The sequence below is a fragment of the Homarus americanus genome, unplaced genomic scaffold (genome assembly GCF_018991925.1).
Source record: "Homarus americanus isolate GMGI-L3 unplaced genomic scaffold, GMGI_Hamer_2.0 scaffold53233, whole genome shotgun sequence".
NCBI classification, from domain to species: domain Eukaryota; kingdom Metazoa; phylum Arthropoda; class Malacostraca; order Decapoda; family Nephropidae; genus Homarus; species Homarus americanus.
The window spans coordinates 2,903,257-3,047,435 of record NW_024751660.1 but is presented as its reverse complement, the minus strand read 5'-3'; the positions used below and the strand labels follow the sequence as shown (position 1 = coordinate 3,047,435).

The following is a 144,179-nucleotide window of genomic DNA, read 5'->3' as shown; positions in this document are numbered from 1 at the left end:
CAACCAGCTCTCTCTACATCACGCTTGTAACCATGCTGCCTTCCCAGCACCAAGCTGCATTGTACATCCAATACAACATGTATACAGAGAGCACATTGTGAGTTTCCTTTCTTCATCCCATCCTGAGTGAGAACCAAACATCCCATACCCCACAGTATTAAAGAGAACAAGAGAGAATCACTTTAAATGATAATTAATAGTAACAATAACAAGATAATGATAATAATTATATTATTATTAACTAGGTTTCGAATAATTATCTTGTAGTTGAATCAGAGGAGTTATATTAAAGAAATTAACCTTAGCCACAAAAAAAAAGTTCACACAATAAAACTTTGTAAAATTTTGTGGCAATATTAGTTACAGATTATAATTATTAATAAAAAAAACCTGTTAAGACTTAATGGATTTCAGGATTGTTAGGAAACCTAATATATTTGTTTGGTTTGGTTAGATTAGGTTAGGATATATTAGGTAGGTAAGGTTAGGTTAAATTAGGTTTGGTTATAATTACTTTTTAAAATTGAAAGTGTGAGAGACAATGCTACAACACATCAATAATATTTAAGCAGAAATTATTTGCACTTTAATATCTGTTATCGAACCTTACCTTATCTAACACCCTGCCATATTAAGCAGCAAGAACTTATATCTATTACCTAACAAAAGAAACCAACCTAACCTTACCTATTGGTTTCTTTAATAGATAGCAAAACTGTTATCTGTACTCAAGTTTTGTCAGTGAAAAATTCTTATAATATTTGTTAAGTGTCAAAATTTTGGGTTCAAATAATGGTTTAACTCTTCGCACCGGCTTCTCGTCATCAAGGGAATCAGTTTGTCAGCGCGGAAATCGGGTGTAAATTCTGAAATCATTATTTGTACTACCAGGTGCAAATACCCACTACAAACAATTTATGCTTCCTTAAATCCAATAGCAGTTTAAAATAATGAGACATTGTTTGAGATGGAGAATTAGCCACTTAAGATGACAAGTGTATATTTATGGTTATATTTGTTGAATTTATTTGATTATTTGTCACTTAACTGCATTAATACCACCTAACCTAACTCCATGGCCATATTAAACTTTTACTTTTATCCTCTTCACCACTGATCAGTTCGTTAGCCGCTTGGGCGATCGGTCACGTCTCTGTTACGCACTGTTGGCAAGTACTGGGCATGCACTGGCTCCTGAATGTATTTGAACCTGCTTCAGTGTTAGGCAAGAATGGTCTTGAAAGAGCTCACACTCGGTGCCATCACGACTCTCTCTGGCAGATAGTTCCAAGAGTTCAGAACTCTCATTCTGAAAAAAATTTGCCCTCAGTTTTTTGGACCTGCGGCTTCTTCATCCTTAAGCTGTGACCCCTTGTGGGGCGAGCGTCCGCCAGCTCCAGGTAAGGACACTTGACCGAGTAGTGCCCCTTGAGATGCTTATACACCTCAATTAGATCGCCCCGCGAGATGCTCATACACCTCAATTAGGTCGCCCCTTGCCCATCTGTAGTATAAGCTAGGCAAGTTTAGTCGCTCCAATCTCTCAGGGTAGCTGAGGTGCCGAAGTGCAGGCACCGGCCTGGTGGCCCTCCTTTGAACATTTTCAATCAACAAGTCCCTAGTATATCTCGGGGACCAGACGGGGAAGCACTTCACTATTGAAGATCGTTACGAGGGACAACCGTCTAGATATCTGAACTACCTTCTTATAAGGCCTAATAATTGACTTGTCTGAATTACCTTCTTGCAATGGTCCGAGAACTTCAGCTCATTGTCATCATACACACCTAGGTCCTTCTCACATTGTCTCAAATAGTGGCGTCTTCATCGCTTTGGGACATATGATACGCTTCCTTACCGTTGGTACGCCCCAGGTGTAGCCTCTTACAGTTCATGACATTGAATCTCAGCAGCCATTTCTTTGGCCATTCTTGAAGTTCACAGAGCAAATTGGTACCAATGAAAAATCTGCCAGTGTGTGTTGTGATGGCACCGAGTGTGAGCTCATTCAAGGCCAGACTTGATCAACACTGGAGCAGGTTCTGATATATTCCGGAGCCAGTACATGCCCAGTACTTGCCATTAGTGCATATCAGACGTGACCGATTGCCCAAGCGGTTAACGAGCTGATCAGTGGCGAAGAGATAAAAGTAAAAATTAAGATTTTTTTTTAAATTGCAGTTTCACTTTTTATTGGTTTCTGACCAGAAATACCTGTATAGGTTTTTCCCCGTGGTATTTGGTGTGATTCATTCGAATTTGACCTCCATCTGTCTTGGAAAGGAGTCGTTTTAAGTTATGATCCCCACCCCTCCAACAATCTTGGAAGGTGATTTGCAATACTACTGAACTACTTTCGTGATAGTACAGTACTAGGTAATTATTCCACAAATACTGGCATACTTTATGATTTAGGCTCATAAGCAGATGTTTACAAAATAACAGCCCAGTATAGTTTAATTAGTGAAATAAATTAACAGGTCGACGACCTGTGCCTGGTTGGGTTATTCCACGTAATAAAAAAAAGAAAGAAAAAAATGTGTATGGTCTGGTACTCGGCATGAACCCCGGCTGCTGATGAACATCACTGACTGGAGCCGTGGTGTCCTCGCCCATGACCACAAGGAGGAATCCTTTACACAGCACTTTCAGACATGAGTACATCCTCAGAGTTGTACAGATACATTGAGGAGCCCAGTACTTGCCAACAGTGTGTAAAAGAGACATGACCTATGAGGGCTTGAGCTGCCACCATTTATGAGGGCCTGTGTGCCAGTAACAATTCCTTTTACTCATATATCACCATTGGTAGCGTGACGATAGGAGGCTCGTGGGTAGGTGTAATGATAGTATCAAGCAATAGGGAAGAAATAACGGTAGATACTGTAGGTAAATAATATACACAATTATACAGATACAAAGTTTATTTAAACATGAATATGAAATTAGAAGAAAAAAATTGGTTTGTACTAACAGACGAAATCTATTACTAGGCCCTCAGGCTCAACATACTCACACCATTACTGGGTGGACATATTCAATACCCTTCCAACCCTACTGGGTGGACATACTCAATAGCACAACTAGGATAGTCACTTAGCACCATACATATTAGAGCAACTGCCACTACAACACTCAGTCGTCAGGAGTGATACTCAAGCAACAGCCATGGGGTCCAGCCACCATGGAGTACTATCCGACGAACTCTGCAGATCCCAGTGGGTTAATTCCACCACACAAATATAGCCCTACTGAGTTAGACACTCATCCACCAATGATGGGGGCTGGTAGTGGGGTGTGGCTTGGTGGTCCAGGGTCACCTCGTGGACCGAGCGTTAGGGCCAGACGAGCCAGCTATGGGGGCTATAGGTGGTCTGAAGTGTCTGACGGCCGGGTCTCACGAAGGTAACTGATCCTACTGGACCTCGGACATGTCCCCAGACATAGTGGATACAACATCCACCCTACAGACACGGCCTAGGCTGCGTTAGGGACCTGTATGGATGAAGGGACGGGCACTTACTAACGGTTAAAATGCCCGCGTGCCCTCACTCAAACCAGACCAGGGAGTCCAGCTACTCCTATTCCAATGAATTAATTTACGGTACCCTCTGACGTTGAAATTGAGACTATGAACTCCTTTTCATTCTCTACTATTATCTTCACTAACAATGCTCTGACTCAGCTATCGAAAGCAAAATTAAATTGATTACAAAGGAATGGATGGCAACAGGTCCCAGCATACAGCGTCTGCTCCCATAGACAAAGGCGGGGGAAACAGAGAAAACGGGGGACGTTTCCACTGGGGGACTCGGAAGGTTTTGTGGACGTTTGAGCGTAATATGAATCCTTAAGGTTTTCAGGTTAGCTCTTATCATGACCATTACAAAGCTTCCTCCTTCCCCAAGATTCATCATTATGCGGTAACGTTCAGAAAACACGTAAGTAGTGACATACATATTAAATCATTAATATAAAGTATAAATCCTCATACAAACATTGCACAAATTATATCAATAAAAATAGAAAAATAATTCCCTACCGGTGGTCAGGATTAGGTACAAGAAATGGAAATCTGTTAACATACAATTAGAATGTGACACACCTTCATAAAAAATATATTGGGATACATATTACAAAATAGCACCAAAAATAATAGCACATGGGGTTAGGTACATCATGTCATAATAATACTGAATGGCGGTAAATACATCATATCATATAATAATAAATGGGGTTACATACATAATATCATATAATAATAAATGGGGTCAAGTACATCATCATAGAATAATAATGATTTGAGTTAGATACCTCATATCCAATAATAATAATAATAAATGGTGTTACCTGTTACAAAATACACCCTCACATCGGTAGATAAAATGCACACTCAAAATTTCCTTACAGAACTCAAATTTCAATGTTCATAGATTATGAAAGTTTCTTTTACGCGATTGGTCAAATGCTGACAGGACACACTGAGATTTAACACAGATTTCTCAAGCTAGGACATAGACGAACGGACCCCATCAAGTCAAAGGAATGATTTGTTGCCCTTAATCTTAAGAGTTATGTCGCACTCGCGAGAGGCAGCACCCTTCAAGGGACTCCGAACGAGCGGGTATTCCCAAGAATTCAATGCTAACGAAACGGTCCTCATGAGAACACCACCAAACCAAAAACTGTCTGTACTTATGGCATTTGCCATGTAGAAGTAATAGCACCATATTTATATGCCCGAATACTCCCTGAAAGTCACGAACTCTACACCTATATACCAACAACACCCAGCCTACGTAGGACTTACCAACCAGAACTTGAGAATTCACCACTGGTATCTTTACTCATACTAGTAACAGATACCCTTCAGATGATTGCATAACTGCCAATACATCTTCCAATCTCTGTCTTTACTGCAAATTGACCCTTCCTCTGCAAAATACTTTTAATAAAAAAAAATCATCAATTCTTTACCTATCCCTTTTCCACAGTTACTTATAACTGATTGTGCACTTCATTATCAACCAATGGGGGTCACTTAAAAGCTCACTGCTTTTAAAGATCCAGTCTCACCACTGGTTTTCTCATCCTTACGGGAAATCGGGGAGCAGGAGCAACTACTGTTCTCTCCTCATCCCGTATAGCATCTCTCTCATCAGGCTCTGATTCAGAGGAAGAATCATTAGGGGGAACCTGGATGTCATTTACATGGACAAACATATCTCTGTTGATACATCTTTTCACCTTGATGGATAAGATCGGTGCATGGTGGCCTCGTACAATAGTCTTCCTATCAATATGGAGACTCTTCAACTGTGGTGGACAAGGTACATCGGGCTTTAATGACAATCTATTGACGCATTTGATTCCTTGCATGTGATCTCTCATTACTACTTTCCCATATTCATGTGACTGGCCTGCCCAAATGAAAAGTTTCCTTTTACGTTCCCAGGTTACTCTAAATCTACCAAGGAGATCTGCTCCGAATAGCAATTCTGCATTAAAGTATTTATCATCCACCACAATAGCATGGTGTCTGACTTGCAACTGGGGTGTTACTTGTACTGTTATGACTACTTTACCTTTAATTTTTAACTCATCTCCCGTAACACCCTGGTATCTATCTTTACAAGGTTTGATGGGTTGCAAATTCAAAGTTTTTACTAGGCTCTCCTGAATTAAGGTGGCTTCACTACCTGTATCTATTAAAGCAAGACAGACACGTTCATTTACAGTAAACCAAATGCAAGGAGACACATTGGAAGGAACCCGCTTATGTCAATATTTTGGATAGTGCCGACGGTTGGCGCGTCCAGGGCAGCGTTGACTGTTTCTCCGACATCCTACTTCCAAGCAATCCCAACATGAACGTGGGGGTGGATTTAAGGGGCAAGTAGAAGTATCATGATTCGGTGTTCGGCAATATGGACAGTAAGGTCCCTGTCGCTTTCCAACTAACCTTTTACGAGGACTTTCAAATAAGGCTACCGCGTGTTGATCTCGCTTACTACTGGTACCCCAAGCTCCTCCTGTTACGTTACCTTCGGCCCGACTGGCTCTTTCACTTATGGGAAGTTCTTGGGTCGCATGCTTGTGAACTGGGCGGATACCAGGATACCCAGTTCTGTTACTTCGCAGATAGATATGTCGGAGTTTCTCCAATTGTTCGGCCATCGTGTCTACTGGACAACAAGGGGAATAATAGGATATCAACTCCTCTTTCAACTGTTCTGGCAGTTTCTGGTACAATTTATCTTTCAAAGTTTGTTCTTCACCTTCCCTGGGCCCATACCGGCGGAAAATGGTTGTGAGAACTGATTTAACTTGGCCCAAAAAGCGCCGGGGATCATCTTCCAAATGGTACTCTAACCTCGCAAATTCCTGCCAGGCAACTTCCAGAGGGATTGGTTTCACAAACAACTTCCGCAAGGTGGCTTTAAGTTTATCCCAATTTTCCTCATCGGTGCCGAGTTCTACTTGGACCATGTCTTCAATCTGCTGGTCCATGCGGTCGGTAGCTACATACCATCTATCCCGTGAGCTAACTGCGCAATATTCTACTCTCTTACAGAATTTAGTTAAGATGTTGTCTGTGTTAAGACCAACGAGGTCGTCCAAGGACAGCCTCGGAACGTATTGGTGGTAATGGGGACCAGGAGGTCGGCTGGGTATATCGTTAGTAGGGGGCAAAAGTGGAACCACGGCAGGAGGAGGTACAAGTGGAACCACGGCAGGAGGGGGCACAAATGGAACCACGGCAGGAGGGGGCAAAAGTGGAACCACGGCAGGACGAGTAGGTACAGCCGGTTCTTCCCTCCGTTCATCAAGCAAAGCTTGTTGTCTCCTTATCGTATCCATAGACTCAGCGAGTTTAGCCCGAAGAGCTTGGACTTCTGTTGCTAAATCAACAGCGGCTTTGGCCGTCATGGTCCCCTTATTTGCGTTAGCATCTGCCATTGTGTTACAACAAATCAATACTATAACCCACTTTAAATACAATACATGCCCAGTGCTCACTCAAGACCCAAGGACTGGTACTGATTTTCTGCCATACGACTAACACTCCATGCATCAACTATTCAAACTACTGTTCAGATTATTAATCTCCCCAAAGATAATATTATGGCATCAAAAATTCACTTAGACACTTTGCCATTCACAGACTCAGTATGGTGCAACACTGCGTGAACACTTCACGAATTTCCGTACTCACAATTCTGGGTCCATACACTTGTATAACATTTTCCATATACCGTATCACCATAAGGTCCTCACATATATAATACTGTATTCTGAAAGTATACTGGCATTAGAGTTCACATAACATACGTTACACAAAATAATGACCCGTTAGCACCTGGTTATAAGGTCCTCACATATATAATACTGTATTCTGAAAGTATACTGGCATTAGAGTTCACATAACATACGTTACACAAAATAATGACCCGTTAGCACCTGGTTAAAATAACTTTAAAATTATAGCGTATACATAGGAATATTAATAGTAGGAACTGTAAAATGCCTCGAGATATTAAGTAAATGGAATATATATCCTACCTAACACATAACTAAAGAATATTACAAATGCAGAATTAGCATCCACTTAACCTTTGCATATAGTGCACTGCTTCTGTTAGCACTCAGAATTAAAACACTGGGCACTCCCACGATGGAACATTTCACAACTAGTGCCACGGCCCAAACATGTATTCACTGTCTGTAAGTAATACTGAGTTAACAACAGAAAAAAAATTTGGGCAGATTATTACATATCAAAATTCTTCCACTATTAATGAACCTTATTCACACTCTACAAGTTATTGTTGCAGGTTTCCTTTTACTTTAAACAAGACTTTTCTAACCTAACTCCAAGGTATTTCTTTGAACTTATTTCACTTTCTCTGCAAACCACCACAAAAAGCTGTACCTCGGAAAAATATGGAACAAAATCATTAGCAATCTGAAATACTCATTAGTTACAGTGGAATGGTTATTAAATACCCGTACAGAGAAATGGTTATAACTCAGTTAAACTACAGTATCACAGTCATTCCTCCCAACTCGATACTATGTTCATTACATCACCATAGCTGCCACCATTTATGAGGGCTTGAGCTGCCACCATTTATGAGGGCCTGTGTGCCAGTAACAATTCCTTTTACTCATATATCACCATTGGTAGCGTGACGATAGGAGGCTCGTGGGTAGGTGTAATGATAGTATCAAGCAATAGGGAAGAAATAACGGTAGATACTGTAGGTAAATAATATACACAATTATACAGATACAAAGTTTATTTAAACATGAATATGAAATTAGAAGAAAAAATTGGTTTGTACTAACAGACGAAATCTATTACTAGGCCCTCAGGCTCAACATACTCACACCATTACTGGGTGGACATATTCAATACCCTTCCAACCCTACTGGGTGGACATACTCAATAGCACAACTAGGATAGTCACTTAGCACCATACATATTAGAGCAACTGCCACTACAACACTCAGTCGTCAGGAGTGATACTCAAGCAACAGCCATGGGGTCCAGCCACCATGGAGTACTATCCGACGAACTCTGCAGATCCCAGTGGGTTAATTCCACCACACAAATATAGCCCTACTGAGTTAGACACTCATCCACCAATGATGGGGGCTGGTAGTGGGGTGTGGCTTGGTGGTCCAGGGTCACCTCGTGGACCGAGCGTTAGGGCCAGACGAGCCAGCTATGGGGGCTATAGGTGGTCTGAAGTGTCTGACGGCCGGGTCTCACGAAGGTAACTGATCCTACTGGACCTCGGACATGTCCCCAGACATAGTGGATACAACATCCACCCTACAGACACGGCCTAGGCTGCGTTAGGGACCTGTATGGATGAAGGGACGGGCACTTACTAACGGTTAAAATGCCCGCGTGCCCTCACTCAAACCAGACCAGGGAGTCCAGCTACTCCTATTCCAATGAATTAATTTACGGTACCCTCTGACGTTGAAATTGAGACTATGAACTCCTTTTCATTCTCTACTATTATCTTCACTAACAATGCTCTGACTCAGCTATCGAAAGCAAAATTAAATTGATTACAAAGGAATGGATGGCAACAGGTCCCAGCATACAGCGTCTGCTCCCATAGACAAAGGCGGGGGAAACAGAGAAAACGGGGGACGTTTCCACTGGGGGACTCGGAAGGTTTTGTGGACGTTTGAGCGTAATATGAATCCTTAAGGTTTTCAGGTTAGCTCTTATCATGACCATTACAGACCAACCACCCAAGCGGCTAATGAACTGGTCAGTGGCAAATAAGGAACGAGAAGACAGCTTTTAAGACAGATTGACAGATTTTACAGTCAGTGATCAGAAGAGGAAAGAGTAGACTGAAATTACAGCAATGTTTAACACCATTCCCTCTCTTTCCCTTCAAATTAATCTTTTAAAGAAAAGAGAAATGTTACTCGACTTGGGACGGGAGTATGAATAATACTGTACATATTGTACAATAAAAAAAAATAATAGTTTTGGATAGTGCCCAAAGAGTATTCATGGCAATGGTTAAATCATACAAATAAATTTAGAATTTTCTTTTAATTACCCAGTAAATAATTTTTCAGTTGCTAATTTGCATTTTCTGGCTCAAACATCACGTTCACATAAATTTTAGGAACAGGTACCACATTTTTTTTTTCCAAAGTAGGATATGTATTATTATATTTATGATTCAATCAACCCCTCAAAATGTTTTTTGCCAGACAAATCTATCATTTATTTAAAATAAAACACATACAGTATAGCCACAGTTTGATGACAATAAAAAAATAAGAAAAAAAAGAGTAACATTACTTAACAGTTTTCAAACAACAAAATATTTGTAGACGAACTGACGTCCACTCCACAAGGGGTCACAGCTTAAGGTTGAAGAAACCACAAGTTCAGAAAACTGTGAGGGGGAACCTTTTCAGAGTGAGAATTGTGAACTCTTGGAACAACCCTGCAGCCACCTGCAATGCAGGACCCTTGTAAATGCAGCCACCTGCAATGCAGGACCCTTGTAAATGCGGCCACCTGCAATGCAGGACCCTTGTAAATGCAGCCACCTGCAATGCAAGAACCTTGTAAATGCGGCCACCTGCAATGCATGAACCTTGTAAATGCGGCCACCTGCAATGCAGGAACCTTGTAAATGCGGCCACCTGCAATGCAGGACCCTTGTAAATGCGGCCACCTGCAATGCAGGACCCTTGTAAATGCAGCCACCTGCAATGCAGGAACCTTGTAAATGCGGCCACCTGCAATGCAGGAACCTTGTAAATGCGGCCACCTGCAATGCAGGACCCTTGTAAATGCGGCCACCTGCAATGCAGGAACCTTGTAAATGCGGTCACCTGCAATGCAGGAACCTTGTAAATGCAGCCACCTGCAATGCAGGAACCTTGTAAATATAGCCACCTGCATTTCCAAGGTTCCTTTCAAGGAATTTAATACAGTAAGTTCTACTTAGGCCAGACAGGAAAAGATCTTGTAACTAGACTTAAACAGCATAAATATAGTGTTCGGAGAGGCCAAGAATCCAATGCTCTGTTCATTCATATGAGAGATAATAAGCATTGCATTGACTGGGATAATGCCTCCTCAATATTACCTTATAATTCAATCATCAGTAGGAACATTATAGAATCTAGTCTCATTAAACTTAGCGAATCTGTCACCACGAATTTCAGTAATGGCATGTACAAAATGCTAACACACTTGGATACCTACCTTACTGCATACTTAGATAAACTGTTGCAATTATTGATTTTAAAAATATATATATACAATTCATTATAAAATGGAGATATCTGGAAAGTACAAGAACAAAATCTGTTGACCCATTTGCTATGCTGCCATAAAGAACATAACTTTATATCTTCAAGTTGGCAAGAGTAGGAATAATGGTGGTGTAAATCTCAACGCCACGCATAAATATCTTCTCATTGAGGAATTCATTGTGGTGGTGGAGTAAGATTGGAGTTTTATTCATGGGGGAAAACCCAAGAGCTGGGATGTTGACCTGAAGAAAAATTATGACAATTAGTATTGAAACTTGATTTAAATACCACTCATTGTATCAAATTACTGCACCTTGAACAGTACTTGACAGTGGACAAACCAAATATAAAATTCCTTAACTATGAAGTGGAACACTTCGCTTTCTGAGTCAGCCATGTCAATGTCATTCTTAATGTCCATTCTGTATCTGTATTTTTCAGGCTAAATCAATATCAAGAAGGGGATACAATAAATGACAATATTTTTCGTTTTTCAACCAACTTAAGATTTTTTCAACAGAAAACTGGAATGTACAGAATTGTTTTCCTCAATACTGTATAGGTTTTTACCTTCCTTAGGAACCTGCAGTCTGTGGCAGCAGGAAATATTTGTTTCACAAGTTTTATACCTCTGAAAGAACAGACATTTGTTTTAGTAAGTTCCAATTATATCTATCTTAACACAAGATAAAAAATACAAGAACTAACATCCTGTATGCTACTTCCTTGAGTGTTTGTGTCAGTAACCCTGAGATGATAAGTGTCAGCTTAGCCAGGGGTGCTGATAAAGACAGTAATCTACTGAGCACACTACAACAATACCCTAGTAACCCTGCTTGCCCACAGGACTAAACCCTTCTCTCCTGAGGTGGAAATTCAAAGATATATCAAGAGTCCTAGATCCCTCAGAAAATAATAATTATTTTCAATTTTTTTAACCATTTCCTGCTACAGCCAAAACCAGAGTATCTAAACACTTGGTCTCTTACAGTGTCCAGACAATAGAATGGTTCCCAGATAGAGTAAAGCTGTAAATGGTAGAGTACAGCTTTATAAAGTAGAATGCTTACTGTGACTGATAATCAAAAATAATATTTAATGCCTAACTTGGTAACATTCTAGACTCCCAACCCACAAGACAATGGTTCAGTTGTTTTCACTGAACTGGCCATGATAATTGAATTTTAGTCAATTTGACCAAGGACAGCTGACAAAGCCATGAGATGCTTATTTCCAGTTGAGTCCTTATGCCAGCAGCATCTGGTATTGTTAGGGCCAGGCGGTCACCTATCCAAATACAGTACTAACCAGACCCAACGTTGCTTAACTTCGCTGATTGGACGAGGGGCCATATTCTCAGTCTTTACACCACCCGATCGATCAGGAACAACGCAGGGTGAGGTCTTTCAGAAAGACTACAGTCCCGGAGGATCAGGTTTGCTACCGAGATTGTTGGAACATTTCATCGGGAGGGGGAACTCGCCCGATGACAGTCCCGATGAATGTAAAAACCTTTTCATCCTCCAAATTTTTAAACTTTTACTTTTATCCTCCTTGTTACTGATCGGCTCGTTAGCCACTTGGGCGGTCAGACATGTCTCTGTTATACACTGTTGGCAAGTACTGGGCATGCACTGGTTCCTGAATGCATCCGAACCTGCTCCAGTGCTGATCAAGTCTGGTCTTGAAACAGCTCCCACTCGGTGCTGTCCCAACACTCTCTGGCAGGTTGTTCCAAGAGTTCACAACTCTCACTCCAAAAATATTTGCCCTCACAGTTTTCAAAACTGATAGAAAATAAGTTTGTTGGTGACAAACTTTTGTGTTTATATACATTCAAAGATTATCAGTTATTTACAAGTGTAAAATATTCTCGGCTGATCATGAGCGTGCATCCTTGAGTAAGCAACACAATGCCATGTTATTGTGTCAGCTGACTCACTGTTAGTCAACCATCAGCCATCCCAGTGTGGCCAACACCTGGTGAAATATAACCTTTCAAACAAACCTTACAAACACCAGAGAACAATAATTTCTATAGCCCATAGATATCCTCTATCACTTTTATGTTCGTTTGGTCTTTTTTTTTTTGGGGGGGGGGATATTATTGGAGTACTCGATGCCTCCTGGGCTGTGGTAACAGTGGGCCATGTAACAGATTTGGAAATATTGGTAGTCCTGCCTGGTACATCACAATCCCGACCCATCGTATTGCCCGAAGCACGTTCTTAAATTACCTTACCCCACACAAGTGTATGGTGACCGATGGCTGGACACACCATTGGGCATGACGACTGAGAATACAGCCCAAGAAGCGATGTTTCCAACGTGGTACAACTGCTTGTCAGCCACCTCAATGCCCTCAACTATGTACAACTGCTCCCACTTGGGAATTGTTACCCCCAAAACTGAGGGAAATGGTAAAGGAAGCATTTTCCACATACACATTCAAGGAAAATATAGTGAACATCAGAAAATGTGGTACAGTAATACCAGTACATACTCATCTTTACAAGCTTGAGAGAAAGCATCCCACCATGGATTCTTGCCATCTTCTACACATGTTAAGTTTGGATATTCATCCTGCAAAGATAAATTTCATTTGTTATAGACTTCAGTGAAAGGTTAAAGGGTTTTCGGTACAGGTATTTGAAAACCACAACATAATCTAACTTATACTAATACAGTACAGTATAATCATTAGGATTTTGGGTTCAGTCACAATAAGCCTGTTTTCAGGCCTCACCAACTAAATCTAACTTATCCAAACCCAGCCATTTGGGCTCCATCCTACTGGGCCTCAGTTCTAATCGGTCCCAGTCTTACTGATAAGATTAGAGTGGATTAGGATAAATTAGGATTGCAGCTCATTTGACCTACAATCAGAGTTCTACCATTACCGGTACCACAAAAAATATTGATCCTCTTTAATTTTTCACAAGATATTCATACAAAAACGTATTTCAAGGATGAATAAAACACGTTTACAGACTGGTGAAGTTGATAATAATCCAATAAATGTTTTTCCAAGACAGTTTTGTAGCGATCAGAGTTCATTGTCGTGTTATGGGGGAGGAAATGGGAGGCCAGCACAACCACGTTTTCCACTGAACGCTCCCCACACCATCACACTTGCAGGATTTTTCACGGTTTTAATGGTGTTACGAGGATCATACCGGCTGGCGTTGGTGGGCCTTCTGACTGTCTGTTTCCCTGCAGTCAGGATGCAAAATGTGCTTTCATCAGATCACATCACAGAATTCCATTGTTCTTTGCTCCAGTGCTGGTATTTTCTTGCAAAAGCAAGCCGCTGACACCGCTTTCAAGCTGTGAGAAGTGGTTTTCGTGCAGCTTGACGGGAAGGCGGTTGAAGTTCCTTCTGAAGGTGATGTTGAATTGTTCATTGTGATACATTTAGCAGGTGGATGGGGTGTGCTTTCTTCAGTCGTGATGCACTCATATAGGATCTCTCATTATCTCAAGCCTCAGTAGTGAATCAGTGCATTTGAAGGTCTTCCTGGTGATAATTTCCTTGGTGGAATAACGTTGGCGGGAAGGTTGCGTGTCGATCACTTGAGCCTCTTAATTGTTGCCATTCCTCGTCCTGTTCTCCTTGAAATTTCTTTCACAGCGACTTTTTCCTCTCGCAGGGCAAGGATCAGACCCTTCTCTGCCTCAGACATGTTTTAGGGAGCCATGAATGTACAGGGTGTCCATAAATGATTACCCTGATTAAAACATGAGCATACTGTTTTTATGGTAATCATTTATGGACACCTTGTAGTTTTGAAAGAAAATTTTGGGCTAATTGTGAGTGTCTTAATTTGCACTCATCAGCTTGGCGAGTGAAAATTAACGCGCACCCTAATCGATAGCAAGTGGGGCACTGGCCAAGTTTCTCTCACTTGACACTTCAAGTCGCGCGGGAAACACTGAAGAGTTGCCAAATGTTATATATTCCCGCCTTGACAAATTTGGCGGGCTGCTTTTCGCGTGGTGAAAGCATATACGTATATATATAAACACAGCTAATTATGCAGAGGGGATCAATATTTTTTGCAGTGTTTGTATAATGGGTATTGTGAAGGCTTATAGCCATAGTTTCGTACAATATATCATATAGGGTGCCTAATATATACTACTGCTTCTCCACACATACATAAAAATAACTGATATCTCTCACCATGGCATAAAAATTTATCATCAATCACACTTTTCTCATCAGCACATTACCATAATCTATTAACAGTTATAAAAAAGATTCAAAAGGATTAAACTAGGATTCCTTACCAACACAAAAAGCTTAGCTAAATACCTAGTATACATTACCATTATAAAAAATGGGATGTTTGGTAGTCACACTGGATATCACCCCTCTCATGTATGTCTGGGCCAAGCAAGACTCAAACTCTAAAATATTGGCGAGATACGTGCATTACCATAGTACCTCCACATCAAGCTCTCTCCAAACATTCTATATGTGCAAAGTAATCAAAGCAAAAATCTAGATGAGTTACCTTGCTTTCTGAATGACTGCCAGGAGCAATGTGTTTAAACTCATAGGTAACATCATCTCCTGCTTCTTTGCACCAACTTTTGATCATGTCTTCAAATTTGTTTTCACCTATTGTAGGGGTGACACGAACATCAAAGCCAACACAGAGCTCTGAAGGTACCACATTAAACTGGACACCACCCTGCAAGATACTGTATAATGTAAAGATGAACTTTTAAAGAGAAAATTATACCAACACAAGATTACTGAATATATAACACTACAAGAACAGGTTGTTTTAATATCAGCAACTTTAGAGGGTAGCCACAGTCCCAAGTTTAATGTCAAAACAAACACCAGTTCATAAAAAGGCTTTAACTGTAGATTAATAACGTCAAAAGAAAAGTAAGCAAAAATTTTGATAAAAAATCTCTTCTACTGTACTATGTGCTTGTACAAAAGATAGCAAATAATGTATTGAATTGAATTGAATTGAAACAGTTTATTTAGCCAGAAAAACAGATACAGAGTGGATAATACTGTAATAACAATATTAACATGGCTGAGCCAGTTGAGAACCTGAGCTCTCTTTGAGGCACCTGATATATACTATACATTTATGTCAAGGAAGTATTATGTAACATTTATTATCATCTGGAATAGTACAATAGCATGGTTACCACGGTTATCACTTCAATATTTAATTATTTAATTATTTTTTATTTTATTTCTATTAGTATTATTTTGTTTATTTATATATATATACTGTATATATATATATATATATATATATATATATATATATATATATATATATATATATATATATATATATATATATATATATCTATCTATATATATATATATATATATATATATATATATATATATATATATATATATATGCATATATATATATATATATATATATATATATATACTATACATATATATATATATATATATATATATATATATATATATATATATATATATATATATATATATATATATATATATATATATATATATATATATATATATATATATACAGTACTATAGACGTCCAGGTCGTTTTCACATTTCATCTCTGTTAATGCTCGGGGTTTTGTCATCACATTGGGACATGTGATATGCCTCTTTGCTGTTGGTATGACCTAGGTGCATCCTCATGCATTTTGTGACCCAAACCCTTTCATTCCCAAATCAGAGCAAACTGGATGTCATGACAGGAGTAAAAAAATTATATTCTTACAAGTGTTTTTATGATATGGTTCCTTTTTACTTGTCTGTTCCCTCCCAACTGACTGGAACAGAAAAAATAAGATCTCTATTGCTCATCAATATCTTAAAATAGATAGCAATTCAACCAAAATTTTTACCTTAAGGCTACTTCCTTTAAAGGAGAAAAACTATGTAAAAGTGGAAAATAAGTACACTGGAACAATATCTTTTAAACAAGTACAACAATTACCTGCAGCATTGTGAGGTTGACACTGGTAACATCTCCAAGATTCAGGTCCTTGTCTTCCTTCAGTAATTGTTTTTGTTGGCTACGAAAGTTAAGGAAGGAGTTGATCACCCTTTGAAGTTTTTCTCCTGCAGTGTTGGGTAGGAACTGTGATCCATGACCGGGTTGACCAGGGCACTTAACATATACCCCTGAAAATTAAACTGTCATTAACCTGTTCAATGGGGCTAGTCAAAATTTCAAGTGTACCTTTCCATTGGTGGCATGTCTGCATTGAATGGGTTAATCTGTGAGCTGAACAAGTAAGATGGTGGAGGTGGAGTGGAGAAGCAAAACCTTTTTAGACTAGAATTTCCACTCTTCTACACCATTCAATACAGTACAACAATTAGTTTGGTAAAGTGATACACAGTACATAAACCTCTTGGACCTACAAACCTTCATAGAGTATATAAAAGGGTGTACAGTACTGTGTTATTATTTCATGTGTACCATAATATGGTATTAGTGAAGCATATTTCCCACTATATTGCCAGACACAAACATTGGCCATTTTTACCCTCAGCTTACAAGAACTTATCAATCCTCCATGAACAGCTGACAGTCTACTAATGTATATATATTTCCATAACTGGGGAAGGAACTTGATAGATTATTAATTCTCCAGTGTTCTTAAACTGTTTTTCTCTTCAAGAGTGGAGTGTTAGTATAATACATAAGGAAGTTTATTGTCTGGAGATGTTTGTTGGAGTCGCATCTGACCCAGAACACAGCAGTGAGAGGTAAATGTGATACAACTGTACCACCAACACCCCAAGAGTAAGAGACAATGAAGGTCTTAAAGAACAAACCAACCACCTGAATGGTTAGTAAGCTGATAAGTGGTGGAAATGACAAGTAAAAACAATTATTTTGAAAAAATTAAAGAACACATAAAAGAATTTTAAGACAGAACTATACTTGCTTGGCCACAAACTTGTAAGTATGTGTCATGGGTTAACAATCAACAGCTATAAATTCTTAATTCTCTTCAACACATAAGGAAATGGTATTCTTGCCTCTAACATCAACTTACCGTATATCTACTGGAAAACCACACAAGAAATGGTCAGGTAATACAGTAACTTAAAAGTACAGTAGTTTTGTTTGAGGGTATTATAGATTCCTATTTCCATATTTTTAAAAATCTAAATGTATATACAGTAAAGTACTGTACTGTAATAGTGTACTGTATTCAAAATTGTAATGTTAAGTACAAAAATATTAAAACTACAGTTCCAGTACTTATCTACATATATAAAATACATTCCATTTGTGTATCTTGATGTTCCTAATGCACTTTCAGTTTTGAAGATTGTGTGATGAAATTTGGTAGGGAGGTGTGGGTGGCCTAGGCCCAAGAGGATGGTCATATAGTATCTCCTGTCCCTCCGCAAGGGGCAGGTCAGCCACTGCAGGGCTAACCTGCACCCCACTCATAATTTTGGTTATGGGCCCATGGCCAGGATTTAATTCATTACTGTAATAACCTGAGCAAAACCAGGTAACTCGGCTAGTTACTCACATCTTACCTACAAATATATAAGAATCTAGTAAAATAATTACTGTACGCATTAATCAATTGATTAGTTTCAACCATTGGTGTCAAACACTGCAGTATGTAAATAAATAAAGAGATAGCTATGAAACTTCAAAAGGCTTTGCTGCATGAAAAGTTTTTCATAATATTAATCCAGTATTTTTCTAGCGAGATGTAACAGTTACTATGCTTGGAGAAAAGAATAAATATTGAAAACATTGACTTTTCAGATTTGCTTTATGTCAAAGCTTTTCATACACTCAAAATCTTAACTTTAATTAAGTCTTCAATTGTACATGGGCATATCATGCTCCTGTGGGCAGGTAATAAATATGTTCTTCTTAAGCCCAAATTATCAAAATACCATACTGCACTGTATATTAGTACTATGCAAAAGCCTGACTTGATGGTAGCTAATAATTATCATCGTCAAAGCTAGTTTGTTGGTATATGTATACAGTAGTACAGTAAAAGTAGCAACATTATTATCATCAAGCCACACAAAACTGCAAAGAACACATTCAAGTGAGGTAAAAAAGTTCTTACATAGTACTGTTCTTTCTCCATAAAACACAGTGTACTTCTCAGTTGGGTTAGCATACCCCTCATCCAAGGCAAAGCCAACTTTCAGTTTTTTGAAGATGTCAGTTTCTATAAATTCTGCCATGCCATCTATTCCACCAATCTCCTCATCTGAAAAATTTTGTTTCCAGTTAATACAAACAGTCAAAATACACATGGCCAATATAGTACCTGCTAATAATGCAAAACAGAGAAATGACAGACTGCAGGACCAGGCAAAGGGTCAATCAACCAGTGGCACAGAGATTAAGTAAAATGAAGTAATAGGACCAAACACTTCATCTTCTATATTTAAATTTAACTTCCTGTTGCCAATTTACAACAGTGATATCTAAATTATAATTACCCCTGTACCCATACACTGAACCTCCACTAACTTGATGTTGTTAGAGCTCTGTGTTGATTGAATTACAGTATCACAAAATATTCAATTATCTGAATATATTAAATTTACCACACAATTCTTGATATTTAAAAACTTACTGTGCCTCACAATAAAAAAAAAGTTCGGGTTGTTTTCAGTACAGGTGTTTAGATGTACTGTATACGTACTGTATACTCAGCAAACACACGTTCCTGTATTTTCAAATTAATATGAATACAGTACACGTACTGTAAAGGTACACCAACCACAAAAAGTCGTGCGACTCTCGGCCCTCTATAGCAAGGGGCGAGTGTCGCAGGTATTATTGCGTTTATCCGCCTCTAAAATTACCCAGTCGACATCCGACAGTACTTGGCAACTCTCCCGGGTTGGTGTGTCCTGAATCCACAGCAAAACCACCAGTGCTCAATGAGCTGCCGTCCTGAGTGGATCTGTGTCAGATTTTCCAAGCGCCCCCTTGTGTGGATTACCAGTGTGCTGTACAGTGATCCCTCGGTTAACGAGCGCCTCGGTTAACGAGATTTCGGTTAACGAGTTACCTCCCATAAGATTCTTAACTTCGGTTAACGAGCAATCCCTCGGTTAACGAGTTTCTTACGAGCCGACCTCAACAAGTTTTCGCTTGCACTTGGCGGTCAACCAGCTGTAGTATTAGTCCGCCAATACAGTAATCGGTTCTAGGGCTTAAATTCCTTACTATTTTAGTAAATATCAAGAAGTTTATACTATTCAATAAATTTAAAAGTTTAATATTAAATTTTTTAGTTATTTTAACAATTATTGAACATAATTGAAGGTAAAGTGACTAGTTTTATGCACGCCATCCAGCCTCTTAACACAGCAAACAAGCGTTAGTCTCTCTCTCTGTTTTCAGTGGAGGTAACATCTTGCTTGAGACTCTTCAACTAAACGCTTTTTTCTGTGTTTGCAAGCAAATTATTGGTCATTTTGAAATTTATTTTACATATTGACAATATATAATGCAGTGCAGTGTTGATTTAAAGAAAATAATCTTGAATTACACCAAGAGAACTAAAATTTATGGGTGAAATGGCGCCATGGGGTGACTTCTCTTCCACCCCAATGCCTTTTCTTCTCCCTTCTCCTCCACCCCGATTCTAATTCCCATCATCATCATCCAGGAGCCTTCTACATACACACCTCAAAGTAAGTGTACTTTCCTTCCTTTTTTGTTGAATTTAGGCAATTTTCGGTGAGCTGGAACCAATTACCCAAAAACCCATTGAAACAATGGTTTCGGTTAACGAGCAACCTGCTGGAACGGATTGTGCTCGTTAACCGAGGGAGCACTGTACTGTGTTTATGCGCCATATTTTTCAGTGATTGTGTTCAGGATGCCTGGGACTAATCTTACAAGAGAGGAGAAGGTTAGAATCCTCACTTTAATCGAAGAAAAGGTGCCTGTGAATGAAATTGTTAGACGTACGGGACGAAACAAAGCCACCATCCACCAGCTCAAGGCCGTTGCACGTGACCTGCCTCCTGTCTCTGTTCCACCAGCCAAACCTCGGTCTGGACGTCCACGCAAGACTAGCAAGACTACAGATGCCCTTCTGTGAAGAGAAGTGCTTAAAACTCCACACATTACAGCAGCCGAGTTGCAAAGGTACCACCCTCACGTCCTGGGAAATGTGGCACAGCATACCATTTAGCATCGCCTGCAAAAGGAACTGCACTTGCCATGTCGTCGCCCAGCAAAAAACCACTTCTCACAGACAAAATGAGGAAGACTCGTCTTGCTTTTGCCAGCAAATATTGACACTGGACACCAGAGCAGTGGGCAAAGGTGATGTGGAGTGACGAAAGTACAGTTCAGTGTGTAAAGATGAGTGGGAACAGGGTACGACGACCAGTGACAGCCAGCAGATTCGACCACCGGTACACCAAGAAAACCGTGAAACATCCGGACCATGTGATGGTGTGGGGGTGCTTCAGTGGTGCTGTGGGTAGAGGAGGCTTGTATTTCCTCCCTCGCAATGTTACAATGAATAGTGACCGGTATATCGAGGTGTTAAATGAGCACCTGCTCACATTTTATGACATTCATGGATGTGACTTGTTTATGCAGGATGATGCACCGTGCCACACATCCAAGAAATCAATGAATTAGCTCAGTGATCATGATATACGAGTGCTTGAGTGGCCTGGCAACTCACCAGACTTAAATCCTATTGAAAATGTCTGGTCATATATGAAACAAAAGCTGAATTCCATGGATACATCGTCCGTGCCAAGACTGAAGGAATCCCTCAGGAAGATGTGGTTAAATGAGTTGGATGTTGATTACTGCAAGAAGCTGCCTGATTCTATGCCAAAACGGCTCCAAATGGTGATTGACAACAAGGGGTGGACCACCAAATACTAATGGGGGGGGGGGTAAGTACAGGCCTATCACTGTTTATATACCATAAAGCATGTGTTTGTCACAAAAAATGTAACCGCACAGGGGTAGGTCGCAAGACTTTTTGCGGCTGGTGTACAGTATACAAAATGCTTTGTGTGATGCAAGTACAGTACTGTACAGTATAAAGGTGGTATAGTAATGTACAGTTTATCTAAGCAATTTGGTATTGTTTAAAATTACTGTGTTAACCAATTCCAAGTTTCGTGGGCATACGTTCCATGTTTTGTGTATGTACAGTAATACCAAAATATTTTTTAATTGCCTCCCATCTGCACCAGTGTATTCATTGTAACACTGTACTGTATTTATTTCAATTTTAAACCCTTAGACAATTTAAAATTTACAAAACAATTGGATTTTTTTTATAGATGCCTCTCCCTTTATAATTTATCTTCAATAATAATACCTATATCAGACTATTCTCAAATACTGTACAAGGTATGAAATTTTGAACATTGAATTAACCATGGTTGAGTGAATTATACAATACAATGTTCACAAGCTTACTAAAATACTCTTCCCATGCTCTCACTTATATGTCTAGAATATTATATATATTCCTCTCTTACATTTGTGTAAGGTAGATAGACAAACAGTGAAACCACAAAGAAGGTAGTAGGGAGGAAGTACAAGTATAGGATAAAGCAAGTATGTATTGAAACTGAAAAGTGGTCATGATAAATAGAAATAGCACACCTACACACATACATTGCTCATATCCCGAACTTGCACATATGTACAGTACAGTATACTGTACTTAGCCTTCAGTATGCAAGAAGGCAGCATGGCTGACAGTGTGCTGGCAGTGCACTGAACTGCCTTCATCTCTCCAACCTCTAAAATTAGAAACCATTTACAGTTGGGTGTACTGTAAGTGTCCATGAATCAAACCAGTGACACTCAGTACAGGAGATAGGCATTGTACAACTGCTCTACTCCTGTATACACTGTACAGTATGTCATTCTTGGCTGAATAATGTGAGGTTGTCCTTGGACAAGGAACTCCTTAATTGTCATCTTGTATAATGAAAAGCCACCTGACAAAGGGTATAGGCCAACAACAAAAAAGCTGGGTCTCCGGTGAGATATATTTGGAGTGATAAGTTGTGATTGCAAGTTCTTAAACCCAAAGATAGCAACTTGACTGAGTGATACTATACAGTATTATAATATGCTTAATGTTAACTAAGATCAATTCAACAACAATATTTTTTACGTTCCCATTTACTCTACTAAACAGTGGTACTTTTCAACCATTTCCATTTAATTTTCTGATTTTTTTTTTAAACTACTTTCCTAACACCACACATACTGAATTTCCTATGGAGGGGTCAGGAAGGCTCTGTAGTGTACTGTACATTATTGTACTGTACTTCACAATTTTTACTTGTACCTTTACTGTATTATTAACTGCAACAGTAATTTATCTCTACATCTACAACAGTATATAGATAACATATAGCAAGTTGTATAAATAACAAACTTGTAATACCTTTGTGTAATAAACACAAAATTTAGCTTCACCAGCCATTACATAAGAGGGATAGTCGTACAGTACTCTAAGTGTTTCACGACTCATTTTTAATCTCACTTGCAAGTGCCTTCTCATTCACTGCCAATCATTCTCTCTAACTGCCATAATAGGTGCATTATGTTTTCCCTACATAACAAAGAGGAGTGCAGCAGTTGCGTGGATACAGCACTTGTCTCCTGTTCCAGGGGTCAGTGGTTCACTTCCTGGGTGCTCCCAGTTCACCCAGCTGTAAATGGGTACCTAAGTTTACAAACTGGGGAAGTGAATACAGTCAAGTGCAGTACTGGCCATGCTGCCTTTTTGTGTACCGAAGGCTTAGAATACATTGTGCTGTATCCACAATGTCCCCAACGGCTGTCATGCCAATAACCCACTTTCACTTTTCACAGATATTACCTTCACTTTATTTACCTGGCATAAAAGAAAGATGAATTGTTCTGAGGAACTTATGCCCTTCTTTCTTTAGGTATTTCAGAGCCTCAAGGTACTGTATCCCAACACACTTCATGTCCTGTGTGCCACGTCCATAGATGTCCCCTTTTTCATCTTTGTGAGCACTGAATGGGTCATACTTCCAATGTTCCTAAAAATCAAAAAAATTTCCAACATCAGATATGTCATTTCCCAAAGTACATTAAAAGCATTGGGGTTCATGGCGGATCTCTGGGGCTCTTCGCCACCTCCAGCCTACTACCACACCATCAATGAAATGGTTTGCCCTGCCCAAACCAAGAGTTTATGACTGATTGCATGAAAAAAACTGCACAAAGATGAAAGTTTGTAATACTATAGAGGTCAGTTAGTTACATGTACGTGGGGATGTACACCAAACAAAGTACAGTAGATATCTTTATGGATGGGACCGATGGATTTCAAAATGAACACCGAAGCTCCTATATCGGTGGGGTTGTGAAGTTCAGTACAAATAAAGAGACATTTCCTATTAATTATCATAACTCATCTTTCTAGTTATTACATCCAAAATAAAAAATAGATAAGTTGCATTATAACTGTTTGAAGCCAGCATACTGTACTCTACATTGTGTGCTTTGTTTGTTCTACACACACTGAGAGAAACAGTTTTGTATCCAACTGGGGAGTGGGGGGAGTTGCCAAATAGGAATACATATAACAAATCATAGTTATCATCATAGTAATTTGCATTTAATGTAAGTGTTGTGCAGTATTCCCTTAAAGCTTGCCTCCCTCAGAAACTTACGGATTGCCATGGAAAATAAATAAAATAAATCTGAGATTGTGCCAGGGATCAAGAGGAGTCAACACAACAGGACAGTACAGAGCACCATATTTCCCAGGTCATAAGATGTACCCTATAATTAGCAAGGTACAGTATATTTTGTATATTTTTTTTATTTTTGCAGATTTAATAGCCTACTGTACTGGCAGAGCCAAATCACTGGCTATGTGCTATCATGTTTCTCACTACCATGGCTCACTATCACTTTATGGACCTATTACCATACATTTGTTGGTATACAGTATTATTAATAAAATTTACTTAATTTAATATAAAAGGATATAATTATACATGTAGGTACCTACGGTATACACATTACAAATACTTATTGGACCCGGGCATGTTCACTAGGAACTGTCTAGTACAGGGATTGTTTACATCCTGTGCACCAGATCAGCTGAAGTTTCAGAGGTATTGTCTTTGCATTGTCATTACAGGGGCGTATCCAGGGGGGAGGTTCCTGGAAAGCCCCCTCGATGCGCACACTGCTCGTCTGAAGTGTCTTTGATCTGCAGTCATCTCCCTCCCTTACCTGTCATATTAAATCTTAATACGGTCAAACACAAGCGGCTTGATTATCAGACATACTTGTGTGCAGAATTTTGGGTCATGTCAGGCCATAAGCTCAGCTTATGACCTCACATGACTCTCAGGACCACTGGCGTCTTCATATAAATGACCAAGTTGTGACCCAGGAGTCAGTCACGAGCCCGTTTCAGCTGTGAACAACACAAGCGCACTCTTACATTATTGTGTTATTCCCGTGCGTGTATAATGTGTTTGCTTTGTTTCTTGTCCACTTTGGATATTTGCAATTTTATGTGCCCAACTGACGTACAGTCAAAGCCGTCAAGCCCTACCAGAGACATTGTCAAGGAGACTCTGGGTACATCATCATCATCATCATCCACCAACACTGAATCTAGTGCAACTGCTAGCATCCCAGTGAACGTAAGATACAGTGTGACGATGTAAACGTCACTTCTGAATCTAAATGCCCACGAAGTAAGTACAAATATCTACAGGGTGTTCTCGCTTAACGTCGGGGTTACGTTCCTGATAACGGGACGTTAAGGGGATCAATTTTCCCCATAAGGAATAGATCAAATACGGGAATTACGTTCCTGAGCCTCCCTTTGTCCCATGAAAAAAGTTATATACAGAAAATTATTGCCATTTCTATAGAGAATATTATATAGAACTACAGTACTAAGTTTGTATTGGTACTTACCGATGGGTGGAGGTGGTAGAGCGAGTGTGTGGTGGGTAGTGGAGCAAAGGAGGGTGGGAGAGGAGGGTGGGGAGACACTGAGAGACTGCAGCTGCCTCCTCCTCCTCTGACTGGGGTTCCTCCGTCGTCGGTTGCTCCGTTGATGTTTGCTCCTCCTCGGCTGCCGGCTGTCGTGAAGAAGCTCCTTCTGCCGTCCCACGACAAAAAAATTAATCCAGTGTTGACTGCTTGGTGCTACTCATCTTCTCCTTATAGATCTCAGTGTAACAACCAAGACTGTCCTCAATGCTGTGTTGAACCTTTGAGCTACGTTCTCTGTTTGGGTTATCATCTAGAAACATTTGCATTGCTTGCTGGAACATGTTCAACGATTCTGTCATCCTCTTAGAAGTTAGCGTTCGTTGAGGTTCTTCTTCATCGTCGTCATCTTCAACGGGACTGTGTCCTGTTAATTGTTGCAGATCTTCGTTGGGTAGCTCTTCTGTATGGGACGCCAGGATGTCCTCAATATCCTCTGATTCCAGCTCATCAAAGCCTGCCTGTCTAGCCAAGCAGAGGATATCCCTGTTCACAGCTGGGACCAAGTCCGTGAATCCCATAAAACTGTTAACGCACAAGGGCCACAGTTTACCCCACACCATTCAGGCAATTTTCTGAAACCTCTTCCCATGCCTTGTCAATGTTGTCAAATGCATGAAGAATGTTGAAGCCATATCAATATTCTCGGATCGTTGGTTTATTTTCTCCGTCTGTAGCCTTGAGCAGCTGGGCCATGGTACAGCGTAAATAAAACGCCTTGAATGCGGCGATGACGTCTTGGTCCACAGGCTACATCAGTGCTGTCATGTTGGGAGGCAGGAATACAACTTTTACACTGTCATGCAAGTCTTCGAGATTGGGAGGATGAGCTGGAGCATTGTCAAGAAGCAGAAGAATTTTGAAGTCAAGGTTCTCCTTGGCACAGTATTCCTTCAGTGCAGGAATGGCGTACACGTTTAACCACTGGCTAAATATGGCGGCAGTTATCCATACCTTTTTGTTTGCCTTGTAAGTGACAGGAAGGTGATCCTTAGAGTAACTTTTCAGGGCCCATGGGTTGGCAGCGCAAGAAATCAGCATAGGCTTAACCTTGAAGTCACCGGCAGCGTTCACGCCAAGCAGCAGTGTCAAGCGGTCTTTTGCCGCTTTAAAACCTGGCACTCTCTTCTCCTCCTTTGAAATATAGGTCCTCTCAGGCATCCTCTTCCAAAAGAGACTAGTGTCATCCACATTAAAGACTTGCTTCGGTGAGTAGCCTCCTTGCTGGATAATCCGTTTGAATTCTGGCGGGAATGTCTCGGCAGCAACCGTATCTGAAATGGCAGCTTCACCAGTCATCTTAATATTGTGGAAGTTATAACGATGCTTAAATCATTAAAACCATCCTCGGCTGGCCGTAAAGATCTTTTCCTTTGATCCTTCACCCTCTTCTACCTTTAAGTTGTCAAACAAGGATCTGGCCTTATGCTGGATAACCATAAGGCTCACAGGGGCATCGCGTTGATTCTGGTCTTCCATCCATATTGCCAGCATCTTTTCCACCTTCTCCATCACAGTGCTTCTAGTACGAGTCGTCTTAGTAGCACTCGGAGAAGAACCACTTCCAGCACTAACCTTAATCTTGTCAGAGTTGGTCCAGATAGTAGGCACTGTTGTAGGGGTTAGACCAAGCATAGCAGCTATGTCCACAGCACGTACCCCTTTTTCAAATCGGGTTAATACATCCATTTTCGTAGCAAGGGTAATGGTCTTACATTGCTTCTTCACTACACTAGCATTAGTAGCACTTGATGGGTGCTTGGAAGCCATTTCAAATGGTTAGAGTACAGTTTTAGGGCAAAAACGCTAAAGCACGCACGAATGATGTCAAGTCGTACCAGACACTAGCTTGGCGTCCCGCGAGTGAGGGCAGCACACCGAGGCTAGAGAGCATTGTGTGGTCAGACAAGAGCGGGTGATGCGCCATAGAAAGTACCTAGTCCGTGACAACACAAAACGACGTGGTATCGGATCACAGGGACGTTAAACGAATTTTTGGTCTCTAAAGTTCAGCGACGTAGTACTGAAACAACGTTAAGCGGGATGACGTTAAGCGAGGACTTACTGTATTAATTATGTGTAAGTCAGACTCGGTTAGAAATTTTTTTTCATTAATGATGTACGAAAATACACAATATAGTTCACCGTACCGACTATTTATATTTTTGTGCTTCTCCAAATCATCATTTACTATGTTGAATATTGAGAAACATTTAGAATCCCAAAAATCTAGTCCTGCTTGTATTTCTACATCCTATAAATGTCACGACGTAAATTTTATCACATTTTTAAAATCTAATATTCTTAATATTCAACACAGTAAATGAGGTTTAAAATTTAATAAGTTGTCAGCAATAATTTGGGAATCCCTAATTATTGCTGACAACTTATTATTTATCATCATTTACTGTGTTGAATATTAAGAATATTAGATTTTAAACAATGTATTCCAAATAATGTATATTCATAACATTTATAGGAAATACAGTAGTCGGGGAAACACAAAATATATGAATACCCGGTACGATGAACTACCCGGTATATCGATGGTTCAGTTTACATTATCTTCATATGTTGTCTATGCGTATCCCTAATTATTGCTCACAATTTCCATCTTTAGTCATTAATCGAGTTATTATAAGGAAGGTTGGAGTTGAAATTTAATGAAAATTTGTGTGACATGAAGTGTCAGACATCAGCATTTACACATCTCCTGCAGCCAGGCGTGATCTCACTGACGACGATAAGCTGAACCTTCTTACCAACTACTTCAGACCAGACTACTCCTACAAGTTTCCTCCCAGACTGGAGTTTGGCAAGCAACAACATTTTCAGTATCGCTGGCTGCCGGAGTACCAGTGGTTAGCTTACAGTGAAGCAACCAACGGTAGCTTTTGCATCCCAAGTGTCCTGTATGGCCAGGCCATTGAGGGGGGCCTGATCAGCCGGCCATTTACACTATTTACCAAGTCCAAAGCCAAGCTAGCTGCCCATGACCTACATGTCAGTCACAAGGGGGCAGTCGCCAAGGCTGCAGACTTTATAGAAGTCATGAAGGGTAGGAGGACCAACGTTATCAGTCAAATGAATGATGCCCTCCGCCAACGCATCGCAAACAACCGAGCTAAGCTGGCTTCAGTCATCAAAACGGTGATCTTCTGTGGACGTCAGAATATTCCCCTTCGAGGTCACAGAGACTGTAGCATAGATGTGGCTGGAGATCCCAGCACTAACCATGGCAACTTCCTTGCTTTGCTGGACTTCAGGGTGGAGGCAGGTGATCACACTCTTCAGAAGCACTTCTCAAGTGGAACTAAGAGTGCCACTTACACATCGGCTAATATTCAGAATGAGCCAATAAACATCTGCGGGCAGGTCATCCGTGACAAGATTGTAAAAAGAGTGAAGGAGCCCAATTTCTACATTTGCATTGCTGATGAGGTGACTGACAATTCCAACAAGGAGCAACTGGCGATGGTCTTGAGGCGAACTTGAACTGTTGTACCAGTATATTATTTTCTATTATTTTAATTTGGAAACAAGGTCTTTCTCTTTTATGTTTGTAGAAATCAAAGTAATTTTAAACGTACGTACATGTTTGTAAGTTATATAATTTTACAGTAAAGGGGAACATATTAATTACAAGACGTTTATAGAATGAGCTGCGTCCCCATGGCTTTCCTGAAAGCTACAACCTGTCTTCTTTTAAAAAGCAGGTGTTCCATCATTCACCTATTGGGCAATGGCTGAACATAATTCATTGTTATGTATTTCTCGTTCCTTGGCAAAATCCAAGGAAAATGGAACTTGTTGACATTATTACAGATGATCATGAATAACTGCAATGAAGTGATAGTTTACACAATACAAAATAAAATGTTAATGAACTCAAAATGTGGTAGTGATAGCATATACAGTAGATAAGTTACTCTTGATGTGTAATAAAATAAAACATGATTTATATGTTGAACTTGCCTTGTACATTTTCCTTTTCAAGTGTCTGTTATGACATTGAATGTTTACTCTCACTATAAATTACACCTCGATTATCTTTTAAAATAACCTAATAGCCATCGCATATGGCTCGCTGCTCTCGCCCTGTACATATTTACATTCGGACAATCTGGGAAACCTCCCATACCAGAATCCTGGGTACACCCCTGCATTACCACAACTATCACTGTGTGGACCCAATGTCCATGTAGTGTTATTTTATGTTTAGGTTTATTCATGTCATTTCATATTTATTATACAGTATTGTCTTGTACATACATAATGTTGTTATACATGTGCATATAGCTATTTATATATGTAATTTGCACAATCTTGGGACTGGCATGAAAAACTCGCGGATTTTGCTTTCTCACGGGGTCCATTTTACCTAACCCCAGCGAGATTTAAGGGAATACTGTACTGTATTCCTGAGATCCTGAAACAAATACAGTACATATCGTTTCCCTTATCCGTTGTTTTAGAAACATACATATGAATCATGTTTCGAAACCAACCATTGGGACCACCAGCCATAGGCACCACCAATCACTGGCATTACTATTCATAAACCATTAGCATTGCCTATCATTTCACCAACACCACAAACCATGATCATTAACAACTAACAGCACCACTAACTAATGTGGTGACTTTTGGTGGTGTTGATGGTGATAGCTTATGGTGGTTGTGGTTTGGTTGCTGTTGCTCATGGCAGTGGTTATTGCTATTGTCGTCGTTGTTGGTGGTGGTGGTGGTGGGTTAATGTTACCCAACTTCTCTTTCCTCACACCATCATCGTTGGGCCACCGGCAGAACTCATGATCTGGCATATATCAAGAAGTTTTCTAAAAACATAGCTCTGTAGATCAAGGTTTATTGGCAGTGTTGTTGGTGTTGTTTAATGGTTGTTGGTCATTGGATTTGAGATCTATTCAACACTTTCTCCTCAAAAAAATCAACAACGATACCCTCATCCTTCCACGCTACGAATACCTTTCTCTACGCCTACGAGTCACTTTCATCCACATATTACTCTTCCACTGAACTTTCTTCACCCATCACTTGATTCTTTCGATTAGATTCATGAATGTGCCAGTCCTTGTCTTGAACTCCAGTGAGGAGGGCGACACAATTCCACACAATTTTAAACACTTAGTTTTAACTTAAATTAGGGCGCACTGCACACTTGACCCAAGCCCCACTCTGATACATATACAGTCCATATGTTTTCTATTGGTGTCTCAGTTCAGTCCTGCAGTTGCAACACATTACAGTACCTAAGCATCATCAAATAAATGCATTCTGGTAATTCATATACTTTACAGATACTTCTATAGATAATTCAAATGAGGTAGAGCCCAAGGATATCAAATTAGCAAGGTTCGAGTGTATTATCATTAGGGCCCGGATAGTTATGCACTAAAAAACCATGAAATATGCATGCAAATATGCACTAAAACAGGGGAAATATGCATTTATATGCACTAAAAATGTCACTTATAAAGCCAAGAATGCAGGTTATACGGAAACAAAATAGTTAATATAAACTAATGTTAATGTTTATTAAGCAATATACGTAATGTATTTAACATATATATGTGAAAGTGCTTCAAAAAATATATATGAACATGCATTTACATTTACATTACATCTCCCAACACACCAAAAATAAGATTCACAATACACCGTTGCTCAACATCAGTGGTTTCATCGAGTGACACCCACATTTTCTTTCCACAAGCCTTTCTCCTTATGATTTTCATCGTGTCCTTGAACAATTGTGAAACAGTTCTTACGTAATGTTGATTCGTCAGGCACCTTTTTTCCAGTATACTGTTCCAGGAATGACTTTAGGCACTTGTTATTCAGTTTATGCAATGGAATATCCGCTGAAACAAATGCCTTGCACAAATCTGCGTTGAACTGGGAACGATCAGGCCCTGACTTACTGGAACATGCAAGAAGTAGTTGTTGCTCCTTTTGTGCACTATTGGACTTAACAGCTTCGAGTCGGATGTGCTTGCTTGTTTTAAGGTGTTGTTGGACTTGAAATTTCTTGCTCGCTGTCACTGGTGCTTCACAATATTTACAAAACAGTACACTTCCATCAGTAGTAAATGCATCAAATTCCTTTACATATGATCTCAGCACTTCATTTTGGTTTCTTTGTACTTTCGGCATTTTCACGAGCAGCAGAGGAGAGTAGCTCCACACAGCAGCACTGCTCCTGACTGACTAACTCACTCGTCCAATGAGTCATGACCAGGTGTGGAAATGACAGATTAAAGCGACGTGACCTCACCTCACTTCACCTAACCACACCTCACCTCACCTCCCAGTACCACGTGTGCTCATTCAGTGGCAACAAAGAGATACTGCCAGATGAATATTTTAACAAAATATGCATTTATATGCAGTTATCTAGGTAATATGCACTTATCATAGAAATCACGCAAAATATGCATTTGCATATGAAATATGCAAATGCATAACTATCCGGGCCCTAATTATCATCATTACATCTACTACTATCATTATAAGTAATACAGTGAACAGTAATATACATACAGGAAACACTGGCACAACATCAGTGTGAGAATTGAGGAGGAGGGAAGGTAGATCCGGATCCTGTCCCACCACTGTCATCAACACGATGGGCTTCCCTGGAACACACTCCACAACCTGGCAGTCAGCACCAAGCTCCTTAGCTTGTCCTTCCAGGAATTTGGTGCAAGATGCTGTGAGGAAGAAAAATATAAATAAGAATGAAATATCTGTATGCATATAATATGCACGCACGCACGCACGCGCACACACACACTACTACTTTGCTGTCACTCGGAATCGAGTATGACGATCATACAGCTATGATAAAATTATTCGAGTTATTAAGGATGTCATCTTCGTTGGTGCGCTCTAAGGTGATTAGAGGCCGATATAGGACCAGCAGTTTGTAGGGGAGACGTCCACTACAAGGGTATTATTTTGGGGTAATTATTCGAATCGTGACCGTCCACTGTTTTTCATTGAAAATGATTTAAAAATACCCAGTTTTCACTTATTTTATTAGAAGATACTGTATTTATGTTGGGAAAAAAATTTAAAAATGGCTGAAATCATGTGCTAACCTGACCTAACCTATATCTTTACTTGCCTATATCTAGAAAACTAAGCATTTGTCCAAGAAAATAAATAGAAGTGAAAGTAATCAATGTAAATAACTGTGTCTAAAATACCGGCCATAAATACAGAACCGTTAATAGTTACAAGTCATATATTAGCCTATTTTAGTTTCGGTCATCCAGGGAATTGGTTAGGTTACAGTAGGTTAATGCTAGGTTAGGTTAGTTTGGATATCTAAATACAGGGATGACCGAAACTAAAAACTTTGGTAAATATTTAATAGTTGCCAGCATTTATATAGGGAGAAAGAGACAAAAAAAATAATAATTTATACTATGGCATTTACGTCGGAAATGTATATGTTTTCGAGTATTTTAACATAAATTACCAATATTACTTGTTGACAGTTGGCAGGGCTTTGAGGTAGAGGGTAAATGTGGGGTAAAATACTAACAAAAAACTAAAATTTTGAAACCTGGCCTAACGTTTCCTAACCTTTAAAACTTCAAAACCTATAAAGTTTACCTTATTCCTGTTTTCGGTGTAGTAAGGTCATAGTGTTGTTCCCGGTGCTCAGGTGAGGATGGGGTCAATTTATGCATAAACTCTTAAGTGATTCTTTACATTTTTACAAGTTAGGAAACGTTAGGTAAGGTTTTCAAAGGTTTGTTTTGTGTTATTTTACCCCACATTGACCTTCAACTTCAAAGCCCTGCGCACTTCGCTAGCAGTGTTCACAAATTACCAAAATTATTTTTACATCACAACCCACAAATGTGCAAATGAACACCAGAAGTCATCTTACCATAGTCTGGGTTGGGCTGAACAGTTTTTATCCTGATGTAATTACGGAAGTTGGTCACAGCAGGATGTTCTATCTGCGCCATGGCTCACGTGAAACTGACTGCAGTAAGGTAGGTATACCAGGTAGCCTCACTCAAGGTAGGTAGATACCAGGTAGCCTCACTCAAGGTAGGTAGATACCAGGTAGCCTCACTTCCATAGGCTCGACGCTAATGAAAATAAATTTGAAATTTTTATTTACGTATTTTTGAAGGCTTATGGTGGTATTAAGAGTTGTACAATAAATGTATGGAATGGAGATTTTTTGTTTTATTATAATTGGAGCCACAGATTAAATATATAAACTAAATATAAATATCTTTCTTGTGACGCTTGAGACCGATGGATTCAATCCAACGTAGCTGATTGGCTCGCGATGACATCACTTATTAAGCTCCGCCCACTTCATTACATCAGACTGTAGTGGAATTCTCCCCTACAAACACTGTTTGTCGCTGCCTAGCCGACCCCAGCAATTCCCTAGTGTATGCCTCGTGGTCTAGGTCAACCAGCGCCGCCATACACCACGGAGCGGGGGTCAACTGCTAAGCCACGCCTACCCCCGCTATTTAAGACCTGACCTCGTGGTGATCTGCCTCTCTTTCCACCTACAGCCGCAGCCAGCAACACCTCCTCCGCCTCTGCCTGGCGGCCCTCGTTCCTCCTCCGCCTCTGCCTGGCGGCCCTCGTTCCTCCTCCGCCTGCCTGGCGGTCCTCTCTCCCGCCGGCGAGCATGGCGACCCACAAGCTATCCTCCTTTGAGCACCCTCACCAACCAGCTCTCTCTACATTAACCAAGCTGCATTGTACATCCAATACAATATGTATATAGAGAGCACATTGTGAGTTTCCTTTCTCCATCCCATCCTGAGTGTGAACCAAACATCTTGAACCCCACAAGACCATAGAAGCGGGATATTTACAAGTGAAAGTGGAGTGTTTTTCTTTTATAACAATGATTTATTGCGCTGTAGCCACCTGCTAGTATAATTTGATTAGAGAAAGAATCTATACAGATAATAATACCACAATATTACAAACGCATGAAGTTGTGGGGTATGGGATGTTTGGTTCACACTCAGGATGGAATGGAGAAAGGAAACTCACAATGTGCTCTCTGTATACATGTTGTATTGGATGTACAATGCAGCTTGGTTAATGCAGAGAGAGCTGGTTGGTGAGGGTGCTCAAAGGAGGATAGCTTGTGGGTCGCCATGCTCGCCGGCGGGAGCGAGGGCCGCCAGGCAGCGGCGGAGGAGGAGGTGTAGCTTGCTGCGGCTGTAGCTAGAAGAGAGGTAGGTCACCACGAGGTCAGGTCTTATATAGCGGAGGTAGGCGTGGCTTAATAGTTGACCTCCGTCATGTAAGGCGGCGCTGGTTGACCTAGACCACGAGGCATACACTGGGGAATTCGCGGGGTCGGCTACTCAGCGACAAACAGCGTTTGTAGGGGAGGGATTCACTACAATCTCACTAATATCATCCAAACAACATCTCCTGAAAATTTGATGCAATTCCATAACATCCTTCTCGGGTAAATATTCAGAAAGTGTCACCAGGGACCTGAATATTGAGTCATATATGGTTAGATAGAGAAAAGAAATAATAAAAAATATTTCTTCTGTAACGTTTCCGTCGGAAATTTATAGTTTTCGAGATAATTGAAATTTTTATTTTCTAATATTTAGCCAATCAGTGGGAGTATTTTTTTTACGTCAGAGTCGTGTGTGCAAATCAGCGTAAGTGTTTATGTGACGCAATACTCGAGCACCAATGAGCATAACTTTCAATTCCTGATCAGTTTCAAGATGGATACTGTGTGCGAAGGCTGTACATTGGCTGACTGGCACGTTATTCACCGTGTTTTGGAGAATGATGCAGCAGCCATTGATATTTTTAGGGCTCACTGTGTTCTCGCATCATCTTTAAAGTGTTGAAAATGTAAATCTGAGTGTCAGTATCGTGCAGAACGCTATACATGGTACTGTAATAGAAGACAGACACAAGCAAAGCCTCACGTAAGGTAAGTTATATCTTCACTCTGCCTCATTTCTGACAACAATGAATGATATATTTGTATTTAACATGATGAATTACACTAGGAAACCCTATTTTTAATATTCAGGTCCCTCGTGACACTTTATGAATATTAACCCCTTCTGGTGTTAACCGTCTCCTGCGACATTACTATATTTTGTACTTTTGAAAATGAGCCTTGGTTCATTAGTTTTACTCACATCCTCTATACATGTAGATGCTTTTCAAAATATGGTTTAAACTTGTCACGCTTACTAAATATATCTACTTACCTTGGTATTTTTATAGTAGTTCACACATCCCTACCCCAAATTTTTTATCATATTCGAAAAAGACGTCTAATTTTAAGATAATTGTCTTCGATTACATTACCGTCGGAAACGTATAATAACGCAGATAGCGCATGCCAAATCTTTCTCTATTTAATTCCACTAGTCCTCAGCCATTATCGTCTACCCAACCCCCCACTCAGAGTGTTCCCTTCTTAAATCGTCATGTGCATGCGTTCCAGTACACGTCACACGGCCAATCAAGAGCGTTCTTTTTTTTTGCCACCAATTAAAATGAATTGTGGTTTCTGCTATTAGAATTCACGGTATTTTTTGCCCAATCAAATTCGATTGTGATTTTGGGACTCTTATGCTTTGAAATTCAAATTAATTTCCGACCATGGAAGTCTGTGATGGGTGTCACTTCCATTATATAAATTTAATTGCGCATTTAGGGGAAAAACGAACAAGCAACAGCATTTTTTAGATCCCATGGGTTTCTCCCGACCTCAGTAAAGATTCTAATTCGGAATAAGGTAAGAAATAACAGTGATTCCCTCATATGGCGAGAGTCTGGTTACGTAAAAACACCGTGAGTTAGGTCAGGTCAGGTTGGGATAGGTTAGGTTAGATTAGGTCAAGTTATGATAGGTCAGGTCAGGATAGGATTGGATGGGTTGGGTTAGGTTAGGTGATCAAAACAAGGTTAGGTTTATATGTTTTTCTCGGGTTTTATGGTGTATTTTTGTATTCACTTGGCCATGATTTTTGTCGGAAAACGCCCCACCCCGGTTCCCAACATGATCCCCAATTTTGTTGGGGGTAGAAGGGGGCGATAACTAAAAAACAGGCAACTTCCGACGGAAATCAAGGTTAGAACCAATCAAAACACACACAAATACACTAGAAAAACATAGTTTTGACTTTTCTAACAAAGTTGTGTGAACTACTATAAATTTACCCTTACCTTTTCTTGTCCTTTGAGAAGTATTGAAACCTAGGTTCTTTATTGTTGTTTTTATTTGTGCCGCACACAACACACACCGGTGAAGCCCATTTCTTCTCGCCAAGTTTGTGCCACTGTCATGTCAGTTACCATGCCCAGCCTAGCCCAGAGGTCGAGTCAAAACAAACAGCCGACACAAATTTTCCCGCCATTTAATCAGTGCCATCTAGTGACCAGCAGGCACACGCCCTACTGGGAGGGGGGACCTACATTACGTCGCTCAAGACTCGCTTTCTTCTATATACTTTCCTTGGTAAAAAAGATAAACAAAAGCACAAGTTGCCATAAAAGATAAACAAAAGCACAAGTTGCCAACTTGCCTAACCTATTGGGAGGATAGCGCTAGATTGCACTTAAACAGTGCTACATGTGAGTATGCTACATTTTCTCAAGGTATCTAGTTAAGTTTAGCTAAAACGTTTAGTACAACACATATGGTTATATAATTTTCTTTACCACACAGTAGCTCCCTTTAGTCTAGACGGCGAGGCTTGTCAGAGTAACTTGATGCGAGTCTAGACGGTTAGGCTTGTCAGTTGTAGGGGAGAGTATCCACTACAGTACGACCTAGGTGCTTCTTTTTACACTTCATGACATTAAATCTTAATACTATAGTAATTTCTTCGAGCACACTTTAAATTGGCAGAGATTTTCGGAAGACAGTATTAATGCACCCCCGCGTCACCACACCTGCCCTGGACTAAGGAGCATGCCACATGTGTTGGTAATCTTTTTTTTTTCACTGTTAGCATTTCACATAATGCCGTCAATATTCTTCTTGTTTACGTGTTACGGTTATATATTGTTTTCATAACAATCCATTTAATGCGCACCATGCACAACAAAATATGCTTTCTTAAATAAAATTGATGATAGTAATGGTAGTTATTGCTAAAAAGAACACCTGACAAACCTTTGAAACCTTACCTAACCCACAAACACCGTGAAACTATAAAACGCTTACCTTACTCGTATTTTCGGTGTTTAGTATGTGTTGATGCAGTTGAAGGTGTTCAGATTAGGAGGGGGATTCATGGACTCGAAAGCTATTTGAACCTTTTTATAGGTTAGGTAATGTTTTCTAAGGTTTGTTTGGTGTTCTTTTCAGTAATTTACCCCACATTTTCCCCCCCACTTCAAAGCCCTGCCTACTTTGAACAATCAATATTGATGGTAATTAGGGGTCTTAGTAGATAAAATACTGTACTCGAAATACATACATTTGCCCCGGAAACATAATAGAATAAAGCATTTTTCTTTTTTATGCTCTTTCTACCTATACTGTATAAATAAAGATATTTAAATCTATGTTTGATTTAAAATGAATCTTTACCTATTATTCCAAGAGTTTACAATTCTCATTCCAAAAAAGTTTGCCCTCGTAATATTCTGGACTTGTGGCTTCTTTAACCATGAGTTGTGACCCTGCAGTGGATTTCTCCCCTACAAACGCTGTTTGTCGCTGAGTAGCCGACCCCGCGAATTCCCCAGTGTATGCCTTGTGGTCTGGGTCAACCAGCGCCGCCGTACATCACGGAGGTCAACTACTAAGCCACGCCTACCCCCGCTATTTAAGACCTGACCTCGTGGTGACCTCTCTCTTCTTCTAGCTACAGCCGCAGCAAGCTACACCTCCTCCTCCCCCGCTGCCTGGCGGCCCTCGCTCCCGCCGGTGAGCATGGCGACCCACAAGCTGTCCTCCTCTGAGCATCCTCACCAACCAGCTCTCTCTACATCACGCTTGTAACCACGCTGCCACTTCCCAGCACCAAGCTGCATTGTACATCCAATATAACATGTATACAGAGAGCACATTGTGAGTTTCCTTTCTCCAACCATCCCAAGTGTGAACCCAAACATAACGTACCCCACAACCCTTTGTGGGGCCGGCGTCTACCGGCTCCAGGTATAGACATAACCTACCCGCCCCCAGGTCGACTCAGGGTGTTTAATTATCACGAGAAATAAGCTGGGAGTTCTAATCTTCAAGTAATCCTATTAAACTAATCAAGATAAGTTTACTACAACTTAAATAATCTCTTGGGAAAAAATAAACAATATTATATCTTTAAGTAACGGGAACCTATATTAACTTAATGTAGCGTAATCTATTTCGTAACTAAATTTGAAGTAAAATAAAACTAAATTCAACATTTATCAACTGATCCTTGCAATACTAAACTAACTCCATCTTATGAAAGTTGTTCGGTTACCACAAGCAGTTTGATCAGAATCAACCTAATCTACCTTTTGTTCACCATCTGAAACCTTCACAAGTTTCTGAGGGTCCAGCTGTAGTAGATTGATTCCCTGTTGTTAATGTTTGAGGACGACAAGTATATAGGGTTTTTTCTAATGTTAAGTTCAGATTAAAACAAGATGGTTTTCATCTATGACACTTGGCGCATTTTACCCAAAACTGAGATTTTCGGTAGTCAAAAATCAGAAAACTACAGTATGGGGGTCCCCGACTTACTAATGCCTGCCGATACGAACGGGGTTATACTCGAAATTTACAGTATTTTATTTACCTGATGACTTATAATTTACTTTCATTTACTCTATTTTGTCATTCTATTTCTTCTTTTGTCGTAAATTAAGTGATTTTAGATGAATATAAGGACTTAGGCTATTATATAGAGGGATTTTAAACATTGTTCCGTATGGTATGCACATAGCATGTGTTCCAACTTACGTAGAAATCCGACTTGAGAGCATCCTCAGGCACGGAACCTGTTTGTAACCCGGGGACCCCCTGTACTAGAAATGCTATTTTTGCATTTGTTGCCACCAAATGAATCTAATGATTTTTCTTTGCAAACAATAGTTTAGACAATTCTACATCACTTTTCTTCCATGATGTTTCCCCCACAAACGACTGAGAACCGAGATATTTAATATGCCAGGGTCCGTGAAGCGGAGCTTAATAGTAATGCAAGATTATTTTATGGTGGGATTAGCCCAACCGGGCACAGGTCACCGACCCACATCGGGTTCTGGGAGGTGAAAAAATAAATAAATTGAGCCATAAATAAATACAGAAATTGAAAAATTAAACAAATCAAGAGTGAGAAATGATATACTGTACAGTATACACTGTATGTTGCATTGTCAGAGTAGGAGAAACAATTGAGACCCTACAATTGTGTAAATAAGGCAGAAAGTCAGTCAGTTCAACAACCTGAGACTTGTTCACAATTTTTGTGATGCCAAATGGAGGTCTGTTCATAAACTACGAAAAAATTTAATAAAAGGAGGGCGGTAGGGTATTGTTGGAGTAGGAAGGGATGTTATTGTTCATGTTGAAAGGGAGGGTACTATTGGTGTACAAAGTGAGGTTACTGTTGGTGTAGAGAGGGAGGTTACTGTTGGTGAAGGAAGGGAAGGTATTATTATTCTAGGAAGGGTGACAGGGAGGGAGTGAGGAAGGAAGGTGTTGAGCTCCTTGGAATGCCAACTTGTGAACTAACCTTTATCTAGGCTAACAAATACTAACAAGAGAGTTTTCAAGGTTTATTACAAATGCTGGCAATGTAATATTACAGTTTAAACTAGCACTGGTAGTAACTGAAAATATGAATTCTGCACCATAATGCAACAAAATCTTACATACAATCTAGGTAGCAACAGTGAATAAATATCAAATACTATTTACATGTCTATATTCATTATGATTGCACTTCCAGGCTTTGTTGTGAAGTGTCATTAGAAATTAAACTGATTACAATAAACTTTAAGGAACAAATACATACTGGTTTGTTTTCTGGATATTTAGGTAATTAGGCAATACTGAAAGACTTCCTTGTAACTGAATAATTACATTCCTATAGTACACAGGAATATATTATCTCTAGACGAATTTCATGTACTCTTGGATTACAGCTCCAATTCAAAACTTAGTGAAAAAAACCCAGAAAATCTGACCCAGACCAACCAACACAACTTGAGCTCTCAGTATAATGAGCTTACTCATGTACACTACTAAAACAGCAATTGATGAGTCTGTATGAATGGATCATTGGCTTAACACTAAGACAACCACTATCCACTGTCAGGAAAGTTTCTGCTGCATTCATGGAAAAGCTGACTAGATCCTGAATCTACTTTATCATAAAATAACATGTCAATAAAAAATATAGAAAAAAACACATAAAACTGAACAGCTCCCTGAAAACAAAAAGTATGACAAGTTACTGGCATTTACTATTTGATTTCCTGTAACATGACCAAGTAGCTAAATGCCTGGAAAGATTGAGTTATTTACATGTTGGAACTAATGTCATCACTGCTACTGTATCATCTTATTTCATGCTATATCTTTGACTTAAAAAATACAAGAGCATTAGATTTACTAATGTATTCATGATAATCAAGATTTTTCTAATATTTGGTGTGTAGCAATGGATTAAACTCTTTAATTTCACTTGCATCTATGCACGTAACGTGACACACTATACCCTACGAGCAGTAGCTCATCCAGTGACCATTTATTTCCATACAAGTCATGCAGAAGAAAGAGGTCTCTAAAGATGTGTACAGGTACACTTGAGGTTACTGTGGATATGTATTGCACTGCATTACTCAAGTACGGGCCTAAAGTAATACAAATCTTTATTATTAATCCAAACAACTTGTTATATTACTCGAGTATGTCTGAGGAAACTACTTTGGTGCTTTATTCAATTTCCATCTTCAGTTTCATTACAGTAGAAGCAGCAAGATTATATCCTATATATGAGTGCATGTACAACGGAGAATATATATGAATCACAAGTGATAAGGATCATACAAAATTTCAAATTTATGACAGTTTTTGCTGCATTTGGGTAACTTTTGTTGCCATATATTTCTAATGATAATTCTATACTCACTGCCTACATGCTAAAAGCAGTTGTCTCTAACTATTCACAAACCTTTATAAAAGGTCTACCATAATATAAAATAGATCGTGTGTGAATTGATGACACCTCACATAAGTCAAAATTTCGTTGTTAGACGTAAAGGTACCCAACTAAAGACTTTGACCTACCACAAACACACTTGAGACAATACACTCACCCACACCATACACTCCTAACATTATTACTCATATGATGGAATGGTAATGGTCTAAAATCTTAACTATTCAATACTTTGAAGAAGGGTTTGATACCCAAGTGGACATCTCCTATAAGACAAAAATAAAGAAAAATTGACAAACCATATAGGATTTACTGTGGGATATCTTATTATTGTTAAATTGGTAGAAAAAACTTTTCCAAGAAAATAATATTAAGTTGATTATTCTTATACTGTACTTCGATTCATTTAAGTATTGATAATTATTATAAACTGAAGAATTAGATGTTTAGAATTGAGACTTAAAACTTAGCTTTGGAAAATTTATGAAACTTCTGCCAACAAAACAACTGTTAGAACAGTACTGTATAACAAAAATATACCATACTAACCCTCACTTTGGTGTATTTTAGCATCCCTCATATTCATAGCCATGTATTTGCATTTCAGCTTCTCTCACATTTAGTCCGATGTATTTTAAATCCTCCCACAGTCATTCTAATACATTTTGGCTTCTCATGCTGGTATACAGTATTTTTACTTTTCTCACTCACACACAGAAGTATTTTGAAAACATATAGAGTCAACCCTGAGTTAACATTCATGCATCAGTAAAGGGTACACATAATCACCCTGTATTTCCATCTCTTACATAATACATGACTGTCTTGTCAATGGTTAACAGGAAAATGGCTATGGAGAAGTTCCGCAGTAATTTTATATTGTTCATAAACAAAGTTTGACTGTATCCTGCCTCACTCAACACATTAATATACCCAACAGAAGAAATCTGCATCATATAATCAGTTGGGTATTACAACAGACACTGAACCATTCATGAGTAATAAAATCCCTCAATACTTTTGCTTAACAAAGTATACTGTACTGTATAACCAGACTGTACAGTTTTATTAAATTATGTAACATATTAGACGTTATACAGCACAAACATTAACATCTGCATTAAATAGTGCTCTGTTCATAGAAGCTATATATTTCATATGAACTATACGCAGATCATGTTTGAGTAAAGATGGGTTTATGTACTGTATTGCTGCCAAGTTAAAACAAACAACTCCATGGAATCTTGGTTTGTCAAGGAGAAACTTTATACATAAAACACAGCATTTTAAGTCCTGTAAAATCCTAGGAGGAAGTTTTAAAGACCGTATTATCCACACTACTTTGATACCACAGTAAAGTCTTTGCTTACCAACATCTCATCAACCAGGGATATCTTAACCAAAACTATGAATTTCTGCCACAGAAGATTTGACTCATTTTGGGTTATGAAAGACAACTCTTGACCAATAAAATCTAAATAACTGTATCCTGGGTATTTCAATCATTGGCACATTTTCAATTTCATTAATACACAGGAACACCAACAATACTTAATGGACTTAACTTCCAAGCACTGTTTTTCAGGGTTACAGTATTCTGTTGTTGGTGGCAGAAGGTAGATTTAATTTATTCACTGTGTAAAAGCTCTTTAGAATTTGAAAATATATTAACCCAAAAATCTTCATAACCATACAATTTATGACATTCCTATAGGAGACTGGTACTCACAACATTCTATAAAAAAAAATTCATGATCTATAGCTATCAATTTCACTGATAAAGCGAGAAAGTCGTTCTTCCGAGTCATACTCTTGTGTAAGATACAAGAGACGTACACTGTCATGTGTGTAACTTTCCACTACTGCTTCTGTCTCAAAGAACTTTACAGCATTTCGTATGGGATCTACACACATACTCTCACCTGAGGAGAAAGTAAATACTTTCATTAGTGTTTATTTAAATACATAAGAATAATAAGTTTATGAACTTTAAATTCTTACTTAAAGGAGTTCCATTGCAGCACGTCAAGTACTCAATGGTAAATTAAAATGGCATCAAATGAAGCTAACAGACCATGAAGGAATAGAAAAAAAAGAAGGAAATTAATTATACACACAAAATAGTCTCATAAAAATGCAGCAAGACTGCCCAGGTTTGCCAATCAAAAATGGCATATGTATGCTGGCCTTACACTAAAAAATATCATCATGCTCTAGGGGATTAAGAAATGGGAGGCACAAAATGGACTCTACTCCCCTCCCCCATTTTGATGCTTACAAAGTTTGCCACATGTTCATCCCTAGGGTACACAACTTGAAGGGTGAAAATTGTATTACTAATCAGATGTACAAGCGATTTCTTCCCACACTGAAGGAACTGGTAGATGTATATAAACTATATGAGCATAAAGAGAATTGATCCATCTGCATCCCATACTTCTGGAATGGAAAATGGAAGATGTTCTGAAGCTCAGTAATAACGAAATAACTAGAACAAATGGCTTTAAATTAGATAAATTCCGATTCAGAAAGGATATAGGCAAGCACTGGTTTGGTAATAGAGTTGTGGATATGTGGAATAGGCTACCGAGTGCTATAGTAGGATCGGGGACGCTAGGGAGCTTCAAGACGAAGTTGGATAGGCACATGGAAGTGCTGGGATGGGTGTGAAAGGGATCTGCCCTGTATGGGCCAGTCGGCCTCCTGCAGTATCCCACTTTCTTATGTTCTTATGTTCCTTGTTTCAAAAGATTATTGAAGGGCAGCCTTCCAGAAGCGTCTTATCACCCCAAAAATCAATGTGTGATTTATGGGCGAAAACTGTAGCCAAAAGTGTTCTTAGTCTGATGGTATATTGCATAAGACCATAAAGGGGCTGTGAAACCTTCAAAGTTTTAAACCCTTATGCCTGTCTAGCCAAGTGCCAATCAGTGGGATCACAACCACATGACTATGCTCAGCCAATCACTACACTGCACCATCCCCTAAAGCCACATTAGACAATCAAAAGGCTTGTGGGGCTGTGTCTCTTAACACCCCATTTATTTAGATCTTTGTTTCTGACAACTTGATGCCCCCGGAAGGTTGCATGAATATGTGAAAATTAATCTTGATTTAGAATGCAGCATAAAGATGCAAGAAACTGATTTATAATGATTAAAAAATAATAATAATAAAAAAATATATATTTTCAGACACTGACAATCCAAGAATAAAATGCCAACATACCATATCTTAGAGTGCCTTTCTCCACAAGAGCTGCAATGTGATTTTGTGTTTTCTGAATAAACTCCTTGTCAGGCACCTGTCTGGTGACCAGCATACGAAGACTGCATGCAGTGCAGTAGTAGGCATCTAACATGGGGGCAAGCATTGTTGTCCAAGCCCCTATGACCTCCAATGAGGAGGTGGATGGTACTACTTTGTAACACTGCGAGAAGGTCAGATCATCCTCATCAGAGTCTTCTGACCATCTGTTATCTACCTTCTGCAAATATCAGTAGCATTATTTTTTAACAAAAACTAGCAATTTCTTCCAATAAAAATAATTATTAAAAAATGTCTCTAATTACTTTAACCTGAGAAAAGTTCAGTTCAACAATGTAATACAATTTGTAGTTTATGCTCAAATTTTATTTTTTAGTATCTATGGAATAAGTTCATGAAAAGTGTTGACTAAACATTATGGTAATAGTACATTTGTACAAAGCCAACACACTTCACTTCACTGTCTACATACATACTTCCTCACACTATATTATCTCATGTAGCTACTGACTTCTGCCAAAATTTTATACATATTAACCACCTTAAGTCAATTAATCAAGGTGCCAGCCTCACACTGAGGATTGATGACCCTGGCACATTGCTCCACATTTCTTTGGGTTATCTTCCACAATCCTCCGAGATATTGTATCTCTCTGAGAACTCAACTTGTAATTTCATTCATCCATCAGTCTGACTTTTCTAGCCCTCTTACTCTCAGTACAACTTAGTTATCCCAACACCCTCAAGTGTTAAACTGCTTGTTGTAAAATACTGCATAATACCAAAATACAAATCAAAATAGGTAAAAGTAAACCGCAGGTGACCCCTAAGATGCCAAAGGATAAACAAATTGTGGATATTTATGGATAGATGTATTAATAAATTCATGTAAATGCCAGCATTTATCACTGGGTGTCAACTGGTAAAGTAGAAAAATTTATGTACAGTATTAAAGATAATATAGTGAATAGTGCTTAACCTAAAATAGCAATAACAACTATGTAAAGTACCCCAGCATCCTGCAGGAGACCCATGTCGACGAGACTGTCCACAGACTGATGGAGTTTAGCGTCCAGGCTGGCACACGGTGGTGCGAGCAGGAACTCGTGCTGTAGCATTCCAGAAAGGCCAAGAGCTCGTTTGATCAACTGCAACAAAATAACTTATTAGCTACAGTATTGTATAACTGTATTCACTAATATGAGCAATGTCTCCCCGTCTATGGTACCTTATTTCACATGACTGCAGGAATTCCAGGTACAATCTCCAATAACTATACAGTACAATATTTGAGAGCTGATTAATTTTCCCAGATTTTAATTTGTTTCCAATTATTCAGGAAAAAATCTGGTTAGCTGTGATGACAATATGAATTTTGTTGTTGATTGATGGTCACTTGTGGCAAGAAAGCACATGACTCAATGCTGACTGGTAAATCAGCGATGGTATAACATACTTTGACTGGCTTCTTCTCTCCTTTCAGTGTCTCATGAGTCTTTCCTGTTCTTTTTTTCACTTAAAAGATCACAGTACTATCCTAACTTTCTTTTAGTAAATTTTGACAGAAATAACAATTTAAGTATAATATACACCATACCATACCCACAATAAAAAATAACCCATCTATATATCCCACCATAACCATTAGGGACTTCATCTTTCCAAAAACTCCAAACACATCACCAGATAATCCATGTCTCAAAAACCAGTCTCTCCAGGGAAGCGAGGGTGTACTTTTACAGACAATGTATGGTCATCAACCTTTTGCTAAGCCATTATCAATTCAATACCAAATGCACCTAAAATCCTCTCTGTCAACAATGCAATACTTCCTGACAAACTGCTACAAATTTTCTCACTACATATCCAACATTTACCAATACAAATAATCCATCAAACTAACTTCAACAAAATGTCTCTAAGAGTGAATTGTGGTTGTTGCCAAAATCCCAATGTTCATCTGCTAAACATCCACATGAAACAGGGGATACATCACCAATTGAATTTAAATGTAAAATACTTTTCCTGCATTGTATAAATGTTCCTAGTACAGTACTGTACATACCTTCTCTCTGTCAATGAGGCAGTTAGGTGAGCAATCCTTGTAGCTCCACAAATCACAATCTATCAGTGGCAATAAGCTGGTTGCTGTAAAAGGAAATTACAATATTAAAATCTGAAATAATATTTATCACAGTTTTCTCACATGCAAACTCATTTTTGCCATAATACAAGTCAGTGGGAATAAAAAAAAAGCAGCACAGATTTCCTCCTTATTTCCAGTTACAATACTTCACTTTTTATGTTGCCAGATGTGTTGTGTAGGTATTCTGTAAAGGTATCTATTTATCTATGAACAAAGCCATTAAGAAATGTACTGCATTTAAAGTAAAATACCATATCCAGAAATAATTTCCATTTCACACAAGCAATAAACAAGAAACAATATCTAAAACATTAGTGAGGACTTGCAGTTTGGCTAATATAGTTTAAAATAAAAACAGCAAACACAACAGAAACATATCTTTGGAAAAACAATAGAATAAAATAAAAGAAAAACGAATAAGATCTGATGGTTTTGATTGCTCGAGTGGAGTCTGAGAATACATACAGTACCGTGGCACTATTACTGTCATCAGTAAATTAGAAATGCTGTGTAGCTAAATAAGTATTCTCATCTTATTAGTTGAAGATAAAATAATCCCTTACAGTGTTTCTGCAACAGTACATCACTGGGCAACTGGGGCCAAACATTTACAAGATAAAATTAGTGTACCATATTTACGGCATTTAAAGTGCAGTTTTTTATGAAAAATGGTAATAAAATATAACCCTGAGTTCTATATGTGAAGTTGTAGTCTTCTGTAGGCTAATGAATCCCCCCCAGCTGTTGTCTCCATTTGGCTAAATTCTATCTAGCCCAACTCCAGAATAAAAATTATTACTTTTACTTAATTAAAAAAGGAATTATTGTTAATGTAAAAGCTGCATACATAACTATTGATGAAGATAGCCCGAGACGATTAGTGTCTGTATGGCATCCAACTCTTCAGAGCTAAGCAGCAACTGTACCTGAACTCTTACAAGTATCCTCATTTTCACCATCAGCAGCAGAAATATATATCAACAGATACACACAGAATATCTCTTAATATAAAACCAACTCTAATACACTTACCAACAATAGCATCAACAGCAAACACAGGAAGAAGAGCACTGGCATAATAGTTGAGTTCGATAACATTGGGAAGGAGAGTGATTGGTTCTATTAAGAAATCAGCTTCTTCAGAGCTGGCCTTATCACTTCCCTGAGTTTGTTCTATTCTGACCAATCCAGCGCCAAGTAGCTTAACCTGCAACACATTACACTGCGAGTTAGACGGTGCTTGTCATTTCTGTCAATAGCAAATGGCTCCATGAAACTGAAGCCAAAATCCTTTTGTTATTTGTGAATACAGTAAGTCCTCGCAGAACATCGCCCCACTAAACGTTGTTCCAGTACTACGTCGCTACTCTTTAGATGACCTGTGCCCGGGTGGGCAATTCCCCGTAATAAAAGATACCAATTATTCGTTTAATGTCCCAACGACTCAATTTAACATAGTTTTTGCATCGTCACGGACTACTTTTTACGGAGCATCACCCTCTCTCGTCTGGCCGCGCTACGCTCTCCCAGCTCAGCGCGCTACCTTTCACTAACGGAACGTTACAGCATCCCCAAGTGACGCCACGCCAGTCACTGTTACACTTCCACATCATTTGTGCGGGCTTGAGTGTTTTTGCTCTAAATACTGTACAGTACTCTAACCATTCGAAATGGTTTCCAAGCGCCCATCAAGTGCTACTGAAGTAACATAAGACCATTAGCCTTGCTATGAAAATGGAGGTCATAAACCGGGAGGAGCCACCCTCCTCCTCCGCTCCACTACCCACTTGCTCCACCACCTCCATCCATATATATATATATATATATATATATATATATATATATATATATATATACACACACACACACACACACAGTCGGCCCTTAACATTCGCGGGGGTTAGGTAACAGAGATACCCGTGAATGTTAAAAATCCGTGTACTATTGCTGCCCCCCACCCCCCTAAAAAATCCCTGGCCCCCCCATGTCCTTATTTACCGTATATACCTGTGTGTAGTTCGAGTTTTTAAGACCAAATTATTTGGCAAAAATTGGGGGTCGACCTCTAAACGGGTAATAGTTTCGTTAGGTTGAAAAATATTTACCAGTAACTACCAGTAAACAATGGAAACGATGCACCAACACACCACCAGCTGTGAGTGTCGGTACAGTTGCCAGGGCAGATCTCTTGCGAGCCCAAAGTAGCCAAATCCATGGTATGGTAGCACAGGACGATGTTAATTAAATTTGAAACAAGAGAAAACTACGATACTGGATTTTCATTAAAATATTACATCACAAGTATATTTTACCTTAACTGTGACTGAATGAATATATTCTCGGAAATTAATATGGAAATGTAATATTTTTGCTGGAATGACGTACATATTATAGTGGGAAGTGGGATAAAATCATGACGAAAGACTTTCGCTTTCTTTCGTTGTTCAAAATATTTTACCGTAATCGCTTTTCGAATGGTTTTCAGTTAAAAAACTGTTGTACTCGTACTGTATTACAATAATATTCTATCCTATCATTAGCCTTATAATCCCACAACTGAAAACCATTCGAAAAGCGATTACGGTAACATCTTTTGAACGAAAGAAAGCGAAAGTCATTGCTTTCGTCACTTTCCACTGTAATACGTACATCATTTCAGCAAAAATATTACATTTCCATGTTCTCAGAAATAAATGGTAGTTTTGTTGAAACGTAATGTACAGTATTTAACATTAAAATGCAAAAATAGCTATAAAAACAATTAATACACCCGTAATGTACTGGCTGGCATCTCCACTCGTCCCTGCTCCCGCCAGTCACCTCCTCCCCGCTCTATCCCTCCGCCTCCTCCACATCGTCACTACTGTTGTATTACAATAATATTCTATCCTAATTGACTTGAATAAATACTACGATACCATATTTCTGAATATTTTCATTAAAATCCATCCAAATCATTTTCCTTGCCATCGTCTGCAGCACCAAACAGCTTCTCCCAGTCCTCTCCTTGAACAGGGCTAGAGGGTACGTGTTTTTCGAATCGTTTTCAATTAAAAAAATGTTACATCACACGTATATTTTACCTAAACTGCACCTGAATGAATATATTCTTGGAAATAAATAGTAATTTTGCTGAAACGTGATGTATTTCAATGTAAAATAGGATAAAATACATGACGAAAACAAAAGACTTCACCTAACCTTCCAATGTTCAAGAGATGTTACTCGTTTTTTTAATAGTTTTCGGTTAAAATACTGTTATATTACAATGATATTATATTCATACTGTGCTTGATATACTACATTCACAGAAATGAAATATTTTTGCTGAAATGACGTAAGTATTACAGTGGAATGTGGGACAAAATCGTGACGAAAACAATGACTTTCGCTTTCTTTCGTTCAAAAGATGTTACCGTAATCGCTTTTCGAATGGTTTTCAGTTAAAAAACTGTTGCATCACAAGTGAATTAGGATAGAATATTATTGTAATACAACAGTTTTTTAACTGAAAACCATTCGAAAAGCGATTACGGTAACATCTTTTGAGCGAAAGAAAGCGAGTCATTGCTTTCGTCACTTTCCACTGTAATACGTACGTCATTTCAGCAAAATATTACATTTCCATATTCTCAGAAATAAATAGTACTTTTGCTGAAACGTGATGTATTTCAATGTAAATTAGGATAAAATACATGACGAAAACAAGAGACTTTACCTAACCTTCCGATGTTCAAGAGATGTTACTCGTTTTTTTAGTAGTTTTCGGTTAAAATACTCTTATATTAGTGATATTCTATTCATACTGTGCTTGATATAATACATTCACGGAAATGTAATATTTTTGCAACTACAATGCTGATGTCAACACAAGCGTGGTTACAGCGAGACTGACTGAGTGAGGGAGAGCTATGCGTGTGTGTGTGAGGTTGCGGGAGCGGGCGGTGTCCCGTGTTCGGTGCCGCGCGCGAGTTGAATGGCGCGCGATTTGAATGTACTTCAATTACTTCAATGTACAGAATATTCCTCTGGCGGGGCAATCCGCGTATTTGCGAATCCGTGAATGCTAAACCCGCGTATGTGAAGGGCCGACTGTATGTATATATGTGTATATATATATATATATATATATATATATATATATATATATATATATATATATATATATATATATATATATATATATATATATATATATATATATTTCATTTTTATCCATATAACACGCGGACTTTGAACATATAATCAATGACCTCACCAGCCAGGACTTAACCCTGGACCTATATCGGGACCAGGGAACGCTACCGACCATATATACAAGAGCATGTGGTATGGTCGGTAGCGTTCCCTGGTCCCATGCATTAGGTAGGGTTCGAGTCCTGGCTGGTGAGGTCGTTGATTATATATATATATATATATATATATATATATATATATATATATATATATATATATATATATATATATATATATATATATATATATATATATATTATATATAAAATTTTCTATAAAAAATGCCATTGAATTTCTGTATATGTAATGTATTTCATGGGGCAAAGGGAGGCTCAGGAATGTAGCTCCCGTATTTTATCTATTTTTTTTTATGGGGAAAATTGATCCGCATAACTTTTCGTATAACTTCGCGTTTTCAGGAACTTAACCTCGACGTTAAGCGAGGACTTACTGTACCTGGTGGGAGCATTGAGCAATGTATAGTACGTACACCTAAAAACTTTGCGACACTGCCTCCTGATCAGGCCCTAGAGTTACTCGAGTTTGACAAGTACAGCAAGTCAAGTTTAATTCCTAACAACAAAAACTGCTTGGCTAAATCCAATATTTCTGGTTAACAAAAGTTATTGGAATCCCAAGCAACACTAAGATTCTGGTATCCTAACTGGAACAGATTGCACCTATATCTGTATTCATAACGCACAAGCACAGCAATAAATTTATTTTTACTCCCAATCATGGTAGTGAACCCAGTTCTTGGATATGTTAAAAATGTCTTCTATGAATCCTAACACAGTACCATACAGTATGTATTTTATCATTATACTGTAATTATACTTACTTGATATACAGTATGAGTAACATCTGATGACAAAATAATGTTCTACACGAGTGACTTGGTAAAATATCCTGGCTAAAACCATGCTATTATTCAATAAGATATTTTATTAATTTTTTATGGAATGAATATGGAATAACATTATGCTACAATACCCCTAATTACTACAACTGATATTACAGAACTGCATTCCTTCCATTGAGCAACTTACAGCATGCATAACAACATCTTTGGAGCTGCCAGAGAATCCTGTGTCTCGCTTTCGAGTTCTCAAAGAATCTCGTAGCGCATCAAGAGCTTTGGTAAGGGTAGATAAACGTGTTCCGTCACGGTACACAAATGACAACAACCACGCTATAGCATTTGTTGACATAATGGCTTGGCATCGCTCCGCATCTGTTGGGAAGAGTAAAATATGGTAGTTCCACTTTAAGTGGGGAAAAATTATAGTGGATATTTAATGACTATTTGTCGACTCTGAAATCCCTGGTATCCCTAAAATTAAGTACAGTATACACATACTCGTATATATGTACGGTAATGTACTGAGAGAAAAGAAAGTGGTTGATGCATCTGAAAGTATTTTCCCCATAAAAGAATCCTTATACACCTAATGCATTTACAGTAGAGTATAGCAAATTATCTTTACTTACCATACACAATATGAGCTGCTAATGACTTGACAAGATATCTGTATTCTTCCGTTACTTCGTTTCCAAACAGTGAGGAGTTACTGCGTGCTCCATGAAGGTTTGAAGTGGTTCGATTTACAGCATTAATGGTGCTGGAGGGATTGGATAAAGTTCTCTTCAGTGTTAGATGATCTTTTGATGAAGGACTGGACAAAGAACGCTGGTGACCCTTTTCTATGACTAGAGGAGTTGAAGCAATTTGAGGAAGTGGTGCTAGTGGTTGGGAATCACTAGCAGATGTAGGGCTGACGCTGAGTGGGGTAGGTGAGAGAGGTGGAGTACATCCTAAAATTGGTTCACTTTGGGGCTGATTCTGTGATTGATTTAATGTGAGGCGAGGTGCACAACCTTTGGTGTTCTGGACAAATTCCCGCAGGCTAAATGGTTGCCCAAAATCAATCCTGGCATGACCGTAATTTGTAGACAGCACTTTTATGATGGCTCTTACTGCTCCCCAAAATGATTCTGGAACCTGAAAAGTGGAGGATTGAAACATTAAATCATGTTTAAGATGCTTAAAATAGATGGCAAAAGTATTTCATTATCTGTGCATTTCTGGGCAAAAAGGCTGTGTAAAGTTTTGTTCAAGGTTAATATTACAGATGCTAAAGATACCGAAAACAAGAAACATATCATGACTGGTGAGCGTCAAACTTCTAAATTAAGTTAGACGTGTTACTGTATCATTTATAAATAATAGACAGGTTTGGTCTCCAGATTTGTCAGGGAATGAATTTCATCCTGAAATACTGTACTGTACTGGCTCAATAACATACCCATGAAATACATGTAAGTATACTATATTTGGGTATGCATTTAACATGTACAGTATATTAATGTTACAGCTAACCCATTTCAGTAAAAATCTTGGTCTAGATAGAGGTAAAAAAAAAACCTTAACCTTTGGAATATGTAATCATTGTCTTGGGCAATAATGAATTACGTACTGTACAGTAGCTCATTGCAACTGTCTTATTTTGAGGAGAATAACTATAAAAGCTATTCGCAAGTACAGTAATGTAACAATTCATGGAAAGGCTATTCACAGTGCAAACTGTAACAGCAGACATGATCTAAGCATGGGGAGCTGGTTGAAAATGCAGCACAACAAAATATTCCAATCGGGTTTGACAATTCCTCTAGAGATGCATGTAGGAAATATGGAAAACCAATGTTAAAAGAGGTTTCTTAAGTATATGTCGACAATAGATCAGACTTGTGACACCATTTTGAAGTATTGTATTGTACAGTGTATTACCTACTGATCTGGTGTTCAGTCTATGATCACTTGTGACACCTACATTTCTATTCACTGAAAATTGATGAGGCAAAGTATATTTTCCAGGGTTTTGACCCAGTGAACCTGGAGCTTCACTAAGGTTAGATGCAAACAACTAATTAAGAATTTGACACAATGATTCAATCCTGGTTTCACAGGGTAAGTAGCTGATATGCAGCAATTTTACATTGTCCAACACACACGAACAATTATCAGAGCTTCCCTGTCCAGAGTATATTCTGCCAGAGGATACTCTAGTGGAATTATCTTGCAGATCACTCGGTGAAGACACATAAGCTATAAACTATGTTACTGGATGAGTTACCACACTCAATCAAAACAGCTGTTAAATATATAACAAACTGCTAAACATAAACCATATTAATGTGGCTTTCACAATAAAAAATCTCATCTAATTCTTTAATTAATCCCACACTTCAACTTCTTAGTCTTTATATCCTAATAAACTGTGCTCTTAAGGTTTATAATGTTAAACTTTTGAATACAAAGACTGAATGAAAAAATAACTCAAACTACACTAACCTTGCTTTGTCCCATTTGCTCTCTAATAAAGTTTCCATCTAACAGCCTGTCATAGTTAATGGCAATGGGAACAATGAGAGCATCATCAAGTGTGCCATTGCTGTAAGCATCCACAATCACGCTCAAAAGGCCACCTGTAATAAAAATAAAGGACAGCTTCAGAAAAAAATATGAGACATTACAGAACAATACACTGACTTGAACAGTCAGTGGTGAATGCTATTTCCATGATCCCTTTATGAGGACTATTAATTTCAGCTGGAAGGTGTGAGTAATTGATAAATGTGTCCCAACAGTTAGCTGTTTGAGGGTTCCCAGGGGCTAACCTTGTAGACTTGGTAGGACAATACAAGAGTTGTTTGAGATAATTTTAAGGTCATAAAATAAAATACTACAGGTAATATACACTTAACAACACAAAATATTGCCATTTGCATGAATTCATTAAAATAAAATCCCCTTTATCATAAGAATATACCCAAATATTGTACACAATTACACACACACACACAAAAAAATACAAATTATTAGGATAATCACTCCATATTAATGATTACAATAATGTACCACTTGACCCTTCAGCAGTACCAAATTCATTTGAATTACCATCATGGTTGACGCACATATTTTTGGCTTAACGAGTCATATGTACCGTATATTCCTTAGTACTGTGATAATACAGTACAGTGAACCCTCACTTTACGCGGTCAATTGAACCCACAGCGACCCGCGTAAAGTGAACAACATAACCCATGGGATTAATTGAAATAGAGACCGGGCCAACCCCCAAACTCCACTTTTTCAGACACAATACCTACGTTGTAGTAAAAATAACTTCTTAATTTTATGATGGTATGCACACACAATTAATAATTAAGAGAAATATCAATAATATTAGGTTTTTTAACAATTACATTAGTAGAAAAGATGGCTGGGTACACGGGGATGGGGGGGTTGGTTCCGAGGCAGAGGGCAGATTATTGGCCCTCACCTGTATCACTTGTATCACTATCCACCACAGAGGCTTGCAGGGCCTCTTTGTCAAACCCTTCAAAGTCCATATAAGTCCATATCCTCACTATCATTATCACTATCACTGACTTGGGCCGGCTGTGGTGGGTGGCGGGTGAAGAACTCGGTAATGTTTTGATGACTGGGCGACCTTGTGCGCACCCTGCACGCGCCGCTCTCCGCGTAAAAGGGTACACACACCGCGGGAAGTGAGCATTCCGGTTTCGGCAGGGTACCGCGTAATGTGGGACCGCGTAAAGCGAGGGTTGACTGTACTTACAAAATGTTGGAACAATTTGAAAAAGAGAAGATTACCTGGCTTAATCACTCTTGAAGGACACTGTCATTGTACAGTAATGTATACTGTAAGAAACAGATCTGCTGCATTTCCCTGATATTATTTACTAATACTTTTTAAAATTTCATATTTTCACTCAAAAAATATAACTTTTCCCTCACTCTCTCTCTCTCTCAATCACAACTTTATGCTGTACTGTACTATGCTTTCCAGACTGTTAATTCCCTATTTATCATTATTTAAAGTTTTCCAAAAGCACAGTAAATTCTATTCTTTCCATGTGAGCCAGTCCTCCTTGTACTCTTTGCATATTCAAACTTGTTTACTCAAAAATCTTGTGAGGACCTCAATGTGATACCAATATCAACTTCCAGAATTCTTTTGCATATTAACTGTAATTACTTACATGATAATTAAGTTAATAGCATGACACTGAAATATGTTGGGAAGAATGTATATACTTCACCTTACTTTGAACACAGGATGGATGATTGTAATTGTTGCTTCACCTTACAGTACTTTTGTTATACAGCAGTTATAAAGTTATTCTTAACATTGAATTACATTACTAATTAACTACAAATTCACACCTGATAACCAAGATCATTAATGGTCTTTATATAATTTACCTTTAGGTAAGCAGGGCTTGCCAGTCCGAGTCCGACCACCCTCAATGAAAAACTCCAAGTTGTACCCTGCTTGCAGTGCATGAGTGACGTAAGTTTGGAGCACAGAACGGTAAAGAATGTCTTTGCGGGCCTTGCAACTTTCCAGGCGGCGTTTAATGAAGAAACCTCCAAGACCTCTTAGTAGCCAACTGTTGGATGAAAAGAAAATTAAAATCACCAGAGAAGATTACAGACAAAGACATCACAAATACTTTTACAAAACAGCAAGTACTGTATGTGAGATAACTCCTATTGATATGAATAAAAAAATATTCAGTTCCTGTACTTTGGAATTTACTGCTAAGATTCATAATTTTAACAGATACTGTAGTGTATTTTAGTTCAAATCTATAAACTTATACCAAAATCAGAAAGATATAAACCCCTTTGGTACCACCAGTGCGAGTGGGCTATATGCCTGCTACCTTCTGGGATGTGCACAGGATGTTGCCAGTCAGTGGCTATCACGGGCACACTCTTGATGGTTGCTACGCACTACTGATGGATTAATCTAGTCAGGCATTGTATAGGCAAACTTTTTTTTATATACCTGTATACATCTGGTGAAGTCAATGTTAACAAAAAACTATAAAATGATGTGAAAATCCTACTCTCAGTTGGCTTGTTATGTTGAACTTTTACTGGGAGGTTATATAATGAGATGTACTTAAGGGTTATTGACACCAAGTGGACACCTTCATGGTCATGGAGGAAGAGAGGGAGAGGTGTTATGGGGATCAGCTTTTAAGTCAATGGCTCTAAGTAAATAAAAAAACCATGAATTCATAAAATCAAACGTGGGATTTAGTTTTAATAATAAACTGGAATTTTTTTAAAATGTTAGATGTCATACCACACCATAACTTGGAACTCTGGAACCCAGGAGGACATGTTCCTGGCAGATTATTGGGATATCTCAATTAATCAGTCATGTCTTTAAAGACTAAAGGCAAAGTATATAACTTTCATGATTTTCAGCCACATTAGTTAAGTGTCCGTTAATTTTATGATCAAAATGTAAATATCTCAATAAACCCAAAGTGTACATAGAATAATTCTTCGAAGCTCCACATTAAAAATTGGGGTAGCTTGTTGTAACTGTACCAAAGGGATTAATCTAAGGAAGTTATACACATACAGTATATGCATTAAATGTTCCGGTGATGATAACTTTATATAGCCTACCCAAAAACAGGAATCCTTAGATTGTCGCCTGCAGCAACAATTGGTGCTGGGATCTGCCGGTTGAAGAGGACCCATGTGACAAACAAGTAGTCAACGTGTGATCGATGCAAAGGTACAAAGATGATGGGTGTGTCTCTCTGTGCTGCTCTCTCAATCACCTCTTGCTGGCCTCCATGTATCGTTACTGACATGAGCAGGTTGCTGAACACTTTGAACAACACGTAACCTGTTATTCTGAAACCATAATATTTATGAATGTATAATCTCAAGTGACATTGTGTAGCAAGGAGTTTATAAAGTAAGGTACACAAATTAACAAGTCTAAAAAAATGGAATATTAAAACAAAGTAATCAAAAAGGGGGATTGAACTAACCAACACTGCACAGCACAATAATACATTTTACAACATATTATGCTACTTTTTTAATTTTTCAAGCCTTTTCCTGCTGACTGCAAATTGAAAAAAAAAGTAAACAAATAAAAAATCTTCCTGCTGTAATATCACTAGGCCCCAAATTTGGTTTAATCCTGTTGTTTCACACAAGCCAACATCATCTATCAGAAGTAAATCATTCCCTTAAAATCATGACAACACACGCTTTCCCCATTAATGCAAACTGCTTCCCTATTTCTTATGTATCTTTCACCTCATTCTTCAATCTCTTTGGTCTTCCCCCTCTATCTCCTACAAGCTTCTTCCGATCAAGCTTGCACTTTAAATTTTCTCAACAGGTCTTTTACTTCACATACCTTTGTATCTGTACAGTATTTCTTATTTTTATACAAGGTTCTCAAGTGTGTTATTTACCATACTGTACATCTTATCTACTCTTTCCTGTTCCATCAAGAAGACATGCTTTACATCCATATAATATTTGTACATGATGGTAATGATCCTCAGCACCAAAAGGAATGGCACAATCAAGTTTAAAAGAAACAGGAACACAATTTTTGTTCCTCTGTAGCTGTGACTAAAGAATTCCATTCAGATTAAAATCATCTTACTACATTTGATTTCTTTATTCATGATGTTACAAATTAAAATATTTGGTGTGACTAACCTTATTAGAATGCTAGATAAAGCAGACTTCATTTCATTGAGCAACCTGTGAGCTCTGGTGGTGTGTTTGCTTAAGAGGGCTGAGTACGATTTCTTGTCATTTGCATCCAGTCCCTTTTCTTCCAACTCCTCGGCTATCACTTGCTCCATTGCTGTTGTAACTCGTTCATCACGGATGATCATCTGTTGGAGGTAAGAAATTCCAAACGTGACATATATTTAAGGGAAAAAAAACTACTGTAGTTACTTACTGGTACAGTAGTTAAAATTTTGGTCCCGAGATGAGCTAAAAGAATTCTGTGTACTGTACCTATACAGTACTGTACTGTGTTATGTTTTAATTACAAGCAATCTTTACCATGCACTGTATAGTAAACTGATGAAAGACAGTATGCTTTGGAGATAAAAAGAGAGGTCACCTTACACAGCACTACAGTGGGACTAACAAACAACTGACGGTGATGGTTTTACCGAGTTTGGTATAACTGGGTAGTTGAATCTCGTTCGAAGGTTCATACAATGGAAGACGTAGCAGCATTTTCTCGTTAGGTAATATCGGTCAGCGTTACTGGTGGACACACGGAGAAGGTTTTGAAGCCCAAGCTTGGTGGTGGTGTCATCAATAAGGCCATTCTGAAATCAGCATCAGTTACTCTTAATAAAACTTGAAAGATTTACTGCACTTTACAGTAAAATAAATCATCCAATGCATGCTCTTCACATATGAACAAATAGAAGTACAGTACAGTATTTTGTAAACATGGTATTAACACTAGACCCTAAATTTACAATGTCATTCCCAATATTTTACTATACATCTGTGGAAAAGGAAGATTATTTGTTTCCAAGTGACAACACCCAAGTAAAAAGATACCAATGATACTGTATTATGTTACTGTATAAAAATTGAAGGAACAACAGAATAAATTTCCTTGTACACTGATACAAATACAATAATTTCCAACACAAGTACAATACTACAGACATCCCTTTAGCTCTTGCATGAACTACAATATAAAGCCTTATTTTCTGTCATAAGTGTTACAATAATCTAGCAGCTCATCTTGACAAGTAGGGATGAAACGTGCTGTCAATACTGGGGCAGATCTAATCTACAGGAAGGAAACAACTCGGACTCATGAACACTTTTTACATTAACAGAACACACCAAATAAACTCTGGTGAATATTTTTATTTACAGGGAATCTGCATGAAGAACATTCTGAAACAATATATTGACATAATTTGTATCTTTACTACCGGTAACCTTCCTTAAGGTATACATTAGTTCATGCTTGTTTCATATACAGTAGTAGCAGAGGTTAGATCAACACACAAAATTTGTATTTATGAAACAACGTCTTTAAAGGTTTAAAAGATGATGCTTGGGTTTGTTTTCTGTTTTATTTACTTTAACTTCTAAGGTAATTAAGCACTACTGTATTCACTAGATCTTAGTTTCAACAACAGACATTTAAAAAAAATTCAGAGAGCAGAGTTCCTTGAACTTCTTGTGAAATGTCTAGACAGTTTTTTAATTAATTTTCTGAACAGATAAAGAAAGTTTAAGTCAGTCTACCAGTGATAAAGACAAGATTAGTGTAGAGGGAGAGAAGCCCAAGAAAGCTACGTACATTGCAGCCATCGGTGTTGGTACCAACCAGTCGTCCAGGTGGGGGAGACTCAGGAGGGGTGGGCATAACACTGGCTATGTGGGCTGCCAGACTCTTGCCATCTGGAGCCCAAGGAGTGGTGAGTGGGCCAGTCAAGCTTGTGTTGGCAGTAGTGGGGATGGTCATGCCACTGTTGTATGACTTGGGAGGATATTCAAGCTGGGCCCAAGAGATGCCCAGATCTTCTCTTTTCATTACCTGGGTGGTCATCCTCCACACACAATTTGCAAAATTTTATATTATAATTTTCACTTACAGTTCATTGCAATATGTATTTCTTGGATGATGTATACGTTTAAGCACTAGGCCTACCTAAATAAAAGAATGAGTCACATCAATAAATATTGGGTGTAAATACACAAAAAAATACACTATAATCATTTCATTAACGAATATACTTGTACTCCTAAACCTCAAAAACGTTTCACTGTACAATATATGTGAAGTTCCGAAGACAATAAACAAACATATAAATAAATGAATAATAAATAAAACCCATAATACAATTTGCACATCCACTAAACCTCAGAAATTTTATTGCAAATTTCAAAATATGAGAATAAAATTGTACTGTACAGTACTGTAGTTGATTTCATGAGCCGGGTAGGACGAAAGGATAGGCCAAACACCATTCCAGTAACATATAAGGCGTTTATTGTAAGGCGTTTTAAGATGCACGGAATAGCTAATGCGTTAGCTTTCCCAGACCATCATGAAAAAATTCGACATTGTACCGCATCTTGGAAATAATTGTTGTACAACACAGTCTTCAGAAAACAATAAAATTAGGAGAACTGTTATTTGGACACAATACGGAAAGAATTAGTGAAGAAAATATATATACAGTTATGGAAAGAAAGACAAAAAGGAAAAAAAGCCAATCAGTCAATAATAAATGAGAATAAGACAAAAAATCGGGCCCGTTGTAAAGGTAATTTTTCCCGGACTATGAAACCACACAACGTCCAACAGAAGAACTGTACGCTTCTTCTCTCGCGGCTGTTTGCATATTCACACACGCAATACGACAAATTTCAGGTGCGTTTAAGTCTTAATTTTTGCACTTACAGAGCTGTAATCAACTTGTTCACCCTTTTCAAAAGTATCTTATGAGTAATGATATTAAAGTTTTAATCATATTTGAGTAATTATCAATATTGTTACACCAAAGTCACTAACGGCTAATGAAATCAGACAGCGCCCACTTAAAAATGGGCGGAGCCAAAACTAGTTTCAACTAGTCGCAATTCTTTTCAAACTTTTCTCGCCATACGCTTTGTTTTAGGTCCTATCCAAAATGCAGTACTACCGTATATAGAATTACTTTTATTATTATATCAGTTTTTTATTGCCTTACATGGTCCCAACTCTTCAATATTCAGGCCCGTCCTTTAGGGGCGAACAGGGGCGACCGCCCGGGGCCCCGCGGGGCCCAGCACTAGACCCAGTGACCTCGGACACATTACCTGTTGACTGGTTAATCTGACCTGACGGCTTACGCCACCATCGCAACCGTGACCTTACCATCCATAGCGACAGTCCCATGGGGGTTGGTGGGGGTGGGTTCCTCTGACCGCATAATCTGGGGCCCCGCAGTGGCTGAGTTGCCCCAGGCCCCGCACCCTCCTAGGGACGGCCCTGTCAATATTAATAAAAATATTCTCCATAAGCAGCCATGATCTGCATATTTTCAGTGGGAGAAATAGCTGATTGGGTGTTAGCTATTAGGGCCGATTGGGCGCTGCACAAGGCTAACGCCTGATCGAGATGTTAGCTTTTCCCTCTGAATGTGTCATGCGCACAAGTCAAAAGCAGCGTCTGCGCATACAGAACGCTAACGCGTTAGCTAATCCGTGCATCAAAAACGCCTTACACTAAACACCTAAAGGGGAGGGAGGCAGAAATATAGTGTCTTCTTTGGCAATTGAGATTTCTGAAGGACGAAAACATGCCAAAATATTTAATCATATTCTACAATGGTATATAGTGTAGTGGACGTCTCCCCTACAACTGCGTAGCCACGCCACCACCTGCTATCACATTCCAACGTGCCGTTGCCTAGCAACGAAACTATTCACCGGCGACTTCTCGGGTTTTCCCAACATGACTCATAGCGGCTGCTGCTGGGTATATAAGCTCTGTCTCTCCATTGAGATTCATTTCGGACCAACCTTCTTGAACAAGCAACACCTCCTCCTCCGCCGCTGCCTGGCTGCCCTTCACTTCTCGCCTGCCTGGCGGTCCTCTCTCCCGCCAGCGAGCATGGCGACCCACCAGCTGTCCTCTGAGCTTCCTCACCAACCAACCCTCATTCTGCCCATTTTCCTGAACAAGCAACATCTCCTCCAGCAAGCTCCTAGCTGTCCAGCATTCATTCAATCAGGAGGCCAGCAACAGGCAACATCATCTCTAACGAAGCTCCTGCACATCTACCTCCTTCAACACGCTACTCACCGAACGTCTTCTACTGAGCAGCCCCTCACCAGATGGCATCTCCAGCACCAGACTGTCTTCATATAACTTATATATTATACAAGAAAACCACATTAGAGTTTCCTTCCATCCTGAGTGCTAGACAACATTAATATCTCGATACCCGTACAATGGTGACTCCCGGAGATAAGCACTCACACAGGATGGAGGAGACACTGATCACGCTCCCAGTCTTCAAGCAGACACCGGCTCCTCTTCCTGCCCCACGCACCACATTCTGACGACCCCAGCACACCCGTCCTGCCTCAGACGCCGACCCCGGCCCAGCAGTACCTGCCGTGAGGGAAGCACACAACATCCATCGCCTCCACACACCCTCTTTTCTCCCTCAGGTACTCCCTGCTAATGTCCTGCACCCTGCTGCTGTCGTGGACCCAGCTGCTGTCACGAGCCCTAATCCGCTTCTGCTGACGCAGCCCCTGCTCCTGACCCAGGCCCACACACACCCCAGCAGGCGCATCTGACGACCCTGTACCTGTCGTGAGGGAAGCACACCAATCATCGCCTCCACACACCCTTTTTCTCCCTTCTCCCACAGATAGTGTGTATCTAGACAGTTGTATTTCAGCGATCGGCTCATCACGCCATCGCCGTTGTCTCACATGAGGCATGCACCGCCCGGTCTGCCTCACATGTGCTAAGCAACTCTACAGACAACAAGTCTCCTACACCGCCTGGAGGGGAGGGGAGTATTGTAGTGGACGTCTCCCCTACAACTGCGTAGCCACGCCACCACCTGCTATCACATTCCAACGTGCCGTTGCCTAGCAACGAAACTATTCACCGGCGACTTCTCGGGTTTTCCCAACATGACTCATAACGGCTGCTGCTGGGTATATAAGCTCTGTCTCTCCATTGAGATTCATTTCGGACCAACTTTCTTGAACAAGCAACACCTCCTCCTCCGCCGCTGCCTGGCTGCCCTTCACTTCTCCTCGCCTGCCTGGCGGTCCTCTCTCCCGCCAGCGAGCATGGCGACCCACCAGCTGTCCTCTGAGCTTCCTCACCAACCAACTCTCATTCTGCCCATTTTCCTGAACAAGCAACATCTCCTCCAGCAAGCTCCTAGCTGTCCAGCATTCATTCAATCAGGAGGCCAGCAACAGGCAACATCTCTAACGAAGCTCCTGCACATCTACCTCCTACAACACGCTGCTCACCGAACGTCTTCTACTGAGCAGCCCCTCACCAGACGGCATCTCCAGCACCAGACTGTATTCATATAACTTATATATTTTACAAGAAAACCACATTAGAGTTTCCTTCCATCCTGAGTGCTAGACAACATTAATATCTCGATACCCCTACAATAGCATCCCAAGAGAAAAATGAAAGATAATTTAGGGTGATTTCGGCATGTTGTATGTTTACGAAAAGTTTAACAACAATTCACAAGGCTAATATATATGGTACTGTACATTGATAAAAGGACAACAATACTGTAATATCTTTCATCTGTAATGAAATTTCTGTAATTCTTACCAGGAAATAAGAATATTTGCTGGAAGAATACGGGAAAGTACATTAAACAAACTAAAGAGCAAAATGACAAAATACAGAATTCTTAACTGGGAAAGTACAGAAGAATAAATATGTACAAGCCTATAAACCGAAAAATTCTTGACAGGAAAATAGATGTACAAACTGCAGACAATTGCAGTGGGTGCCAACAACACATATGTAGCGGAGAAGGAAAGCTGGTTTTCCCTATGTGAGCTTCCTGCTAACTCAACTTTCACTTTTCAAAGAAGAGTGGAAAGTAAATCAGTAAAGAGTATGAGGAAATGTTTACACACACACACACACACACACGAGATAAAAGAATCAAGCTATATTATAGAAAATTAACGAAGCAGTTGATATAGTGGAAGTGGTTGAGTGTTCGCACCCTGTCTGGCAACAACACTTGGCTTGGCAGTGTTCGTGTGTGTGGTAGAGCGTCGCTGAGTGAAGAATATGTCCACTATCTGCCAAAATACACTGTACACTTACGCCACACGACACAACATCATTCTGCTCTGATACTTCCACGATTAAACACCTTTAGCCCAGAGATAACACCACAGGAATGCATCTACTGATAGGGAAGGAACACAACACAAGAATGGAGGAAACTGCAGCGGTCCTATTGCCCCATACTGGGCAGTCCCATTTACACCCAACCCCTATTGCTCATATATCCACCCAACCTATATTTTAAGCTATCCATCGTATTCGAATCAATAATGATGTTTGGTAACTTGTTCCATTCATCCACTACTCTATTTCTAAACCAATGTTTACCTATATTGCGCCTAAATCTAAATTTGTCTAATTAAAAACCATTGTTACGAGTTCGCTCCTGGTTGGATAGTTTGAGTACCTTTGTTATGTCCCCTTTGTTTAGCCCTGACCTCCATTTATACACCTCTATCATATCGTCCCTCACTCTACGTCTATCGAGGGAGTGTAAATTAAGATGCTTTAACCTGTCTCTGTATTCGAGGTTCCTCATGCCTGGGATTAGTCTTGTCATTTTCCTCTGAATTCTTTCTAGGAATTCTATATCCATTCTGTAATAAGGTGACCAGAATTGAACTGCGTAATCCAAGTGAAGTCTCACAAGCGCAAGATATAGTTTCAGGATGACCTCTCTAGTTTTGTAACTGACACTCCTGTGTATGAACCCAAGTACTTTATTAGCCTTGTTTCAAGCAAATACACATTGTTTATTTGGCTAAGATTCCTACGTATCATTACTCCTAAATCTTTCTCACATTCTGATTTCTCTATAACATCGTTGTTCATCTGAAATCTGGTTTCTCTGTTTACATCTCCTAGACTAAGTACTTTACATTTGTCCACATTGAATTTTATCTGCCATTTTTCACACCATTCAAAAAATTGGATTAGATCTTCCTGTAGTTTTGCAGAGTCTTCATCAGACTTAATTACACACCCTATTTTAGTGTCATCAGCAAATTTACTTATGTTGCTGTCTACGCCGATATCTATGTCGTTTATGTACTGTATATAATAAATAATAATGGTCCAAGTACTGAGCCTTGGGGTACTCCACTTGTGACGTTACTCCAATTGGATTTAGTGCCGTTAACGCTCACTCGCTGTTTTCTGTCCTGTAACCACGCACTAATCCATTTTAGAATATCTCCTCCAATGCCATGAGCCTCCACTTTTCTTATTTGTCTTTCGTGGGGGGCTCTGTTGAAGGCTTTGCTTAAGTCAAGATATACCACATCATAGTTGTGCCCCTTGTCCACTGATTCGAAAACAGCTGAAAAGAATGTTAATAGATTAGTTAAACATGAACGCCTGCTTGTGAAGCCATGTTGGGAATCATTGATCAACTTGTGCTTCGCCAGGTGATTTCGAATAGTTTGAAATTATTGCTTCCAGTAATTGGCTGCAATTGATGTTAAGCTGATTGGACGGTAGTTAAGAGGATAGTGATCTATCTCCCTTCTTGAAAATCGGTATTACGTTTGCTATCCTCCAGGATTCTGGTACTACACCCGTTTTTAAGGACATGTTAAACAATTTTGCTAAGGGAATACTAAGTTCTTCCTTACATTCCATGAATCTATCTTGAACAATGTGTGATTCAGACGAACGAACGAGAGAGAGAGAGAGAGAGAGAGAGAGACACACACACAAAGGTAACACGTAAAAAATAAAAGTATAATATTCGCTTGACTTAAATTAATAAAAAATAAAAAAATAAAGCTGAAAACCTTTTCTTGGAGAATCTTATGTGTGAGCGTGTGTATAAGTTACGATACAGTGTTATGGCCACACCTACACGGATCATCCTTAACTCAGCCTCTACCTTCTGCCTCACTATTTCCCAAGCCTCGACCCAGCTTGTACCCAATCCCACCCAGTCAGTCACTCCTCAGAGCTGACAGTCATGACTCACCCACTCAGCCTGCAGCGTGAGTCAGGTCTGCAACTATTTGGAATGACTACTTTAATTCCCCTTTTCTCCTCCAACCTGGCTGCTATATGAGTGCTGAACTAACTTTAAAACTTTTCAACTTAAAGCTCTTCAAAACTAACTTAAGACGCCTGGCAAGACCTCTACGTACCCCAACTATACAAGAGGGGCAGGCACACATACCTACCTACTTTACCAGCCATGTATGTAATTTATAATCTTTGCAATAAATGGCCGTGTATTTTAAGAAGAGTTTACACATATGTCCTACTTTACTTTCGCAATATTTTCTACTGAGTATCATAACTAATAATAATAATTATAATAAACACAGTTGGAGAAGAGAAAAGGCTGGACTATCAATTTATTAACCTACTGCCGTCAATAGAATGGAAAGTGTGTAATAATAATAATAATAATAATAATAATAATAATAATAATAATAATAATAATAATAATAATAATAATAATAATAAATGGTTTATTGAAAAAGTTTGCAGCCCTAACCCAACCCATAACCCACCCAGCACGAATTTTTTGTCACTTTTAAAACTTGTACAACGAGATGCTGCTGTGAGGGAGGGAAGGAGGAGCCAGTGATCACCACCAGTATTACCCAACCCTGCCAGCTAAACAAACACTGAGACAAGAGAGCTGTAGAGTGCTGACCTGATGCATACCTGTACTCATTAACACTACGTATATATTTTTTTTTACGGGATTAGCCCACCCAGGCACAGGTCACTGACCCACATCAGGGCCTGGAGGACGAAAATATAATAACAACAACAACAACAACAACAACAATAATAATAATAATAATAATAATAATAATAATAATAATAACAATAATAATAATTAGTATTATGATTATAATAATTACAAATTAATAACAAAATACTAAAAATAAAAATAAAATACTAAAAAATAATAACCATAAATACATACAAAAACGAAAAAAATAAATCAAGAATGAGAAACGATATACATTATGTATGTTGTGTTGTTAAGGTAGAAGAAACAATTGAGGCCCTGCAATTGTGTGTAAATAATGCAGAAAGTCAGATCAGCAACCTGCGATTTGGTCACAATGTTTGTGATGTCATAAGGCAGCAAGGTCTACCATTAGACAACACATTATGCTTCCAATATCCTCCCAGGCGGTAGTACCTCCCTGTTTGATAGCTGCCTACTACCTATAAGGATTACGTTGGGTATGGTTTGGTTAGGTATGGTCTGGTTAGGTTTCGTTTGGTTAGGGTTCGAGTGGTTAATATTACCTATAACTCACTATTTTCACTCCAACATCAACGTAACTAAGACGGCACTTGAAATTTCTTACTATAATCGTTATTTTTATTATATAGCAATAATCAATACAATCTATCGTTAAACATTAATTAACGTAGTCAACAAATCACCACTCATTAGACTCAAAACATCATCATAACAACTACAGGATGAAGGTAAACACATGTACACGTCTTTCATGTAAGTTCAATGAAAGCAGTGTGTGTGTGTGTGTGTGTCATAAAATACATCAACAACACATTATTAATAATCTATACATCTGATATCGAAGGGCATTACTGGATTGAGTCGTGGTGCTTATTTTCTACTCCAATAACATCATCTCGGTTTAATATAGTAATGTCGATTCAATGTGAGGTTTGCCCCTGGTGCGTGCGCGTGTGTGTGGTACTATCAACAAGCCACACCAACTTTTCCTCAAACCAATAATGGTCGGGATTCGTCAATACTCCAAATGTCTCCTCGTTTTGGTTATGTAATTTTTCGTATCAAATCAATTACAATTACTTTGAGGGTGGACAGGAAGTGCAAAGTGTTAAAGACGGAAAGAAGGTAAGGTGAGGTAGATAGATGGATGAATGAAAACCCTCGTCAAACAGGTATAGTATCGCCTTAACAACAACTTTCTCTCTCTCTTGGCAACACTGCATAACCGGTCCAGTGCTTTATGCTGGGTATGTATGTATGTGTACGGTAAGTGTTATTGAACCACACACACATAACTTAACAACATTCAACACAGCAAATAACTCCATATAACACAGACTAGTCACCAATAACGACATAGGAAGGTTAGTGTAGGAGTTTGACGACCCGTGAAACTTTAATTATCTACATCGGTGAGACACTTACTGGTTAATTATAACATTTGTCTGATAATTAATTACCCAGTGTGAAAAAAATATAATGGAATTTGGGTTAATTAGTGATGATGCCTTGTAGAGCATTGTAGAGAGTGTTTATAAAGTCCCTTGATGTGTTCGGGTTAGAATTCAACTTGTGAAATAAGCTACAGGAAGGGGTACTAATCTTCAGGTGACCAGACTACGCATTCATTAAATTATGATTATACAATTATCATCATCACAGTGAATGTTATAATGAGCAATGAAAATGTACGATACTAAACGATAATATTTCATCACTACGAATCGAAACACTTTGTAACGGATATCTTAAAAATTATATATAGTAAATAAAAAATTCCTCCAGTGGTTAGGTTAAATAGGTATAAATTTTACCTAAAACACTAAATACAGTTAATCATAGTTTATTAACACGGATTTACAGTCAGTTCTCCTGTTCTCGTGTCAGCTTTGGTGTCGGTGTGATCGTCAGCTGTTTGTTTACATGTAGAGGCAGCCATGTTGTGACGTCATATCACGGATTAGTAACACCAACAAAACGGATTGATTTTTTTTTATCAATGTCCGTTTTTTTTCGCCTCACACGAAGCACCCGGATTTTTCGCTACAGATAACGGAATTAGAGATGTTAACAATGTATAATAAGTCATTGACTATATAAATTGGGTGTGGCCTTGTTAAATTTCCTTATTAAATTGGTGTGTGTGACGTTACTTCCTCTCCACGATCTCACCACCAGGAACAGATACATTGGCCCCAGCGAGGTAATAAGTGTATGAACAGGTGTCAACGAGAGCACACCTGTGGGCACTAACAACCCCCAACGAGGGCACACCTGTGGGCACTAACAACCCCAGAGGTGCCAATTACCCCCACCACGGGGTCACTAACTCACTCACCTCTCCTATCACCCCCCCCCTTCCACTCTCACCTTCACAGCTCCTAAACACACGAGTGTATCTGATCTATGTGAGATATTAACTACCTTAACCTAACCTAACCCTCCACTGTGTTAGGTTATGTTACTCGTGTGTTAAAATAAGCTGTTGGGGTTTGTTATGAATATTACTCCTACAGTCAGGATGTGAAAACGTATCTCACACACACACACACACACACACACACACACAAACACACGATTCTTAAAAAAAATAAAACTTTATTCGGGTCAAACTAATCCCTTTAACAAAGTCTGAAAATACAACATAATATTCTGTAAACAATATATGCTGCCAACACTCGTGACGTCATGATCTAGTGCTTCAAGTATATAGTGAAGTAAAGCCCCCCCCCCTCCCCTCACTCGGCTGAAGAAGTCAATGACTCACGCCACGCCACCACCCTCTCACCCTGCAACCAAGACCCGTGACCTCTTCTCTCAATCCACCACCCCCATGAAGTGTGTAGGGGGGATACACAGTAAGTTTCCCCAATATAATTAATGCCAAGGCCGAGGGGAGTTAAGTGAGTTTCACCACCTACCATCACCTGTTACAACCCGCTATTTTCCTCCTCACCTCTCTGTGTACTACCCTCCCCCCCCCCCCCCACACACACGTTATAACTTTTCCACAACTACTAGCACCACCGCCACCAACAATAACAACCACCAACCACCACAATAACACGGTCGTAAGTCACCATCGATAATATAGTTAATATAAGCTGAAATAAAGTCATGTCACCTAACCTCACGTTGAAAATTATATGGAGTGAGTTATCGGATATTCTGAAGACCTGACATTCCTGCGTTCCTGCGTGCGTATGTGTGTGTGTGTGCGTGTGATATCATATTTCTCACCACGAGGCAAAAATGTCACCCTCGTTCACACGCTTTCATCCACCACACTCCACTACACTATCACAACCACCACACACCACACCCACCACACACTCCACTACCACACCACACTACACTATCACAACCACCACACACCGCACTACCACACCACAGCCACCACACTACCACACCACACTACACTATCACAACCACCACACTACCACACCACAGCCACCACACACCACACTACTACCATTGCACCATTACCACATCACCTTATCAACGATTACCAAACACACCACAACACACCACACCCTTTCTACCACACCACACCACACTAGTATCTCCTGTGTGTGTGTGTGTGTGTGTGTGTGTCACGGTCGACGGGGCTCTATCATTGGATCGTGTTCTTGACCCTAACAGAGAACGGACATCCTTCCCTTAACTCCACTACTGTACTGTGTTGGCCGGCGCTCCATTAATCCCAGCTCACTACGCCATTAATCCCAGCTCACTACCCCATTAATCCCAGCTCACTACCCCATTAATCCCAGCTCACTACGCCATTAATCCCAGTTCATTACCCCATTAATCCCAGCTCACTACGCCATTAATCCCAGTTCACTAAGCCATTAATCCCAGTTCATTACCCCATTAATCCCAGTTCACTACGCCATTAATCCCAGTTCACTACGCCATTAATTCCAGCTCACTACGCCATTAATGCCAGCTCACTACCCCATTAGTCCCAGTTCATTACCCCATTAATCCCAGTTCATTACCCCATTAATCCCAGCTCACTACGCCATTAATCCCAGCTCATTACCCCATTAATCCCACCTTACCCCATTAATCCGTTCATTACCCCATTAATCCCAGCTCACTACCCCATTAAACCCAGTTCATTACCCCATTAATCCCAGTTCATTACCCCATTAATCCCACCTTACCCCATTAACCCCAGTTCATTACCCCATTAACCCCAGTTCATTACCCCATTAATCCCAGTTCATTACCCCATTAATCCCAGTTCATTACCCCATTAATCCCACCTTACCCCATTAATCCCAGCTCACTACCCCATTAACCCCAGTTCATTACCCCATTAATCCTACTTCACTGGTTAGGGTTAGGTTAGGGGTGTCTAATCTTCACAAGTGACTACCACTGCAAAAACTGAACCAAAAACAGTAATTAATACGTAGTGAGAATTAAAGGTGTGGTGTGTTGTGATGTGTTGTAGTGTGCTGTGGTGTGTTGTAGTGTGCTGTGGTGTGATGTGTTGTGGTATGTTGTAGTGTGTTGTGGTGTGTTGTGATGTGTTGTGGTGTGTTGTGATGTGTTGTAGTGTGTTGTAGTGTGTTGTGATGTGTTGTGGTGTGTTGTGGTGTTGTGATGTGTTGTAGTGTGTTGTGTGTTGTAGTGTGTTGTGATGTGCTGTAGTGTGCTGTGATGTGTTGTAGTGTGTTGTGATGCGTTGTAGTGTGCTGTGATGTGTTGTAGTGTGTTGTGATGCGTTGTAGTGTGCTGTGATGTGTTGTAGTGTGTTGTGATGTTGTAATGTGTTGTGGTATGTTGTAGTGTGTTGTAGTGTGCTGTGCTGTGGTGTGTTGTAGTGTGCTGTGATGTGTTGTAGTGTGCTGTGATGTGTAGTGTGCTGTGATGTGTTGTAGTGTGCTGTGATGTGTTGTAGTGTGCTGTGATGTGTTGTAGTGTGCTGTGATGTGTTGTAGTGTGCTGTGATGTGTTGTAGTGTGTTGTGATGTGTTGTAGTGTGTTGTGATGTGTTGTGGTGTGTTGTAGTGTGCTGTGGTGTGTTGTAATAATAATAATAAACGGTTTATTGAAAAAGTTTGCAGCCCGAAGGCTGAAAATATACATTGGACATAAATGACTTATTACATACATTGGTGGTTTAACAAAAGCCTTCATTAGAGAAAGGTGAAGGAACATACAGTGAACATACAGATTAATGTTTACACACGTAGATCATGTTAGCTGAGGTGTTGAACAGCAGACACGTGGTGTAGTAACTCCCTCACAGATGGCGTTATGAGGAGCATCACGTGGAGTACTAGTTCCCTCACAGATGGTATTATGAGGGGCCTCATACAGATGGTGTATGAGGGGCCTGATGTGGTGTAGTAGTGTGTTGTGATGTGTTGTGGTGTGCTGTAGTGCTTACTGGTGTGTAGCTGTGGGTTGAGCAGCGTGGTGCCAACACACTGAGCCAGGCAGCACCAGCGTGTGAATGGTGAAAGCGATAATACGAGATATTTTCTTGGAGATGTGAATGACCTGACCTTACCCCCCCCCCCACCCCACACACACACACGTCTTTCTTTCTCCCTGTTTACATACACCCATCAATTTCTAAGACCTCCTCACACAATAAATATAAACATAATCTATACATAATTTCCTTCACCTGTACACACACCTGTCATTACCACAATATACCTGACACCTGTTGTACCTTATCGCAAGTTGTTGAGACTATAATTAATTCATGTAAATACGAATTATTTTCACTTTTTTTTTCTTGAATTTTACATTTTTTTTTCGATTTGATATGAATGAATTTTTATGTATATTTACCACAAAGACAGCGCCTATGAGGATCACCTGAAGATTAGCCCCCCTCAGTTTATTTTACCTGGCAATTAAATATCCTTATCCTACCTAGGGGGAGGGTTAGACTAGGTTAATGTTTGCTAGCTTAGGTTAGGTTAAGTTAGGTTAGGTTATGTTAGATTAGGTTAATGTTTGCTAGGTTCGGTTATGTTAAGATATGTTATATTAGGTTAATGTTTGCTAGGTTAGGTTAAGTTAGGTTATGTAAGATTAGGTTAATGTTTGCTAACTTAGGTTAAGTTAGGTTAATGTTTGTTAGGTTAGGCTAAGTTAGGTTATGTTAGATTAGGTTAATGATTGCTAGCTTAGGTCAGGTTAGACTGGTTTAGTATTAGGCTAGGTTAATTTCCGTTCAATCATGTTAGGTTAGTTTTTATTAGATTAGATTACCGGCAGGATGTTTAACCACAGGCAAAATATGTTCCAGGTGAACCAAAGACAACATGACACAACGACCAGGTGAACGGAGACGACCCCGTGGATGGTGTGTGTGTGTGTGTGTGTGTGTGTGTGTGTGATGTGTGTGTGGTGGTGTGTGTGTGTGTGTGTGGGATGGTGTGTGTGTGATGGTGTGTGTGTGATGTGTGTGTGTGTGTGTGTGTGATGGTGTGTGTGTGTGATGGTGTGTGTGTGTGTGTGTGATGATGTGTGTGTGTGTGTGTGGTGTGTGTGTGTGTGGTGTGTGTGATGGTGTGTGTGATGGTGTGTGTGTGTGTGTGTGATGTGTGTGTGGTGTGTGTGTGTGTGTGTGTGTGTGTGTGTGTGTGTGTGTGTGATGGTGTGTGTGGTGTGTGTGTGTGATGGTGTGTGTGTGTGATGGTGTGTGTGTGTGATGTGTGTGTGTGTGTGTGATGTGTGTGTGTGTGTGTGGTGTGTGTGGTGTGTGGTGTGTGTGGTGTGGGTGTGTGGGTGATGGTGTGTGTGTGTGATGGTGTGTGTGTGTGTGTGTGTGTGTGTGTGTGTGTGTGTGATGGTGTGTGTGTGTGTGTGGTGTGTGTGTGTGATGGTGTGTGTGTGTGTGTGTGTGTGTGTGTGTGTGTGTGTGTGTGTGTGTGATGGTGTGTGTGTGATGGTGTAATAATAATAATAATTAACGGTTTATTGAAGAGCTTGGCAGCCAGAAGGCTGAAAATATACAATTACATATTGGGGAATGGGTTACGAATTACAAATAATATACAAGTAACATAAGTGACACAAATAAGACATATAATAACTAGATGGGGAAAAGCTCAAACTACAGTTCATTTCAACATAGTGACAGTGTAAGAGCAGTGTTTACTGGGAGTGAATACACTGATTTATTACAAGTTATTGATAATTTTTACAATGGTTGGGACTGGGCTGTTCTTATAGCGATCAGTTCGTGCACGTATGGGCTGGATGCGGTTGTGGTGTCGAACAGCAATTCTCGGACAAGGATCTCCAGGTGGTAGTAGAGGCCTAGAGTAATGGAAGGAGGTGGGACAATGTCGGAGGAGAGGTTGATGTGCATAACCATGGTCTTGGTATGGTTGATGGTGACATGGTTGTTGGTGGCCCAGTTTTGGAGACTGTTCAATAAATCCTGAAGGGCGGTATAGTTGGGAGCAGAATTGTTGACGCTGATCCCAATGGTGGAGTCGTCGACATATTTCCAGCGAGCAGGGGTTTCTCTAGGGCATCATTGATGACATAAGGAAGCAGAGTGGTCCCATCTTGGTGCCTTGGGGGACGCCACAGGTGAGTGACTGAAAGGTGTGTGTGTGTGTGATGGTGTGTGTGTGTGTGTGTGTGTGTGTGTGTGTGTGTGTGATGTGTGTGTGTGTGTGTGTGTGATGGTGTGTGTGTGTGATGGTGTGTGTGTGTGTGTGGTGTGTGTGTGTGTGTGTGTGTGTATCTCCCTACCCCTACCCTTACCTCTCTCAATCGTCTCTAACCTCCCACCTCTTCTCTCTCTCAGGAAACACACACACACACAGGATCTCGTAACCGTTGAAGCTAAATACGGTATTGATTTGTGAACCTGAAGAGGGCGGCTGAGACTTTAACCCCGATCTCGAACACGGAACCGAACTTAAATCCCACTTCTCCCTAAGCAACCAGAGAGAGAGGCGTATCCTCAAAACACTGGGAATGGTACAGTACGGTACTTCGCGTGACGCCGGGAGCACGATATCAAAACTCCCGCTCTCACCCAACTCCCCCCCCACCTTCCTACCAAGACACCCCCACCACAAGGCAACGAAATCCAAGGTTGCCATGACGACCAAAGCGTCAGCACGCCACCACCACCACCCAACCAAACAACGCTACCACTACCACCATCACCACTCACCATTATCACCACCCACGTCACCACGACTAGTATTCCTTGTGACAACTTAAGTACGACAATGACAAGTAGAAGAGAAAGACACTGCTACCATAAGTGACACAGGGGGTAAAGACACTGCTATACTAACCCCCTCCCCCACCCCCGTCTGAATAAAAATCACCATTTACCAGAACGATTGAATCACATAAGTTTCCACGAGTATTTCCAGCTAGTGACGTCACGATTTACAGCCAATAGAGAGAGAGAGAGAGAGAGAGAGAGAGAGAGAGAGAGAGAGAGAGTCCCACCTCGGCAGTAACTACACTACACTAGAATGGACACGAGCCAAGACCCTGGACGGACGAGGAACACTTCCACTATCCAGCGTCTTGGAGGAGGAAGTGGAGAAGAAGAGGAAGAATCTATATCACCTGAAGATTAAACACACTAATTAGACCTACGCCACCCCTCCCACCCACAGGTAACGTTAGGGTGGTTAATCTTCAGGTGAATTAAGATGAGGAGGGGAAGGGGGGGGGAGAAGAACCCTCATGTGACTCCACTAAACATCTTAATCTTGAGTCACTAAACATCTTAATCTTGAGTCACTAAACATCTTAATCTTGAGTCACTAAACATCTTAATCTTGAGTCACTTAACATCTTAATCTTGAGTCACTAAACATCTTAATCTTGAGTCACTAAACATCTGAATCCCTTCGTCAAGTAATCACTTAACCTCACCAGGTACCAACACAACCCACACTCAGGTAGAGAGAGAGAGAGAGAGAGAGAGATATGGTTCGCTTTAGGTGACTGGGTAGACCTTGGGCACATGGGTGAGAAGATAGTGGTATAGGGGTGAGGGGGGGGGGCTTGGGGCATCTCATACCCAGGTGAAAAAGAAGAGAGGTCAATACACGGTGCCACTATAAGATGACCTTCACCTTTAGACTCGGGTATCTAATCACTGTTGGTGGTGGTTAGTGCCCCCTCCCACCACCCCCCCCCCACCCGCCTAAGACCCGCCACCACCCTCACTATGGTAGTCCTGTAGCCTCTATTATTAGCCTTTACCCCAAACATTGTCGCCCGCCTCCCCTCTACCACGACCTGCTCCCCCCTCACACACACACACTTTGTTTTTCTCACTTATATGGCAGAGTAGTGTGTGTGTGTGTGTGTGTGTGTGTGTGTGTGTGTGTGTGTGTGTGTGTGTGTTGCCTCCTCTCTCAAGTCCTATTCCACTCTCTCTCTTTCTCTCCCTGGTGTCTAAGTATGAATATTGACATGATAAAATTATTCAGTACAGCGGAAGAGAGGGAGGGATGGGAAAGGAGGGTTGAAGGAAGGGGAAGAAGGGATGGGGAGGTGAAGTTAGGGGGGAGGGTGAAGACTTGAGGAGGAAGAGGAAGGAAAAAAAAGCTGGGAGGGGGAGTTAAGAGGGACAGGAAGAGTGGGTGGAAGGGAAGGGAGGAGTGAAGTTGAAGGGCATCCATCACTTTCCTCTTCCTCGTCCCGTCCCCTACACGGTAAAGAGGGTAACGGTGTAATAGAGGTGTGTGTGTGTGTGTTCACCTGTGTGTGTGTGTTCACCTGTTTTCCCCCACACCTGAGTTGCACTAACCTAACCTAAACCAACCCAACCTAGCTAGGTGGATCTTGGTAAGTGTCAGTGAGTCAACCCAGTATCAGCTTGTTGCTATATGACCAACGCTTATAAACAACCATCCGATTGTTATGTAAGGAAACCCACTGCATCCCCCCTCCCCCCCCCCACCACCAACCCAACGCTCTCAGAATGCACAAACACATCCCCACCACAATGAGAGCGCACCTCCACTCCACTACCCCACCATCAGAACGCACCTCCACCCACTATCACCATCAGAACGCATCTCCACTCCACTACCCCACCATCAGAACGCACCTCCACCCACTACCCCACCATCAGAACGCATCTCCACTCCACTACCCCACCATAAAAACGCACCTCCACTCCACTACCCCTCCATCAGAACGCAACACACACACACACACACTATCAAGCAAGAGCTGACACACGCACCCTGTTCACCAGTCTCACTGTTGACATTAACACACTCGCCATCAGCTTTTATTTACACACAATTGTCATCCACACATTCTTGCAGGCTACCGCCACATTCATTCACAAATCCATCATCAACTTTACTTAAAAAAAAAAAAACCTAGAGTGTGTGTTTTCTCTTGCTAAAATTAGTATCGCCAGCTGTCACATCATACAGTAGCCATCTCCACCTAAACCTTGGAGGTGTATCAATGTTAAACACTCTGATTACATACCCAGGGAGGGAGGAGGGCAACAGTGACGGGGTTCATCCACCGACTGGCCCATCTACCGACTGGCTCATCTACCGACTGGCTCATCCATCAACTGGCTCATCCATCAACTGGCTCATCCCTCAAGTTTGCTTGTTCACTTTACACTTTCTCCCACCTCCTGGCGACCTACACACCTGCTGCACATGTCATCCCATACATACACCTGTCCTCCACCACACTCAACACCTGTCCACCACCATCCCTACACCTGTCCTGCACCAGACCTACACCTGTCCTCCACCACACTCAACACTGTCCTCCACCACACTCAACACCTGTCCACCACCCACCACGTGAACACCACACCACCTGCTGTCTCCATGACCACTGACCAGTCCAGGCCCGGGCCATCAACTGTAAACTATAATAATTTGTATGTTCAATCATTGTTCCTTCTTCTTCCAGTAATGAAAGCTTTGTTAAGCGACCCACCCACCCCATGTCTTTGTATGTAGCAAGTCATTTTTGTCCAATGTATATTTTCAACCTTCGGGCTGCTGAAACATTCCAATAAACCGTACATTATTATTATTATACTACCTTCACCTGTCCACTACCATACCTACACCTGTCCTCCACCACACTCTGAACCCCGACCTTAGGGGATCCTCGTGGGCCGCTGTCAACATAACCGAACACCAACTAATAATAACTGAACCTTGGCTACTATAGTGACCAATTTCAAACATGTAGTCAAGGTGATGGGTCTGTCACTTCTCAGGTCGTCCACAGCAAGTAACATGAGACAGTAACAGTAGCATTAGTGGCGTCAGTAACAATTAGAGTGGCACCATTAACTCAGGAACGGTGATGGGCAGACGGTATTATAGAGCTGGCTGTCTGTCTGTCTCACCACCACATGTAGACCAAATGTGTGGTGGTCCTCTACTACCCCCCCTCACACACACACACACACATATACATACATACATACACACGAGAATTTATCAAAAACGGAAACGAACATGGCTTCAGGAAAACGACAGGGGGAGCTTTCCTCATCTCCTCACCAGGATGTAGTATGCCTGCTACAATAATCACCAATCTGACTTCTCGCCAATCTTGTATGGAGTCCCCCAAGGTTCCATTCTCGGTCCAGTACTGTTTTTGCTGTACATAAACGACATAGTCCACGCCAGTTCACTCAAAAATACAACTTATTTGCAGACGAAAGTAATCTCTATGCCAGCAACTCAGACCTCAATTCCTTGATGAGAACTATGAACACTGAATTAACTAAAGTCAGGACCTGGTTAATATGTAATAAACTGACCTTAAACCCTGAGAAAACCCACTGCACGATCTTTCACAGAAAGAAAAACTTACCCCCAGACTTGGACCCCCTGTACCTCGGTAATACAGTCCTCAGACGCGAACAAAATACTAAATTCCTCGGAGTTATTGTTGATGAGAAACTTAACTGGAGAAACCACATATAAGCCATCCACAGTAAAGTCAATAAACAGTGCGGTATCATGTATCACACTCGACAGTCACTCACTCTCACAGCAATGAAAGAAATCTATCATGATCTTGGGGGGCCTCTGGCTCTTCAAAAACACAAACTCTGTGCGGAAAATGACCTGCTTGAAAAAAATAAAACCCAGATCACACAAACGAAAAATTTGCTATATTGAAAATTTTAAAATTCGAAGATATTAACACCTACTGCTGTGCCCTCTTTGTTTACAAATCTATCAATCACTTGCTTGACAATAATTATTTCCAGTTCCGGAATAATCAGAGATACAACTTAAGGCACCCAAAGCTACTAAGACCACCCCCCATGCGCTCCTCTCAGTCCCAGACCTCCATAAAATATTGCTGTGTGAAGGTGTGGAACAACTTACCCCCACACATCCGAGCAAAGACTCATCTCCCTTCCTTTAAATCATCTCTTAAAAAATATCTTATGTCTAAGTGTTAATATTTCTTGTAACATCTACTATATTCACAGTACCTGCTTTTATTGTACCATCAAAACCGATTAATCGGAAATTATCATGTAAATAGATAAGCAATTACCATTGCAATAAACATAATTGCCAACTAGACATAATCCTGACAGCTCTGTCCTCTTGTTCAACCTTATTACAGTACAACCCATGTTGTACTGCTCCCCCATTATACTTATGTTTTTCAATTCCACTGTAATTTATGTATATATAAAAAAATAATACAAAAATAAATAAATAAATAAATAAAATTAATAAATATTGAAGTGATAACCGCAGTAACATTATGAGATGTTCTTATTACTACCATGCTATTGTACTATTCCAGATGATACTAAATGTTACATAATACTTCCTTGAGATAAATATATAGTATATATCAGGTGCCTCAGAGAGAGCTCAGGTTCTCAACTGGCTCAGCCATGTTAATATTGTCATTATTATCCACTCTGTATCTGTGTTTTTCTGGCTAAATAAACTGATTCAATTCAAAAGCCTCTCACTGGGGAGGGGGGGGAGGGTATACAACGTGCCAAGAATTTAAATGTCCTTTGTCTTGAGGGGTGGAGCGGTTGGGGTAGTACACTGACACATCTCCCCTGCCAAATACACTGTAGCACATCCCAATCACTTGCCAACACACTAGATCACATCCAAACACCTACCAACATACTAGAACACATCCCAACTCATGAGAACACATCCCAACACCTACCAACTCACGAGAACACATCCCAACACCTACCAACTCACGAGAACACATCCCAACTCACGAGAACACATCCCAACTCACGAGAACACATCCCAACACATCCCTGTACCTACCAACACACACACACCTGCTGCCCGGTAGCACAAGGTGAACACTGTGGGCCACATACCTCAGTGAACACGTTCCCACACCGCGAGGAACACGATACGGTACCACCAACAGCTATGATTGGTTAGCTGTGATGATTGGTCAGACCCACTCTAGGTAATCACATGATCTCGCCTCATCATCATCAGTCGTTCACTTGATTCGCAAATATATAAATAAAAGTGTTTCTCAAACTGGGGGGCCACGGTAAGATTTTAAGGGGGCCATGGCGGGCTAGTGTAAGTAATATATGTTTGGAGAAATGTGGAAACTCTGATTCAACTTATTTGGGTTTTTTTTTGTTACTTTGATTTTTTTTCTTCATAATACCAATACGGTACAGTTTTGATATTTACATAGTACACGTACAGTATGGTGCTGCAGCTAGTTTTTCATTTCCAACGGATTCGCTCAGATTGCACTATTCTAGGTCCTGTCGGGGTGACGGGCGCTGGACTAAGTCACTTATCTCACATAAGAACATAAGGAGTCTGCAATAGGCCGGTTGGCCTGTGCATGGCAGCTCCTGTCGAGAGTTACTACCACTCTCTATCATCCATGAATCTATCTAGCCTCCTTTTAAAACTTTCCAGCGTTCCAGCACTTACTACAAAGTTGCCAAGCTTGTTCCACTCGTCCACCACCCTATTTGTGAACCAGTTCCTTCCTATCTCCCTCCTAAACCTAAACTTATCCAACTTAAATCCGTTGCTCCGAGTCCTATCCTGCTCGGATATTATAAGAACTTTATCTATATCCCCTTTATTGATTCCTTTCACCCACTTAAATACTTCTATCATATCTCCCCGCACTCTTCGTCTTTCTAGGGAATACAAGTTAAGTTTCTTTAACCTATCCTGATATGGAAGGTTTCTAAGTCCCGGAATTATTTTCGTCATTCTTCGTTGCACATGTTCCGTACATGTCCGTGGTCATCGCTTTACAAGTGGTGATCAGACCGAATGTTCTCAGTCTGGCTCAAGATATCATTAGGAAAATATGTGAGTGTACTGTGAGTGGACTGTGTGTGTGTGTGTGTGTGTGTGTTTTACGTGTGATTACATTGGCATTTTATGTATCTTTACAAACATAAAGGCAAGGAAAGAAATGTGTTTCACCACATGGATTGTATTCGTGCATTTATTGACAAACTCCAGAACTGGCAAAGGAAAGTCAGTGCAGGAAATGTTGCCATGTTTGAGAATCTCTCAACTGTTCTTGACGAGATGGAAGAGGATCATCTACTTGACCCATCACTCAAAAAATGAAATAATTCAACACTTGAAATCCTTGGAAAGTGAGCTAAAAAGGTACTTCCCAGAATTCGAGGAGGAAGAAGGGAAATTGGTGAGGAGTCCTTTCTCTGGCACTCTTGATATTGCTGCCATTCTCGACGATGTTTAGGACGAAGTCCTTGATCTCATGAACGATTCTGCTGCCAGAGACCTCTATGAAGAAAAATCTCTGACTGTATTCTGGTGCTCAATGTATCAGTCATATCCAAAAGTTGGTGAGATCGCACTTCGAGTCCTCTTGCCATTCTCTACTACTTACTTACGTGAATCTGGTTTCTCCACCTTCTTCAAATAGAGAATAAAAGCCGAAACCGGTTACATGTGGACCCAGACATGAGATGTGCTTTATCAGTGACTCAACCTCGAATCAGTCGACTGACTGAAAGGAAACAATGTCATCCATCCCATTGAACTGTAACAAAATATGCATTCTGTTTGATGATTGAAAACATTAAAATAAAGGAAGAGAACCAAAACAGTTTATTTTGATCATTATTTGTGAGGGGCTTGGGAGAGAACTGAAGGGGGGACATGTTGAGAGTTCCTCGTGGGGGATGATGTGAATAAGTTTGAGAAACACTTTTAGGTGAAAAAAGCTAATGGGAGGAAGGGTTAATCTTTACACTACTCTCTAATTATTTCTTAATCTTATTGTCTACACACACACACACACACACACACACACACACATACACACACACACACCAATTATAAGGTATATCTAATGAATTTTAAGACTTATTATTAACAAACTAAAAACAAAACAAAACTACACCCTAACAAGAGTAAAATTAATAAAAATAACCCAAATTTGCTCCGTAATGATACTCAACCCCCCAAAGTCATGTATCAATCAGAATCAAAACATTTCTCTATATATTTCACATCAGTTTTAAGTCTCATGTCATACTTAAGCGTCAGGTAGGCAAGAGTCATGTTACACCGCCTTCAGTGTCACGTCTTTAAATTAAATAAACACGAGTGTCATTTAATCCTCATCAGGTATGGTATAGTCAGGTAACCTCTCTCTCTCTCTCTCTCTCTCAATAGATGGCACACGTCGCCCCAAGCATTAAGTTTCAGGATTAGAGGTAAAAAAAAAAAAAATTAAAATAAAGATCGGGATAAAAAGGTCTCTCTCTCTCCACTCCTCTATATATCTTAACAGTTTCCTTTGAACAAACACACCCGCGACACCTGTAAGAAGGACACCTGCCTGCCCACCTATGCCCGCCCTCGTCACACACATACACAGGTAGAAAGTTTAATGGTCAGGGTACGTGTGACAGCGAGGGCATCACTTTGGAATACGTGTTTTATATTAGTGGAAAGGCCAATCAGGGTGGGCAGGTGACGTGAGGTTAACAATATGAGTGATGGTTGATGGTGTGGGTAGAAGAAGAGGTAATGGTGTGGGTAGAAGGGGATGTAGTGGTGTGGGTAGAAGGGGAGGTAGTGGTGTGGGTAGAAGGGGAGGTAGTGGTGTGGGTAGAAGGGGAGGTAGTGGTGTGGGTAGAAGGGGAGGTAGTGGTGTGGGTAGAAGGGGAGGTAGTGGTGTGGGTAAAAGGGAGGTAGTGGTGTGGGTAGAAAGGAGGTGGGTAGAAGGGGGGGGTAGGTGTGGGTAGTGGTGTGGGTAGAAGGAGGTAGTGGTGGGTAGAAGGGGGTAGTGTGGGTAGAAGGGGAGGTAGTGGTGTGGGTAGAAGGAGGTAGTGTGTGGGTGAAGGGAGGTAGGTGGTGTGGGGAAGGAGGGGTGTGGGTAGAAGGAGGTGTGGGGGAAGGTAGTGGTGGGTAGAAGGGGAGGTAGTGGTGTGGGTAGAAGGGAGGTAGTGGTGTGGGGGGGGAGGTAGGGGTAGAAGGGGAGGTGTGGTGTGGGTAGAAGGGGAGGGTGGGTGGGTGGGTGGGTAGAAGGGGAGGTAGTGGTGTGGGTAGAAGGAGGTAGTGGTGTGGGTGGTAGAAGGGGAGGTAGTGGTGTGGGTAGAAGGGGAGGTAGTGGTGGGGGGTAGAAGGGTAGTAGAAGGAGGTAGTGTGTGGGTAGAAGGAGGTAGTGGTGTGGGTAGAAGGAGGTAGTGGTGTGGGTAGAAGGGGAGGTAGTGGTGTACACATACTCAACCTGGCACAGACACCATGGATCCCACCACCTGCCGACTCAGAGAGAGGCCGGCCGGGAGTACTGTAACTATAGTGTGTTGGGAGGCGAGAGTTGCATCAGGCGAACTGGGGGGGGGGGCAAGGCGGCCGTGTTGTCACCCTCACCATGGCCCTCTTTTCCCCCATCCTCACAACAATAAGTTTTAAAAAGCAGTGTATAGACCTCCCACTATATCATGAATGAATTATACAATACCAGGATAGTGTTTCATTCTCCCCACCACCTCACCTTCACTACACACAGCGGACATACCCCGACCTTATGAGCAACAACACCGCCCCTACACCCTCACCACTCGTTAATATTCAGTGGAAGGTGACCACATAACTGAACTGACACGTATATACCCTGTCGAGGAGGGCTACCCACAACATGACTATAGGGATCACCTGAAGATTAAGCACCCGAGTATATTTCACCTGTGGAGGGGGGGGGGGTGGATAGGTTAGGGTGTTTAATCATTAGGTGAAAAATACTGGGGTACCTATTCTTCAGGTGATCCGATTACTTGTGAGTCTTGAGCCATATACACAGGTGGCAGGCATGCCGCTAGAGCCACAGGTATAAGAGGGTTTATTACCAGAGTCAATACCCACTACTGCACAGATACTGTAGAGGTGAGGAGAGGTTTCACATGTTAGGATTAGAAGACACAACACCGCGATCTTCACAACACCGCGATCTTCACACAACACCGCGATCTTCACATAAGATAGGTTAAAGAAACTTAACTTGCATTCCCTAGAAAGACGAAGAGTGCGGGGAGATATGATAGAAGTGTTTAAGTGGGTGAAAGGAATCAATAAAGGCGATATAGATAAAGTTCTTATAATATCCGAGCAGGATAGGACTCGGAGCAACGGATTCAAGTTGGATAAGTTTAGGTTTAGGAGGGAGATAGGAAGAAACTGGTTCACAAATAGGGTGGTGGACGAGTGGAGCAAGCTTAGCAACTTTGTAATAAGTGCGGGAACTATGGAAAGTTTAAAAGGAGGCTAGATAGATTCATGGATGATAGAGAGTGGTAGTAACTCTCGACAGGAGCTGCCATGCACAGGCCAACCGACGTATTGCAGACTCCTTATTTTCTTATGTTCTTATGTAACACCACGATCTTTACGTAACACCGCGATCTTCACACATCAGCCGTGTACACATATTTCACCCCCAAATGAAATGATTAATATAATGAATGTCTTTCGCCTCAAATTGGTACATAGATACATACATTCCGAGTAGTGTTGTGTATGTATCACGACTTACACAGTTTGTCCATTTAAGTGTTTGTTTACATAAAAAAAAAACACATTTGAATTCCCGTTTGTTGTCTCGGTGTTTGATTAAATGATAGTCGACAGAGAGCACGTGTGTGAGAGGTCTTCAAGTTCTTACCCGTGAATAATAAAGCGAGACCCCCTACCCCCCAAACACACACTGGTGACCTGCACGTTGTCCTTAAGTCTTAATGGTCAGGATCCAGCCAGTGTGTGTGTGTATGTGTGGTTGTGCCTTACACTCGGTCATCTCAATAACACAGCCACCGAAAAAAATAAAACACCTCAGGAAAATAAGTCAGTAAAAATATGTCACAGGAATAAAAGAAAAAGGTCACAATTTTGAAAGAAAAAGGGTCATATGTTAGGTTAGGTTGGGTTAGGTTATCAGTTGGTGACTATTAATATTCCTACATTAACATCACCGACACTACCCACACTACGAGGATAAGAAACAAGGCTCCTATGACAGACAGATAGATAGACAGACAGACAGACAGACAGACAAAACAAAGCTCCTATGACAGGCAGGCGAAACACGAGCTGGATACACTACACACTGGAGAGGCTTAGTAAATTATTTTATCATGATATCGTCCCATACCTACCTACCCATCTACCCACCTATCTACCTTCCTATCTATCGCGGTTAGTAACTTAAGGCCAACAAATAATATCTATCTACCCACCATCTATCTATCCACCTACCTACCTATCCAACTACCCATCTATCCACCTACGTATCTATCCAACCACCCATCTGTCCAACTACCTATCTATCCAACTACCCATCTATCCACCTACGTATCTATCCAACTACCCATCTATCCACCTATTTACCTACAACATTACAGGTAAAATATTCATCACAGGTGCACTTAACTCCCCCCCCCCAAACAAGACAGTGAAACAGGTACAATAAAGTGTTGATATTTATACCTATATATTATTATTATTATTATTATTATTAACGACTCTGGTGTTTAAAGGGTTCACAACAATAAACTCTCACTCTCTGTCTCTCGCTCGCTTTTTCACTCTCACACACACTCTTTCACCCTCCCCACACACACTCTTTCACTCTCTCCCTCACACACATTCTTTCACTCACCTCCCCACACACTCTTCACCTCCTCTCCCCACACACACTCTTCACTCTCCTCACACACCTTTCACTCACTCTCCCTCACACACACTCTTTCACTCTCTCCCCACACACACTCTTTCACTCACTCTCCCCACACACACCTTTCACTCACTCTCCTCACACACTTTCACCTCTCTCCTCACACACACTTTCACTCCACCTCCCCACACACACTCTTTCACTCCACCTCCTCACACACCTCTTTCACTCACCTCCCTTCACACACACTCTTTCACCACTCTCCCCACAACACTTTTCACTCTCCTCACACACTCCCACACACCTCTTTCATTCACTTCCCTCACACACACCCACACACTCTTTCATTCACTCTCCCTCACACACACACTCTTTCACTTACTCTCCCTCACACACTCTTTCACTTACTCTCCCTCACACACACTCTTTCACTCACTCTCCCTCACACACACTCTTATTACTCCCTCACACACTCTTTCACTCTACTCTCTCCCTCACACACACCTCACCACCACACCATCCCTCTCACACACTCTTTCACTCACTCCCTCACACTCTTCACTTCCCCACTCTCCCTCACACACCTCTTTCACTCCTCTCCCTCACACACAACTCTTTCATCTCCCTCCTCACACACACCTTTCACCCCTACTCTCCCCCACACACTCTTTCACCACCTCCCCACACACTTTCACACTCCCCTCACACACACACACCCCCTTCACCCCACCTCCCTCACACACCTTTCACTCACTCTCCCCACACACACACCTTTCATCCACCTCCTCCCCCACACACACCTTCCACCTCCCCACATCACCACCTCCCTCACCACACCTCACTCTACCTCCCCACACACACCCACACCCTTTCACTCCCCACACACTCTCCCCCTCACACACTCTTCCCCACCTCCCCACACACACTCTTTCACCACCTTCCTCTCACACACACTCACCTCCCTCACACACTCTTTCACCACACACTCCTCCTCACACACACTCTTTCACTCACTCCCCACACACACCTTTCACCCACACAACTCTTTCACTCACACACACTCCCCTCTCACACACACTTTCATTCACTCTTCCTCACACACTCTTTCACCCTCACACACTTCACTCACTCTCCCCACACACACTCTTTCACTCCACTCCTCAAACTTTTCCACCCACTCTCTCTCACACACCCTTCATCCACTCTCCCCACACACCCTCATTCACTCTCCTCACACACACTCTTTCATTCACTCCCTCACCCACACACTTCTCACCACCTCCCTCACACACACACTCTTTCACCTCACTCTCCCTCTCTCCACACTTTCATTCCACCTCCTCCTTATACACACTCTTTCACCCCACACACCTCACTCATTGTCCCCACACACACACTTTCACTCACTCCCCTCACACACACCCCTCTTCTCCTCCCTCACACACCCTCACTCCCTCCTCACACACACTCTTTCACCACTCTCCCTCACACACCTTTCATTCACACACACTCTCCTCACACACACACTCTTTCACCACTCTCCCCATACACCTCTTTCACCACACAGACTCTTTCACTCACACACTCTCACACACACTCCTTTCACTCACCTCCCCACACAGACTCCTTTCACCACTCTTCCCCACACCTCACCCACTCTCACACATTCTCACCACTCTCCCACACACTCTTTCACTCACTCTCCCTCACAAAGACTCTTTCACTCACTCTCACACACACTCTTTCACTCACTCTCACACACACTTTCATTCACTCCCCACACACACTCTTTCAGTCCCTCTCCCCACCCACACACTTTCACTCACTCTCCCTCACACACACTCTTTCACTCTCTCCCTCTCTCACACACTTTCATTCACTCTCCCTCATACACACTCTTTCACTCACACACCTTTCACCATTGTCCCTCACACACACCTCACTCACTCTCCCTCACACACACTCTCACTCACTCTCCCTCACACACACTCTTTCACTCACTCTCCTCCACACACTCAGTCTCACTCTCCTACTCACTTTCTGACGTAATAATTAATGTTTCGAAACACCTGAAGATTAAGCACCATAATACTACTTAGAGGTGAGGTTAGGTAAGGCTAGGGGCCAGACTAGGGGGTTAGATTAGGCTAGGGGGCTAGACTAGGGGTTGATTAGGCTAGGCTGGGACTAGGGCCTGTGTTGTTCAGCTTGGGTTGGACTTAGGCTGATTAGGTAAGTTTAAGAGGAAGAATCTTCAGGTGATGCAATGTTTATATATGTTTATGCTGTATGAATGTTACAAAAATTAAATCAACCGAACCTACCATATCCTAACATAACCTTACATGACTAACCTAACCTACCATATCCTAACATAACCTTACATGACTAACCCAACCTAACCTCCAACGTAAACCAGAACCTAACATAACCTTACATGACATGACTAACCTAACCTACCATATTCTAACATAACCTTACATGACTACCCTAACCTGACCAAATCTAACCGATCCTAACCTGACTTGACCTAATCTTACATAACTAACCTGACCTGACCTTACATAACTAACCAGACCTAACCTTACATAACTAACCTAACCTAACATCCCAACCAGACCTGACCTAACCTTACATATCCTAACCTGACCTAACATCCTAACCTGACTTGACTTGACCTAACCTTACATAACTAACCTAACATCCCAACCAGACCTGACCTAACTGAATCATGGTTCGATTCACCTGAACATTAGGCACCCCTAGCTTACCTTACGTGATAATTTAAACCCGCTAACCTAACCTAAACTCTCCAGGTAATTTAGGGTGTTTAATCATCAGGTGAAATTAACTGAGGGGGTGTTTAATCTTCAGGTGATCCATATCTCGTAGTTAGGTGTTTCTGTGTCCTTAACTGACAATACAACAGGTCATCTAACTGGGTACATCACATTAAGTAGCTTCACCGTACCTATAATGGTTCAAATATTCGAGTTACAGGGGAGGTAGGGGGAGGGATCAGCATTCGAACCTTTGTGTAACCGAATTTCTATATCTAAATTACTTACTTACAGGTATCTCCCTCCCAAGACCACCTCCAGTTAATGAGTTTACCTGACACCATGGGGAAGCTTCGAGTGCTATGAAAAGACATAACATCAGTACAGGTATAATATAAATCCCTAAGACAAGGGAACATTACACTAATTATTATTCGTTTATGTTGTCTTGGGCCGGGCAGGACTCTCTACACGTTCTTCCCGGGATCCACTACTTTCATTACAACACTAAATCAACACTTGGAACAGTGATTCACCGGCCGGTCCACTTGTGCTAGTTTTCCATTGGCACATTACATCCAACAACTGTATCTGATCATTCCTCCTCCGCCGTGGGTGTTTCTATCACGACATGTACCCAACTGAGTCACACTGGGTGATAACTGGCACGGCAACGATCATGTTTACATCTTAAGGCAGCACAAGAGCCAATGTTTCAATAATCGTATTAAAGGAAGCATCACGTACGCACCCTACCACCACAGCTTATCCCGGCACACTGGTCTCTCTACCCGCTCTGGCGCAGTGTGCTGAGTGAGGAGCGAGCGTCGGACTCGGCAGTGTTGCCACCAGTACCACCACCACCACCAGCGCTCCTGCCTTGGGATGGGACCGTGGAGAAGCGGCTGGCTGGTTGGGGGAGCACAGTCCGCCTGCCCCCGGCCAGCCAACACAGCAGACCGGCCGGGGCCTCACATGCCAAACATAAATATTACGTAACAGTACCCCTGCTTACCTACTGCTTACGCAACACAATCCCTAACTAAACATAAATTATGAATAAACCAAAAATAAAATGCTAACCAACATCCGCGACAAACTATAAACATCTTACCAGACAGAAACGTTCCAAACAAGACAAGATCGATTTACCTACATGTTATTCCGGCCACGAACCTTCCCTACTACACCACACCTTAACCTTATCTTACACGCACTCAACACGGTAAATAATAATCAGTCACCAGTCAAACCACTTTAAAAAAACGTGACTATTAACGATAAATAAACTTAGGAACCACCAAAAATAAACCTCGGTAACTGAGCTGTGTATATGACGAGTCACTTCACCCTGGGCAGTGGAGGAGGGGTGGCGGGCACAAGTTGCTATCAATCAATATACTCAAACTGAAGCCATATTGACAACAGCGTAATATCTACCACAACACACTGCCATTTCTACCACACTGACTCACCACACTACCACAATGACTCATTACCTGCCATCCTACCACACTGACCCACAACACTACCACAATGACTAACCACACTACCTCAATGACTCACCACACTACCACAATGACTCACCACACTACCACAATGACTTACATTACCTGCCATCCTACCACTGTTACCACCCTCAATGACTCCACACCCACAATGACTCACCACTCTGTTGACACATTCACCTGCCATCCTGCACTGACCCACCACCACACTGACTCACCACACTACCACAATGACTCACCACACTACCACAATGACTTACATTACCTGCCATCCTACCACACTGACCCACCACACTAACACAATGACTCACCACACTACCACGATGACTCACATCACCTGCCATCCTACCACACTGACCCACCACACTACCACACTGACCCACCAAACTACCACAATGAATCACATTAACTGCCATCCTACCACACTACCACAATGACTCATCACAACCACAATGACTCACATTACCTGCCATCCTACCACACTACCACAATGACTCACATTACCTGCCATCCCACCACACTGACTCATCACACAACCACACTGACTCAGCACACTACCACACTGACTCAGCGCGCTACCACACTGACCCAGCACACTACCACTGACTCACACTACCACACTGACTCGCCACACTACCACAATGACTCACCACACTCCCATACTGACTCATGACTTAGCACACTACCACACTGACTCACACACCATCAACCACAATATTACCTGAGATCTACACGAGAGAGAGAGAGAGAGAGAGAGAGAGAGAGAGAGAGTGTGTGTGTGTTTATCCAATCCAATACTTTCCCTATTAATTATCTTCCTCTGGTCAATCTAAATCCCGCTTACCCAAATTATAAATAAAATCCCACCTTCGTGCAATTTAATCATGCTCACACTCGTCCCGTTAATCAGTTTTAGTGCATACCTTCTCCTATATGCTCCTCCCTCCCATATGTTACAACTTTCTTTTGCTTCCCGTCCCATATGCTCCTCTTCCCATACTCTCCCCCTGCCATAAACTCACCCCATTCTTTCCACCCCCCATACCCCCCCCTCATGTATACCTGACTTTCACCACAAATGACGCTTCGTGAAACAACGGGTCACTGACACGAGCCCCTCCTCCTACATAAAGACAGAGACAGACAGGCTTGGCACTTGACATTATTAAGAACCTACCACACCTTTACCATTAACAGGTGAACTGAACAGGTAATCCATCCGCCCTCCTTACACTCCTCCTACTTTATATTCCTGCTTATATTGTACCACCAAAACCGTTCTATCAGAGATTATCACCTAGATAGATAAAAATTACCATCGCGATGAGTATACTTGTCAACTAGAAATAATACTGACAACTCTGTCCTCTTGTTCCACCTTAACCATCTTCGCCGCGTTTCCTGCACTTGCCATTTTATTATGGCTACCGCCAGACGATTTTATTCAGCTTAGGGTAACCTGCCGCGGTGAAAGGGTTAATACAACCCATGTATTACTGCTTCCCTCCCTTACCATATTTATGTATAACAACACCACTGTAAATTATGTATATACTTATAATATAAATGTTAACAAATAATAAAATAAATAAATATCGAAGTGATAAACCGAGATAACATTCTGACATGTTGTTATTACCACCAAGCTATGTGTACTATTCCAGATGATGCTACATGTTAGTTAATACTTCCTGAGATAAATGTACAGTATATATCAGGTGCCTACAAGAGAGCTCAGGCTCTCAACTGGCTCAGCCGTGTTAATATTATGATTTTGATCGACTCTGTATCTGTGTTCTTCTGGCTAAATAAAGTGTTTCATATCAACATCATAAAACTTGCTAACACAACCAATGGCCACTCAGATACTCACATCCACAGATTAAGTCCAAGTTTAAAATATAAATCAGCAATCTTTCCTTCGTACAGAATCCTTGCCTAACCTAACCTAACCAATCATATAGTAAGTTCGTGTTTGTGTACTTCACCTTATCACCAGAAAGGTTTAAACCCCCTTATATCCTCAAAGATAACGACAGGTAGATGTTATTGGATTATCTTGGACACACACACACACTATTTGGGAGGGTGCCGCCAGTGCCAGCCCGGTGCCACCTGATGTATATGAGTGGGTAGGTAGGCAGTGGCACTCTCCAACACACCTGTAAGATTCAAACCCATTGCCTACCTAACCCCACCCCCCCACAACATCTGGTCATTTCCACTGATAATGACTAACTCTACAGAGGGAAATGAAAGCCTGGAGATGTCTAGTACAGTACGTGGAGGGTTGTTTTGGTGTCTGTGTACGTATTTATCACTTCTCGTACATGTGTGTGTGTGTAGCTTATGGTTGAGATACGTACACAAGCCCTTGCCAGGACGGAGAAAGCCGAGTTATAGGTTGGCAGGAGCAAGGTAACACCCAGCCACTACTACCACCACTACAACTACCACAACTACCACCACAACTACTACCACCACTACAACTACCACCACCACTACAACCACTACAACTACCACCACCACCACCACAACCACCAACTCCACCACAACCACCACTACTACCACCACTACAACCACCTTTACTCCACCAAACTACAACCACCACTACCACCACACCACTAACCACTCAACTAACCACCACCCACCACCACCACTACAACCACCACCACCACTTGCAACCATCACCACCACTACAACCACCACCAATCCAACCACCACTACTACCAATTCACAACCACCACTCACCAACCACTAACCACCACCACTACAACCACCACCACCACCACCACCACAACCACCACCACAACCAACCACCACCACCACTACAACCACAAACCACCACTACCAACTAATTAACCACCACCACCACAAGCACCACTACTACCACCACCACAAACCACCACCACCACTTCACCACCAACTATCACCACACTATCACCACACCACCACCACTACAACTGCCACCACCACTACCACCACTACCACCACAATTACTCACCACTACTACCACCACTCACAACTACTAACACCACCACCACCACTACCACTACTACAACCACTACAACCACCACCACCACTACAACTACACCACCACTACAAACCACTAACCACAACTACCACTACCACCAATTCACAACTGCCAATTACTACAACCACCACCACCACAACTGCCACTACTACAACTACCACCACCACAACTGCCACCACCAATCAACTGCCACCCACCACAACCACCACCACCAACTACCACCACCACCACCACCAACTCACCACCACCACCAACCACCACCACCACCACCACCACAACTACCAAACCACCAACATACCACCACCAACAACCACCACCCCACTACCACCAACAACCACCACAAAACCACCACCACCACTACCACCACCACTACCAATAACCACTACAACCACACCACCACACCACAAATAACCACCACCACCACCACACACCATTACCATCACAACCACCACCAATCACTAAACCACCAATTACCATCACAACTACCACCACTACAACCACCACCACTACCACCAACACCTACCACCACTACCACCACCACCAACAACCACCACCCACCACTACCACCACCACACTACAAACCACCACCACTAAAACCACCACTACTACCACCACAACCACCACCACCACCACTACCACCACCATTAACATCACAACCACCACCACCACTACAAACCACCACTACCACCACAACCACCACCACCACTACAACCACCACCACCACCACTAACACCACCTACTATCACAACCACCACCACTACTATCACAACCACCAATCAATTACCATCACAACCACCACCACAACTACCACCACCACACCCACCACACCACCACTTCACCACCACCAACTAACCACAAACAACTAACACTAACACACCCCACCAAAAACCACCACCAACCACCACCACACCACTCACCAATTACTACCACCACTACAACCACCACCACCACTACAACCACTAAACCACACCACTACCACCACCACAACCACTCCACAACCACAACTACCACCACACAAACCACTCACCACCACTACTACTTCCACAACCACCACCACCACCACTATAACCACCACCACCACCACCACCACCATCACCACAACTACCACCACAACCACCACAACTACCACCACCACAACCACCACCACCACTAACACCACCTACCACACCACCACAACCACACCACCAACTAATATAACCATCACCACCACCACCACTCACCACTCACAACCACCACCATACACACCACTACCACCACCACCACAACCACCACCACCACCACTCATCCCACCACCACCACAACCACAACCACCACCATAACTACCACCACTACCACCACCACCACAACTACCACCACCACTACAACCACCACTACTACCACTACAACCACCACAACTACCACCACCACTACCACAAACCACTACCACCACAACCACCACCACCACCACCACTACCACCAACAACCACCACCTCAACAACCACCACCACAACCACCAACCACTACTACCACCAATTACCACCACCACCACCACTACTACCACCACCACCAACCACACCACTCACTCACCAATAACCATCACCACCACAACCACCACCCACCACCACCACCACCACCACAACCACCACTACTACCACACCACAACTACCACCACCACTAACATCACAACCACCACCACCACCACAACCACACCACTACCCACCACAACCACCACCACCACCACAACCACCACCACCACCACTCTCACCCCACCACCACCACCACTACTATCACAAACCACCACTCATCACAACTCACCACCACTACAACCAACCACTACTACCAACCTACCACCACTACTACCACCACAACCACCACCACCACCACCACTCACAACCACCAATACTAACACCACCACAACTACCACCACCCACTACAACCACCACCACCACTACCACCAATACAACTACTACAACCACCACCACTACAAACCACTACAACCACCACTACTACCAACACACAACTACCACCACAACTACAACTACCACCACACAACCACCTACCACTAACTACCACAACACCACCACCACCACCACTACCATCACCACAACTACCACCACAATACCACAACTACCACCACTACAACTACCACCACCACTAAACACCACCACTACTACCACAACCACACACCACCACAACCACCACCACTATAACTATAACTGTCCACCACCTACCACTACCACTAAACAACCACTACAACCACCACCACAACTACCACCAATACAACTACCACCACCACTACAACCACCACCACCACCACTACTACCACCACCACCACTACAACCACAGCTACCACCATAATCCACCACCACTACTACCACCACAACTACCACCACCACTCTACAACCACCACTACTACCACAACCACCACTACAACCACCCAGACACAACCACCAACTACCACACACCACTACAACCACTACTACCACAACTCACCACCACCACCACTACTACCACAACCACCACCACCACAACTACCACCACAACCACCACCACTACTACCACCACCACCACCCCACCACCACTAACCACCACTACTACCACAACTATCACCACCACAACTACCACAACTACCACCACTACAACTACCACCACACACTAACACCACCACTACTACCACCAAAAACTATCACCACCACTAGCACTACAACCATTACCACTACCACAACAACCACTACAAACCACCACCACAACCTACCACCACCACAACTACCACCACCACTACAACTACCACCACCACCACTACTACCACCACCACCACTACAACTACAACTACCACCATAACTACCACCACTACTACCACCACAACTACCACCACCACTACAACCACCACTGCTACCACAACTACCACTACAACCACCACTACAACCACCACAACTACCACCACCACTACAACCACTCACCACAACCACCACCACCACCACTACTACCAACTACCACCACCACAACCACCACCACAACTGCTCACCACCACTACTACCACCACCACCACCACCACCACTAACCACCACAACCACCACAACTACCACCACTACCACAACTACCACCACTACCACCACCACCACCACAACTACCACCACCACCACCACCACTACCACCACCACCACTTTCATAAATGTCTCATGCCCCTCCAACACTAACTCCTCCTCACCAACCATCACCATCTCCACCACTACCATCACCACCAACAATGTTCTTTCTCTCCAACACTGCCCCTAGCTGCTCTCTCCCAACACCCACCCCTCCCCCAGCATCCTAGGTCCTATACCCTCCCTCCCCCATCAGTATCCTACCACACGTGACCTCCACCCTCACGTGCTGCAGCCGCCACCAACCATCCTTAAGCGTCTCTTCTCTCCTCTCCTCCACAACCTCGTTCCTGCTATACTTTATCTCCTCCTCCCCTTCTTTTTCTTCTTCCTTCCTCCTCTTCTTCTTCTTCCTTCCTCCTCCACCTCTTCCTCCCTACTCTTCTTCCTTCCTCCTCCTCTTCAGTCTTGTTCCTAGTATCCTTCATCTTAACCCTCATTCTCCACCCCCCCTCTTCCTCCGCCTCACCCTACCCTCCTTTATCACCTCTTCCTCCTCCTCCTCCCCTTCCTCTAGTCTAGTGCCTCGCCCTCATCCGCCCACCCCGCCACACGGACTCCCTCCCACCCACACACTCCACTACCCATCCACACACTATACCACACACCCACCCACACAGTCTTCCATCTTACATATAACCCAACCCAACCTAACCTAACCTAACCTAACCTAACCTAACCTAACCTAACCTAACCCAACCTAACCTAACCTAACCTAACCTAACCTAACCTAACCCCTCCAGGTAGCGTTAAGGTGTTTAATCATCAGGTGAAATAATCTGAAGTGTCTAATCTTCAGGTGATCCAAAAGCACTTTATAAACACACTTAAATCCCAATACACATAATCTGTAGGTTTTTTATTTAGATATAAAAAAAACCTACAGTGAGTGTGTTTTATTGTGTGTTTATGGTGAGTGAGTGTGTTTATGGTGAGTGAGTGTGTTTTAAGTACCTTACTATCAAGGTGAGGAAGGAGTAGATGTACTCAACAAGATCTCAAGAGGTTAGGGTACATTATCCCGGGGTCATGAGGAACGTCTTGTGTTAACGATAAGACAGTCTGCCAAGTTAATGACCCACACACACACACACCTCAACTGGGTGATCTACCTTGACGTGTGACCTTGACTACCACGGGTCAACAAAACTGCTACCACGTGTGACCTTGACTACCACGGGTCAACAAAACTGCTACCACGTGTGACCTTGACTACCACGGGTCAACAAAACTGCTACCACGTGTGACCTTGACTACCACGGGTCAACAAAACTGCTACCACGTGTGACCTTGACTACCACGGGTCAACAAAACTGCTACCACGTGTGACCTTAACTATACCGCGGGTCAACAAAACTGCTACCACGTGTGACCTTAACTATACCGCGGGTCAACAAAACTGCTACCACGTGTGACCTTAACTATACCGCGGGTCAACTGGTGACTCTAATTACTACAGGTCAATATGAAGGGTGACCTACCTTAACTACACGCTGCAATAACATGCCAAATTAACTACAACGCTGTTTTACGAGCTCTGAATACACCAGTTAACCTAACTTAACCTAATCTAACGCTGGTTGTGTGCCCTGAAACACGACTTTCCAGTGTTGCCCTGTCATGTCATGCCACGCCACCTATGTCACGCTCCTTATGCCACGCCGAATACAGGATAAAGTCAGAAAAAATGGCACGGAAAAACCTAACCTAACTTACGTGCAATGCCATTATATATATATATATAGTGTTGTCAATGTGTACAAGTCATGTGACTATTTCCGTTCACCGCCACGCCACGCGCCACCCTTACGGCTGGGTCGACTGGGGATGCCTCTGGCCCCAACCAATGACCCTGAAGACGCTGTGTCCACACGGCCGCCGCCCACATCCCTGTAAAACACTTATGTCTAATCGATACTGAAGTGAGCGACATTACCCCCTAGACACTGACCTCTGTTATCAAGAATGACATCCTGGTCGGCCCAATACTTGTCCAGTCGTCCCTTGAAGGTCATGTCATCATCACTCTCGGAGGCGTGACCCCATAATACAGCGAGTTGTTGTTGTGATGTTGTGAACAGGTTAGTGTTGTCTCAGGCGTGTCCGTTGTGTTCTCAATCACTTCCTTCTTCATGTTCTCGCCATCATCTCATGTGCTCCAGTTTATAACTCTCTTTGCACCATTAGAGTTTGTGATGATTAAAAGTAACTTGTCTTAACAAACATCTTAAAGAGTCTGTTGCAGCCGATACCTATTTTTGTGAATTATTTTTGTAATAAATGGACCCAGTCAACTCTGACTCCCTGGCAGTCAATACACTCCTCTCTCCCATTCATTACGTCACCCTCTGTACTGTTTTCCTTCCTCGTCGCCTCACCAGCAGTTCCCAATAATTACAGAAAGAAAATCCTTATTCAACACTGGTCACCGCCTTGGACTGGTTTCAGTAGGTGTGTGAATGTTTGGTTATGTATTGTACTGTGTGTGTGTGTGTGTGGCCACGTCATGGGCCTGGCACCGCGGTGTGCCAGCTGGTGCGGCCTCCACCTTCCCTCCTGATGTCGTACACCATGTGGGCGGGCGGCGGCCACGTGACACATCACACCACCCGTGACGCAAGCACACAGTTGCCACTTCACTACAGTCGCCGCCGGTCTCTGTCTCACTCCACGACGACAGAAGAGCCACCTCTCCTCATCATATATAAGTGCAGTAATCACCGTCTACTTCAGATAACTTAGAGGTGCTTGTTACGTTAAGGACGCGGCGCCCAAAACACATATGAAAATTATCACACATACGCGGCACTATTATTTCTCTGGGTTGTGATTGGTGGGTTAGACATGCCTTTCTGGGCCCTCATTGGTGGAACGAGGGGCGGGGCCACTGCTGCCTGAGGCATGACGACCACTGTCTTTGACTGCGGACAACTTCCGATGAGCTGGGGAGAGGATGGGAGGAGGTGGGGAGAGAGCGCGATCAATACTACGGCGCGGCTAAACCGTTTCTTGTCGATGGTTATCTGGTTATTAATAACTGACGGATCAATGTGCTGACAACAGTCTCCGTGATACAATCTCGGGGTCAAGTTATCATCCAGGCCAGACTCACCCACTACCATCACACCCCGGATGTCACCTTCTGCCAACCTCCGGAAATATCTCTCTTCTCCTACATATGGCAACCGCACTAAATATACACCCCACAGCTTCTATTTTCTACCTGGTAGCTGTAGATAAAACCCTAGCATAATATATTCCCGCTAGAGCAGAGGAAAACTAGGCCACAGTAAGAAAGGGAAGGTTGAACAAAGGCGAGCACTGTACACGACACACTGGGTGACTACCACATCCCCACCACTCTCCCTCTCATCCCAGCGGGCACTTTGCGTACCCCTGACGCCTGTGGACCTTCTCACGTCTCTACTGTACACCATCCTCACGCCTCTACACTATCTCTGACGCCTCTACACCAACCCTGAAGCCACTAGACCATCTCTGACGTTATATAGATCATCCCTGACGCCTCTAGACCATCCCTGACGCCTCTAGACCATCCCTGACGCCTCTAGACCATCCCTGACGCCTCTAGACCATCCCGACGCCTCTAGAACCATCCCCGACGCCTCTAGACCATCCCCCGACGAGTCTAGACCATCCCCGGCAGTCTGACCATCTGACGCCTCTAGGACCATCCCCGACGCCTAAGACCATCCCCGACGCCTCTAGGCCATCCCCGACGCCTCTAGACCATCCCCGACGCCTCTAGACCATCCCCGACAGTCTGGGCCATCCCTGACGCCTCTGACCTCATCCCCCGACGCCTAAAGACCATCCCCGACCTCCTAGACCATCCCCGACGCCTCTAGACCATCCCTGACGCCTCTAGACTATCCCCGACGCCTCTAGACCATCCCCGACGCCTAAAGACCATCCCTGACGCCTCTAGACCATCCCCGACGCCTCTTGACCATCCCTGATACCTCTAGACCATCTCTGACGCCCCTAGACCATCCCTAACGAGTCTAGACCATCCCTGACGAGTCTAGACCATCCTTGACGAGTCTAAACTATCCCTGATCAGACTTCCCCAGTCTAGACCATCCCCGACGCCTCTTGACCATCCCTGATACCTCTAGACCATCTCTGACGCCCCTAGACCATCCCTAACGAGTCTAGACCATCCCTAACGAGTCTAGACCATCCCTGACGAGTCTAGACCATCCCTGACGAGTCTAGACCATCCCCGACGAGTCTAGACCATCCCCGACGAGTCTAGACCATCCCTGACGCCTATAACCTAGTCAAGTCAACCATGAACACAATTCCACCTAACCTAGCCTAATACAAAACTACTGCATTATAACAATCTGAGACACCGAATACCTGTAGTGTCACAGTCCCTTATAAAACAAGTTTACATTAAAGTCTCTGTAGTGCCAGAATCATTTTATCCCACGGTAAATATATACAGTGACGTCTTGAATTGTTAGTTTTTTTTTTTAAGCATTGACACAGTTTACTTGGCCAGGCTAATACAGATACCAACTGAACAACAACAATATTGATATGGCTGAGGAGGACGCACACGGAGTTACTACACCACGTCAGGTCCCTCATAACACCATCTGTGGGGGAGATACTACACCACGTGTTTGCTGTTCAACACCTCAGCCCACGTGATCTAAGTGACCTCCACTGTAAACATTAATCTGGATGTTCACTGTATGTTCCTTTATCTTTCTCTAATGAAGGCTTTTGTTAAACCGTCAATGTATGTAATAAGTCATTTATGTCCAATAAATATTTTCAGCCTTCGGGCTGCAGAACTTTTTCAATAAACAGTTAATTATTATTATTACTATTATTATCTCACCCACACACACACACACACACACACACAGCCTCGTACCGTCTCTACATGCTACGAAGACTTAGGTCACTTGGGACACCCACGCCAGAGCTGATGACCATCTACAACGCCTTTATTCTCCCCAAACTAACGTATGCGTCACCAGCCTGGTCGTCTTCTCTCAACTCCACCCAACAACGTCAGCTAGAGAAGGTACAGAAAAGGGCCTGCAGAATCATGCTCGGCGCAGAATACTCCGGCTACACCAACGCTCTCTCCACCCTGGAAATGCCATCCCTCAGTGACCTCCACCACCAAGCACTGGAAAGGTTTGGCAGTGGACTACTGCACCACCCTCGTCATCGCCACCTCCTGCCACCTGCAGCCCCCCACCCAACTCGCGCAGTCCGCCACTACAACAAAATACAGCCCATAAGAGCCCGCACCGATAGATATAAGAACAGCACCATCCCATCTATTGCTAAAATAATAAACAACTCCTGATTTATGTACTGTACAGCCCTGTAAATGTATTCAATGCATATTATATCATTATGTCTAAATCAAATGTAAGTCTGTATATTTTCAGCCACCGGCTGCAACTCTATTAATAAACCGTTTATTATTATTACACACAGACACACTGGGGCGTTGCGGACATTCCTGGGTTGATAAGGCCTGAATGTGCACCAAAGTACCACCACAACCCCAGTGATTCTTAAGACTTCACACACGCCACTGACCACCACGCCTCCCTTTGACGCACCTGCCGCTGTACTCCTCCCTATGTGGGTCACCAGACAAGGCCGCTGACAGGGTGACTGACCAATGCCTCACGTCAACCATGAAAGCCAAAACGTCTTGTGGTGTCCTTGTGGGTGACCGACCATCAACTCACCACCGTCTTGTGTGTAAATGAGAAGGTTGGGTTGGGTGGGGTGGGGTTAGGTTAGGTTTCTCAGGTTAAGTTTGTTAGTTTAGTTTAGATTACGTTAGAATAAGTTTAAACTGAACCGGTGATCAAATATCCTAGACCAAGAACCATGCTTAGCTGGGTTGAACAGAGGCGCCCAACTCATGTGACCGGCCGCGGGACTCGAACCGGCGATTGTTAGGATGGGACATGAGTGGTATATCCCCTCGGCCACACTGAGAGGATTAAGTCATTGTCAGCCAGCCACAGGAACAACAAACAAACAAACAAACAAACACACGTCCTTAATATCCTGGTCACCACAATCAGATCATGACGTCACTAAATTTCCAAGGGTGTTGGAGGAGAGAGGAGAGAGGGGAAGGGAAGGGAGGAGAAGAAGGAACGGAGGAGGAGGGGAGGGATGGAGACAGCGATGGCTAAAAAGAAGTCCTTACAAACAAAATCAAGAAAATCTCTCCCTTCCACGTCCTAGATCACCCCCCCCCCTCCACACACACACACAAGACAGTGGACAAAAAGTACAGAGTGACCACGAATATCCCACAAACTTGCAGGATGATGATGATGATAATCCGTACACATAGGGACTCTAACCTAACCCCTATAATACAACTGTTTCCCTCGCCATCCCAAAGGAGGCAGAGGTTTAGTGAGGAGATATGATGTTCTCTTGCCAGTGCTTCCGTATAACTTGTGTGTGTGTCATACATGTTAAGAGCGTGACAGTGGGGAGTTATTGTGCACAGAGGCTTGGCATAAACTGCACAGTATGACCCGCTTCTGCGTATGTCCCGTCACCCAACACACACACACACACACACACATGGTAACCTTAAAGAACTCTGTGGACTGAACAATAAGACACACCCCCTCCCCTTCCTAAGCCATCTCACTAATGTTGACGCAGCTGAGCAATCAAATAACCATTTCGCTACTATATGCCAGACGCTCCCCCGGCTTGACACAACCAATCTCCCTGCTTACCTACCAGCCCCCCTTCCCACTGACTTAGTGGAAGAATTTGAAGTAGCAAAACGTCTGGACAAACTGAAGTTATCACGCTCCACCACCCCCATTGACTTACCAATGAAACTCTTCAAGGAGTTCTCCCCGGAGCTTGCTAAACCCCTCTGCTCCATCATCAATGCTTCCCTCAGTCAAGCCAGATGCCCAGCTGACTGGAAGACTTCATATGTGTCACCAGTGCCCAAGTCAACCAGCCCACAATCCTTAAATCAGCTACGACCCATTGCAATCACCCCAATACCCAGCTTAATCTGTGAAGTTTTGTGTTTGATTGGGCTTATGCTGATATTGCAGGAGCCGTAGATCCTCAGCAATTTGGTAATATGAAAACTTCCTCCACCACTCAGTCTTGTCACCTTTCTCGACCACATGTACCGCCATCTGGAGAAACGAAAAACGTCTGTAGCTGTCGCCTTCATTGACTTCACTAAGGCATTCGACCTAGTCGACCACAATTTAATCATCAACAAAGCTATCGACCTCGGGTTTCGAAGAAGTCTTATACCATGGCTTACAGACTTCCTTAGTAACAGACACCAAGCTGTATGCTTCCGAGGGCTGTCTCCATCTCTGGCATACCTCAAGGCACCAAGCTGGGACCACTATGCTTCCTTATGCTTATCAATGATGCCATAAGAGAAACCTCTGCTCGCTGGAAATATGTCGACGACTCCACCATTGGGATCAGCGTCAACAATTCTGCTCCCGACTATACCACCCTTCAGGATTTATTGAACAGTCTCCAAAACTGGGCCACCAACAACCACGTCACCATCAACCATACCAAGACCATGGTTATGCACATCAACCTCTCCTCCGACGTTGTCCCAACCCCTTCCATTACTTTAGGTCCCAACACACTCCAGGTTGTAGATTCCACTAAGCTCCTCGGCGTCACCATAGGCAACAAACTAAATTGGAAACCACACGTCAGTGAAGTTGTCAAATCCTCCAGTTCCGTCTCCACCTCCTCCGCCGACTCAAGTCCCTCGGAGTTCCTGCCCCCGAGCTCCTCAGTGTTTACTCAACATTCATACTTCCCAAGCTCACCTATGCCTCCCCTACCTGGTCTTCCTCCCTAAATGCCACACAACGTAAACATCTAGAAAAAGTGCAAATGAGGGCATGCAAAATTATTCTCTCCCCTTCCTACTCCACATATCAAGAAGTGCTCAACACACTGACCCTCTCGGCTCTCACTGACCATCACCACGACCTCATCTGCAAATTTGGTGAGAAGCTTCTGCACCATCCTCGACACCGGCTCCTACTACCACCCGAGATCCCTCGTCCGAGAATTGCTGTTCGACACGACAACCGCATCCAGCCCATACGAGCACGAACTGATCGCTATAAGAACAGCCCAGTCCCAACCATTGTAAAAATGATCAATAACTTGTGATCAACCAGTGTATTCACTCCCAGTCAATCTTATTTTTTGCACTGTCACTATGTTGATATGCCCTGTAGTTTGAGCTTCTCTCCACCTAGTTATCATATATCATATTTATATCACTTACGTTACTTGTATATTATTTATCAATTAAGAGACCCATTCCCAAATTATGTAACTGTATATTTTCAGCTTTCTGGCTGCCATGCTCTTTCAATAAACTGTTAATTATTATTATTATTATTATTATTATTATTATTATTACACACACACACACAGGGCACCAGGTGGGTTGACAGGAAAAGTGGCAGTAGCGTCAGGTGAGTAGATAAAATACGTGGCAACAATGTAGGTAATAAAAGGCAAAACACAGGGAGAAAAAGAAGAGAGAAACAGCAGGTAGCAAGCAGAGATGGCAGAGATAGCAGGAGGAGAGAAGCAGGCAGGAAGAGCATTTACTCTCGTCCACAACCATTTATTTACTTCAAGTGAACGAAAGATCCGACGTCACCACCGCCTCTACCAATAACCTACTTGGAGTTATACCCCTGTGACGTCACCAATCTCTCGACAAATCACAGCTCGCAACGTCACAGACAACTAAGCCAATCCCTCGTTGTGTTTCATTGAGAGCTCCAAACAGCCCCTTAAGCCAATCCTGGCGTCATTAAGTCATCTCGGTTGGTTCAGCTGGTCGAGGTTTAACAAATTCCTTAGAAAACTTTAAATGGCGCCGTGTGAGAGGAAGTGGTGAACCTCGTCTTGCCTCAGGTTGTTTATTTCTTATTATTTTTCTTAGCGAGAGAGAGAGAGAGAGAGAGAGAGAGAGAGAGAGAGAGAGAGAGAGAGAGTGTTTATGTGCTTGTGTATGTAAGTACAGAGACAGGTTTAAGCATCTTAATTTGCACTCCCTCGAGAGACGTAGAGTGAGGGGCGATATGATAGAGGTGTATAAATGGAAGTTAGGGCTAAGCAAAGGTGTCATTACAAAGGTGCTCAAACTATCCAACCAGGAGCGAACTCGTAACAATGGTTTTAAATTAGACATATATAGATTTAGACGCGAAACAGGTAAACATTGGTTTGGAAATACCTGTAGAGTAGTGGACGAGTGGAACAAGTTACCAAATTTCATCATTAACTCGAATACGCTGGATAACTTCAAACATAGGTTGGATGGATATATGAGCAATAAGGGTTGGGTGTAAATGGGACTGCCCAGTATGGGCCAATAGACCCGCTGCTGTTTCCTCCAATCTTATTATGTTACGTGTGTGTGTGTGTGTGTGTGTTTCATAACCAAAACAATATCAGCACTATTACTACTACTATAAGTAATAATGATCTTTTCTAAATACTCTCTCTCTCAGTGGCGTTTCTAGCCCTCGGAAACTTTGGGGCCAAGGTAAATGTTGGGGGCAAAGCCAAACCTGTGTACAACTTGCAGGGTGCAGTTTTTGGCATTACTACACCAATTTGATCGACAAATGTGAAGTGATGTCTCTCATGACGCCAGCCTAAAATAATCAGCATATGGCGGTACAATGGCAACGTTCTTATTCCACTAATCATGATTCATTGGAGTATTGACACACCTGAACATATCTCTAAAACTGTATTATTGCTCCCATAAGGGGCGGGTGTACCTCATAACAAACAGTGAAAAATATAGCAGTGTCTTTACAATGTATGTACATACATCAGCGAAAAAATGAATGATCTCAAGCTTCACACATAATGGAGACACCGTTTACGTTTACAGACATGGGCGCCGCAGGCAACTAAGAACATAAGAACATAAGAATGGAGGAAACTGCAGCGGGCCTATTGGCCCATACTGGGCAGTCCCGTTTACACCCAATCCCTATTGCTCATATGAGCATCCAACCTATGTTTGAAGCAATTACACCCAATGGCAAATGGCGATGGTGCGGTTTCAGTTAACACGGTACTGTGACGGTAGCAGTATATTCAGTGCAGCTTAATCCTACGATTATTATGTCGGCTGCCAAACTCGTCGACAAAACAATCTAAATCAATTCCCTCAGTACGTAACCTGCAAGGCTGCGACCTATCCGTCGTAGCATAATATAGAAGCGTGTTAGCGTGCTTCTCTAGTTAAATATTATTTGAGTCATTATTACAATGAATTATAAATTATGATAACTTCAGTCATTTGCAAATACAGTACTTACTGATCAGTGATCCCTGATCACAGATAAACAATTGCGGAATATGCGTGTAGGTTACCCTATCACTGGTGACTTGGTGGGATGCAACTGACACACTGTTTCTTATTTTAATGCAATTCTTGTACCTTATTTCATTAATATTGATAATTTTTAACTATAGGAGTATGGAGTAATATTACAATCAGTCAATCATTCAGTTCAAGTCAATCAAGTGGCTGTAGTTGAGCTGGGCTGAACAGAATAAGGTAAATCAGTACAGTCCATCAGTTATATCATTGCAAAATGTAGGCCTAAAGCATTCTCATGACATATTAATTATATATTCTTATGACATATAATATGTCATGAGAATGCTTTAGGCCTACATTTTGCAATGATATAACTGATGGACTGTACTGATTTACCTTATACTGTACAGCTCAGCTCAACTACAGCCACTTGAACTGAATGATTGAGATTGACTGACTGAAATATTACTCCTATTGTTAAAAAATTACTCACATGTTCTCTCTAAACATACCTCACTTAGCAAGTAGAAAACCCACAGTGGCAGACGAAATATTTCTTCTGGGTAGTTTCAGTGACAAATTGGACAATTACTGTCAGTCTGTCACCCTCCTCAGTGGAAATACAGAGTGGTGATGTTCATCACCGACAAGGCAGTTTGTTTATATACACCGTGATGTGACCCCACCCCGCATATCTGTACCCTCCCAATTCCTGCCCTCCGGGCCTCACCTCACGTCACGTCACCTCACCGATCTCACCTCACCTCACATCTGGCGTGCGGCGCGCCCATTGCCTGAGTCACTTGACTCACTTCCTGGTTTTGGGAATGTTTTTGGAAATACAAATTTGAGAATAAAAAGTGGGGGGCCAACCCAGGGGCCAGCCCAAAATCTGGGAGGAATGGCCTGGCCCCCCCCCGTAGAATCGCCCCTGCTCTCTCTCTCATTAACCACCATAACGGATACATGCTAAGTCACCTCACCCGCTCATGTTCAATTCTTGTCATGCAAAAAATTATTATCAGATGGATAAAAAAAAGCACGAAATAAAAACAAAATCCAAAAAAAAAAGTAATTTGCTTGTGTTTGAAAGTAGATCCTGGACGTGTTTTTGTGGCGCTGTTGCAGGACTTCAACTTTTCTGTTACTATATATATATATATATATATATATATATATATATATATATATATATATATATATATATATATATATATATATATATTACTATTGTTTTTGTTATTCATGATGGTGTATAATAGCCTATAACTGACTGGTCACAATACAGTGTGTGTGTGTTTGTAAACAGATATGGGTAGGGTAGGGTTGCATCCCACACGTCTACAGCTCTACAGTATATGTCTTCCACCCTGACGTAGTAACAACTCTCCCCAAGCTATCACCATGACCGTGCCAGCTATCATCATGACCCTCCTCCTTCAGCTCTCATTGTCTCCTGGGCAACTACAGTACAAGCACCACCCAGCAGCTAAGCACCTGATAAACACGATTTTAATTACAGTTAGTCTTATTAAGTGCTTGAAAAGGTACTTACTGGATGGTTCTTATAAATGCCTATTATTATGTCGTATCTTATCTGGCTGCCGGTACACTTACAAGGCTCAAGTATTTAATTATGTCTAATACTGAACAAATGAAGGAAAAACCACTTAGACATGCCCCTCTCCCCCCCCTTTGAGGTGAGGCCATACTCCTTTTACCTGGCAACACTGATGACACACCGATAAGGAACAGGTGAGTGCGTGTTATCTTTTACCTGAGTCGGTGGTTAGGTCAGCAGGGGGCGTTAAGGAGTTGGTGAGGTGAGGGACGGGGAGGAAGGGAAGAAATGAGGGAAGGTGAGGGGAAAGAAAATAATGAAAGAGGGAAGGAAGGAAGATAGTGGAGAGTAGTTATCACGATTGGTGATCCAGTTGTTGTTGGTGTGTGTGTGTGTGTGTGTGTCCTAACAAGTATTTCCCAATAAAAAAGTACAATTTCCTGACACATGTTAAGAGTCAGAGGAGAGATATTCCTGGAAAAAGTGCATCAGGAAAATGTGTACTCGCTCTATCTCTCTGTCAGACCCCCCGTCTGTGTTTGTCGCAGAACATAACCCCCCAACACTCCCCGACTCCTGGAACCAACACACACTACTCTACTACCACCAAGGTCAGTTTATGAGTCATTGGGGTGACTCAGCGGTGTGTGTGGAGGGCAATTAGCATGAGAGGGCTTTAGCAACACACAGCACCACTACAGTACTATCACGCATAGATACCTTCAACAAGGTACACTAATGAAAAGCAAATAATGCCAACCAATACCATCTACCACTGCACCACCAAGTTTACACCATTAACGCGCTGCACCATTAACAAGTACAGGATCAACATAACCTAATTCTGGAGTTGTAATCTCATTGGGGCCTCATTTTAACATAAAGGACGGGATGGGGTCTAGTAGAACTGGGGCCCATTTAACCTGGCAGCCCCACGAGCGTCTTTGCTCACGTCAACAGAGAGGCCACACCTGCACCATTCAACTGTGACCTTTGTTTATACTCTAATCCCGACACTTATTTCTCTAATCCTAATCCTCCTTCTTCCAATCTATCTTTGTACTCCCAGTCCCTCCCCAGTTCCCAATCGGCAAAGCTAAATCACCCCCTACCAATCTTTAATTACCGTTTGGATCCACCTAATCCTTCCCTCACTGTCCAGTGTCCCCCCAATCTTTTTATTCTTTCCATTAGGTATTTTATTTTTCTGTTCGTGACTTGCTATTCTCACGCATGCCCTAACCTCCCCCACTCCCCCTCCCTATCCCCTTTCTCTCCCTCCCCTCCCCTTTGCGTGTCTCTTCCGTTAAACTTCAAGCACACACACACACACACACACACCCCTTCATGGTTTGGTGTTTCATTCTCATTGATTCGAGTCGACAGCCAACCCAGTTCGGTATCCACGGTCACCTGCACGCTACTTACCTACTGTAAAAATACTGAAATGGAATCACCTGAAGTTTAGTCCCCCTAAAAAAAACAACAACAATTATTTTGCCTAATAATTAAACACCCTAATCTAATATAACTCTCCATGTAGCATTAGGGTGTTTAATCATCAAAGCTAATCTAATCTAACAAACTAATCTAACCTTACCTAAACTAATGACCCAAAGGGAGACCACATAACACCTTGGCACTGTTGAATCTATGTACCGAGGCATCCCATTACCAAAGACTGATCACATTACATTCAATAGGAGGAATTAAGACAGTTATAATATGATGCAAGAAATAAACAGATTGTCGTCCGAGCCTGTGCACACAAAAACAGTCTGTGCGTAAATAAACTGTCCGAGCGTACGCGAGGCCCTCCTTAGCCTGAGATATATATGATACAAGACATACACTGTGTGCCAAGGAGTGCCAGTAGGTATATGAAGCAAGACATACAGTGTGTGCCAAGTAAGTGCCAAAGAGTGCCATTACTACTCGGGAAAGGTTCAGCATTGTGGAGTATATTCAGAATCAGAGACATTACCCCTCCCAGATAATAAAACTCTAAGCGTTCTATCATTCAAATTACAAATGTTAACTTATAATTCATGCCTTTTTTTATCAGATTTACACAACACAAAACAATTACTACAGCCACGATCTAACTTATAGGTGAAAGTTAGTTTTAATTGGTTTATTTTGAGAGAGAGAGAGAGAGAGAGAGAGAGAGAGAGAGAGAGTGTTAGCAGAACACCTCGTTGTTGTTGTTGTTACTGTTCGTCTACTACTTTACTCCCCCCCTCCATCATACTCCTCACTTCCCTACTCCCTCCCCCATACCACCATCTCCCTAATTCTTATAAAAAAATAATTATAATAGCCAGAACTATCAACAAACTTAAAATACTTAGATAAAAGGTATAGTAATTCCTATGTAATAACAGTATAATCACGATGGCGCCTTGACTAATTTACAGGTGTATCAGGACGAGATGGTAGACCTTAATTAGAGAGTTTATTCATAAATACTAGGACAGGTACAGCAGGTATAAACATGTGGCAAAAACAAAGCTCAGAACAACAGACATGAATGATTTGAAGCTGCCAGACACCTTCCCCACCACCCCCATCTACGCTACCTTCTCATATCCTCCGATTCCCTTTCTCCCTACCTCTCACTCTCTCTCTCTCTTCTCCCTACCTCTCACTCTCTCTCTCTCTCCTACCTCTCACTCTCTCTCTCTCTCCCCACTTCACCTCTCTCTCTCTCTCCCTACCTCTCACTCTCTCTCTCCCACCCCTTACTCCCTCTAAGCTCTCCTCTTGTAACATTCTGGCACTATTTGGCACACATACCCACCATACCCAGAACCACCTCCGTTTCCTCCTCACCCACTACCACCACCCAGTACCACCCACTTCTATCATCACTGCCTACTACTACCACCACCACCACCACCTTTCCAAACTGAAACACCCAATACACTACTACTACTACTACTACCCACTACATATAAGAGTAAACATATTTCAAGCAAGTGTCCAAACCTCACTACAACAACACCCCATACAAATAAAAATCCATCCATCCATCAATAAACATTCACTCGGCTAAACATGAGAGATTTATATTAACAGGTCAAGATGTATATATATATTTATCATAGTCCCAGTAGAGTTTGTATACGTACGTGTGTGTGTGTGTGTGTGTGTGTGTGTGTGTCAACCCCAGATCAAGCAGCGTGGTATGGTTGGTCCCACTGCTGCCACTTCCAATATAATGTGAACGTGGTGAGGTAGGGAGGTGGAAGGGCATTTAGGCCACTTGGGGAAGGAGGTCGGAGGATGAGGGGAGGATGGGGAGGGGGATTTACAGCCTGGGAATGTCACCCCCTTCCCCTACCCACTCCCGAGTAACAAGGACAGGCACTGGGAAGATTAAGATGTCGTGTACAATTAGAGGAGAACCTTAAATGTATGTAGTTGTGTCATTAAGCCTCGAGTACTGTAAATATGGACAATGTAGTAAGTGCCACTAACCCACCCATCAGTACAAGTGATAGCACCACTAACCCATCCAACAGTACAATAGCGCCACTAACCCATCCAACAGAATAGCGCCACTAACCCAGGATCAACACCAGCAACATAATCCAGGTGCTGTATTGGATATTGCAGTTTGCAAGTTGCCTGTGACGGCATTTCGACAAAGGGAAACATATGCGCATCAACGTGAAAACATTGCATGACTCCCGGCCGTTTATCTCACGTCACGTAAGGAATGAATCTATCAGTGTTGTTGTGAAAAACGTCTTAAAACGAGGACAATCATCACAGAACTGTATATCTGATATGAGTACACCTGACCAGAGTATACCCATAAAGAGTACCTGTATACCTGATTATAGTCTACATTTTAAGGTAGTAGGCAGCTACCAAACAGGGAGGTACTACCGCCTGGGAAGATATTGGAAGCATAATGTGTTGTCTAATGGTAGACCCTGCTGCCATATGTGACCAAGTCCCAGGTTGATGATCTGACTTTCTGCCTCACACACAATTGCCTCAACTGTCTACCTTTGACAACACAACATATAAACAGGGTATATCATTTCTCACTATTGATCTTTTTTTATGGCTCTTTATTATTATCATTAATTGAATACAATTTTTATTAGTATTATTAATATTATCTTTTATTATAATTATTATTTTATTATATATTCGCTCCCCAGACCTTGATGTGGGTCAATATAAAATGACCTGTGCCCGGGTGGGCTGATTCTTCCCCCCCCCTCAAAATTTTTTTTTTTTTTTAACTGAACACTGACTGTAATATACCCATCCTGAGTATACCTAGCCAGAGTACACCTGACCAGAGTATACCTAGCCAGAGTACACCTGACCAAGTATACCTAGCCAGAGTACACCTGACCAGAGTACACCTAACCAGAGTATACCTAGCCAAAGTACACCTGGCCAGAGTATACCTAGCCAGAGTACACCTGACCAGAGTATACCTAGCCAGAGTACACCTGACCAGAGTATACCACCAGATGTAAACCACACTAACAGTAAACTCTCGAGGAAAAACATGTACAGATGTATTCAGGTAAAGCCGCTCAACCCCACTCACTATGCCAGATGGTCACCGTCGCACAACACTTAATCAATGGTAATTAACACTTCCCACACATACACATTATTAACCACTCAAACACACTAACACATCACTCATTCACACTAACGCATCACTATAACACAATTGCATCTCTAAAACATATTAATCACCACTAAAAAACACACACACACACACACACACACTACTGGGTCAATAAAACACACACCTCTAAACGACACAGTGTATCACCTAGCGAGTAACGAACCAACTTGACCTAGATAAGTCCAGGACAATGAGTGATCCTGGCCAGCAAGTAGAGTGGAGAGGTCTAAGAAGAAGAGGAGAGGATGGTGGAGACATTAATTAACTCTCTCTCTCTCTCTCTCAAACAAGTTTGCCTTGATTCAGCATACAGGTATACATAACAGTGCAGGTTTATAATGTACAGTCCCCTTCACTAGTGCATTTACAGGGGTTCGTCAGGTTTTCTGTAGTGTGGCAGTCCTGTGTTTGTTTACATTCGAAAGAAGGAAACTTGCAAGAGAAAACATACTAGGGAATCAAAGTAAAACAATATTAAAATAAATATATCACTATTGATTTGTGGAATGTTTATATGACGAGCCCCTGTAAACGCACTAGTGCAGGGGACTGTACACAAACCGTGCAGGTATACAATGGTAGATTCTTAAGTTGGATCAATAAAGTACAGCCCAAGAAAGTTATTAAAAGTTTCCTTCTACTGATGCACCTTGTTCCAAAAGTCTGTAGAATGACACAGTACTTGTTAAGACAATACACTAAGTTTGTATGATATCAGAGGAAGTGGTGGTGGGTGGGTATGGTGGACACGACCAGAAAAAAGTGTTTTACCTTCACGTGTCCAAGTTCTTAAAAGTTATATTTCTGGCAAATATTCTTTAAATTCTTCTGCTATGCATCTTTTTATACAAGCATTTCATCCTCTTTCTCCTACCTCCCCTCCTCTTCCTCCCGGCTGATCTAAGTTTAACGACTTCTTAATATCCCGGATATTAAGATTTGACATTTTTCTGCCTGATGGAGAAGTGAGGTGACCGGTAGTGGACGCATTCACTCTCCCTTGATTAATGGTGCTTGGCTTAATGATGGAAGCCACTCAGGGGCTCTCACCTGCTCCCTCCCCTCGCCTCCTTGCTGGCCTACATACAGTACAGTACACACTTATATACATGGCATCAGTACAAGGGTGAACTTGAACACGATGAGAATAGTTAAGACCACGAAACTATGGAAAGTGTTTGGAATTAACCTGAGGGTCTGCAACATAGTCGCAGTAAGCTAAGCAGATAGAGGGAAAGAAGTGGTGGGTAGGGGGGGGGGGGCGCACCTGCAGGGTGGCCTCGCTGGGCCACACTGCACCCCCTGATTGTAGCACCATCTGTCCCATCCCAAAACTATATATACAAGTCTTTAAAAAAAAAAGTCAATAAAGTGTATTTTAAAGAAACCTTCAGTGCCACCAGGAACCACAACCACATAACAGATGACCAGTGCCCTTTGAAGGAGGATGAAGGCGGATAACACCCACAGATGTTATCGAGCCACATAAATCACCCCTGACACATCCTGGACCAAGTAATTCAATATCTCTCTTTATTCAGGACTAGAAAAGTCATACACCTTACTGAATACCACCAGTCCACACGAACCTCATGTATGGCACCATAACACTACACCACCACCACCATCACACTACACCACCGTCACACTACACCACCACCATCACACTACACCACCACCATAACACTACACCACCACATAACACTATCACCACACACACATCACCACCATCACACTACCACCACCATCACCACATACACTCACCACCATAACACCACCATAACACTACACCACCACCATAACATAACACTACACCACCACCATACACCACCACCATACCACCACCATAACACACACCACCACCATAACACTACACCACCACCATAACACTACACCACCACCATAACACCACACCACCACCATCACACCACACCACCACCACTACACCACCACCATCACACACACCACCACATTCAACACTACACCACCACCCATAACACCACCACCACCATAACACCACACCACCACCATCACACTACACCACCACCATAACACACACCACCCAGCAACACTACACCACCACCACATCACACCACACCACCATCACACATCACCACCACATAACACTACACCACCACCATCACACCACACCACCACCATAACACCACACCACCACCATAACACTACACCACCACCATAACACTACACCACCACCATAACACCACACACACCACCACCATAACACTACACCACCACACCATAACACTCACCATCACACTACACCACCACCATAACACTACCATCACACTACACCACCACCACCATAACACCACCACCACCACTACACCACCGTCACACTACACCACCACCACCATAACACACCATCACACTACACCACCAGAACACTACACCACCACCACCATAACACTACACCACCACCATAACACTACACCACCGTCACACTACACCACCACCATCACACTCCACCACCACCACACATGAACAGACAACCAATAATTCCCGAGACAGCAGGAGGAGCAACCATAGCAATGTCAGTCTGAGCATAGGCGGCAGCACACAATCTCACTAAGAACCAGTTGTAGACACCTGCTTTAAGGTGGGGGAGGGAGAGAGCAGGTAAACGAGGGGTCAAAAGGAGGAGGAAAGAGAGTGGGGGTACAGAGATGAAGAGAGAGAGAGATGAGGGAATGGGAATGACAGATGAACAAATAAAAGAGTATGAGAGAAAGAGACTAGAAGAAAGGAAGAGAAAGGGAATGAAAGGATGTGAGGCAAGAGAAAGGAAGAGAAGGGTAATAAGAGGAGGGGGGGGGAGGGTGAAATACAGGGGGTTTGAGAGAAAATGACTGGTACTGTTAGTAACTGTGGTGGTAGTGGTAGTATTCATGGTGGTAGTGGCAATGGTAGTAGTGGTGATGACAGTGGTGGTAGCAACGATAGTAGTGGTGATGACAAGTGGTGGTAGCAACAATATTTGTGGTGATGACAAGTGGTGGTAGCAACAATATTTGTGGTGATGACAAGTGGTGGTAGCAACAATATTTGTGGTGATGACAAGTGGTGGTAGCAACAATATTTGTGGTGATGACAAGTGGTGGTAGCAACAATATTTGTGGTGATGACAAGTGGTGGTAGCAACAATATTTGTGGTGATGACAAGTGGTGGTAGCAACAATATTTGTGGTGATGACAAGTGGTGGTGGAGATGATAAGAGGTGGTAGGAGTGATAGCAGTGTACCCCCCTAATATGACCCAACAACAGAATGCCCAAGAACCCTCTCTAGTGCACCACGTTCTCACAACCCCTTTTATCGCATTAGGAGTCTCAAGAGCTGCTCCGAGCACATCACGCCACTGTAAGCCATCGTCCGTGTACAGAACCTAATGGGATTCCTCTCACACGACGACGAAAATATACTGTCATCATGGAATTATCTTCACAAATTAATGAAGATATTAGCCTTTAACATTATGGGATTAGAACTGTAAAATCAAGACAATACCAAAGGCACTTCTATTCAACAATGTGGAATTATCTTCACACTACATTCAGAACAAAAACTGATGGATGAAAGAACTATAATAGACAATGGATGCTGGGCTTAAGAAATTGCTAGAATATATTTAAAATGCTCATCTCAGAAATCTGTGTCTAACTGATTTTACACATAATCATACCATTAATACAGTGTGTCAAAAGATGTTCAATTTTCATAAAGCATACATGAAAAAGCAATGTGACTAACAATACTTAACCCCAACAATCACTACACAGCACTAATTTCCATTTTAAGTTGCTTTACGGAAGGTGGCCCATTGGCACTGAAATTAGCTTGTTCCACAAAAGTAAATGGATGTCTACTGGTATATTTTCTACAATTCTTCTTTCATAAAACAACATTCTCCGGATTAACTTGAACAGCCTCATCAATTATAATGTTTGCTAGTCTTTACTTCAACTGCCCTAACAAACTGACATAACTTTATCCACTTTAAGTTCAAACACCCTTTCCCGGTTTTGAAATACATCACTAAGTCGTGAACCATAATTAATGGGTAAAGTTACAACTCGACAACTTCCAAAAGTGCCCAAGGCTGCTGTCTTGATGGGGTGAGTGACAAGGAAGCCTTGCATCAGGAGAGGGACTGTCACAAACCACCACCCAAGGTCAAGCCTAGGCTTTTAACTTGGATGAGACCCCCACCCCCTTGCCATAACACTGGCTCTGTGACTTAAATGGACCTCAATATAAAATATTTCCCCACTTCTCTGACAATTTTACCACACCATTCTTGAAAATATCATGTACTGTACAGTTCTAGGAATTTTACAGACATACTGCTAATATTATATTTTTTCTAACACTGACTCGACCAAGGAATGTGTTATCTACATATCAGAAGTGTTAAGAATTTATCTCCACATGAACCGTAAGATTTGCTATGCTTAATATTATCCCAATTTAATTAATGATGAGTGATGAGGTACCCTGAACATCTGATCTAATAATCATAATTGCAATCACTACAACACAACAAAGAAGAACACTTTAAGATAAAATCTTTACAAATTGGCAATAGCAACAGGTGTGAAATATTTTTGTATTTTTCATAACTGTCAACCATTTACACTTCCTTTTGAAATACTGTATAACTACAACCAATCAGTTATAATAATGTCAAACAAATTTATTTTCTTTGATTTGAAAATAAGATTATGCAGCTGAAGTCCCTAAATATATGATAACGAGAATAAAAATAAATAAAAAGTAAAAAATTCAAGCTCTGCACATATGAATGAATGTAAGTACAGCTACTCCCTGACTTACGACGGGGTTAGGGACCGATATCCAGGTTGTAAGTCGAAATGGTCGTATGTCGAAAATGCTTAAATAATACATAGAAAATATAAAATGGGTGTCTCTTTTTCTTCTCAGCACCACAAAACACTCACTTTTAAGCTTGCCAGCCATTTTAAAGTGAATTACAGATGAGTTTTATCTGTGTACTGACTTTAGGACTCAAAAATATGTAATTTGACCAAATTTTGGTACGACTAAGGCAGGTCGTAAGTGCAGGTGGAAGTAAGTTGAGTAGGCCGTAAGTCGGGGAGGAGCTGTATAATGCAGGCAATAACTGTTAACTTTAACCTCTAAATTTAAAAAAGAATCCAAACTACGGCAATCTTCCTTCCCCTGTGCAAGAATCTCCGGCACAGTGAAGCAACAAAAATGGAGTACGCAATAACGCAATAGGAAGATTGGCAGAAGAATGCGGGGCTTCTCAAGAGGAAGTTCATGTCCTGCTTGCAAAGGTTTTACTTTCTTTTTTAAGGCTTGGCCTCTCAATGCTGTCTTCTGTATATATGACACTAATCCCCACTCTTCTACAACCTATTTAAACTCTTGAATTTTTTACTTTAATCTATTACAATAATTTCCATGTAGAACTTATTCCCCACAAGTCAGTTCAACATATACAGTATTACACATAGATCTCCCAGTACAGTACTACACAAATATGTGACACTGAAATATCAAAACAAACTAAACTACAGGGGTATAAATATATTGTACTGTGCTTATAAAATACTTTGTCCACACCAGTCACAAAATGCCAAAAATCCAAACTAGGAAAAGTTTTAATTAAAAACATAAATACAAAGTTTCTCAAACACAAAACTGTAATCTCCAGGACAAAAGGATTTTCGGTTTTCAAGAATTTCTATTTTTTTTTCAGGGTGAAGGCCAAGCATATACTGTACAGTACAGTACTAAACATTAAATGCATATTGTACCTCAAGAAACTTCCTGTAAGACCAAGTTTGGCTCCTATATTTTTACTTCAAAACACACAAACATCAGTAGGAAACATAAAATATTGTACTAACATATATAACAATAAAACAAATATATATACGTACGTACAGTACTGTGCCGGCAATACTCTACTGGATCATATATACCTGTTCACCACTGCATAAATTAATTACTGTATGCATAGACAAATATTTCAAAACAAACACAAACATCCTGTATGAGGGGACAGAATATATTGTACAACACACCACACCTAACACTGTTATTTAGCCAACAGTGGCTATCAACTACAATGAGTTGGGTGCGTGCAGCACCAAGCAGCCTTAATTTCACAATGTACATATGATGATCATAAAGAACAACAATATTTTTTTAGATTCTAAGTTGCAAACTCCTGTATAATTCTGCTGTAAAATATTAATAGTTAAAATTCTTGTTTTCAATGGAGCACAAGTTCATGTACACTTCTCTAAAGTATGCAAAATACGGTATACAACCTACCAGGGTCCTTCCCAGAACATGTTCAGTGGCTCAAATGTCCCCACTTTATTTTATGTAGAACAGGTATAATATGTAAGGAAAATCATATTACTGCACATGTGCATCTTTCAGTTGTTACAGTCTAAGAAGTACTTACCATAAGGAGAAACAAGCCATTTTAGCTTCAATTTAATATGGATGGGTTAGTGGAACAAATTTACTCACGTTTACATTAGATAAACATACCCTTGAGCACAGAGAACATTATACAGTACTGTATAGAGAGCAACTAGACATAATACTTTCCCTCATCAAATACTGACCATGAACTATATTCAAATCGTTAATGACTGAAAATCACACATTTACATTTGTGAATTTGATACTTTTAAGTACCGTAAGTATTTAAAACATATTTACAACTGATAACCTCTTAGACACATCCTCACAGCAGCAAAAACAGCATACAGTATATATATATGCATAAGAAATAAATAAACAAATGATAACAGTAGCTGGAAACTTGAAATCCCATTTCAGTAATGAGACCCCAAGTGGATGATACGTGTACCCAAACTTGTCTCAATCTGTGATGCTCAGAAACCATATAACACCTTGACAGAGCTGCTAGTTACTGCAGATATGTATCTCCACCTAGCTGTGACCTGAGCAATAAAAGGGCTCTGTTTGAGGTGTTGGTGGTACAACAATAACATACTTGCCTTTCACCATGATAATCTTGGATTAAATCCCCGAAGGGATATCTTATCTTTGTATCATAAAAAGAGCAAGAATTCTCAAAATACATTATAGAGTACTGTAAATACTGCTAGCTGAACTTCCTTTTTTAAAACATTAAATCTGCCTTCCATTTCAGATAATTATCTGTATGTTCATCACAGCCAGATCTGTTTTAACAAAATGTCTTTCAACGAAAGGCCAAATTACTTACAAGTACAGCACGGGTTGCTGATATGACATTCTACCTCATTTACACACAATTGCAGGGTTTCAATTGTTTCTCTTACATTGACAACACAACATACATACTGTACAGTACTGTATATCGTTTCTCACTTTTAATCTTTTTTCTTTTTTATTTAATCTGTATTTATGGTCCTTTACTATTACAGGTATTATTATTATTATTATCATATCATTTTAATTTAATATCTTTATTATTTATCATTATTATTATTATTGTATTTCCCCCCCAAGCCTTGATGTAGGTCATTGGCCTGTGCTTGGGTGGGCTAATCTCATAAAATAAAAAAATACTATACAGTACTTTGAATCAAAATCTAATCTTCATGAAGTGAATACGAAGATACTCCCACATGTTGACCAACAAATTAGTTCAGCAAGGACATTGCATAATATAATCCAACTCTTGCATCCCGATACAATGTGTTCTTTATATTTTGAGCAAATACACACACTACATGACTTGCCACAACTGCAAACAAAAAACAATACTATTAAGTCTCCAATCAGTGAAAGAAAAAGATGAAGTGACCAAAAGTTTGGAGACCACAGACACACCTACAGTAACTAGTATGATGCCAGTTAGAAGTGAGCGTGGAGAGACATGTGATGATGACATGAAACACACGACACATTAGGCTTCTGTTTTTAACGAAAAGAGCTATTTCTTGGAGAACCTTCTTAGGACCATAGTTATGATTGGAAGATGCTGACTTACAGTAACTAGCCAATCTCTAAATGTTACATGGACTCTAAATCCTGTTGACTGAGACTGGTCTGATAACATCAGTCACCGCTGGAGGTCATACGCATAAAACATTAAGATAACAAGTCTTTGGCCTAGATATTAAAGACATGAACATAAAGCAGTGGCACATTGGACTATGGGACCTGAATAACCACATAACTTTGATAATAACAGATATACAATCATATGGAAAAACAGTACAGTACACATACAGTGATTCTGGCAGCACTCATTATCCCCACCATTAGCGAACAAAACCCCATGAGACTGTTGATCAAAATCTACTGTGATTTACTGTTTAATTCCCTAAAATAAGGATAAAACATTGATAAAAATATTCTTTCTCTTTAATTTACCTATAATATCAATTACTTTACTTACATAAAATTTTCATTACCTGTATTTAATACTAATTTGTACTTTATCATATCAGCTGCAATTAACTGAAAAGGTTCTATATCTATAAATAAGATGAAAAATAAATTGTTTTGAAAAGTTGATTTACAATATTCAACCTGATAAGCCCCACCTTGCATAAGATCTTGACCCATCTAACAACAGTACGGTATAGAGTCGCACACCATCGGAGGCTGTGTCCAGGACCAGTGAGGCTTTAGGTCAGTAGAGGTACACACGTCAAAGCCTTCCCACCATAAAAGAAGTTAGTACAGTACTCTGACTCTCAACTCCTGCTTATCTCGACTCATAAAAGACATGGAAACCAGGCCACTAATTTCTTCCCCTCAGTCACACAAGGTGATCTCTTCCTTTAATCCCTCATTTACAGTACAATCTACATGTTATTAAAGACCTCCATATGTAAATTGTTTGAGAAAATAAATGAAAGAATAGAAATGAATCCTATATTGAAATTATTCTGTCTAACTTAGCTGACCCCTGACACCACCCGACTTTTGTTCCACAGGAGATCCAACCACCTGAACATTTCCATATTAATAAAAAATTTCTCCTCTGTAGGAAGATTTATAAGTTATCTGCATATCTATTTATGAAGCTCTTTTGAAGGACAAGATGAACCAGACACCAGGAAAACAAGGTAAAGATTTTCTCCTTTCATAAGATATTGATGAATATTCTGGATATCTTCATAAAGAGTCTTGATATTATCTTTTTTCAGAGAGTGAGAGGTCTGACACTGTAGGAAATATAGTTTGTTCTATACATATTTTGGCTTAAACTTAGATCCCTCAGTATAAGTAACTAGTGCTGCTGAAACCTCCATCATGATCATTATATACAATCTGTACTGAACTGTATTGTGTACTGTACTGTACTGTAAACTGTACTGTACTAATGAATTCCACATTGACCAATACTGTACCGAAATAAATGGTTATCTAAAAACCGATATCCTTAGAAATTACCTTTAATTCAGAACCCATAACAGTCAAATGGCCAGAGCTAAGACTGAGCATTGTACTCACCATACTGAAGGGCATACATGTACAAGCCCGGCCATGGAAGGGGCGGCACCGAGGTTCAGGGTGGATAGTTGCATAGCACTTAAACTCTGCTAAGCATTCTCCAAGTCTCTACAACACATAACAGAAGCCTTTAAGTATATAAGAACATTGAGGTTTTGTAAGTTAAGATTCCTAAGTAAATGGCTGGTAAAGAACACATCCAGTTCTCATAGTTGCAGTGTAATTTTAACATCAATTAAGTAAGCTAGTTAACCATGCTCCCATATAATCAGTTGTGGGAAAAATTTAAAGGGAATATTCTAGAATCTGGACCTTTCTGAACTGATGGCATTTTCAAGACACTTATGAAATTTGTGACAATTAACGATAAATATTCCGATATAAAGTGGGTCCTATATAGCCATGACTGGCCATTAGGGCGAGTGTGGACACAGCACACTGTATTCTAAGCCTTCGGTACACAACAAGGCAGCATGGCCGGTACTGCACTTGACCGCATTCACTCCCCCCAAGTTGTAAACTTAGGCACCCATTTACAGCTGGGTGAACTAGGAGCACCCAGGAATCGAACCACCGACCCCTGGAACAGGAGGCGAGTGCTGTATTCACCCAAATTCTTCCTCATAGCAAATGCAAATAAATAATAAAGCCCTGCAGCTCCATATCTGATTATCGCTCAAGACACAGTTGCCAAGCATCTCTTCACAAACACATTCTACTTACTGCTACCAAGTTTTGATACTCAAGTTATTTCCACAATTCATAGTTATCCTTTCACAGTACCGTAACTGCATGGGTTGGATCTACCACAAAGGACCAAGTGATATATCTAAAATATATTAATGATTAAACTAATACTGTACAAAAATAGTACAAAGTGGAAACTAAAATCCAATAATTACAATTTGATTAAGAAGAAAACTGGCAGATGAGTCACGTGTTCTCCTCGTGTACTTTGATGGCCGGGGGGCTGGAACATAACGTGCTGGAGCCGACTGACTTTGGTTCCAACCAAAATTATTTCGAGGTTTCCCCCGGTTTCTTTGACCTCCTCTCCTGTTTGTTCCTTGACCGTTGAAACAGTTTTGTTTGGAAGGACTACTGCCATCTTCTGAAAGGATACACACTGCCGATGAGAATATACATACAGCATACAGTACTTAAAACACTACGTATTAACTAAACCCACGATATCATTTATCAATTCCTCCTTGTACAGTATAGGTTGAGATTAGCCAGGAAAGGTCTACCTTAACTAAATACATTAAACAGTAATGGACATAAATCTTTAATTTTACTGTACAAATATTTCTGAATCATTGTCATTAACCTTGAGTTACTGCAATACTAAAAAATAAAAATAAATAAAAATCCTTCTGATTAGCTAATCAATTCTCTTATACAGGGTACTAGGTCATTCTGAAGACCTTGTAGTCACATAATGCCCTTAGGTGAGCCCAAGTTTCCTGTAAGAAGTAATATATTCTGGTACTTATAAAGAAATTAGATTGTAAGTGTATATTGCACAGTAACATCCCTGATAGCTGGAATCTTCTATTGCCAGAACCTTCCAATACTGTACCAAGAAAATAAAATTAATGTTCCAAGAAATTCCAAAAACATCTCTCCATTCCAGGCATTCAAATGAATTTCAGAGAGATTGCATCATGAGTGGGTGGGCTAGCTGTATGGAGGTCGTAGGCCTAGAAAGCCTGTGCACTGTGATTGGTTATTACAGTACTGTATGGTCATATGACTCCATGAGATGCGTATGATTGGGTAATGTATCTCTCAGCCTATCCCCTTAAACTCTAGCATCAAGATGTGCTCTTAGTTCATTGTCTGCTGCCATTGTACAAGCTTCTTTACTCACTTGCTGCTGTTTTCCATTTTAATAAACATTAGGGACAGCAATACAGACCCAAATTGCACCCTGCCGGCATCTGCCAGCACAAAAGATCAGTGGGAGGAACTTAGGTGGTTGATAGAGACAGTCCACTGATCTCGCACTTCTGTTTACAGGAGGGGTGCTCTCAGTGTGAGATACAGCTGAGAAATAGGGGTTGCACTACCACGGGAGTGCTTAGCAACACAATTTGCATCAAAACTACAAGAAGGTTAAGCCTCCCTAGCAATGGTGTTCCATGTCAGACGTGTAGTTTACACACAGAGACATTCACCATTGCCCGGAAAAAAATCCGTAAGTAAGCAATTTTTTCCAGCGATAAGGATCAGTCTCAATACCCGGAAATTTCTAAAACAAGGAAACTTTTTGCACCAATTGTTCTGTATTGCACAATATTTCATGATCACTTAGTATGCACTGGAAAATATGAAAGCATTGTGAATCAGTGTACAGTTTAACAAGTCACTCTGGGAGTCTGTGTACTGTATATAAAATACAGGCTGAAGGTATGGGTGCACATTTTTAACTTTTGTCTTATCCATTTCCTGTCACCTTCTTAACTTATCATTCTTTGATATTTCTATTTACTTTAATCCATTGTACTGGAGAGGAATAAAGATAGGAAAAGAATACAGGGTTCAATCCCACTTCAGAGTGTAGTGTCTTTGTTGACAGGTGAGTGTTGTAACATTCTCCCTAATCATATAAAAACCAATCACCCACACATACACAGCCCTCACTACTCATAATGACTGAGATATATACTGTACACTATTAAAATACTGTAAATACATTTATCCCAAGTTGAAATTAACCTTTTCGCAGTGGGAGGTTACCCTTAGCTGAATAAAATCGTCTGGCGGTAGCCAGAATAAAATGGCAAGTGCGTGAAACACGGCAAAAGGGTAAAATGAAGAAAGGATGTTATTCAAGACTAGTTCACTCTCCTACCATGATCAGTGTAGATATGTCCTGCATGAGACTGAGCATTTTGGTGGCTATAGAGTCGTGGTGGGGGTGTGGCCCAGGGATCACCGACTTTCTGCAACTTGGGTAAAACATCCACCATCACTGCACATTATCTGAAACACAATGTCATTATGAGAGAAGATAAAAATACTGCCTTAAATCTTTCATAAAAGAAAAAATATGCACTTTAGCACTACAGTAAGTTCTGTACAGGTGCCATAAGATGAGAATCTGATTTTGACCACAACTTAGAAAAGAAAAATATTGTGTGGTTCTGTTCTTCATATTCACCAAATTATTGATAAACTTTTAAAAATACCTAATTCAAAACACCTATAATTTTCTTCTCATGAATAAATTTATCATATTCCTTTTTCAAACAAATATTAAGCACCGGGAAAGATCAGACAAATGAAAATGTCAAATTTAATCACCAAGGCAACCTCTTACCAAACACATTTAAAGGAAGGTGACTTGAACTAATGAAGGTTATATGACATTAGAAATAACAAAGCACTAGCTAACCTTACATCAAAAAGAGAGCTGTCACATTCAAATTATGAACCAATAATAACTTTCTTTTTTGTACTCAAGTAAATGAAAACAAACCATCAATGAGCTGTGTGTGATTTTAAGAAGACCAGACTACAGAACAATGTATCTAGTCGTACCTATGTTTGGCATTGTTCAGTAAGTAGTCTGTTTTCATTCATCATCAGTGTATAACTAATTAGATAAAATTAGTTATGATAGAGGGGTCAGTTCAGCTCCAGTCATATTTCATAAATGATAAAATACTGCTGTTCCTGTCATTGGTGGTGCAAAAGATGGTCAAGTGTGGTTATTAATGTACAGTAGCTCAAACAACTATCTGTGCATACTTTGTGGGAAACACTATGGGACCACAGACGATAAATATTGGTATATGAGAGCTGTCACTAGTCACACATAAAATTTCGGAGCATATCGACCCCCACCTGCACAAATAGTTGCTTTAGCTACTGTACATACCAGTATTAAAGGTGACCCTAAGTAACCAGCAAGTGCATATTATAATGATTTACTTACCCACTCTAATTAGCTACCATAATTAACATAAATGGTGGAAATGATCAGGCATCCTCCACCACAATTACCAAAAATTCCTTGATATACAGTCAGTCCCCGACTTACGACGGGGTTAGGGACCAACATCTAGGTCGTAAGTCGAATTGGTCGTAAGTCGAAAATGCGAAAATTTAGAAAATCTAAAATGGGTGTCTCTTTTTCTTCTCAGCACCACGAAACTCTCACTTTTACGCTTGCCAGCCATTTTAAAGGGAATTACAAATGAATATTTTGTCATTACTGTACACAGCGCAATCACTAACGCCGGGACTCGAAAATAAGTACAGTAATTTGAAAAAATTTTGGTACGACTGTGGCGGTCGTATGTCCGGGTGGTCGTAAGTCGAGGAGTAACTATGTAGTTTGCCCATCAAAGGTAACCACATTGGAAATAACAGTAATTTATGAGGAAACCGCTACCACCAGAAGGAGTTGTTAGACTTCATTCATTTTGCGACAGATGTTTTTATTACTGTATTATAATAAGTATTTTGAAGGAGGCAACAACTTTTTATTTCAATTACCGGTATAAGTTTTTCTCTATCTATAATCATAAATCACCTGCAGTGGGCAGGGCATGAAGGATGAAGGAAATTGTGGGGCAAAACAAGGTGAAAAACTTATCATATGACACTAAAATGATGTCTACGTGCTTTGTATGTGAATAAATTAATTACTTACTGTAAATACTCCTCCAAAATATCTGCCAAGTAACCACGTGTCGTCTGTTTGTTTACAACTGACCCGCTCTTTTAAAATACTTCCTATGTATAGTGATAAGAACATCTGTGGAAAAAATGAACAAAATCGAACAACTCCTTCTGGTGGTAGCGGTGTTCTCATACATTACCGTATTAATAACTATTACTAATACTTTAAGTGTTAGCCTTGGTAACTGTTAATGTTTGTATGCTTGCAGTGTAGAAATGTTTATAAATGTATAATTACCTGTGTGAATGTTTATACTGTATATGCATGCTTGTCATGTATGTATGATTATGTACAGTATGTATTAGGTATGCCTGTACTGTATGAATATAAATGTGTATGCTTGTACTGTATGAATGTTTATGAATGTATACTTGTAGTTTAAATGTTTATATTTGTATGCCTATTCTATATGAATGTTTATAAATGTATACATGTACTGCATGAACCCTTACAATATAAATTAAAATCAAATCAATTGAACTTTTACCCAACATTCACGAAATATAAAAGAGAACAAAGTCACTAAACTTTGTTATTGTTAATATTTCCTAAATGAAAATATGAATTTATGATATAAATACTCAAATCACACATACACTAATAAGGGAGTGTATCCTCATAATGTATATAAATGACAACGTGAAGCTTTAGCCTCTTGATTCAGTTCACTTCAGCATGACCGATGAGATGGATATTTCTTCCGTTAAAATCATCAATGTTCACACCAGTTTAGTATATACAGACTAAACTGTGGCCAAGGTTAAGGAATTTTTATAGTACTGTAGTTCACACAACATTCCTACTACGAATCTTTTATCATATTAGAAAAAGACGTCTAATTTTAAGATAATTTTCTTCTATTACATTACCGTCGGAAACATATACTTTACGGAGAGAGCGCATGCCAAATCTTTCTCTATCTAATTCCAATAATTTTCAGCCATTATCGCCTACCCGACCTCCCACTCAGCTTGTTACCTTCATAAATCGTCATGCGCATGCGTTCTCGTACACGTCACGCGGCCAATCAAAAGCGTTATTTTTTTTGCACCAATTAAAATTAATTGTGGATTCTGCTTTTAGAATTCGTTGTATTTTTGGCCCAATCAAATTTGATTGAGATTTTGGGTCTCTCATGCTTCGAAATTCAAATTAATTTCCGACCATGGAAGTCTGTGATGGGTGTCACTTCCATTATATAAAGTTAATTGTGCATTTTGGGGAGAAAACGAACAAGCAACAGCATTTTTTAGATCCCATGGTGATCTTCCGACCTCAGTAAAGATTTTAATTCGGAATAAGGTAAGAAATAACAGTGATTCCCTCATATGGTGAGAGTCTGGTTACGTAAAAACACCGTGAGTTAGGTTAGGTCAGGTTAGGTCAGATAGGATAAGTCAGGTTAGGTGAGGCCAAGTTAGGTGAGGCCAAGTTAGGTGAGGTCAGGTTAGGATAAGTCAGGTTAGGATAGGTCAGGTTAGGTCAGGTTAGGTTAGGATAAGAACATGAGAATGGAGGAAACTGCAGTGGGCCTATTGGCCCATACTGGGCAGCCCCATTTACACCAACCCCTATTGCTCATATATCCATCCAACCTGTGTTTGAAGCTATCCAGCGTATTCGAGTTAATGATGATATTTGGTAACTTGTTCCACTCTATTTCTAAACCAATGTTTACCTATTTCGCGCCTAAATCTAAATTTGTCTAATTTAAAACCATTGTTACAAATTCGCTCCTGGTTGGATAGTTTGAGTACCTTTGTAATGTCCCCTTTGCTCAGTCCTGACTTCCATTTATACACCTCTATCATATTGCCCCTCACTCTATGTCTCTCGAGGGAGTGCAAATTAAGATTAGGTTAGGTCATCCAGAAAAAAGGTTAGGTTTAAATGTTTTTCTCGGGTTTTATTGTGTAATTTGTATTCACTTGGCCATGATTTTTGTCGGAAAAAGCCCCACCCCGGTTCCCAACATGATCCCCAATTTTGTTGGGGGTAGAAGGGGGCGATAACTAAAAAACAGGCAACTTCCGACGGAAATCAAGGTTAGAACCAATCAAAACACACACAAATACACTAGAAAAACATAGTTTTGACTTTTCTAAAAGAATACAGACCAAATTCACTACACTTTGTTCTTGTTAATATTTCCTAAATGAAAATATGAATTTATGATATAAATACTCAAATCACACATACACTAATAAGGGAGTGTATCCTCATAATGTATATAAATGACAATGTGAAGCTTTAGCCTCTTGATTCAGTTCACTTCAGCATGACCGATGAGATGGATATTTCTTCCGTTAAAATCATCAATATTCACACTGGTTTAGTATATACAGAGACTAAACAGTGTGGGCATACCAACCATGGCAAAATTTGTCAATTCAACCATAATATCACCCAAAAAAACGTAGTCAAAGTGAATTTCTAGTGATGTGTTTGACATATACTGAGAATATTCGATCTGTTGCCATCCACCCTTCCTTCCCAAGACTGTAATTTTTCCCATTTTATCTTCCTTGTCTCCCATTACCAGTTCGTAGGGTAGTTATATAATACAAAGAGAAATAAATAGAAGTGGCCACGACTGTTTCCATTGCTTACTTGTCACAATAGGTGATAATGGACGGCGGCGGCACTTAACACTAGTTTACTCTCTCGTGTTGTTGTGTTCTGCAAGGAAAAATGTGAATGTTGTAAAACTACCTCGAACATGGCCATTAACCATCTTTTTTGTCTTTTTAGTATTTAAAATTCAAACTTAACCTTAGCTAAAGTTGTTATTAAAGCTTTAGGTAGTTTATAATAGCTTTGTTATTTCCTGTTACTTGACGAATGAATTGTTTCGACGTAATGTCGTGGTTACTTTTAACATCAACACTTTTACGTTTAGTCACTGACAGCGCTGGGTGTAACGTTCATTAACCAATAAAATCAACTTTCTACCATTACAAGAGATATTTTATTTCGCGTCATTTTATTCAGATTCATTATCAAAACAAAAAATTATGTGCATTTTTATATTTTTTATCTATTTTTTTTAAGATTTGCTATCAAAGCAAAAATGAGAAATATTGTTGAAAGATGTTAGTCACTGAAGAGATTATTGTTAATGTCAGTTATCTTAAATGTTTTTTCTCTCAATAAAATTGTCTTGCAACTTCGCACTAATTCAGCATATACAGTACATAACGCACATATATATGCATTGGAAAACGGAAGTTTTATGCAGCCAAAGAAAAACCCGGCAGGTATGTTATTTTTTATTTTTATCCTTTTTGCCACTGATCGGCTCGTTAGCCAATTCCGCGGTTGGTGACGTCTGTCTGTTATGCGCTGTTGGCAAGTACAGGGCATGTTCTGGGGTACAGATACATAATGTATCTGTACGCCTTGAAAGAGCTCACACTCGGTGCCGTCACAACACTAACAGGTTGTACCAAGAGTTCACAATTCTCACTCCGAAAAAGTTTGCCTTCATTTTCTGAACTTGTGGCTTTTTTTAACCTAGGCAGCTCGCCAGTGTTTATATATACGGTATACCTCTGCTCAGACGATGCCCAGAACATCTTAGCACCATCCAGGCATTGCAAGTCGGGACAAGATACGCCTAGAAGGTTCTCGAATGATCTAAGCTTACAGTACATAAGTAAATCACAACAAAAATGACATAATACATTCTAGAAAATTCTTACATGGGTAATAAATATATCAACATATAAAAGAAATCTTCCCAAACTTGCCAAAATAACTACTGCTTGGAATATAAAATAATCAGAACACCTAGTTCACAAAATATATAATACTAAATTATGCCTCGGTATAACAATATATAAACCATAGATGGCACGACAAAGGACAAGGAACAATGAAAACAAAATAAAAAAGAAAATGCATTACGTTTGTTATGAAACTAAGATACATAGCAAAAATGCAATCAAGTTTCAAATACTATGGTATTGACAAAATAATAAATGTAAACTACACTGATGATTGGTGCTAACATCTCGATGGTTAAATATGTTTTACAGTGCAGTACATGTGTTAATTTTCGTATCAGTTATTTGAAGTAGTTAATCAGATCTATTTTAATGTCTTATCCTCATGACAGTATATAAATTTCACATCATGATCATCACAACGAATCTGCATATTTGCTACAGTATACTCTTTAATCTTGTAGCAGTTCTATATTTAATTTTAAGAAACGTTCACATACAACGCCATAGTCTGTCTATGTATAATGCCTTCGTATAAATAAAAGCTCAGCATATAAGCTCAACTGAACTCCATCCACTGTTTCGTATTGCGGATTCAGTTCATTCTCTTCATAAGTAATCAGTTTGAACCCCAGAGCTGTGAGGCCTCTCACCACAGCCAGGTAGTCGGCGATGGCAGCCCGCTGTCCCTCCAGTGTCGTGTCCCGCAGGTCGTCCAAATGAACCTGGTAACCACACCACCAATAGTTATTGTTCTGCCTACTACTACTACTACTACTACTACTACTACTACTAATAATAATAATAATAATAATAATAATAATAATAATAATAATAATAATAATAATAATAATGATAATAGAACTGTACATGTTTTAGTACGCGACATCAAGTAAATAGACGATAAGATAAAATATATATGGGTTCTTAACCTAACCTAACCATATTGAAGAAAATTCTTATCTTCTGATCATCTCGTTCTTTTAATAATGTAGATTGAAGTGCTTCCTGTGAACTTAACACCATGAAAACAAATAAAAACTCGGCTTAAAGGACTTATCTCAGAGGTAAGACTTACCTCAAGAGAGAGCTGAGAGACGGTGTCGAGGACGTGAGTGTGGAGTAGGACTTGTCTTATCACCTTCCACTCCTGACCCTCAATGTCCATCTTGAGGTAGTTCACTCGCCGTGTGTCGTGACCCAGCGACCTGCAGGTGGTGGTGGTGATGATAGAAGTGGTGATGGTAGTGATGGTGATAGTGATGGTAGAAGTGGTGGTGGTGGTAGTGGTGGTGGTGATGGGAGCGGTGGTGATGGGAGTGATGATGGTGATGGGAGTAATGATGGTGGTGTTAGTGGTGGTGGTGATGGGAGTGATGGCGGTGGTGATGGGAGCGGTGGTGATGGGAGTGATGATGGTGATGGGAGTAATGATGGTGGTGTTAGTGGTGGTGGTGATGGGAGTGATGGCGGTGGTGATGGATGATGGTGGTGGGGTGATGGTGAGTGGTGTGATGGTGGTGATGGGAGTGATGGTGGTGGTGAGTGGTGGTGGTGGTGGTGATGGGAGTGATGGCGGTGGTGATGGGGTGATGATGGTGGTGTTAGTGGTGGTGGTGGTGGTGATGGGAATTGATGGCGGTGGTGATGGGAGTGATGATGGTGATGGGAGTAATGATGGTGTGTTAGTGGTGGTGGTGATGGGTGATGGCGGTGGTGATGGGAGTGATGATGGTGATGGGAGTGATGATTGTGGTGTTAGTAGTGATGGTGGTGGTGATGGGGTGATGGCGGTGGTGATGGGGAGTGATGATGGTGGTGGTGATGGGAGTGATGATGGTGATGGGAGTGATGATTGTGGTGTTAGTAGTGATGGTGGTGGTGATGGGAGTGATGGCGGTGGTGATGGGGTGATGATGGTGATGGGGTGATGATGGTGTTGTAGTGATGGTGGTGGTGATGGGGTGATGGCGGTGGTGATGGGAGTGATGATTGTGGTGTTAGTGGTGGTGGTGGTGGTGATGGGAGTGATGGCGGTGGTGATGGGAGTGATGATGGTGGTGGTGATGGTAGAAATGGTGTTAATTTTGATTTTTGTTTCTATTAGTATTGATCCGCCTGTCTCCTTGTCTCTGTCTACTTCCTCGTCTGTCTTTGCCTCTTTCTATGTCCAACTGTGTCTATATGTTGGTCTGTATTATTCCGCATAGCTTTCCCTGTATATGTATCTGTTTGTCTCTGTTTTCTGTCTATGAGTATCTGCATTTCTGTCCGTCTATCTTTCCGTGTCTTTGTATTTCTGTCCGTCTGTCTTTCTTTGTTTCCAGTTCTCTGTCTGCCCCCCCCCCCCTTTTTTATAAAAAATACCTGCGTATATCGGCCATGGTCTGGTAGCGGAGAGGGAACTCACACAGGCTGCTGTTCCTCTCACAGTAACTGATATAAAGACAAATATATATTAATAACATTTACTTAAGTGTATAAATAGTACAATAAAATCTACAAGATCTTACATAAAATATTAAGCTGCAAAAATCTATTAATATAATGTAAATATGGGCCTATGGAACCCAATTTCACGTGTAGCCTCAGTAGCCTAACCTTATGTAGCCGTTGTTGATACCGATCCTGGCCTTGTGGAAGAAGACGAAGGGACCCACACGGTAATCATAGTTCTCATGGTCTTGGTCGTGATCGAAGGAGTGCACCTCACACCCGAAGTCCTGTGGGATGATTTGGGTAGTCTTTTAGAGATCCTTATGAGAGCGGGGATGATTCAAGAATTTTAAAGGCATCGTCAAGTGGGGAGGATGATTGTGGGAGTCTTCTAGGGCAGGGGTTTTCAAACTATGGGTCCCGACCCTTCAGTGGGTCACGAAATAAATAAATTGGGTCGCAAAATAAAAATGGGTCGTGAAAATAAATAAGAAAAAAAAATAAAATGGGTCGCGAAAATAAATAAGAGAATAAAAATAAATGCACCATAATTTAGGCTTGGTTATTGTAATGTACACTCCACAGTCTAGGAAGCGACTGCAAGGAGAGCATTTCCTGATTCTTTCTTTACCTCTCATGTCATCCGTTTTGCGCAGAAAAACTCGTAATCGTAGTTTTTTCCCCCGTAATCTAACCTAAGCTAACCTAACTTAACCTAACAGTGTTTGTCTTTGATTTACTCATTTCATATCATTACACTTAGGTTCAATGGGTCGCAATTCAAATTGTTGTTCTGGCTGCGTGTCGCAGTAAAAAAAGTTTGAAAAACACTGTTCTGGGGGTTGTCAAGAGGGGAAGGATGGTTGTGGGAGTCTTAGGGATTGTCAAGAGGGGGAGGATGATAGTAAATTTATGAGTCTTTTTGAAACGTCAAGAATATTTGATTAAGTCAAGTAAATAAACCATCAAGTAGTAAATATAACAGTCGAAGTAAGACAGTAACTCACCTGCATGCGTTCGTCGAAGCTGAAGTCGTTGCCAACACCAAATGAGTAGATGAGGCAACGGAGAGGTTGAAGCCTGACGTCCGCATCGAAACACACAAGCTGAAAAGATTTTTATTTTAAGGATGATTATTGCAGCATACTGTTTGAGTTATCTTGCAGTATATGAATCAGGCGTGTAACAAGCTGTAATAAGTTTCCTGTGATTTAAGAATCTTTATTAAGTTTATATAAGGTTTTCATTCGCCAGCATGTACGTCATTTAGCTTACGAGTAATTACTCAAAGTAATATTTCAAAAGTTTATAAAATTTAGGTTTTACAGAATTAATGTCATATAAGACCCATCAAAGATTAATAAATCATAATCTTGCCATGAGTTAACTAAAGATGACACCCACCTTGGACCCGTCGTAGGCTCCTAAGCAAGAGCGCCCTCCCACCCTCACCAGTCTTTTACAGGTGGTGGTTGGCACTGTCAGAAGCCGTCGCAGGAGCTGTGCCTTGTTTTTCTCCTCCTCAGATTGGTGTTGATTCAGAGTTGAGGGAGAGCGGTGACTCACCCTCACGTCACTGGCACTCACTAATCGACGATTATGAAGACTACGAGGTACTTCTATACCTTGAAAAACTCTCTCGGCGTGGTTCAACAAGTCGTTCTCAGATGTTTGAACGATATCATAATTCCTATCAAGCGTTCTGTCTTTGTTCCTTACTAAAGGCTGCAGATAAGCCTTTGCTGCCGCAGAAGCCTTGTCATCGTCTTCCTGTTGGTCTTCTACGTCAACAACATGGGCAGTTTCCACCAGGAGTTGGGGATAGTCGAGGGAGATGGTGTGAGGCGCAGGTAGCGACGAGAACCGCGTCAGGTAGGTCCTAACACTCATCACCACCACCAAACATATCCCAAACCACCCGACATCTGGCCAAACACTCCTGCTGACCTTCATATTTTTCACAGGTTTCATTTCTTTATAGTAAACATTGGTTTAACTGCGCTTTATTACACTCCGTATTCACCTTTTCCATGCACTCACTAACTGACGTTCGTTGTTATTATTTGTTCTTTTTTGTTACTTTCACTTTTATCTTGTAACACATGCTGCTTAAGCGATGTTACTCTGTTTATAACCCCAATTTACGTTATCCTTCTCGTCACTTGTCAGGTTACGATTCACTGTTGTTACGCACTGCTGGGAAGTACTGAGGATGAATGGGCTCGTTGCCATTCACTTTGCTTTTTAATTTCGCAAACTCTACGCAGTCATCCTAAGATAACAATAGACATGACCTAGATATTATTATTATGCTTTATTTTTCATCTTACTAAAGAATTCTTAGTGCTGGAAGAACTATGCATACGTCGGTATATTGTACCTCGAAAATGTACTATGCGACAGCCACCAGGAGCTTTTACTGTGGCGACACCCACTCGCCCAACCAGGAAAAACAGCGAGAAATTGGACTTAATTACATTTATATAAATCATAAGACTTCTTGAATATTGAAATGATTTACGAGAAAGATTCTGGGATGAATGTTGAAACTTTTTATCCTTGTGGTCACAAACTATCGTGGAGTTTGTTCGGTCACTCTGGTGTCCCTCCAGGTCCCCCCCGCCCCCAAACTAGCCTCATCCCTCGCAGCTATTGCTAACGTGGCCACCTGCTCCGTTCTCATTTCAGGACGAACGGAAAAATATCGGTGTTATCACAAAGGCTTTTGGTGTTACTACACGGATCAGTACCACCATCATTGACATCCACGATTACCACAGTTAATATAACGAACACCACCACCTCCGTGCTCAGTGAGTGTAAGACTGTGTATAGGTGCGAAGGTGGATGGACGTCGTATTGATACATTATCATAAAAGTCGTGTTTCAATTCTTAAAGGCAACCTCTGACTGAATATTTAGTCATAGATTTCGCTCAACTTTCCATTTCAATGACTAATCTCTACATCCTACACAGAACAAGATAAAATAAATGGCTCTTTTCTGTTGTGGGTTACATTTCCTTAATAAGGATAAGGGAGGACTCATTGCAAACGTCAGGAAATTGCCGTTTACCTCACCCGTCTCGCTTACCTGGCGGCAATTTTAGTATCCTTTTCACATTTTAAACCATAAGACTATTGAGTGAGCTGCGTGGAGAATTTAGTGGCAAATGTAATATAAAAACACCCTCTACAGTTTTGCAATGTTAAATTAAAAGTAGAGATCCCCCCCTATGAGGTCTAGTAATCGTCTAGTAACTGTGGCAGCCGTCGTCCCTCTGCTGCTCAGAAACTATAGTTTGATTCACTCTCAAGGTGGAATACGAATGTAGGTCAATACTGTACTGAAAACCCCCCATATTTATTATATCAAGGTTATAAATCCCACAGGTGGAGGAAGCCACACGAGGCAATAACCTTACGGCGGCACACCCAATACTTGAATATATAAATTCAAAATGAAAATTAATCTATTGTTTGGAATAAAGACTAAACTTCTTCAAAAATTTTCATCAAAGTGTAAAGTTGTGATTCTCATGGCAGGATGTATACTGTGTTTGCTATTGAAATACAAATGTCTCCCAAAGATATATTTTCCTCGCAACCACAGCCATATTAAACTGTCTCTACAAGGTGGTACATTGGCAACCTTGAGCCTCACCGCACTGTTTGTAAACTTTGTGGCCAACCCGACTCTCATACCCTCTCTCACTACATCCTCACTTGCCCTATGACCTCCTCCTATAGGTCCCCAGCCGTTACCAACACCTCTTCCCTCCCAGACCAGATATCCCTCCTCCTAGTCACAGGCCTGGCATTTGATATTATTAGGGACCTGCCACTCTTTGCCATAAACAGATAAAATGTACCGGGAACTTTCCCCCCACACACTCATCATTCTCTCACTTTATGTAACTTGACAGAACCTATGACCCTTCAGGCTTTTACGCCCTTAATGTACGAGTCATAAAGGCAAGTATGAACTTTTCATACTTCCCTGTTGGGCGCTGTAAACGCTTCTGCGCTTCACCTTGCACAGGATGTAAAGGGGTGCCCAATAAACTAGCCCCCTCGGGGGCAAATCTGAATCTGAATCTACAAGGTGGATTTATCCCGTTTAAGAATACCACAACAAAGTTGATAACAGATGTGTACACATCGAAAAGCACAAACCATTCACAGAAATAGCACCGGAACTTTTTACGCGTGGTCAACCCATTGGCCTCACCCCTGTAACCAATACTCCTATCCTAATTGATACCAACTTTAACCAACGTAAAAATTGGGCCAGACTCACTATAACTCATTACACGCAGCATAAAAAAATATTAACCTTAATCGAGCCAAATCCAATCTGATCCACCCACCCAAATTTAATCTAACCCACCCACTTAAATTTAATCTAATTTGATCCACCCACCCAAATTTAATCTAACCTACCCACTCACCTTTACGCCCACTGGTGGAGGAAGGGTGGTAGGTATTTTTATTTTTTTTATTGGGCACTCCCCTACATCCTTGTGTAAGGTGAAGCGCAGAAGCGTTTACAGTGCCCAACAGGGAAGCATGCTAAGTACATGCTTGCCTTTATGTCTCATGAGATAAGGGCGTAGAAGCCCGAAGAGTCAAGGGCATAGAAGCCTGAAGAGTCAATGGTTTATGTCATCAAGTTATTGGAAGCTCCAACAACTTGTCCCTGATTACGAATTCGCAACTTTCGATTTACACCAGGTACCTACTTTACTGCTTGGTGAACAGGGACTAATGGGGGCTAGGAAGTATGTCCAAACAACTTCCACCGGCCCGGGAATCGAACCCGTGACATCTCGTTTGCGAAGGTAAGAGCTGTACCACTCTTCCACCAGCACCCCTGGTGGTGGGTATTGTGGGAACCAGAAGGGCCAGCCAAGACTCTGCTCCACTACCTTACCTCCCCTACCGCCTCCTGCAGGAAATTCCTTCGCCTGGTTGGCTCCTGCGACCGACGTATGGACGGTGATAAGGTGAGGTTTTTTATCTACCTGTCTAAGGCTACTAATCAAGGGATCAGGGTCTAATCTACCTGTCTATGGCTTTGAATTGAAGGTTGAGGCTCTGATCTACCTAAGGCTTCTAATTGAGGCTCTAAAGTACTGGTTTGTGGCTTCTACTGTAATTGAGGGCTGAGGCTACTGATCTACCTATCTATGGCTTCTAATTGAGAATTGAGGCTCCCATCTTCCTGTCAAAAGCATCTAATTGCAAGTTGAAGCTCTAATCTACCTTAGGCGTCTAATTTAGAGTTGAGGCTGTGATCTACGTATGGCTTCTAATTTAGAGTCCAGGCTCCTTTCTACCTGTCTAAGGCTTTATTGTTCAGTGTTTAGTGTGTTTAATACAAGAGGAAACACCCTTCTCACCTGTGTCTGGGTCAGGACTCGAGCCCAGGACAAAACTTTAAGAATTCTGTTAGGAGGACTAGTTCAGGTGATCTTGTGGTCCAATATGTGAAGGATAAACGAGAGTATATCTATATGAAGCTCTGATTGTGAGCATTTAGAATCACCGTAAACGAAGTTTGTCTCAGCATACTGTGTTAGACATTGTAACTAGTTTCTGTCTTTTCATCCATTTTCATCATTTTTTATGAGGTGGTGAATCCTGAACAACTATTGAATTTCCACACCCTTAGTCCAGTAGGAGAATGGCAAAACCAGAAAAAAATAACCACATAAATTATTTTGGAGTTATTAGGCTTAGAAATATGTCCTGATTCACGTATCTAAAATCTCCGTCAATTCCCTTTACGAAATTATTTTAACAACTCAAACAGCCAACTTAACCTTCTGTGACCTGAACAAGGGTGTTTCTTCCTGCAGGTCCTATAGACACTACACCATTCAGGTCGAGTGAGTTTAGGGTTTATTAAAAACAGCATCCCAGGTCAGTTTAGGTCAAGGGTATGAGATTCTTCCAAATGTCAATTGTAGAGACACACTGAAGTTACATTTTTATCAAAGGATAAAATAAAGAGAAAAGTAACAGAGACGTGACCGATCGCCCAAGTGGCTAATGAGCCGATCAGTGGTGAAGAGAATAAAAAGTAAAAAAGTAAAGTAAATATTGTCAGAGAATGTTAGGTTTTCTCTCAATGTCTTTGTGTATCTAAATTCTGACCAGAATGTTAGGATAATTTTCATTACAAATATTACCGCAAGCAGTAATGAGTAGGATGACACATAAACAAACACTATGTTAGGCTGTAAGTCATGTCATGTTTATTGGGTGTGCCTGCCGTATACAGTAAGTAGAGTGTTGAGATGGTTGAAGATGAGAGATCTAGAGGTGGTGAGGTGTTGGGTGGTAGTAAGGGAGCTTGTTTGTGTATAACCACCCGACTCAGCAGCCCTCACCCATCACCCATCGAGAGAGAGGGTTGGGGAGGCGGCATGGTGTATCACTGTAGCTATTTGGCCCACAAAGGCAACACCTAACCTGGTTACTCTTGAGACTTTCAACACGTAAGTTTAACTGGTACTTATTGTGTACGCAGGTATACTGTGTCCATTGTTTCGTATATCATTGTGATGACATAAAAATATGGAAACTTAAGTACTCATTTTAAGTGTTAAGATTAGTCTGATTACATAGTGTAGTGGAATTCTCCCCTACAAACGCTGTTTGTCGCTGCCTAGCCGACCCCACCAATTCCCCAGTGTATGCCTCGTGGTCTAGGTCAACCAGCGCCGCCATACACCACGGAGCGGGGGTCAACTGCTAAGCCACGCCTACCCCCGCTATTTAAGACCTGACCTCGTGGTGATCTGTCTCTCTCTCTACCTACACCAACCAGCCAGCAACACCTCCGCCTGCCTGGCGGTCCTCGCTCCTCCGCCTGCCTGGCGGTCCTCTCTCCCGCTGGCGAGCATGGCGACCCACAAGCTGTCCTTCTCTGAGCGTCCTCACCAACCAGCTCTCTCTACATCACGCTTGTAACCATGCTGCCTTCCCAGCACCAAGCTGCATTGTACATCCAATACAACATGTATATAGAGAGCACATTGTGAGTTTCCTTTCTCCAACCCATCCTGAGTGTGAACCAAATAATCTCATACCCCACAAATGGTGACTCCCGGAGATTCGCACTCACACAGGATGGAGGAGAAACTGATCACGCTCCCAGTCTTCATGCAACATGGAAGACTGGCTTATCCACCCAGAAGCAGCTCTCATCGGCTCTACAGCTTCTGTCTCTACACCGCAGGTCAGACACCCTAGAGCAGCTCCTCTTCCGACCCCAGCACACCCGTCCTGCCTCAGACGCCGACCCCGGCCCAGCAGTAACCCCTGCCGCCCCTGATGCGGCCTCTGTTCCTGAGTGCGGACCCACACACCCCTCTTTTCTCCCTCAGGTACTCCCTGCTAATGTCCTGCACCCTGCTGCTGTCGTGGACCCAGCTGCTGTCACGAGCCCTCATCCGCTGCTGCTGACACAGCCCCTGCTCCTGACCCAGGCCCACACACCCCAGCAGGCGCATCTGACGACTCTGTACCTGCCGTGAGGGAAGCACAAAATTCATCGCCTCCACACACCCTTATTCTCCCTCTCTACTCCCACAGATATTGTGTATCTAGACAGTTGTCCCCAGCGACCGGCTCATCCACGCCATCGCCGTTGTCTCACATGAGGCACGCACCGCCCGTTCTGCCTCACATGTGCTATGCAACCCTGCAGACAACAAGTCTCCTACACAGCCTGGAGGGAAGGGGGAGTATTGTAGTGGAATTCTCCCCTACAAACGCTGTTTGTCGCTGCCTAGCCGACCCCACCAATTCCCCAGTGTATGCCTCGTGGTCTAGGTCAACCAGCGCCGCCATACACCACGGAGCGGGGGTCAACTGCTAAGCCACGCCTACCCCCGCTATTTAAGACCTGACCTCGTGGTGATCTGTCTCTCTTCTACCTACACCAACCAGCCAGCAACACCTCCGCCTGCCTGGCGGTCCTCGCTCCTCCGCCTGCCTGGCGGTCCTCTCTCCCGCTGGCGAGCATGGCGACCCACAAGCTGTCCTTCTCTGAGCGTCCTCACCAACCAGCTCTCTCTACATCACGCTTGTAACCATGCTGCCTTCCCAGCACCAAGCTGCATTGTACATCCAATACAACATGTATATAGAGAGCACATTGTGAGTTTCCTTTCTCCAACGCATCCTGAGTGTGAACCAAACAATCTCATACCCCACAATAGCTATGATTGTTATGTAAATATATATTGGATTAGACATTTATGTGATTGCCTATGTATGTTTTATGTGAAATAGTAAAAGGAATTGTATCCAACAGGTTTGACCTAATTATAATGTTCAAGTCCAACGTCTAAGTTTCACTAAATCCTCTAACGGCCTGATTGGCCGTTACAACAGTGCTTGGCAAATTATGCACATACTGTACCTGTAATATTCAATATGGTACTGTATAATGTAGTATCTGCCAGTATTATACAATTTTCGTTAAGAATAGATTAAACTTTATAATGTTGCCGACTTCATTTTCTTATTTTTTTCTGTCTTTAACCTTACTTGACTCAACAGTTCTGTCTCATCAAAGTGATTACTCCAAGGCTTTACTAATTTTTCTGGCCCAACAGGATCTAAAAATTCACCTAGGCTATAATGGGGTTCCTCTCCAATACCTAAGATGGACATAGAGGGGGCAGAGTGGGATGTACTTCATCAGGCACTACTCGTTGGCCGACTGGACGATGTAGAGCAACTGGCTGTGGAGGCGAGTCTTCTCTCTGTTTCCTTTTCCTATTTAAGTGTCAACATGTCTTGCCTGTGCAATTAGGAAGTAAACACAAAATATTGATTATATATGTATGTTAATGGATATCAGATCATTCACTGATAATGTTATTTTCTAATGTCATTGTAAGCACCTGTTTTCTATCCCTACTCATCAGATTCACATGGAAGACTTGCGTGATCCTACATTCATGAAGTCAAACAAGAGAGCTGTTGTAGCCTTCTACCTCCAGGTGTTTGCTGCTCTATTCCCAACAGCAGGAATCCAGAGATGATGGAGCTCGATGGTATTCATATTCCTTGTTACGCTGAGCTGCTGTGGCTTCGTCAAGGACTAAATAAAATAACTTAAAAAACTTTGATACACTGAGTAAGTACAATATTGTACTGTATTCTGATAGGTGACAAGGAAGTGTTTTTTCTGTTAATGAATTTATGATATTATGTAACAATTCACTTACAATAATAAACTTGCTTTGATGGAAAAAATTATGATTGTAGTAGATTGTATGAGATGTTAGACTCGGTACAAGTAATTATTTCATTAGCGACAGAGAGGGTATGATTGATATATCTGTACATGAGTTCAATATAATGCATATATTTACAAATTTTCATTTCAAACACGAGTACAAATTCAGTAAAAATTAAATCAGTGCACAGGTACAACCACTACACAGGTACAATCACTACACAGGTGCAATCACTACA

At 41.3% G+C, this 144,179-nt stretch overlaps 3 protein-coding genes across 7 annotated transcripts; all 3 read right to left on the bottom strand.

Annotated features, from left to right (window-relative positions):
* Positions 1-9,571: 9,571 nt before the first annotated feature.
* LOC121854745 (aminoacylase-1-like) lies at positions 9,572-33,896 on the bottom strand. Its single transcript, XM_042349483.1, has 9 exons — positions 33,769-33,896; positions 32,409-32,578; positions 23,692-23,863; positions 18,901-19,047; positions 16,779-16,966; positions 15,327-15,506; positions 13,313-13,392; positions 11,380-11,440; positions 9,572-11,051 (listed from the first exon to the last, which is right to left on the bottom strand). The coding sequence occupies exons 1-9, from the start codon at positions 33,848-33,850 to the stop codon at positions 10,902-10,904; spliced, it is 1,230 nt and encodes a 409-aa protein (XP_042205417.1). The 5' UTR covers positions 33,851-33,896; the 3' UTR covers positions 9,572-10,901.
* A 6,721-nt stretch (positions 33,897-40,617) lies between these two features.
* Positions 40,618-131,235, bottom strand: LOC121854787 (glycerol-3-phosphate acyltransferase 1, mitochondrial-like). Of its 5 annotated transcripts, none has more exons than XM_042349566.1 (16): positions 131,132-131,235; positions 126,686-126,816; positions 124,731-124,939; positions 123,829-123,936; positions 59,715-59,876; positions 59,245-59,426; positions 58,183-58,416; positions 56,959-57,146; positions 55,021-55,154; positions 53,160-53,670; positions 52,718-52,902; positions 48,465-48,639; positions 47,352-47,434; positions 46,297-46,434; positions 45,248-45,506; positions 40,618-43,941 (listed from the first exon to the last, which is right to left on the bottom strand). In XM_042349566.1, the coding sequence occupies exons 2-16, from the start codon at positions 126,801-126,803 to the stop codon at positions 43,769-43,771; spliced, it is 2,859 nt and encodes a 952-aa protein (XP_042205500.1). In that variant the 5' UTR covers positions 126,804-126,816; positions 131,132-131,235; the 3' UTR covers positions 40,618-43,768. The 5 variants fall into 5 exon arrangements, with proteins under 5 accessions (XP_042205500.1, XP_042205501.1, XP_042205504.1 ...); XM_042349567.1 differs by having other exon boundaries at positions 124,731-124,936; XM_042349570.1 differs by lacking the exons at positions 123,829-123,936; positions 124,731-124,939; positions 126,686-126,816; positions 131,132-131,235 and adding exons at positions 60,905-61,228; positions 90,783-90,924.
* Positions 131,236-131,790: 555 nt separating this feature from the next.
* On the bottom strand, positions 131,791-137,214 carry LOC121854786. The gene is made up of 6 exons (XM_042349565.1): positions 136,087-137,214; positions 135,690-135,788; positions 134,848-134,969; positions 134,614-134,682; positions 133,325-133,454; positions 131,791-132,971 (listed from the first exon to the last, which is right to left on the bottom strand). The coding sequence occupies exons 1-6, from the start codon at positions 136,651-136,653 to the stop codon at positions 132,762-132,764; spliced, it is 1,197 nt and encodes a 398-aa protein (XP_042205499.1). The 5' UTR covers positions 136,654-137,214; the 3' UTR covers positions 131,791-132,761.
* Between the last annotated feature and the right edge of the window lie 6,965 nt (positions 137,215-144,179).

What these genes read in the sequence shown, in the direction of transcription:
- LOC121854745 (XM_042349483.1), bottom strand. Translation starts at nt 33,850, where the DNA reads ATGGCGCAGATAGAACATCCTGCTGTGACCAACTTCCGTAATTACATC. An exon ending in TCATCTTTCTTTTATGCCAG is followed by an intron (nt 19,048 to 23,691) that starts GTAAATAAAGTG and finishes AAAATTTTTCAG; the next exon opens with ATGAGGAGATTGGTGGAATA. An exon ending in TCTCAAGCTTGTAAAGATGA is followed by an intron (nt 11,441 to 13,312) that starts GTATGTACTGGT and finishes CTGTTCTTTCAG; the next exon opens with AGGTATAAAACTTGTGAAAC.
- LOC121854787 (XM_042349566.1), bottom strand. Translation starts at nt 126,803, where the DNA reads ATGGTGGATGTTTTACCCAAGTTGCAGAAAGTCGGTGATCCCTGGGCC. An exon ending in GCCTCATTGACAGAGAGAAG is followed by an intron (nt 46,435 to 47,351) that starts GTATGTACAGTA and finishes ATTTTGTTGCAG; the next exon opens with TTGATCAAACGAGCTCTTGG. An exon ending in GAAAGGCACTCTAAGATATG is followed by an intron (nt 43,942 to 45,247) that starts GTATGTTGGCAT and finishes CTTTCTCCTCAG; the next exon opens with GTGAGAGTATGTGTGTAGAT.
- LOC121854786 (XM_042349565.1), bottom strand. Translation starts at nt 136,653, where the DNA reads ATGAAACCTGTGAAAAATATGAAGGTCAGCAGGAGTGTTTGGCCAGAT. An exon ending in GCTTCGACGAACGCATGCAG is followed by an intron (nt 134,970 to 135,689) that starts GTGAGTTACTGT and finishes ATCATCCCACAG; the next exon opens with GACTTCGGGTGTGAGGTGCA. An exon ending in ATCAACAACGGCTACATAAG is followed by an intron (nt 134,683 to 134,847) that starts GTTAGGCTACTG and finishes TCTTTATATCAG; the next exon opens with TTACTGTGAGAGGAACAGCA.